General features: G+C 42.2%; 2 protein-coding genes across 12 annotated transcripts; one reads left to right on the top strand and one right to left on the bottom strand.

The window, feature by feature from the left end:
• The first annotated feature begins 42,408 nt into the window (after positions 1–42,408).
• On the top strand, positions 42,409–51,303 carry rflna (refilin A). Of its 2 annotated transcripts, none has more exons than XM_062383891.1 (4): positions 42,409–42,657; positions 42,788–43,140; positions 47,603–47,712; positions 47,837–51,303. In XM_062383891.1, the coding sequence occupies exons 2-4, from the start codon at positions 42,922–42,924 to the stop codon at positions 48,168–48,170; spliced, it is 663 nt and encodes a 220-aa protein (XP_062239875.1). In that variant the 5' UTR covers positions 42,409–42,657; positions 42,788–42,921; the 3' UTR covers positions 48,171–51,303. The 2 variants fall into 2 exon arrangements, with proteins under 2 accessions (XP_062239875.1, XP_062239865.1); XM_062383881.1 differs by having other exon boundaries at positions 42,410–42,657; positions 42,785–43,140.
• Positions 51,304–53,872: 2,569 nt separating this feature from the next.
• On the bottom strand, positions 53,873–140,028 carry ncor2 (nuclear receptor corepressor 2). 10 transcript variants are annotated; one of them, XM_062383793.1, is made up of 47 exons: positions 139,817–140,028; positions 119,443–119,641; positions 118,571–118,683; positions 110,605–110,782; positions 107,007–107,189; positions 102,777–102,890; positions 97,411–97,467; positions 96,655–96,707; positions 94,188–94,254; positions 92,582–92,754; positions 92,307–92,421; positions 90,477–90,655; positions 89,732–89,786; positions 89,531–89,629; positions 87,257–87,390; positions 85,366–85,526; positions 84,183–84,245; positions 79,098–79,240; positions 78,811–78,949; positions 77,201–77,630; positions 76,024–76,144; positions 75,171–75,453; positions 74,340–74,387; positions 73,850–74,014; positions 73,449–73,585; positions 73,158–73,257; positions 72,674–72,784; positions 71,780–71,883; positions 69,852–70,002; positions 69,525–69,674; positions 69,285–69,377; positions 68,694–68,899; positions 68,257–68,602; positions 67,924–68,124; positions 66,998–67,246; positions 65,899–66,051; positions 65,536–65,814; positions 65,235–65,412; positions 64,617–65,113; positions 62,409–62,539; positions 62,077–62,252; positions 61,814–61,948; positions 58,925–59,064; positions 58,768–58,821; positions 57,512–57,697; positions 56,982–57,161; positions 53,873–56,851 (listed from the first exon to the last, which is right to left on the bottom strand). In XM_062383793.1, exons 2-47 carry the CDS (start codon positions 119,548–119,550, stop codon positions 56,655–56,657), a joined length of 7,335 nt encoding a protein of 2,444 aa, XP_062239777.1. In that variant the 5' UTR covers positions 119,551–119,641; positions 139,817–140,028; the 3' UTR covers positions 53,873–56,654. The 10 variants fall into 10 exon arrangements, with proteins under 10 accessions (XP_062239777.1, XP_062239838.1, XP_062239819.1 ...); XM_062383854.1 differs by having other exon boundaries at positions 64,731–65,113; XM_062383835.1 differs by having other exon boundaries at positions 65,899–65,994.
• Between the last annotated feature and the right edge of the window lie 4,151 nt (positions 140,029–144,179).

The following is a 144,179-nucleotide window of genomic DNA, read 5'->3' as shown; positions in this document are numbered from 1 at the left end:
GGACAAGAAATATTCCTGAGTTTTCTTGCTGAGGTTTGGATGGAAAGATTAAAACCAGTCTCATATCTGTGCTTCACGTATGGAGCTAGAGCCAGATGGCTGAGAAATACAGAATGTGACTCTTAATGTACAGATTAAACAAACAAGACCCTAATGTGGTAATCAATGTATTTTAGAAGCGTTGCTGGTGCAATTCTGAGTTTCCACTTGTCCAGTCTTTATGGCTAAGCTAAAATCCTGCTGGTTGTAGACAGATGGGAGTGGTTTTAATTTGATCATTTAACCTTCAGATAGAAAACAAATAAAGGAACTTGTCTATCTAATCATACATCAAAAGCACATAGAAATCTTTGGCTTGTTAAATTGTCTATTCTGCTTCACACAAAACATCTATAATGTAGTTGGCTTTCATGTAACATTTTGTAATACTTGCCTGTGACTAAATTATGTGTGTGTGTGTGTGTGTGTGTGTGTGTGTGTGTGTGTGTGCGTACATTTGTGTCCATGTGGTCATAAGGCAAAATGTCATTTCTGAGATCCGGGTTAAGATTTTCTTATAATGTGAGTTGTGGTTATGTTAAGGTTATGAGGAATGAATATGTCATGATTAATGTTAGAAATTAAGCTAGAATGAATGGAAGTCAATGTAAAGACCTGAGGATAGCTGTGCATCTGAGTTCATGTTAGTGTGGCATGTGTGTGTGAGTATATTGAGCAACAATCCTGTTCCCCATTCAAATAGATACATCATTTTCTATCATTTTAGGTTAATGGCACATTGATTTAAATGATTTTCAATATGGGTACATGCTGAGAATCTATCAACACGAAATAAAATATTTTTTTACAATACTACGGTGGCCCTGAGAGCTCAACGAACAGCCACTTAAGAAAACACATGCAAGTTAAGAAAAGACATGTAAGTTGACAAAACACAAGCAAAGTGAAACGCGCTGCAAATAGAGAAACCCGAGCCGCGGATGGCAGACCCCTGTGTAGAACAAAATTTGTATGATGTATTGGATGTTTTTGTGTCTGCTTTGGCAGCAGTGTCCATCACTTTTAGCTGTCCTCTGGAAACACTTACGTTGTCGTTTCTTCTCTATTTGCAGCGCGTTTCACTATTTGCAGCGCGTGTGTCTATTTGCAGCTCTTTTGTCTATTTGCTGCGCGTTTCTGTAATGTGTTGTGTTGTTTTGTGAACTTGATGAAGATGTTTTCTTACTTTGCTTGTGTTTTGTCAACTTGCATGTGTTTTGTCAACTTGCATGTGTTTTCTTCAGTTGCTGTTCGTTGAGCTCTCAGGGCCACCGTACAATACAGTCCTTTTCTCCATGCAGGCATAGTACTGCATGTTATTTAAAAGACTCAGAGGAAGCAGGTCTCTTCAGACAGTTTCCCTCTTTCCCACAGTTAGTCTGTCTCCTGTGCACCAGGGGCGGAGAGGACACATCTGCTGCAGCCATGCAGACACACAGCTGATGATTACTGCAGGTAAACTTGTTTATTACTGCAGTGAAAATAAAGGGCTGAAGCTGCCAACAGGGATGACAGTATTCCACCAGTGTACACACGACACACTCATTTCAACATATGTGATAAACAAGGCATAAATGTGTCAACAGGACAGCGTGTTGAAGATCCTGTGAATTAGCCAGCAATGTGAAGTGTGCACAGCTGGCACTGTCTGTACATTTATATATGTGTATTTATGTGGCAAACGTCTCAATGCAGTGAACAGCTCTGCTCTGGACTGTTTCAGGTACGGCCAACATCCTGGAGTGGGATATTTACCTTTCACTCCAAAACTGGAGAGGGGGGAGCCAATCAACACAAACCTGTTGGTTCAGCAGCTGTTTAGTCAGGTGAACAAGGTCTAATTGAGGCTATTTCTGCTTATTCTGAGGATTCGAAGAAACTTCATAGAATCATGTGCCTTTAGAAAGCCGCGATTCAGCATAAATAAAGAAAGTCATGCAATTTTCTGTGGTCGCAGGAAATAGTTAAATGCTCTGGCTTTCTGTCTCTATTTTGACTCCTAATTATCTTCCAAAGTAGGTTAGAGATATTATGTCAATAGGTGGGCTCCACTGTCCCGGCCATAGTCTTGTTGATGCAATATAATTATTTGTATTTTTAAAATAAAAGCTCCTTATTCAATTTGCAGTTGTAAGCTCTTTTAAGGAAGCACTTTACAGAGGTTTCTCTCAATGAGAAGAGAGGTCGAGACTGGCCCATACATCCAAACTGGAAAATAAACGTGCAGAAATAAAGACATGTTTTATGGGAACAAGTAGATTCACAACAGGCAAGCTGTCAGGGACATTTTCCACTCTAAGCATGAGCCACGCAGGAAAGTGTAAATGAGCAACAAAACAGTTGTTAAAGTTTACAGGCCTGCAGCAATTTATTCATACATTAAAAGAGCCCAACTTTGAAGGGGCTGTTTACTTGAGGTCTTACATGACGGCCCATGCTGTGAGAATAAGACAGACATGGGGGAGAGACAGTGGGGCCGCCACCTTTTCATATTTGAGATCACAAACATTCCGACAATGTGAGTAAACTTGTAAAACACATTTACAGACTGAGATAAAGTTGTTAAATTCTCAACAAACTAGTGCCAATCAAGACACTGGCATAAAGTCTTACACTTAACTAGGAGCAAAGCTTCCTCCCATGCAGCTCTTTAAATACAGGATACAGGCAAAGAGTTGTTGCCCCTATCTCAAGGTATGTGCTTGTTTGCCAAGGAAAATAAGGTCCACGTTGCAATAAGGTGAACTTACAGCTCGTCTGTGCCTCACACAGGTTGTTTACATATGCTTTGCTGAAGCAGGACAATGTTGAGCGATGGTGCTCACTGACCCCAGATATGAATGTGGCCTCTCTCTTGTTTGAGCCTCTCCAGACTCACAGACTTGACAGTGAAACTTACCGGTCCTCATCATCTGTGATGGATTCCTCTTGCACGTTTGGAATTCATCAGTTGTACTCAAGAGTTCATCATCTATGTTTTCCGTGACAGGCATCTATCTTCCTCTCATCTCTTATTGATTGATTAGTCACTAAATAGACTTTTCCTTAGCATCAAAATCAACTTTAAACGGTTCTGTGAAAATTAGCAAATATCTTACCAACTTGTAACACTTTTGTTAAGAAGTAAAGGATAGTAAGAGAAGGTCAGGATAATCTTTTTAGAATTTAGCTCAAAACATCGGCTGTGATGAAATTACTCACAGCTATTTACTGATTATTGCCATATACAAAATGTTATCCCCAATGTAGTGCACTCATTTTATCCCACAATGCACAACCGGTGGTCACTGACAGAGGATTACATGCCATCATGCATTGCGCTTGCACTGAATGAAGGAAAAATGGATGACAGACGAAGGGAGAGAGCACTGTAAACAAAATGCTGCCATGTTTGAATAATCTGAATCTGAATATTAGATCTGACAAAAAAGAAGCAGCAAGTAATAGAAATTACTTATTTGAAAATAACGGAAAGTTGCAACAGACACTAAATATGTTTAATTTATTAATATGGGAAAAATGCTTAGTAAATTATGTACCAACCTATGCGATATGGCATATTGCTATTCTGGAAAAATAAAAACTGACTTTATAGCAGCTGAGGTCACTGCATAATCCTCTACATTTAACTCCCTATAAGTAATCAGAAGCAGTGAATGGCTGAGCGATTTTGGACACAACCACATTTGTGTACGAAACACAGCCTCATAGTGCCCCCACTCAACCATACTCTGTTAAGACTTAAAAATGTTGGCTTTCCTTCAGAGTTGGTAAGTCGTACATGCTTCTTCTTACGAATCTAGTATTCCACAGTCATAATTCGTTTTCCTCTGCACGCTCTCCGGCTGTAGAATAAAACAGAAGTGAATTAGCAGCATGTTAAGCATCACTTGTTAGCTGTAATAGACCCCCCCCCCCCCCCCGCTCTGACGACTGTTCTGCGTCCGCGAATGCCCCTGACATAAAATATTGCCCCCTGCGCCCTCCAGACGTGCCTGAACATACACTCACAAAGCCACTCAGCCTCTGGCATCATACGTTGCATTCATCGGTGTTCAGATCGCTGAGACACAGAGAGAGATATAAGCTTTGAACTATATAAAGCTGTAGCTGTCAAACATATTGCCCCTGCAGTCTTGGTTTTGTTGAAGGCGAGGGTCCTTCATCTGAGTTAGACGAACAGAGCACCAGGGATAACAGATAACTACAGGTTCGACTCCAACAAATTGCTAAATGTTCTATATGTGGCTTAGTCATAAAGTCGTCTGCCTTTAGTACACTGGAAAGTCTCCACTACAGTATCTAAACTTGTAGCATACGGCCTCTGTCTTTGTGTAATTTGCCTGGCTAAGCTGCCGACTGAAAACCCTGGTTGTGGATGAATATGTAAAGAGTGGCCCCACTATTCAAGTTTAAATTCAAGTTTGGAAGCTGACGACATTTGAGCCCCCCCTCTGCTCCCCCCCACCCCCTCTCTGCGTGTTTGTACAGGTGTGCGTGTGATGTATGCGTTACAGCCACTGTGTGACAGAGCACTGACCCACTTCCACCGTTTGGCACGCTGGCACCGCTGCCTCTGTCCTGAGCAGAGGGACCGTGAGGCCGAGCAACAAGCAGCCCTCTGTCACTGGGAAGAGGCCGTGGCTCCTGCCAATGGTCCTCGACTCGACTCGGGCTCTGTGGTTAACTATTCATGAGAGTTTTGAAGTCACAACACGACCACGTATAGGTTGAATATTTATATACGTAGTGGGTACCACTGGACATCTTTACTCTTTCACTCAGACTTTACTGTAAGTGTCTTAAGTCATTAATGTATGGCTTACACTTGATCCTGCAGCTATAATTCTTACCTTGGCTGTGCCACTGACCTACCGCCACCTTTAACCAACCGTTTAACGGCAAGAGGTTTGTCAAAACACGTCCAGAGTAATGGGTGGCAGAAACAACCGGCCTGGCAACCGTCAGGGGAGGGGGCCTGATGGGATGAGGAGAGTTTGCTACATATATATAAAGTCTGGCAGGAGCCTAATTAAAACTGAACTTTGGGGTTAGCTGACATTAACTTGTGTGCCAATTCAAGCATATTAAAACCTGAAGCTTCAACAAGCGAGCGGGTCCACATGTGGTCCCTGCGCTGACTCCCATTCTTCACTCTGCTCCCCCGCAACATCTCCTCGCTGCTCCAGGCTCAACTGACATCAAGGAAGCCAAAGACACTTACACATTCTGAGAATTTGAAACATAAACAATATGCAGTGTTGACATAAAAATCCCATTATGATGTTAACAGGGCATAAGTGTATATAAGGGGTGAAGTAGACGTCCTCTTTAAAAGATATACTGTATCAATGTTTATTTCAAATAGGCATCAGGAAGAGGAGAGATGACAGGAGAGGGGACTTCAAATCTTAGAGGTTAGACTTGTATGAATGAGTTGCCCATGCCTTAAATAATGAATGTTTGACTTTGTAATCAGTTAATTTCATGGTATAAAAATCCAAACAGGCCACCAGGTGTCTCCTGTCACTGCTGACAAACACAGGCAGCCTCTGGTGCTGCAAACAGAGCTGTATGGTGCTCTGGGTGTATCAGTGCTCACAGGGGGAAACAAGTTTGGTCGCCCATGAACAGTGACAAATAAGCAAAAGAGACACAAGTCACAGCAAAATATAAATGAATCACACTCTGCCAAAACAAACAGCACATATTGCAAAATGACAGCGGAACCAGCACAACCACAAGGTTATGAAACAATGTGGTTAATACAAAATATTCAGAAATATAACAACACAAAATAATATTGCGTCAAGGCTTAAAACATCAAACAAAACCTAACAGTGTTTAATATTAAAGACATTCACATCCATGAATAAAATAAAGAACCTTGGCCTCCTTGACTACTCACTCAACACAGAAGCTTTAGAAACTGAAGTGTGGTTTGAACGTATTAGTCATATGAAAACTGCCAAAGTGGGGAACATAAATGAATAAGGCCCTGTATAGAACGCTCCAAATATTTTTCTGGCTGTTCATCTCGATTTTCTGGGCCTGCTGTTTATTAATGTCCACATCTCAGTGTGAGCACGAGCTGTTTGCTGCAGGGCGACTATTTCAGGGCCCATGGGTGGACTTTATGAGACTCGGGGCACAAATCCAGTCACACGGAGTCACTTCTGGCAGCAAACACAGGCAGACACACTGACACGGCTTATATTGGCTGCCATGGCCGAAACACCAGTAAAAAAGGAAAAACAAAAATATGTGAAGCTATATATTCATTGCGAATAAAAACATTTAAAGCCTCTGATCTGATCCACTGAGGGAATCCAGGTCAGTCCATCAGGCCACCTCCCTGCCATCTCATCTCTCCCCAACTCAGCTGTTAAAGGCAGGGAGTGGTGTGTGAATCTGTCCCCTGGCCAGCTTCCTGACCTCTGTGCTGCATCTCAAAGCTCTAAATTACAGCCCTGCATTTGACGGCCGCCTGGCAGAGAGAAACCTCCCACACCTGAGAGCTGACAGGTCAGCGAGGCCGATTGCTGCTGGTCAAATTCAAAGCGACGCCCCTGGACAGGGAACAGTCACTTTATCCATAGATGAGGTCTCTGTTCTATTCATTGCCCACCCCCTTGCTCACTTTCTGGAAGTAGGCCATGCCTTTTGGGCGTGCAACTGTTTTCGTGGCGCTGAAAAGCAAAATTCAGACAAACTGACACGCCTGCCCGAAAACAAGTGACAGTTGAGCATTGGAGAAGGTTTGTCGCGGCTCTCTCTGGAGTTTGACCTCAAACTGCAGGCGGATGGGAAAACAAGCACAGTTCCACATCAGGAACCTTACGGACCACTCGGGCAAGTGGCTGCGACACTGGGCGGTGGCAGAGAGCGAGGCTGCAGTATATCAATTTTTAGCAGTAAAGTCTAAGCGCATGTCAACATTAAAAATAAAGTCTCCTTTAAATAAAGCTGCAGCTTGAGACAGCAAATCTTTTGCTTCTGACTTGCAGCAGACGTTACATTTTGGGGAACATGAGTCAGCAGACTGGGAGGTCAGTGTTGGACGGTAAAATTAGTAAATGACACCCAGCTACTGTTGAGGTGTGCTACTTACAGTATAGTGCATTTTTCTTACATTCAAAGTTTTTTACAGAAGCTGTCCAGCGGCGGGGATGGAGCACTGTCCTTGGCCCTCAGTTCATTGTGACAGCCTCGTCTCAGCTGATCTTTCCACAGATCCTGACAGTGCATCTTCCTGGAGCAGAAGAAAACTAAAACAAAATTCCTGATCTGCATGTGGTTTATCGGAGCAGCCAGCGAAACGACGGCTCTCACTCTGCATCAGATACAGGCCTGGCCTGTGCTCGCTGAAGCATGGGCGAGCCCGTCCAAGAGAGGCTCAAGCAAATTGGTGTCAGCTGTCTAGATACACACAGATTCGAGGTGCACCTCCTACAAAAAAAGTTATTTGAATCTGTCTTTGTTTCAGTGTCTGTTAACATGAAATAATTTGGTTTGAGACTGATACGAATTCATTTTCTGTTATTTCTACTTTCTGTTGTTGGAAGTCGTGAGCAGAGTAAAAGTGTTTGCTGGAGGCTCCTGCCTGGAACATGGATTTTGTGTCTGGGGCTAGGAGCAGGGTTCCTTCCTGTCTCTCACAGGATGTGGGGTATCCTGTCTGGCAGTGGCAGAAGAAAGACGCCCGGCTTCAAAGAGAGGAGGAAGTGGTCAGGGGATGGAGAGAGGTAGGGAGGACAGGGGGAGGAGGTGCATGAGGCCAGAGACTGAGCCCTGCAGCAGTTAATGGCCTCCTAAGCTCTGTTTCTTGGATTCAGTACATTTCAACAAGCGCTCATACAGCACACAGTATTAAAGCTGGTGCAAATAAAAGAGGAACTTTTCATTTTAGGGGCGGAATTTTTTACACCATTTGAACTGCACTGACATTTCGAGTCTTTACTGAAGTGGATATTCATGAAGTACAATCCTCTATTCAGTGTTGTTGATAGCTCCACAATGCTCGTAAGTCCAGTTTCCTTTGTACAGGCCCTTGTTCTATTTACAAGTGAGGGGACTCTCTGCACGACGCTTGCAAATCTTGACTTCAGAAATATGTGCAGTTGGCAATGAGAGACGCGCCCTGTTCCACTGGCATCTGAGTCATGCCACAGTCAGCAGCTAATGTGTGAAGAGGCATGTATGCTGCACGCACACACACTCACACACTCACACACACACACACACACACACACACACACACTAACCCTAACAAATTGGAACGAAACACCAAGTGTCAAAGAACAAATAGATGGAAAGAGAGAGGGAGAGATGAAGCGGGGAACGAGGGAGGGAGAGAGAATCCCTAATCACTCATGTAACACCAGAGTATGGGCCTTTTAAACTCATTACGCTCTCCTGTAATTTTATGCTTTTCTTGCCGACCGACTCGCAGGAGTTCAAAGCCCAACGCTGAGAGCGACAGAGAAGGAATCAAGTAATTATCACTTGAAAGATGAAACATCTCGACTTGCCGTCGCTGTAAACCCTTTTCCTCTCCACATGTGTTTGACATTAGCTGTCCTGTGGCCCACATTGGTAAAGACATCCTAAGAACTCCAAGAGGCCAACGGCACAAGGAAGTCTATTTATAGACCCGGGTCACAACAAGCCCCTGCCAATTAGTCAGGTACATCAGAGAGAGGAAAATGAAGTGAGATGTTAGGAAAGAGAAACGTGGAGTGTGGCAAACTGGGCCATTGGAAACATGGGTTTAAAGTGAACAGGCACAGAAGCAAGAGACATTTTGGTTTGTGAGATTGTGCAACTGAAAATCGGCTTCTAACTTGCTAAACTATAACAACTAAAACTGTGATTTACAATATTTAAATATTAAAATGACCTGCTCAACAATATTTGTAAATATGTAAGATAGATATACATATGTGGTGACTTGTGAGTAACTACAATAATGATTCTGAACATTCTGACAGGGTTGTTTATGTTGATTTTTTTTACAACTGATTCATACACAATGCCGTATTAGTTCATTCAATTAATCAAAAGTAATCTGTTAAAACAAGGCTGACAGGGTTTCCTAAACTTAAAAGCTCTGACACCCAAAATAATGGTACCAGAGCCTGAGGACCACCATCATCCCAACAGCTATTGAGCTAGTTAATGAATAATCCCCATCTATTAGTGTTTCCTGTAGTTCTCTGAAATGATAATGCAAAAACCAACCCTCTGGTTTTTCACCTGATGATTTAGGTCTAACATTCCCTTCTCTTTGAGCTGTACTGTTTGGTCTCCACCATCTCCTGAGAAAAAAAATCACTGTTCTGTTTACCTGCTGAATTTCCACACACAGCGCAGCAGCCAAAAACCACAGCAGTGTTGACAGTGAACTCAAACAGCAGAGCCGTGGCTGAGAAAATCAAAACAATAAGCTGAAAGACGGTGAAACGCTACAGCTGAGGGGATGATTTTTATCTGTGGGTTTATACCAACGACCCCTTTCATGGGTTTAAGTCATGTGATCCATTGATACTATATGATGAGGACTATGAATACCTATATAGTCGTATATGGAGTCTGTACATTGTTGTATTACCAGTGAGCATCATTTCAAGCGCAGACTGTAAAACATGAACATTCGGGTATTCAAAATATATAAAAAATACATTTAAACTGTTATGAATGTACCCTAAGTGTGAATGTGCTAGGTTTTGTGGGTGTTCAGGGAATCTTACCTTTCCCTCTGCACACAATGAACTCTACGTCTTAGACCTAGTAGTCTGCACGCTGCAGAGAGCTGTACCACAATCAAAACTTTAGGCATAAATATATATAAGTACATCGGGCAATAAACTCGACTGAGCCAGAAAAGTAATAATAGGCTATACATCCATTCACACAGAGTTCCAAACTCAACTAATGTTGCATGTGGTGCGACTGAAAGACTTGGCTGAGTTCTTATTTGGTCTGTGGGTCTGAGATGGGGGAGTTAGTGTTCACAAGAACCATTGGAATAACAAAATGCTCCCGATGCCAGAACCTCCTCATAGTTCCTGCCAGGGTGTCAACATGCCCCGCAGGAATGTGCTGAGTCAGTCGAATGTAAGTGTGTTCACGTGTGTCCAGTGTCCGTGTGCATGTGTGCGGGTGTGTTTCTGTCGGAGGGATTCACTATCTGTCTGTGCGTGTGTGTGAGAAGGGTTTAAGATGAGTGAGTAACATGTGTGAGCAGAGACGGGAGATGAAGAGCTCAGTGAAAGGACGCAGTGGACAGTCGCTGACCAACAGAAACCAATACAGTCTCTTTAATACAACATGGTAGCAACTGTCACTATATTACAGTGAGAGTAATGAGACCTGTTCCGTGACACCTCTGCTAACAGCCACACTACTAAAGTGTCCTTTAGAAAAATACTAAGCATCTCTCTGCTTGGTATCTGACCCCGGAGGGGCCAGATGAGAACTCTGAAGAATGTCATCTTTTCCAATATTTGCATTTTTACCCCTCCGCTGCACCCACATGGATTGTTGAAGCATGTATAATGGCTTAATTGTCGTTAAATAGTTTAAGTATTCTGCAAGTATGTGCACATATTTGAACGACAATTACCCTGCAGCAAGGTGCATAATTTCCTTCTTGTCTCTCAAAATGTAAATTATACTGTATCTCAGTCCTGTTTATGGATCTGGGAGTGGAATTTCTTCAGCTGTATTTTGTTCGGCAGCTGTTGCCCAGAGCAGCAGTGATCCCTGCCTGTGGTGTCTCTGCAGGCCAACTCGGCCCACACACTGTGGAGATGAGAGGTGGCACAGAGGACTCACTGGACTATCCCGTAATCCCCCCTGGTACCAGGGATCAGTCACAGTAGATGTTGAAAAGGGAGGGGATAACCTGTGCTCTGTGTGTGTCCGTGTCAATGCCTGTGCACACTCTTGCTCCACAAATCTGGGTGGGACTTTCTCCTAAACGTGTAGGTGGGTCCTCATGGGTATATGCCATCACTTATTGCAGCAAATCAGGGTGAAAGTGTTTTCACTCAGGTGACAAGGCAGACGAGCTCAGTCTTTGTAACAAGGGGAAATACTGTAACGGCTGCGAAGGATGCTGCTCTGCACAAAGAGTGATTCACAGGGCTGATGGGAACATGTGTGCAGCACATGGTGAAGCTTGAACAGACTGAGAGCCATGGGCTTGAGAGGCCCATAGAGACCTGGCTACAAACAACCACCACACATCACTCACACACACAGACACACACACACACACACAGACACACACACACACACACACACATGCATTAATACCCATGTTCTTGTTCATTCTCCACTTTTACAGGGGGTTGAACATCCACACTTTTACTTCAGTTTCCAGGTAGTACTCCATGTGTGTGCTGTAGTGCATGTGTACGTGTGTGATATAGTGATGAGGGATATCCGGGGGAGTGCCAGCGTGTGAAAGTGTCTTAGAACACCCAGAGAGCTCAGAGAACTGATTACAGCTAATTGCCCAGATGAAGCACAACAGCTGGAACTGCAAAGCTGCCATTCAAACACACACACACACATACACTCACACACACACCACACACACACACACAATGCCTCCTGCACACCAGTGACCCCCTGGTTTTTACTAGGACAGTAATGAGCTCCCTCTCTGCACCTCACCCCTCATTCCTCTGGCTCCTCGACTCTTGGCAGGACCAGATCTATAGCTCAGAGAGCTCTGCAAGATGACTGAGAGCTTGCTGGAGTTGATATGAGTTGGCTCGCGTTCAGACTGCTGAGGCTGCTTTTTTCAGCTGTGGGGTTTTCCCCCTTGCTGTGGTATTGATGGAATCCTAAAGATGCTTGCAGCCAGATGTCCCAAAAGACAGGTCGAGAGACAGATGGGGAGAAAGAAGCAGCTCGCAGCCACTGACAGAGGCTGCAGCACGCTTGAGCTCTCCTCAGGCTTGCAAAGCCTGAAAAGCCTGCATTCTGATCGCCAGTGGTCTGCATCCATCCACAAATAAACCCAGGCATGTATGCATAAACTGAAAACATTTAACAGAACGAAGCATAAAGAAGTGTCAGTCCTGGAATTTATTTGATTTGTGCTCTGAAAGACATAAATCAGGCTACAAATTAACCCTAAACCCTTTTCCCTTCTCTAACCTGGCTGATAAGTCATGCATCACATTCCTCTCTCCTGCAACTGTCTTACTCCCATTTTTTCCTTTTCTATCCCATTTTTCACTCAGACACACACACACACACGCACACGCACACACACACACACACACACACACACACACACACACACACACACACACACCCACACACATGTTCTTCTCTCTTTTCTTTTACTTGTCTACCCGCTCTTCCTTTCTCCCTGACCCTCTTTCCTGTCAGTTCTCTGGTCTGTCTCCCAGAAACCAGCTCCTGCAGACAGGAAGTGAGGCCTCCTCTGGGTTTGGGACCATCAGTGTGGTGTTTATTGTCCTAACCTGAGAGAATTAGCATCGAAGACTTAAGAGTACAAAGTCAAGGGCATCGGAGCCAGTGGAGGTTGCAGGGGAGGGAGAGGAAGCAAAACAGGACCAGACCGGGTTGTATATTTGTTTTGTGTGGGGCCGAGGGGGCTGCCAACAGTTGGTGGGAAGATCGGGAGGGTGGTTTGGGGTGGAATGATTGTTGTGGGGCTACACCCATTCCTCCAATTGTGCCCTTTGCACCTCGTCTTGTTCTCCCAGCTCTCACTCCCTCTCTTAATTTAGATATTATCTGATTAAGCAGGATTTTGTGCAGGCATTCCTCAGCTCCTCATGAAATTTCCTCAGTTTTTTTTTCTAAGTTTTTATAAATGCTGCTCAATCCCTCTTCACCATATGTGTCAAATAGTCATTGGACACGGGCAATGAAACAGCCTGCATATGGCACCTTTCTCTCCTCGCTGCTTCAGGGCAATAAAAGGGGAAGTTAACGACTGAAAGTGTGTGTTCCTGCTTTGTAAAATAGCACGCTGAGCAGTTCAGGTTCTTCCCCATCCACAGCAGCAGCAGGGAACAGGAGGCTTGCGGGAAAGTAGAAGAAAGAAATTCTCAGATGGGGAACAACTAAAAGCAGTGTGGACGTGCCTGTTCCCAGCAACAGGGAGGGTAGAGTGAATATAGAGTAGACATAGCCCAGCTCGAACAAGTTTAATTGGCATAATATTAACAAATTAATTATGAGTGCAGCACAAACCTCCAAGGCCAAGGCCCAACCATTTCATTAAATTCAATCAAGCTGCACCAAATTCCACACGCTCATAGATATCTGTATATTGGGAAAATAAGAATCTCACAATGTTTAAGAAAGTGATAAAAACACAAGTGATCTGCCCTCTGTTCCGGTTCTTCCTGACCAAAACCACATCCTTCCACCAAGATTCATAGATAGCGGTTCTGTTGTTTTTGAGTTACCTTGCTGACAGACAAACAAATCTAGAATACAAACAAACAGGGGTGAAAATATAACCTCTGAAGGTAATGATGTCGAATATTATCTGAACCAGTGGCACCAAACTTCTTAACACGATGTCTACAACAACAGAAAATAGCACCATAACAGCCATGTAGCCACATGCAGTAACCATATCCTCTGGATGGTGCAGTGCAGAGAGGTGGGATAATTAATATAAACCTGTAATTAGTGTTAAATACACTGCTTTCCCCTCAATTACTTCAATCAGAAACATGTGCAGGCTCCTTGTAAGCGCAGAGACCGTCGCTTCACACAGAGCTAACCCCTAACCCTAACCCAGGAAACAGAGAAATGTCTATAAAGCTTTGTAAACCAAGTCAAATATCAATGGCTTAAAAAGTTAAAGTTAATTCCCACGCTTTATAACGGTATTATAAAAATGCCAAAAAAGCATGAAGCCAAATGTGGCCAGTGAGAAAGAGTACCCTCATTCAGTATTAGCCAAGAACTGATCTGGGTCATTGGGAGAAGTGTTTCAGTTGGTGTAGTTTGGGACCGGGCACAGTTAAGACCAGCAGAGTTTAGCCGAGCGGGCCGATGTCTCCCAGAGATCTGCTTCTCTCTTCAGAAACGCAAGTCGTTTCTTCTTCTAGAAAAATAGGCTGAAGCAGAACACCAGCCGTAGCCATAGTAGTTACGTTGTGAGCCAAAAGCAATTTTACCTGCAACAATTATGTGGAAGGCAAATAAAATAAATTGAGTAAAGACTCGGCTGTTGCAGTAATAGATTTTTCACCAATAAAAACATAATAATGTAGGAAAGCAGAAGTCCATATGGATTTATGAGAGGGTTTTGGAGGTCAGTAACTCACAAGTATAAATTTGTTTTTTCTTCCATTTGTTTGACATTGAAGGGAACGTCTTTGCACATAAATCCTTCAGAAGTGATTGTCTACTGCCGTCCGCCTGGCACCCACACTGCTCCAAAGTTTTAGAGCCGCTATAAAGGAGAAGTTTGCGAACGCTGTTTTTACTCTTGAAGGGTAGAGACTGAGATGTTTGGAAACTATGACGTAGACACTTGCAACTGCTCGCTGATCGGGTCTTTTGGTTACCACGCAGCCTTCACTGATTCGTCAGGCTCCTATCACCTGAACCCACTTCAGAAGAACACAACTGGCATTAGCCTTGGCTACCAGTGTAGAACGCAACATAAATCAATTATTACAATTCCCATAATGCCTGTTTACACCGGCATGCGCATGCCCAGTGTACGTGAGTGGTCATGTGATATGCCTTTTCAGGCATGCTTGTATCGACGGAGATTAAAACTAATACAGAGCCAAAAAACGCTGGACTGGATAAAGATCACTTCAGTATGGATGTGACCTTCTTTGAGGAGGATTAGAGTTGCAGTTGTTTTTCTCCTGGTTACGACCAGAGCTGTGAACCATGCATGACAAATCCTACAGATGTAAATGATGGGAAAACCGTGAGGATTTAGGTGTACAGGGGCTGAAGTAAGGGGAAATCTCTTGAACTTGAGATGAAACCACAAAAAGTCAGGAGGGAGTTGACCCCAGGGGAAAAGCTGCAGGGGGGACAAGCTAAGATTCTGGGCCTGAGATGTTTTTGAAGAGCAGTCCGAGATTGGGGGACACTGATTATTTTAAAGCTAGACTCGCAGAGTCCGATGAATCAGTCCACCAAGTCTGCGCCTGGGAAAAGGACGATGTGTGGTGGCCCAGAGGATAACTCAGGACAGTATGTGGGTCTGCAGCTCTTCCCCCAGCTGTCCTGCCACTCTCCAGTCTCAGTGAGTTTTTGGCCATCGGGTTGAAGTGGCAGAGGAATGCTTTCATGTTGCTACTCAGGGACTGGAATGGAAGTATTAAAGCAATTCCAAAACGTGACCCTGATTTATTAAAAGTCATCTGTTTCCTAAAGGCCGGGCGAGTGCTAATTAATGGCCGTGGCCATGGGGAAATGAGAGAGTTCACAGATGAGAAGCAAAGGGAGAAAGAGGAACGTAGAGGAACAAAAAAAAAGTGCGGTTTAGGGAATTAGAGGACACAGAGATGGCATACATTACTTACTGTCAAATGTTTTAAATGGGATTACTGCTCAAGATAGACAAGAGGGCTGGGTTCAAAAATCATTTGCACTTTCATGATGTTTTGATTAAAACCAACCCGCTGTATTTGTTTGGTGGCTGGAAAAGCAGGGTAAACAAAAGAGAGGATGAGTTTCCTCCCTGTTTACTTTAACGTGGAAGGGAACAGCGCACGTCTGTGTACTTATGACAGCAATTCTCTCATTCCCTGTCAGATGCATGGGAATGATTAAGGAGGGAATGTGCACTGCGGTGGTCACAGTTTTTCTGGCAATCAGCAGGAGAAGAAAATGCTGGGGAGAACCTTTTCTTTTGTTTTTGTTTTTTGTCCTGCACCTGGAATCATCCTGATTAATACAGAAACATTGACAGATCATTTTCATGAATCTAAATGCCCCGCAGACTTCTCTCTCCTCTTCATATTTCAATAATCAAGCCCAACTGGTGTGAGTGGATATGTTTCTGTTGTGGAAACAGAGACAGTTTTGCTACCTGCAGTACCTTCAGATTTCCTACAACAACAACCATCAGGCAGTTTTCAGACCGTGGCAAGAGGAAGTCTTCTTTTCCCCACAAATCACAGTCGATTTTGAATCAGTATCTGTGCTCTGGAGAGACACCAGTGTGATGGCAGATTTTATATTTAGATAAGTTTAATGAAGGAATGACAAGTATAGATGGAGAATATTATTCCGAGATGTGTTCCTGTGTGGTTTAGACTTTGTAATCCTGAGATGTGACCTGAGATGTGATTTGTTGGAGATTCCTCTGTGCCTCTGCTGAGACAAAAGGTTTTCACACCTAGAGTCTTTTAGGGGTCAATCCAACAGAAGACAGGGGTCCTCATTTAGATTGAAGGTGACCAAATGTAAGCCTGATTTCAACAAAGCAGAGAGCTGATTGGATGAACATTCTGCATCTCTGTGAGGAGGGGTCTGGCTTGTATAAATGCGGTGTGATTTCATTGTTTGGTGCGCTTGCTCAAATCTTTCAGTGGTACAAGCAAGCTGCCTCAGCTGAGTAAGAATTAAACAACCAGAATTGCTAATTGTTCTGCTGTGAAATGTATTAAATATTCCATTACACCAGCTCCAGAGAGCGCTGAGCGTCTGGTAGCAGAGAGAAAGCCTCTTTCTCCTCCTCACATCTACCACCAATTCTTTGAACGCTCGCGCCTCATTTGCCGCAGACCTGTGTGTTTTAACAGCTGCTGCGTTGTTAATCTTTCTTCTTATTGTAAACCGTATCTTTGACTCCTGCAGCGAGAGCATTAACGTAACAGAAGCCCCCGGGAACTGCAGCTTCTGCATGGCGGTGGGAGACGAGTAACCAAGCCCCTGTTTGACCACTGCCTGCCCGGCCCTACCGGACATCCGCTCTCACAGTTGGTCCGGACATGCTGGTGTTGACAGAGGAACATGAGCACGTCTTCACTGAGAGCTCGCTCACTTTTTTCCCCCTAAATCTAATGAAGGGCTCAGATTCCCAGAAAGGCACTAAGTGTTGATTGACTACACGAGTGTCGGCAGCACTTGATTTCGGACCGCCCACCAGCTCAGGCCATCTGTCTTTCCATCAGGCTGACAAAAACTCTGCTGACACACTGTTGCCCAATTCTGAAACTATAAGCTTCGTGACACTTGCTCTTTTTAATCGGCTGCTAACAATTATATTTGAGTGTGCTTTTAAATAATATTATATCTAATAATATTATTATTACAAACTGAATTCTGAGAGGTTCATTGAATTTGTTATGCCCATGGATTTGACTGAAGCTTAAAGCCGCACCTTCAGTTCTCTTGGTGTTTCAATCTCTTCACCACAAGTTACAGCAAATGTGGACCATGGAATATCACCCAAGGATGAGTCCATACGATGAGGGATCTCTGAATTTTCCACCATTAGATGGATTGGCATTATGTTTCCAAGAGATATTTGGATTCCCCCAGAGTATGAGCTCTTATTATTTCAGTGATTACCTAAGTTTTTTTCTTCAGATTGGTAACATAACCCAAGTTTAATAGAGACACAATGCTCTCATTGTTTTTCAAACATAATTTTAGGGAAAAATTAAATAATTTATCTTAATTTCCTTAATTTCCTTTACATTCCTACTTATTTTCATGAAATTTGGCTGTAGAACTGTTTTTCACTGTTGTCTTCACTTTATTATTATTATTATTTTCTTCTTGCTGCCAGAAATGCCATTCCATGCCAAAGGGAGGTATGTGCATATATACTGCAGGTTACAGCAATCTTTTCAATGCAGTGGTTTGTATCAGGTGTGAGAAAATCCAGTTTTACGTCTGATACAATTTTCATCATTGCAGCATTCAAGCCAAAAGTTAAAGGCAGATTTAATGTCAAGAAAAAACACACTACAGATGAAAGGGAGAAGTTTAGGGGAGCAATAAAACTGCTTGACAATCTCTGGCCATTGTTTATGTGTGTGTTTGTGTGTGGGGGGGGGGGCAGTCCCACACAGGTTCAAGGTCAAGGTGAGTTAAAATGTCCCTCTTGGTTTAGACATTGTTGATAAGAACTATGGGATATGTAAACACTTCACTCCCACTCCCGCCTTTCTCACTCAGAAATACACTCACCTCAGTGGGAGAAGCAGAAATGTATAATCCCAGTGTTTTACTTATTTCAGGAAAGGTGGGAATGTTATCAAAGGTGATTTATCTTCTCTGCAAGCAAAAGATTTCCATGTTCTTACAGGGGAAAAGTCAGCTAGCTCTCCTGAGTTTGTTTTCATAGATATGAAGAATCCATGCACTGTGTCCACACTTGCACCCACCCAAACACTCAGCCATGGCAGCCTCCCGCTCCCAAAACAATGTATCTTTGGAAAGTGCCACTGTTCCTATAGATAGAAGGTGCAGTTCCAGGATATTTTGGGACGGATTCCCTTTTAGTATTGTGTTTATGTTGTATATTTAATGGGCATGTGTTCCTTCCTTTCTCCTGAAGTTCCCATGCCCCACCAGCAGTCCCTCTGCAGGGCTGCCACTTTGGTTTGGCTGCAGGCACAAACACACATGTGTTTGGGAAGAAGGCGGCAGCACTGACAGGGATGGGTGTGGTAAAACATGTCCAGAATTCATGCTAGGCCGGGAGTTAAGTTTAGCTCACTCGAGCTGGCAACTACTGGGGAGGCCCAGCAACGGACATATAGAGGGGGACGACAGGGGCAGCGTGCCAGAACCAGCCAGCGTGAGACAGAGACAGACACATAGCAATGTCATTTAATCTGTCAACCCAACGGTGCTGTATCACGCACCCATCATGTCTCTGTCTCTTTCTCTTTGCTGTTTATAAATGGTGCATGTGACTAATGCATCCCCTGCTGTCCTCTGTCTAGACACAGTGGAGCACATTGCAAATGCAATTCAAAGGGTGTGTTCAACAGAGCATGCAGCATATGAAAGATGGTTTAGATGACACACGCATGCATCAGCTCATAGAGTACATACTGTAGATTCTAATATACATGCACACCTACAGTAGCCATAGTGTTAGAGCTCTGCATCGTTAATAACCACACTGGTGGTGTAGCTTAAGGAGAGGCAGAGTGTCAGTCTGTCTGTTAAAACACCACTTTGGTTCAGACTGAAATATTATTACTATTGAATCTTGACTGATGCGATGCAATGACAGTTTTTAAAGACATTGTTCTGATGAATATGCTCAGTGCACTCTGAGGGTTTATGATTACATTCTATTACCCCTTGGTTTTTCTTAACGTTTGATTCTTTAGCTTTTCGGTTGAGTGGAGTCTCGCTGTCACTGAAACACAATCAAACCCATTTTTTGTACACATTTGAAGCAGAGTTTGAAATGGAACAGCCTGGTCATGTGAGCATGTTAGCGAACATTAAACTTTAGCTCATAGTAGCTGCTACTCCTGAAGCCTCTGTGGAAATGCAGCACAATGCTGTCCAGCATTTTCTTTCAGTGACTTCTGATTAGTTTTCACACTTGGAATTCAACTCAACCCAGGAATTAAACAGTACACACTGACCAGCTAAAATAAACATATAGTCAAACAAATACTCTGCAAGTTTTTTTCTTTTCTCAAACAAATCTCTCCTTCACCAGTTTCCCAGGATGACAGCAGAGAATGTGGGTGAGAAATTCATTCCTATCATTCCTGCTTGGCAGGTGGGAGTGGATTGTGTTTGAATCAACCTGTTGGGACTCAGTTTTATTCTCTGTTAGTCTTTATGATACAGAGCAGATCTTGCGGCACAAAGTAAACATTGAATCTAGATTGACAGAAACATATATCAGTTTTCATCGGTGTTCAACAAACACTGATCTTTTGTCATGAAAGTGTGGAATAACTTTATTCCAAATGAGTGGCAGAGTTTTATAGGTGCCAGTTGTACAACCTAGTTCAAATCATTAAGACTGAGTTCATGCAGCAGCCTGATTCAAGCTTATGTGGTGATAAGCTTATGTTTACTCAGAGCCAATATTTAATGACACGTTTTGTACCAATTTGAAATAAATAAAAATCTCAGAATTTAGTGCCAGAAACCATCATGGTCCAAAGAAACTGAAGCATTCCCACAGTGTTTGGGTTTGTGGGCTGACAGTAGTGGTAAGGACTCAAGCTCTCTGGTTAAACACATTCATACCCAGCATGCAGCAGCACGGGGGGGGGGGGGGGGGTAGGGTTTGTTTTTTCCTTTCCTCATCTCGCTCCGTCTCTCTCTGTTGCTCTCATTTACCTTTTCACTCCTTTTCGCACCTACAACTCACATGCAGCCCTGACAGCAGCGGTATATGGCCTCAGCTTCTCACTTTTGAGGTCGCGTTTGAAACCCAACACTGGCACCAGGAGTCACCTTCCAGGCATGGCTCACATGCCCACCACCATCCCCATACCCCAAAGTCACAAGACTCAGGTGGCAGAGGAGGTCGGGATCGAAGGCAGAGGTGTTGCGACCCGGAGATGACTCCAACTCTTGTGACTCTTATGTAACTCCAGAAGGTTTCTTGAGGTATTGCACAGGGCAGCACCTTAAGCCACATGATCAAAGCCCATCTCAATCTGTTTGATCGGTGTCGGAGCCAGAGTGACCCTCCATAAAACCTGCGTGACCTCCCCTTTAGCAGTCGTCTTGCTAGGCCACTCCCATTCGGAGGATTCGGTTTCAGTGAAGCATTGCAGTGGATTCCCGTTATACACACAGGGGCAAATTAAAGAGGTAGTGAGAGAGTGGAGAGGAATGGTTGCAATGGAGGAGTGAGTCTGGAAAAGAAAAGGTAAAAAGGCAGAAATAGGGGATGAGGTGTCAGTGACAACAGCAATTTGAGAGTATGGTGCTTTTCCTTACACGAAGAGATGGATGGTCAGTAGGAGGGTGTGTAAAGTTTGTGTGTGTGTGTGGGGGGGGGTTGCGCTGGTGTTTGCTGACATTGCATGAGGACATTAGCAGTCCAGAACCTGAGCTCTGCTCAGACCCCCCGTACAGCCTTCATAACGGTGCTTTCAGAAAGGTACAAAATATTTTAGAGAACTAGATATTTCCCTCCACAGTTGGTGGAGACCAAAACAGAGCTATAACATGAGTGAATACTGGACATACGTACAAAAAACTGAAACATGACTCCATGTGAAGGATTGTTTCTCCATGTCTATGAGATGTGTAAAATGCTGTTTGTTAACACATTTGACTTGTCAACTTTATGTCAGTAGAGTGTGTTTACAGCTTTCTGTGCTGTGCATTAGAGGACCCTGTTGACGGTACATAATTGGCATACTGCAAACATGCGCTCCTTTACTTTCACGCACAGTCAAATCATACTCAATAATCAAAATACATGTAGAGAGCTGACAGTAACTCAATCCTTACTTCAGTATTCTACAAAGGTGCCTCTATACATGCTCACCAATACTGTGTCATATAGTGGCAGCCAGTAGCCCCTGATGTAAGCTTGCACACATTAAATTCTTTTTGGAAACCAAATGCCATGGGCAGCCATTCAGGAGCCAGCCTCTGTGAACCCATGCAGAGTTATAAAAAGAGTGGAGTGCCAGTAGAGGGGCACTACCTCTCTGTGTCCTGACTCCTATCAGCTCTTATTCTCATCCACCTATTATCCAGGTCTGACAGAGATAACTGCCGATAATTTGTATGTGCTTTAATATATCACACATTGGTTTAACTACTTTAGTGAGCATCATTAGTTTGGTTAGTTGTTTTGGTACAAACATATAAAGAAATGTATTAAAATTATTTATGTGTGGTTGTCTGAGCTACCTCATCAATGTATCGTCTTATTATCTTGTATGGCATCATGGGAAAACCCCTTCAATGTGGTATCCATGTAAAATAGAACAAGAGCTATTTTTGATTGACAGCCATGGCATTTCCTTCAGGCCAAATATTCAGCACAAAGCTCAGAAATTAAAAAGTGAAAAGTAATGCTTTTTTTTTATCTGGAAAGAAAACCTAGTAGACCAGACTCTCTCCCTCATGAGCCTCTTTCATTTCATACTGTAACACCTTCCTTTACATTACTAGTTGTTTCTGCTCCCTCTTAATTTATGAACATAGTGCTACTTATGGTGTCATGGATTATCATGTTTAATCACTCAAGGAAATAGATCAGGTAAATTTGATTTATTCAGTTTTTAATCAACTTTGGGGCAGTTTCTCAAACATTAAACCAAACACAAGCATGGAATTCTCTCTCCTTAGCTCTGTTTTGGTCTCCACCAAGGAGGCTTTTGTTCCAAGTGCACGGTAAGCACTGCCCTGTAATCAGCAACTATTCTCAAACTTTCCTGTTTGGAGCTGGGTTTTTCAAGCTAAAAGCATCTGTCTATGAGAGAGAAAAAGAACAGCAAAGTTGAGGGCAGTAAAACCAAAAAAGAGAGCTTGAAGATGCCATAACGCACTGTGAAGATAACAGGAACTGTAGAGCAGAGTAGTAATCATCTAATTATAAATTGCCCTCCTTACATTTGATCCTTTGTTGATGTAAACGGTTGATAGAAGCTGTTTTAAATTTAAACATTGCTGCTTTCCTTGTTACCGAGATCTTGGTTTGTTTAGTTTCAATGAACTTATGTTTGCCGTATGAACAGGGTTTAGCATTAAGAGCATGTTAGCATGCTGACGTTACCGTCGTTGTTGAACTGTGACATATCCTTGAAGAACGTCACAGAAAAGGTAACACTGCTCTCTATACTGTATGTACTTCGACTGTAGTCGGAAGTTATATAATGCATAATCATCTCATTTCCTCTTGAAACAGGTTTTCTTTGAAAATACATAAAACACATACTGTGCTTCCATGCATTAATAGTTGTAGTGTCTAATTTGCTGACTTCTGTTACTGGGGATTCAGCAAATAGGATAAAATATTATCCAGCTGTACTTCAAATTTCTGCATGAAAGAATGTGTAGAAAAGGAAACAAGACGCACATTTCTCTGTCTAGACAGGAGAAACGAGGTAGAGAGAGATGAAATGACTGAGAGAGGGAGAGAGAAAACTCTGCAGCTCTGTCTGCTGTCCCATGTAGATAGAGTGTCGAGGTGTTGAAATGGCCCATTGAGCCAGAATGTCAGCTATACAAGATCAGATAGGACGGAGCACCGATCTGTCCACAGCTCACAGCCACTGCACCACCACCCATCCAGCAGCACCACAGGGACAGTGGAAGCCTTCCCGCAACGCCAACACAACACCAACACCACACTTCTGCAACGAGCAAAGTACAAACTTAAAAAAACATGGAGATAACATCAGTCTAATTTTGTTAGAATGTTTTTTCTCACCTTTTTGAAATAAATGTGTGCCCACTTTGCCCACAGTTTGAAACACAAATATCCATTGGCCATTGTGAGGCGTTCAAAAGAATCTGTTTCTCTGAAATGCCATGTCCTTAACAGAAAACGCATTGAAAGCCTTCACAAGGCCAACATTGTTCCCCAGGCCTGTTAAAAGCACTTTGTTGAATGGGAGAAAAAAACAAACACTGCAGGATTGTGGGTGAGAATTCAGGCTGCTGGCAAACAGCATCTTTACAAGTGTGTGAGTAAAAATCTCCCCTATTATTTGTGAGGCATGACATTGGAGGGAATTACACAGAGGGACACCGCTCTTTGAGAAAAACTAGCAGAGCAAATTAATTAAAGATAACACAGCAGTTGAAGGTGATTGAACAGGAAATCAAAAATACTTGAGGAGCACAAAGGGAGCACCTCAGATGCATCAACATGTTATTCAACTCCACACACAATTTGTGAAAGACGCAAAATAGCCCACAGTAAAGAATCCAAATATCAGAGGTCTGTTTAGGATTAACTCCATCTTATTTCCTGAGACTGACTGGCCCTATGCCACAGCAGCAGTCTGTCAATACAGGCCATGAAGGGCACATTGTATAACTGATAAAGATCTCCTGTAAGGGGCCTGCAATGCTACACCTTCCAAAGGATGATTAACAGAAGATTTTTTAGCCAATGGTAGCTCTTTACATTGGGTATGTTAGCTAACAGTCAAGTTAACTAAATGACAAAGATAGAAACTAGCAGAACGGAGCTACTATTGTAGAAAGTACATAATGGACGTTGTGTGTCAGTTAGAAATACAACTTTCACTAAACTAAAGTGACTTAAAGCTCACTAAAGGTAGATTTAACCACACTATCAAGTGTGTACTTAAGTGTAATATTTGAATTGGTTATCAATGGACTTTTTTCTCGTTGTTGTGCAGCTACATATTTTTCACCTCACTGTCCCCTAAGTGTACAAGTCACTGGAAATAGAGAGGGAGATGCAGGTGCCTGAGCTTGTGTTTTATCTGTCAGGGACATCACTCAGCCAGTAGTCAGTAGCTCATCTCAACTCAACAGGATTATTATGATCCCAGGTTCATTTGAGGCAACAGGGAGCGTCGACTGCAGAGTATGATATGTGCGACTAAGACCATGGCCGATAGCCAAGCTCCAATGTTTCAGAGGGGCGATAACAGTTCTTTCCATGCTGGTGGTGGTGTGTGCAGGCAGGCCCCCTGGGTGTGACGTGCCCCTCTGCAACCCCGGACATGTCAGCAGAGTTCACCTCCCATTCTGCGCACGGCAGAGCAAACACAGGAACCACATCAAAGCACCTGAGCCAGGCCACAGTGCCCCTGTGTACTGGTTTGTTATTCTCCTCCAAAGGTTAATTACAGTGGGGCTTCAAAGGGTCGGCCAGCCATCTGCAAGGAATTTGAAAGTTGAAGTTTTGAATTTGTGTCAGGCCAAACCAAAAACTAAACACACCAATTAATCAGTACGTTGAATTTCACATTCACCCCTATTGTGGTTTGTAGCGGGTAATGGCAAGTTAATGTCTCACTCAGTAAATAGCTTTTGGCCATCAGGGAGAGACTTGACACCTTCATAATCTACTTTGCAGCATGGCTCGCAAGACAAGGTTACGTGAGAGCCTTTGACTGTACGTGAGGCAGATATGATGGGAAATACAAATGTGCTGGTGGAAAACTGCTTTGTCTTGATGAAAATGTGTCCTTGTTTGCGGCACACATAAACCCAGCAAGGGCTTGTTTGGAGCAGAGGGGGGTTATAGGTGAAAGGGGGGAGAGAGGCCAAAGACATAAAAAAGAAATGGGCTGAATGAAAAGAGAAGATGGAAACAGAAAATACAAGGGAAAGGGGGGGAAGCTATATGAGAATGCCTGCACACCTCCAGGCCCTCGCCCAGCTGTGCGCTCTACCCTTAAACATGCCAGAGCTCAGTGAGTGGCGACAGTGCATCTCGAGGTCTGCTGGTGTCCCTGGCAGCTCTCATTAGTGCTATGAATAGTCAGCTATTTGTGTTTGTGCAACTAAATCCCAGGCTTTTTATGACTGTTTACCATGGAGGGAGACTCACCCAGAGCCATGCGCATGATTAGGTGTCACAAATAAATGATATCCTCTCCCAGAGATGGGTCAAACAGTAGTTTAAACAAGCATTTGTTTTCTCCCCCTCAGAGAGCCACGGTTTATTGTATCAGCACCTTTAAAATAGTCTGGTTAATTACAGACGAGCACAGCACGTTAACTTCTTAAATATACCTCACCAAACTTTCTCACACTGATTGCACTGCTCGGTGCGGCTAACTTATATAAACTGGCTCTGTGGTTCGCTCTGACAGACCACAAGTAATATACAGTGTGTCAATGCTGCTTGAAGTCCTAGGTCTGTTTGCCACTCGTCCTGCAAACCACTTCTGTTTATTCTAATAAGGCGCAGAGGGCTGAAAGAGAAGCATTAACTGGGAACAGTGCTGCAGCAACCCCCAGTCTGTATTTATTATTCCAATATGGTGAACAGGCATGTGTAATTGCTTGAACAGGTATATGTGTGTGTGCATGTGTGCATGTGTGCATGTGTGTGTTTGTGTCCCTGTCCTGGGCAGTGAGTACACAGGCTGAATGGAGAAGGGGGTCCCTCCCAGAGCGGCGAAGCCAGCCTCACATGGTTTTAATGCTTCCTGCTTGTTGTTTTATGTGTCTGCATTAAATGGAGCCACAGGCTATCAGTCCACTTCTGCACATGTGGAGGAAATATTTGGCCTTGAAAACGCCAGGCCCATTAGTTCCGACACATGACTGGGGGAAATCGATAAATGAATCAATGGAAATGTAGGCCCCAGTCATGCGATCACTAAAAGGTGTTTTCTTTGCCTCCAGGGGTTGACTGGCACGATTCATTCAGGGCATTAACGTCAGAAGCATTTCACAGTTTTGCGCAAGCAGGGTGTGCCTCAGTGACATGTGACAGCCTGGACGGTGCAGGTGTCACGTTCGTGGTGTGAGTCACGGTCTGCATCGCTTTCACACTCAGCCACCTGAACCAGCAGTTCACAGGCCTGTGTGTGAGACACCCAATGAAAAAACATTAGGATTGCTCAGTCACAGCCACCCTCCCTTGCATGCCTGTGCGAGCATGTTTAAGATAACACCTACACACACACACACGCATGCACCATCATCAAATTTGTGTGTAGCAGAGAACAGTTATCCAACCACTCAAAGACGTCTTGCATAGCATGCAAAGTTTTTGTCAAATCAAAAGAAAATACATATCGCTCCAAAAGTAACAGAAAGTTATGGGTGTATTCACCTGTGGTTGTTTTCTCTTTGAACAGAACACTTATTGTGAAAGTGCTTTGACTCTGTGCAGTGAACTCTACAAGTTGTCTCCTGTTAAACTAAACATTGCTGCATCTGGAACAGTGTCATGATGGATTCGATTTTTTGGAGGGAAACACACTTTCTTGACATTAAGAGGAGGAGGGCTTAGCTTAGCTTGTTTTAGCTGAGCAAAGCAAAGTGTTTGTCATGAGAACTGTTGACTTTCGCTTTAATTTTGTACGATCTTGACTTTAAACTAAAGTTTCAGGTGCCTTGAGATAATGTATATTATGATTTGGCGCTTTCTATAAAAATCAAATTGAACTGAATGGAATAAGCGTTAAGACTGGAAACAGGGTAACAGCTTGTCTGGCTTTGTCTAAATAATATAGGCCTAGATTTCACTAATGAGCTCACTTTATTTCTTTATATTTTAATCGCATTTCTTTAATCTGCAGAACAACTGAATTGTAAAATACAAATTCGATTCAATTCGATTCAATTGTATTTGGCCGTGTCCTCACCTGCTGCTTCAGTGAATAGCGCCGTGGTTTGGGATTTATTAATGAAAAAATCGTAACATACATTTATTGAGAAGAATGTAAATATAATGATAAGAAGAAGTCAATTTACAATGAAGTAGAATGTACCTTGTTTGGTAAAAGGATTAATAATATAAATAAATCCATAAATCTAACGGTAAAGTATATATTAACGTACAGAGGTCAGACAGGTTGTGCACAGTGTGATACAGAAAGAACAGAGCGATCCCTCTGCTGTAGCTCTTATCAATTATCACTTTGTCAGCTCTCTTCAGATGAACTGTACAACATGAAGCCATCACCTCACTCAACTGTGCCCTGAGGAAAATGACTGGCAGTGAAAGAGGGCTATCTCTAAATATATCCTTCAGCAGCATCAGCAGTAAATCTTCATCATGTTTATGACCTCCCGGTGCTGAGAGAGCAGAGGGGCAAGAACGTGTCCATCAAAAATCCCTTGACTCACCGTTTTTTCTTCTGAACCTTTTCCCAGAGTTTCCTAAAATGCAAATTCTTACTGAGTCAAGCCTGTTAATGCAAAAGGAACTAGTAACTACTGAAAGGTGCTTTCCCACTGTTAGATGAGCCGTCCATATACCCTATCAGTGTACTGTCTGCTTATTCTATATGAAGCTAGGGTCAGGACATGGTTTAGCTTAGCATAAAGACTAGACGCTTTGTTCCATCCAAAAAAGATTTCAGAAAATCACTGCTCCCTGCCAAGACACAGTCCAGCACATCTCACAGTTTTTATTTGGTTTTTAACAAAACGAAATACGACATGTTGATTAGCGATCGTTAGACGTTCTGGTAGACAGATTTTGTTATTGTTGGATAACTGACTCCTACTGTTTCCAGCCCGGGATCCAGCTTCATCAGTGGACATATGCTGTATGTGAGTGAAATTGAATTGAATTGAATTTTATTTGTGTAGAGCCAAATTCCAACATACATTATCTCACGGCACATTCATGGTATCATTCTCCCCGCTCTGGCTCTCAGCAAGAGAGTGAGTGGTTGTGCTGCCAAAAATGTCAAATTATTCCTTTAACAAACTGTAACTGGATATTTAATTTAAAGCCATTGCAAGAAAAAGACTGAGTATTTTATGCTCTGTTAAAGTGGCTTGTTGCAATGAATATGAATTAACTGGCATGGCATTCAGTAGAGTTTATACCTCTGCCAAGGCCCAACAGTCCCCTCACAAAAAAACGCATTCAAATTCATTAGATCCCAATTTTTATTTATTTATAAATAACACTCCCCTTAACATGTCCAATTTTTTGTTGCAGATCCATGATTATTCTCAGAGAAATCAATGCAAATATTAACAAGCAATGTTAAAGAAAGTGGGAAACTACTTCCTGATTTAAATCCACAATAGAATGTATGGGGTTCTTCATTGACAGATACCACCAAGCAAAAAATTGGAAGAAAAAAAAATCAAACAAATTCCGATGAAAACATAACCTCCCTGGCGAAGGTATGCGTCAGATTGTAATAAATATGCATTAAGTGTATCACCATTACAAATCCATACAACACGTGAGGTTCTGGGGTTGAGGTGAGACCACCTCTGGAGATAAGTGGCCCCACTTCCCTTACTCCTGTCCACAGAAGTGTTGCTAAGGACTTACAATTACACAAAGGATGCGAATAAAGTGCTTATGTACAATCACCAGCCGGTTTAATCACTGCCTCAAAAGAAAACTGCTGATTTAGGAAGATTGCAAGAGTTGAAGATTCATAGCTCAGGTCACATCTCACTCTTTTCTGTCTTCATGGAACTCCCAGTATCGTACGGTCTTTTGAAAGAAATCACCTTTTAACAAAAAGAACATTACCATAGAAGGAAACTGTTGACACATAAGACTGAAGCAGGGAAACGTGCTGACTCCATAAAACTCAACCCTCAAGTGCCGGGATAACAGTCTGTGGGTCAGACGGCAGCTGAAACAGCGGGGCTCACAAATCTTTAAGTCACGGCTGCGACGTTTCCCCATCAGCACCATGCATTTGACCATACTGTAAAATACACTTTGTGATGACGCAAATGAGGGCAGCTCAAATCATAAGACGGCCACATGACAAAACAGGCCAGACGCCCACTGCAGCTATAAATCATTTCAACTTTTTAATCAAAGATGAAAAATGAACGCGCCGTGCCAAAAGCTGCACATTAAATTCATTAACCGACCTCTTACAGTAGAGCAGTGCATATGGAGTGCCATTTAAAAACTCATTTCTAATTCCACCGAACATAAAACTTGAGCTGTCGTTTGAACTCCGCCCCGTCCCATTTTCTTTGCGGTATTTGGGCTTTGTGAGGGATAAAAGTGGCCTGTGAAAGTGGATCGGGGGGGGGGGGGGGGGGGGGAATGGACCGGTTGGCTCGGAGCTCGCAGCAGCACACAGAGACGTGCCGTTCCAAATCCCTCCTCTCCAACTCAAATAGGGCCCCCGGTTTAACGGCAAAGTTGCACTTGCCACAACATTCAAGGCTCTTTATAGCTTACATATGCACAGATCTTATTATGACTTCTCCCTCTTTGGATGCTCAGGGGCTGATGGTTCCAGTCAATGTGAAAATATTACCATTGTGCAGTGAAATGACCCATGAACGTCCAACCAGGACACAGCTTTCTCACTTTTGTGACCCGGAGACAGAGGCAGCTGTAAGTTCTGCTTCTGACCACAGATCAGTCGAGCGTGGACCTGTGGGACAGCGGTTGCAGGACCTAACCTCAGTCACGACCCACATCGATGAAGTTTTGCTGCCAAAACCAGGCTGAAGCTGATGTTTAAAACCCTCACATCCTGTGGTACAATGAGCATCTCCCACTCCTCAAATCACTCCAGGATGAATTGTAGGAGACCAAATTGCGGCGGTTTGTCTAGACAGGACACCAGAGGATCGAGTTACCACCAGGTTAAATTATGTTTCCAGAATGTCTCAGGCTCAAAAGTTGGAACGAAAACCAAATCACATGAAAATACTTGACAGCCAATAAGGCGGACCTGTCACTGACTCACAATTTGTTTTTGAGTGTTTGACGCAGCTGTCTGGTATCACCAACTGTTATCGAAGATAACATACAGGTGGTTTCCCCCAGTGAGTCACACTGCATATTGTACTCAGGGGTGGAGGAAGAACTCAAACAATTTACTGAAGGAAAAGCACAAAATAAATATACTCAAGTAAAGACAAAAAAACAAATTTCTTTTCTACTTGGCTAAAGGTGAGTAAGTACCTGCTCTTAAATATACTTAAAGTCTTAAGTGCGAGAACACAACTTTTCCAGTTCGTCGCTCTCTAACTTCTCTCATCTCTGCTTTTGTATGTCTCTCAGGCTTGTGAAGACCCTGGTCAGGGTGCACGCATGTATTAAACAATTTAAAATGCATTAAAAACAATATTAACATGTAACTCAAAACAGTGGGAAATGTAATGCACAGATATTTGCTGTGTAGTGGAGTAAAAGTGAAAATTACCCAACTAAATCTACTTGAGTACTGTACTGAAGTAAATGTACTTTGTTACATCCCACCACTGGTCGTACTCAACTAAAATTCCGAGTTGTCCCACAGGCTGATCTGCTTTTAGAGAGTAACTGTAGCGGCCACTCTGACCAACTGCTCATGTGTTTCACCAGATCACAGCAGTTTCAACCAGTGAGATATTCTTTACGTAGAGTCACCACAGAAAACGGCCGGGTCATGTCCTCAGTCATTTCTCTGAGACTTTCTGAGTTGGTGGAGTTTACATTCTGCAATTAAAACCTTACACATAGTGGGTGTTTTATAGTCTGGTTCCCCTTCTTTCAGACACAATACATATAAATTTAAATGCTCAGCAACAAAATTCTTGGATTCATGAGCTTTGTGAAATCCCTGCTGTGACCTCACAGCGGTTACTCTGCTGTGGGGGTTCAAGTGTTGAGAGGTGGTTCATCTAATCAGTCCGTCACTGTATTGTCGAAATATTCTATTAAATAATATGTTGTAGTGTGTGCGGTTGTGTAGCAATAGACATATTGCGTTAATTTTGCTTTCAATACAACAAATTGTATTAGTAGAAAAGTAGATCTCCACCTTTACCTCTGTGTTTGTTATACTCTCTGATTTGTATGTAAAACACTTTGAGCTGCGTTTCTTGTACGAAAGTTGCTAAACAAATAAATGTATGATTATTATTTCAGCCTTCGTCAGGTTCACGATGACTTAAAAAACAACAACTAAAACAACAGTTATGTTGCCACTGTCACAAAACCGACAAATGCTTTCCATAGGTGAACCGTCAGTTTACATGCAGGGCTGACGGCTGTGCTGGCAGTGTGTGAAAGAAGAAGCACAGCATTATATTTTCTTTATTTCTATTATAATGATGTGGTTGATATTACATTATATATGTATTATTACTATGATAGGCTAAACCTAGCCCTAACCCTAACCCTTGTACTATTTAACCATTGCTTGCTGCTCCGTCTACTATGGACACAATTTGACACATTGATATCAGTTGACTGTGAGTCATAATGCAACATCAATAGCCGAGTCCACACAATAATCTCTCAGTAACTCATTATTGATTGTTTCTTTGCCAGATGATGTTTGACAGATTTGTTTTATGCAAGGCAGCAATTACTTAGCATGCTTATACACCACTGTACATCTTTGAGCCCAGTGACTGAAAGGTGCATGCATGTTACTATGTTGTATATGTGTGCAAGAGAGCAATTTCATTCAGGCCAACAAGTCGTGGCAGGAGTGTTTGGCGTGGCACTGCAAATACGCCCACTGCATGCATCCTGGTTTGTTGCCTTTCGGTCTGTGTCTGTATGTGTGTGTGTTTGTGTGTGTGTGTGTGTGTGTGTGTGTGTGTGTGTGTGTGTGTGTTGGGGTGTACAGGTTGAGACACAGGCATCTAAACACAGCCTATTTACCCACAGCTGTGTTGAGCAACAGCCCAGAGAAGTGTGTGCGTGTGCATAAATGAGTGTGATGCAGAGAGTATCCTCCCTAAGTCCCGAGGCCAGACGGCGCGGCTGAAAGCACGAAGCCCCTGTCAGAGTGTGTCACCGTTGACAAGACTGATTCACAAGAATGCCTTCAACATGAACCTCAGGGCCCTTTGAGGCCTGATCAATTTTCTGATCATTTCACAGCCTGTCTGTGTCTTTCCAAAAGATTCCTGTGAAATAACTGATGTGATTCTGGGTGGGATTGTAAAATGACCAGCACAGGGAATTCTTCCAAGGGTTCAAGTGCTTTTACATTTGGATCTTTGAGCTGGAAATGTCACGGGGAGAAATGTGAGGAATTTGCTCTCCTTTCATGTCGTTTCTTGGCAGCACTTCTCCAGACACCTCCTGTCCAACATGCAACTGGGATGCAGGGCCTGAAAACTGTCTCTCTCTCCTTCTACAGTCTCCCACCAACAGGTATGTATGACATGTGCTGCAAACTCAGAGGCATCTCCTAATATGTTCACAAGCCTCACATGACAGAAGGAGGAGGAAGGAAGCGTCACTTTCCACCACTGGAAAGAGGTCCACATAAGGAAAGGAGTTCAAAGGTCAGCACTTCATTGAAGAGGTTTCCGTCGGACTGCAGATGGAAAAAGGGTGGAGTCATTGCAGCAGACAGAGAGAAAGTGAATGAGTAGGTGACCGTTTGAGTTGCTGTGATGACGAAGGAATCTGAGTTGGCACCTTGACACCTGACACTCAACTTGAAGATAAACTTGAATTTGAACTCTGCTTACTTTTTGTCAAAGAAAGCCAAAAGGCCAGACTATACAGGTCTAAAGATTTGAGGAGATCCCTCCATCTAAGCAAACTGTCTTTTCATTTTATCCCTTCTCATGAGAGACTGAAAAGTGGAAAGACAACAACAACCAGATTCCAGGATGAAGCTTATCCCAAAGCTGCACCTCCTTAACGCTCTAAATCCTGCACTACTGGCCACTTTTGAACAAAGGGCTTTAAAGCAAGTCTTTTTATTACTATGCGCTTGTGTAATTTATCTAGTGCTGATTATTGTCCTGCAGGTGCCAGTGTCTTATCCATAAATTGTTTAGATTGAGGTTGAATGTATTTTGAATGTGTGCTTTATTTATTTGAACATTGGTTTATGATGTAGGATTTAAGTTTTGCTCTGTTTTTCATACTCTATGATGTGCTTTGAGTATTGTGTATTTTCACTGATATGGTAATGAGTATAAAGTATAAAGCTAAAAAGTTAGGCTGCATAAATCATAATGACATTGTAGCTATTGTTCATATTTTGTTTTTAAATAAACCAATGGTATTGTAGTATCTACCATAAACCCAGCTGCTTCCTGTTGTTCTCTCAGTAACTATCAGCTTCCTTTTCCAGCTCCATGTTCCTGCAGACAGGCTGATTTGGTCTGTAGGAGACTCCAGTCGTCTTGTCTCTGAATTCATTTGGTCTTAATTTATTCACACTAACGTGCTGCACACAGCACCATCAACAAAACTCTCATAAATTTTGTTGATGAATGAATCATAAAACTCAGTGGTTATATTTAAATTTGACCTAAAAGTGATTTAGTTTTAAATGCAGAGAGCACAGGGAATAATTTACTATCGTCGTCTTATGTATGATATATTGTCTTTGTTGTCTCTTTGGCAGGACGGAAAGAGAACCTCCCTCCCAACACGAATGGCTTCATGAACGTCTCACCCAGGATGCTCAACAAGTTGGAAACACATGTAAGGAGGCGCGCAGCAGAAAGACACACATGGAGAGAAGTTTGTGTCCCTGGAGAGCAGCCAAGTCAGGATGTGGTTTGTCACCAAACTGTCCTGCACAGCAGATCCTCTGACCTCTGGAGAGGAGGCGGCTCATGAAAAACTCTTCTCCTGAATTCACTACAGCCTCCTGTTCACATGAGACCTACTTGGACTCCTGTGTACAGTTCAGTCTTCATATAAGAGGACAGAGAGAAGCACTGAGAGTGATCACACATCCACAACGTGAAGAATTTGGTCAGAATCACTATAAATACATAAATCATACAGCTCAAGTTTTTGGGGGGGAACAATGAGTGACTAAAAATGTAAGGTTGGTAGGTAGAAAAATTATATTATATTTTATAACATTATATTTTAGACAAAGATACAATGAAAAATAAGACGCATTATATGTTTAATATTCATAATAGCTATGCATACCATATATTTAAGCAGAGATTTGAAAGGCACATAAGATCTGATCCCAATAGGTGAACTATTTGGGTCTCTAACAGCAAAACATGGTCACTCTTTAAGGTCTGGGAATGACCAATCATCTCTAACATTTTTATTCATTAGATGTAAATTCATGAAACATATATATTTTTACCAGCATCATACTGAGACCAAAATGTACCTGAACTCAAGGTTAGAGTACTCATGTCAGTGCTTTTTCGTTTGTTCCTCTCACTGGTTTGAAGGCTCAGTTAAGAAAGTCTCCCCAATCACCAACAATTTACTTTCAACCTTTAAATGAAAATCTGATGTTAGCTGCTGGGTGTGGTCCTTTAAATCCTCTTAAACTTTCAATCTTTCTCCTGAAATCATAAATGTTTAATTTTAGAGAAACCCTCAAGGTTAAAAGCATGTGAATGTGTTAATTAACATAGAAAAAAATTCCTTAAAACCAATTAAAATAGCTTGAAGCCAGTGTATGAATACTATAAAACAGGTTATTGATGAAATTGCACCACTATTCTATTCACATTAACTTTTGAATAAGTGTTTGTTTTGTGCAATTAAAGAGAAAAGTATTAATTATTAGTTATTATAGCGTAATCACATTAAGTCTTTTTAAATAAAAATCCATTATATTGGCTTAAGCACAAGCATGCAAACATAAAGTTAAGCTTATGGCTTTAGACACACATACACACATACACACATGCGCACTCACTGAAGCTTGGGGGAATTCCTTCAATAACACTCAGGCCATAGCAGACATGGGTGGTCCTTGCTTGTCATTATATCCCTGCAGGCTAGAAGGCAAACACAGAGTACCATGGGAAACACAACCTGCCTTGATGGCAGAGCACTAGTGGTGCTGTCAATCTGGCAGAGAGTCGTACGGGCTGAGCACAAATCCCTCGGACCTGCAGGTTTGGTGCATCAACCAGCCAGAGATTAAACTATTTCTCGGTCAGAGGCAACTCAACAGCAAGGAGGCTCTCTGGTGAAAACATATTGTGGAGAATAAATACCTCCGTCACTGCAGAGGAAGTCACCGCTTGTTTGTACTTCCCACAACCTGGACTCAATCGCTTTGGTCTGATCGCAGGTTGATAAATATTGTGTTACTGCGGTGAGCTGCTGCGGCGTCCTCATCAGTCTCAGATTGCTGCATTTGATTGGGTGTCTTGCACTACCTATGCACGGTTCACTGTCAGATCCAAACCACAGGCCTGAGCAAACACACTGAGCAAACAGGCAGGGCTGTTTTCAGGACCAGAGAGTGGAGCTTGTTTATGCTCCTTAAGCACAGAGGACGGGGCAGAGGGCAGGGCCTTTTCTCTCTTAGTGTGGAGACCAACGTGTCTGAATGGAGATGAATGGGACAAGAAACATAAACAGCTCTTATCTGTCCGTCCTCTGCCCCTGCACTGACGTGTTCTCGCCTTCCTCCGTCCGCTCACATGTCAGTGTTTGCTCCCCTGCAGAGCCTGGCTCTCCCTGTGACCACTGTGGACCTTGTTCCGTCAATATATAACACAAAGAATCGATGCTCGGACACAAAGCACAGATTGTATGTGTGTCCACGTTTCATTTGGCTCTAGGGGAACACTGTTGACAGTCCTGCTTCCTGGTATTTACCTGACACATCTGTGATACATTTGCAGCTGAACAAAATATCGAAACCAGCAGCTTATTGACTGTCCACGCACACAGTCGATTCTTTCAATAAAAATGTCACGTGTTCAAATTATCTCCACATATTTACCCTTGCTGGATATTGATCCTGTATGTATAGATAAAGACCCATGTGCTAATTCTGCATCAGCAAGCACGGCAGGAAATACAGTCAGTCACATATCTGACTGTTACACATTGAACAGAAAGCCATTCAGGTGTTTACCTATTGACTGTTAACACAAAGCTGTGAGGAAGGGAAAATGTCAGAGGAAGCGGCGTGCAGGTGAATCACTGATTACAGCTGAGGCTGGATGAGCTGCTAGCATGCGAGGCCAACAGCTGTGGAGCCGGAGGGAAGTCTCAGTGAGGAGGTCACAGAGTGTACCGAGTCGAGTGCAGCGAGCAACACCACTGATCAGCTCAGGACAGTGATTTGTGTCTGTTGAAATTGTAGAGGAACACGTGAACAACAGCCCCCCCCCCCTCCTCCCAGATGCTGGTGCTTATTTACATGCAGCAGAACAGCCAATAAAAATTCCTGATAGAAGATGTAAACTGGTACAGGCTAAACTAAACACAGTGACAACTGTTTACAAAGGGTACGCAAGTTTTCAAATAGCAGAGCTGAAGATTTAAGGAGAAGTAGGTTTGACTGGTTTCTTTTATTGCTTACCAGCTATACTGGTTTTATTCCAACCGGTGTGAATAGGATGTTTAGCTCATGTCCATTTAAAAAAAACAAAAACAAATCGCCTTATTTCCCAGAAATAAATATCTAGAGAACAACAAACATCAAATTATTTTTTCTAATTACTTTATCATAGTGCCTTTCATAGTGTTTTGAGTTATTGTTACTATCAAACAGACAGATGTTAAAATATGACCCCTATTCGGTTTTCTATGAACGTTTAAGCTTTAATTATTGCAAGATCCATGATTCTTCATTCACTGTCAAACCTAAGACAGTATATAAAGATGTCCGACAAGGCTCCACCTCCTCCTCCCACTATCCAGAGCTGGAATATCCTTGATGCAAACGCTGCCATCTTACATATATGGAGAATTACAATCTGCTCATCAGTCATCGGGGGGATGTAGCCACAGTAGCGAGGTCTCGTTGAAACACATGCTCAACCAGTCTTTAGTCAGTCTCAGCACTTAATCATGACATTTCACCTTGTTTTTATAGAATCAAATAACAAACTAAAGCCAAACTTGCTTGAATAATGAACACTTAACACCAGTTTGAGTTGTACTACTTTAAATGACAGAAAGCATCTTTAAGAGATATTTATTTGATGCGTACTTTGACCTTTTAGTTTGGTTTATGTCCACATCAATTAACATGGAGGGGACAGGTTAATGACCTTTACATCAGCCAGCCTCCTGTTGGTGACTCAGATGCTTTGGCTTCACATATAGTGTCTGAAGGTTGAGAAGTGGACAGTTCATCTTTCTTTTTTTGTTCCTCCGCAGGTCACGTCTGAAAACATCTTTAGTTAGGTGTTAAAATGTTACATTACATCTTATAATTAGTTATAAAAACAAAGCCAAGGTTGATGGGAGTGTAATTTATGTTGCGAATATGTAGGTCAAATAAAGACAATTCTCCTGGTTAGTTAGCTGGTGTTGCCAAGTACTTTCCGCTCATGTGGTTCTTTGTAACTTGAACTTCTTCCTTCTAGTTTTCCCATATGTGTGCCAGAGAATACTTCCTGGTTTCCTGATTGCTCACCAGGTGGACATTTTTGAAACGGAATGCTCCAGATCACTTCTCCAAATTTTTACACGCCACTTAAAGCAACTTTGGGCTCGATCCCAAGTGAGGAGGTAAAAATTTAAAATAGATACGTTATCCCGGTGAGCCTGTTCAGAGGCAGCCATTAAGAACTGCTTTTCAGAGTCTGCTGATGTGACTGGTGGCAGCGTTGGGCCATCTATGTCTATAGAGAGAGAGAGATTAGAGAGGAATGGGGGAGAAGAGGCTGGGTGGTGATAGAGAGGGAGCAGCAGGGTGAGAACTGTCTTCTTTATCCTGGCAGGGCTCTGTACACATTAAAACCAGATGCACCCAGGCTCCAGAGCAATGAGGTGCGTTACGGATTGAACTTTGAATTCTGGATGGCATATTTAGAATCTGCCAGGCTCATCCATCATCCAGTCTAAGCATATTCATGACTCCTTTTCCAGCAGGCCAGAGGGAAACAGAGCAGGGGTGTGTGGGTCATGTGAGTCCACCGAACAAGTGGCCAGTGTTTATATGAAGAGCAAACTGGAGAATGGTCACCTATCTGCGAGAGGGAGAAGATTCATGGCTGCGAGTCTGAGGAAGAGCGTTGTGTGTGTGAAACCACAGTGACGTGCCCATCAGCTTAAAACAATCTCCTTGCCTGCACCGGCCTCTCTGTGGTTTGTTTACACTGAGAGCTCCTCCAGACTGCGCGTGCACATAGCTACGTGCACATCCCACTGCACAACCCGGGAATATGTGTGTACCCCAAACTGCAGAGGCAAACTTGAAAACTCGGCCATGGTGGCAAGTTAGTCTATTTCTGTTTGTCTGTCTGTCTATTCGTCTGTCTGTCCCTCAGTCTGTCTGCCTGTTTGTCTGTCTGTCTGTCTCTCAGTCTGTCTGCCTGTTTGTCTGTCTTTCTGTATCTCAGTTTGCCTGTCTGTTTGTCCGTCTGTCTGTCTCTCAGTCTGTTTGTCCGACTGTCTCTCAGTCTGTCCGTCTGTTTATCTGTCTGTCTGCCTGTTTGTCCGTCTGTCTGTCTCTCAGTCTGTCTGCCTGCCGCTCTTTGGGCAAACACACACACACACCTGTATTAGCCCCCATATTTTCCAGACCCAGTTCACACAGCTGGCTTGGCAACATTATGCGAATGTGGTGAGACTGAGCCAGAGAGTTCTGCAGATCAAGAATGTGTGTAAGCGTGTGTATGTGTGTGTGTGTGTGTGTGTTTGTATGTGTGTGTGTGTGTGTGTGTGTGTGTGTGTGTTTGTGTCTCACTGTCTGCATGTGTGAGTGGATTTTTGAATCTGTGCATACAAACATGTTTATATCCTCATGTTTTTCACCGCGTGTGTGTGTGTGTGTGTGTGTGTTGATGTTGCAGGATGTGAGTGATTGCCCTGTGAGGGGGACGGATGATGGAGCACTAAAAGATGAATCATCAGCAGACGGCTTGGCTGTCCTCTCGCTCTGGGTCTCTCTCAAAGCCTCCTGGGATCTCTGAGCTCTCAGGAGTCCTGATTGCAGAACTCCTCAATCAACTCCCACATAACGGGGCGGCCGCTTGGCCAAACGGTGAAGGTGTCTGTTCCATATGTCCGAGATGCAACCATTCATAATGGAACGGTTAGGGTTGGTATACAGAGTCAACAGAACTTCACTGAATGGACGAGAAGCATAAAACAGGTATGCAGCTGGTCGTCGCGAAAAGTTAATGATCCTAGTATTTCAAAAGAATAATTCATCTCCCTGAAGTTGATGGATGGAGCAAATGGAGAAAACATTAATGTAAAGCTGGTTTGACATAGGATTTTTCTTTTTTCAATTGTTTGTGTTTTTCTCAGAATCGCTTTATTACTAAGACTGCAATGACATTTATACACATTTAATGCCATTTTCCAATTATCCTTTTTTGAGCGGGCAATGTGATTTGGTGCCACTTATGGAGGAACTATTGTTCAGCTAACCTCCTGTGCAGTTACTCAGATATTTTATAGGTTAAATGAAGAGTTAACAACCTGTAACTAAATGCATTGAACACTGTCTCTATTCCCCAAATAACAGCTTTTTCCAGTAAACCTCAAATGAATTGGGAGAGTGCTGACCTGAAGAAAAAGTGTGGCGATTTAAAGTCATTTTTCTTAAAACTGTTGGTCCGTATAGTAAACAATGAGTGGTTCATGATAAGATAGCAGCAGACATGATCAAAATAAAAAAAGCTGCGTTTGTGATTGGATGTGTCCATCAAAAGTTGAGCAACTCCTTCAATGGGCGCTCACATCCACTAACACACTCATCATCTGCGTCCCAGTATCTTGTGGCTAATCTGTACCAGATCTCCACTCTAATCCCTTGAATGCCTGAGGATCAACATGATGGGCTCTTTAAGATGAACATGATGACACAAACACACACCTGATGCGGAGAACGCCAGTAAAACTTCCAGCGCCGCGCCACAGATTCCTGCTGCGGCTTACAAACAATAACACAGAGGAGGGAAAGCAATTCTCCACAAACAAGATTACAGCTGCACAAGCTTAACAGGCATTCCATTAAGTACATCCTCCAGACAACAAAGGCAAACACAGAGTTATCTTTGTTTTTATGAGAACTAAAAAAAACTGAAAGACATCTTGTATGATTTCCTGGCAATCTGTGGCAATCACCATGGAGAGCTGGTGGACCATCAAAGATACAATCAACCACTAGAGACACACAGTCAGCTCTGTGCCGCTCCGCACTGGCTCTTATTTATGCTCTGATTTGTTTTTTTTGGCAGAGTTGATGTTGGTGAGACTAACTGTATGAACAGAGAGCACCGACATTGTGTGGAGAGAACCATCTCACAACGATTCAATTCTTTCTCCTCAGCCTGCTGTCTGCTCAGCTCGGCTTTATCTGCTCCCTCCCTCTTTCTGTGTGTGTGTGTGTGTGTGTGCTTGTGTGTGTCTGTGCAGCATGTACTCATTTAGTAACTGGTGGATGCACAGCGTTCCCACCCGTCTCCACTGTCTCCACCCTGTCCTGAAATACACTGGGCAGGATGGCCAGACACACATACATACACACATACACTCAGGCCTTATGAAAAATAACTGAACGGATCCTTTATTAATCCTTTCAGGAGCTAAATATTTTCTCAACTAAAACAAACATTTCCGTGGCGGCAGCTGACTGATGACTTCCTGAATCAAACAAGGCCTGAAATCTGGGGGCGTTCCCTCTCAACAGGATTAATGGTAAACTGTTGGATTGGATTGGACAGTTATTGGTTTATGTGGTTATCCTGCTCATTTGAATGGATTTAGTGTCATGAAATGTTAACATAAATAATTCAGATGTTAATGAACATAGAACTCTCATTCAGCGCTATATGCAGATGATCTTGTTTTATATAACTGCAAAGCTTTTCAGTCAGACACACGTCATAAACAGTCTGTCTGCAGCGTTTCGCCGTCTCAACTCACTCAACTCCAGCCTGTGTTGAATGCAGTCAAAACTAAACTGGTCCTGTTTTTAGATGGCAGGAGGGAGTCCACGTTGCAGACTCAGGGGAAGACAAGTTGATATTTAATATGATGACAGTGTCTTTTTTTAGGTGACAGGTTGAAAACCTTTTTGGAAGACTGAGTTAAGTTAAGTTTATTTGAGGCTTTTCTTTCTTAGAACCCAGAATAAGATGGTTCCAGTCACCTCGATTAATGTTACATAAATGCATCAGGACAATGTCTCTGCCTATATTCTGCAGAATTGAACTACTTGTTTAGTTCACCTTGGGCTTCATTTGGATTTGAACTGTGTTTACTATTGTTATAAGTTTTCGTATTGTCGCGGGCCTTACCTGGCAAAATGACATATTTACAGTTTCCACATTTTAAGTTCTAACTTCTTATTATATGTGGTATTATCAATTGTAAATGATAATTGTCAACTTAATAATATTGAGTTAATATATCATAGACAAGATTTTGAACTGTGATGATCAAACCATTATTACGTATTCATAAATTCAGTGATTACCAACTGTTATTTATCAAGAAATGTGTAATCAATAACAGATTGCTCTCTTACTTAACAGACATAATTATGAAACGTTTGTATTGAATGATTACCAACTGAATCATTAGTGGCTAAGTGATATATTTTCACTATGGACGGTTATATAAAAGTAATCAATGAGTTATTATGATCATAGCCATTACTATATGTGGAGCTTAACTATAAGCAGAAGTGGATAAGTTGCTGAAGGACATTTGAACGGAGCTTCTGACCATAAACACCCTCAATAAAACTTTGCTGTGCAGCAGGAGGAGAGGACGACGTGTTCTCCCCTGTCGGTTGTACATGGAAGTGATCCAGATCATGGGGGCTGGACTGGATCCAGGTGCAGAAAAAAAAACCCTGGCAGGAGCAGTAAGAGGGAGCACTGAGAGCACACACACACACACACACACACACACACACACACACACACACTAACACACAAACACACACATGTACAGTGCGCACACACTCTCACTCAGTCAGAGCAGAGCAGAGGAGCTCTCATCCAGATCCGTGCCAGGCGCATGGTCGACTTTTGGTTTCTGCGCGGATTCAATCACATTTTGTTTCATTTTTACTTCAGGAGTAGTTGAAACTTAAATTCGTGACAACTTTTAGGTGTTTTCAAAGTGGATTGGTCTCGCCTGTTGGATATATCCTTTGGAATTACAGTTGGATACTCCGCGAAGCACAGGTACAGTAAAGTTTGAGGAATCGTTAAGGCTGAGTTGATGTCACCCTGTGGGCTCTAGTCTACAGTCGGTGTCTGGATGATGGTTAAAAAACATTTCCTGATGTTTCCCTCTCTTCTCTGCTTTCAGAAGTCATCAGCAGCTCGACCCGGATTGTTACTTTCCGAAGCAGGAGCGCGCAGGGGCAGCCCGGAGCTCTCCAAGGGAAACACTCTATCCGTGCGTCTCTGCCTGGGCTCTGGCTTTTTAAGCGAGCCGTCCCAGATATGGTGGGGCACCTCCACCTACAAGCGATGGATGATAGCCTGAAAGGAAAAAACCGAGAGGGGCTGCTCGACAGCCCGGATTCGGGACTGCCCCCGAGCCCCAGTCCGCCCTTCTGCTCGCTGTCCCCGGGTCTGATCGAGTCGCGCTCCAGCAGCTGCACGACGCCCGAGGAGAGGCACCATGGATGTTATAGGAAGGAGAGCAGAGAGGGGAAACTGGTGAGAAACTCTTCACTTGTTTGCTTCATGGTTTGAAAGTGTGGTGAGGTCTGTTGTGTATCCAGAATGATTTTACTGACAGTGGCTTCAGTGACAAAGTCAATCAAAGGATGAAAAAAGGTTCAGTGACGCTGCTGTTTGAGACACTGACAATGTGAGACTGTTATAGTGTTTGGACAGAAACTGATTTCAACCAACATCTGGAAGCTCTCTCTCTCTCTCTCTCTCTCTCTCTCTCTCTCTCTGTCTCTCTCTGTCTCTCTCTCAAAGTCTGAAGATGCCACTGGTCCCTCAATAGTCCAATAAAACGTCTTCTTCTTTCCTGTTTTTTCAATCTGGTGCATCAGCTGGAGCCTCTAAATACAGTGTGTCATGGGGGTCAGTGGGTTGATCAGGCCCAGCTGCAGGTCTCCAAACATGGGGTCAAGGGACTCCCAGGACTGAATTCCAGGGGTTCAAAATGACAAAGGAAAGTAATATAGCACTTTTTATTTCAGTCAGTAGCAGGAATGTGAGTGGAGGTGTGTAAGACTGGGATCGGGTTTCTTTCTCCTCACCTACAGGGTGGAAACACATGTTTAGCATGTTATCAGATGGCGCTCCCCAGGCAGTTTTATTACTCTGTCAATGGAGGACTCAGATTAAGAAGTTTGGATTATGCTTCTTCTTCTTGGTTATAATCAGTGGGGAACTTCTAGATGATAAGTCTGACTCTTAGCTCAACAAACCTTGGAATAAGCCAGCATGAGCAGGTCTGAGTGATCTGTGAAACCTTATTTTTGCTTGTGACCCTCGAAAAAAATAGAATCACTATAAAAACCATACTTTTAAGAAAACTCAGATTTGTGAGTAACAACATGTTTCATTTCCTCGTCAATCCTCTTCTGACCCCACTCATTGATCGGCAAACCCCCGGGGTTATATATGGGACCTGCAGCATTTGTATTTCATAATTAGATAGAATGCAGCACAGCTATGAGCCAAAAAAAAAAAAAAAATAGCTTAAAGCTAAAAATACATCAACATCTGGGGGCCAGTATCTTGCTTGATTTATTAAAGTTCAGTTCTCCATGTGTGTGGAGAGAAAACGGATCCTATTCACTTGATTCTGTTTATGTAGTCTCAGTATTTGTCAGTGATGATGACACGTCCCTCGTGTTAATGATAATTCTCTTACAGTATCTGTCAGCCCAAACCAGTTACTGCTCAGATCTCACTGGAAACCAGCACAACCAGTCAACATTTTTACTTCTTGTTTTGTTTCTGATAAAGTTTAAATGGTTCTCTGCTTCACACATAATTCACTTTTCTGGGGAGAAAAGTTCAAATAGTCAGTGCACCCGAGTCAATATTAGTATCAGTATTGCTTGTTAACTTAAAGATTAAACCATAATACAATTCTTTGGAACAACATATTTATGCTTATTGATGCATTTTCTATGGACAAATGCAATGTGACTTGTGTGTCACATATGTCAAAAGGGTTTCTATTGAAAATCATTTCCAGGTCACTCCCAGTTTCAAACAGTCATGAGAACATGTCTGCGCAGGTCGGGGTGGCTTTCAAAGTGTCTGAAGCAAGCCTAAGAAATGCGGCGCTCCATCAGGGGAGTCGCACGACATCGGTTTGCAGGAGCCTGAAACTCGTGAAAAGAGGCAGCGAGGTCCTCTAATCCTCTGGAGGCTCAGATTAGAAGGACTCCACTGCTTTGCGGTTTCCCTTTTTAAAGATCAGTCCGGAGACAAGCTGCTCCTGCTTGCGTTTCTAGTCCTGTCTGTCCTGGCTTGTGGGCTTGAAAAGAAAAATCAAACCTTTGCATCAGGAAAGAAATGTTTTTTTTTTTCAAGATATCAGGAACAGGTCTGGCAGCAGGAGCAGGGGAAGCATGTGTGCTCAGGTTGTTCTCTTTCCAAATCTATTTTAGTGTTGTTTTTGTGTCCCACCTAAGAACAATCCCCAAGTCCTATTTTGAGTTGCAGGGGCTTGTTAGGGCGGCTGGCTGCTGTTGCATAAGTGTTTGTTGACCTGTCAAACTAAACGTGGATAAACACTGAGATGGACGGTTCGGAAACTTGGTTCAAAGTTTAAAAGATGCACGATAATCAATCTTGTACACACGTTTCACTGCGTTAATAGATTTACAATCGGGGCTATAGATGCATGAAAACTGTGAGTGTGTAATCTTGAACATTTCAGAGCTGGATAAGTCCACATCCAGTCCAATGAGGTGGCTCAAATGTCAGTGGATTATCCAGGAGGACAAACAGGAGACGGATCTCATGACTTTCTTCTAAATCTGCCTCCCTGTGTGATACTGATGCTCTCACATTAATACCCCCGCAGACGCACAATGTAAAGTCGGGGGCCTGACGGCTCCAGCAGCCAGCGGTCGCAGTGTTTGAGTTGGCGTTTCTCTCAGCAACTCTGTATTGTGCATTGTATGTTGTGTGGGTTGCTCAGCTGCAGGCTATTTTCCCTGGGCAGAAACGTGCCTCCAGGGGGGTTTGTGCTGTGTGAGCGTACTGGGGTATCCAGCGCCTGAAGGTGACCCCCGCTCCATTTGCGAGTGTTTGCTTTGCAGAAGTGGCCAGAACTCACTGTGGAGAAATAGCTGGGATGCTCTCAATGCTGGAGCAGCAGAGGACAATCACATTCTCCTGCAGTATATTCAGGTCATGAGGAACCAGCGGCAGGAAATGACCCTTTTTTTTTTTTTTCAACCTCGCGTGGCAAAACCAGTAGCGGTGCGAGGCGCAGTCAGAGCGCGTGGGGATGACTGTCGGCTGTAGGTAAGACGAGCTTCACACAGCGCTCGGCTGTGCCCTTGGCCTGCTGTAGCTCGTCCCCTGTAGTGCAATGTGCTCTTAACAGCGGCCAGCTCACAGCATGTGACAGTCTCTCGTGTGTAATGTGAGAGTTGTGGTCGAGGTGTCACTTGCTTCAGACGGACAGTGCTTGAGAAAGAGAACGTCCAGTCACATCCTGGCCTCCCAGTGAAACACAGGATCTGTGTCTCTGATTGGTGCAGCTCCTTATAGCTGTGGAGGGGACGGTCTGAGAGGTCAAGGGTCAACACACTGTTCATACAGTTAGTTTGAATACAGTGAACATACTTGGTGTCATCACTAGCTTATATGGCATGATGAGGTTAACTTTATCCATCCTCCGCTGCTTAGAACAGACATCATGAATTATCAATATGAATATTAAAGTGTAAATTTCATATGATTCCCATGATAAATTAAATAAAAGTTTGCAACAGTTCAATTTTGATGAATTTTTTTTACATTTAGATCATACTTTAGTAATTCATGTGTTTGTTTACGATATATTGTAAGGTGTCTAGAAAGGCTGCTAAAAAAAATGTCTCCTCGTTATTATAGTGGTGAGTCTCTGTGCCTGTCATCTATCTATGTATCTATCTATGTATGTATCTATCTATCTATCTATCTATCTATCTATCTATCCATCTATCTATCTATCTATCTTAATTTTTTATTGTTATATTGAGAAAATAATCTGCAGATTAACTGAAAAAAGTTATTATTTGTAGCACTAGTAATGAAATTTGAAAAGTAAGTTGTGTTTCCAAAAGTATTTTATGGATACAAAAATCCTCAAACTGTGTGTGTGTGTGTGTGTGTGTGTCTATGTGTAGGTGTGTGTGGATAAGGTTAAGGTTTTGGTTAGGCTGTCCACAGTTAATGGAAGTCATTGCAGTTGAAAGGCTCTGCTGGCTTTAAGAGAGGGGATAATGAGAACGGACACGATCTGATGAGCTACAGAGCCATCACACATGAAACTTCATAAAAATCTTAATTCCCAAGAACCAGGAAGAAATATGACTGAGGCATCATATGTGATTAGAGGCGGTTCTTCTTTGGTAAACGTCCCCATAAGACCCCAATATGACTTAGTTATGATTTTCAAACAGCATTGTTTCCACGAAGCCTGACTGCCAGCTGCTCTGTTCTTAGTGAATTTCCCATTTCATTAACTTCTGTAGGCTCCCACATATGTGAGCCTATTTTCAGTCCACACATGCACGCACATACACACACACACACACACACACACACACACACTCAGCATTGTGTTTGTGGGTCACACGTCTGTAGTCAGCCTGAACTGCAGTGACAGCTTGTGAGAAAGTGACTTACCACCTAAACTTCATTTGGCTAGAGCCACACTGTGTAATTCCATTTCAAATGGAGTGCTGCCCTGACTGCTGTGGTTCTCGTCTAAGTGTTGTTGTAGTTGTGCGATGGACAAGTTGAGTTCTCCTGCGGGTTGGAGCATCGAGGAGTGTTTTTAATTTGGGCCGCTGGCTCTGCTCAAACCCCCAACCCTGCTGCGATTTCCTTTACTGGAATTCCTTGAATGGACACGTTGGCAGGCTGGTTGCTCACAGTCCCTGGATGTTTTAGTGAGGTTTTGACTCTTGTGTGTCTTTTTACACAGCTGCCCTACCTGCTGCTGAACTCCACAGGAACAGACCCCAAGACTCGCATGTACCCCGTGTTCTTCGGGGAAAGCATCGAGGTCAACCCCAAACCAGAGCAGGAAATCAAGTAAGCGGACACATACAGACACAACAGTGGCTACAATCTGGTGTTTAACATTGTCTTTTCAACACCGCCACCTAGTGATCAGTTTTTAGATGTGTGCTTAAACTGTTGATCATCTCTCCTCCAGGTGCATCTCTGAGGTCAAGTATGACTCCGACAAGCATTACCGGGACCAGGTGTACTGCACCCCCGTTCCCACGGCCACCTCCTTCAGCGAGACAGTGGTCGCGGTGCAGAACTGCACATGGAGGAGCTACAAGTCCCAGGTGTACCTGGAGCCGCGGCAGAGGCCCATCAGCTACCAGAGTACCACCATCATCTACCCCAAACACGCCAAGAACACTTATCGCACCACGCTCAACTACAACGCCACGGGTTCCCGCCGCTGGTTTGTCTCCACGGTGCAGCTGGAGTCGAGCGAGGATACTAGTCCCTGTATCATCTACACCGAGGACCTGTAGAGCTCAGCCCGCACAGGGGGATGGCTACCTGGCAACCATCTTGTTTTTTCTCAGAGGATGAGGATCGAGGGAGGTCCCATTTGGAAAAAGGAAATACTTCAAGTGTTGTCTGGAGGCCCTACAAACCCTGGTCTGTTCATCTTCACGTGCCATGGAGGAAACTCTGGGAACCTTCAGTGACATTTCACCTGAGTGTCTTTAGACTTTCTACTAAGGCCGTCTTTAGAAAGGGACTCCTGGCAGTTTAAAGCTGCACTTGAATGGTTAATGTCTTATTTAATACAAGAGCTGACAAATTGGTGGCTTTCCGGTTTTAAATGATCAGATTGCAGACGTCTGTATATGTAGAGAAAAGTCGAGATGACACGAGTTGTGGGAGTTCGCGCAAACTCCGGTCACACCAATGCAGAGCTTGCTAATATGGCTTTATTGCACTTGTTTTCTATATATCACAGTCCTCTCAGTGGACGTGGAATCGCAGGGGGAGGATTTCAGGTCTGCGTTTGAAAAATTGGACCAAAGACTGTTTATCTCTGCAATGAGTCCCCACTATGAGACAGCTACACAGTTTTAACCACACATTTAAGCAACAGCTTGTTTGGTTTGGTCAAGCAAGAAATATCTGCACACTGCAGGTGTTATTCAGGATTATTCACACGAACCAGAGGGATGTGTATAGAGTGGAGACTGGAGTCTAATCCTACAGAACGATCACAGCACAGTGTACCTGAGGCCTGGAGAGATTTATAAGAGATGTTTGAAGCCTCGAAAACCTGGTTTCACGTCTGAGAATTTGATAAATATTGAACCGTGTTGGAGCACTGGACTTTTGGTCTTAACTTAATTTGAATACTTTGGTTAAAGCAATATCACAGTTAAGTTGTTTTTTTCAGTAAACTGGTTCTTGTGTGGTCTCAAGGGGGTGCTGGAGAGCTGGAGAGTTGGAGTGCCACAATCAAGGTTAACATTTATGGGAAATATATCCTCATGATAACAGTTTTATTTATTAAGAGTTTAATTACAAAAACTCAACTGATCTGCTTCGTGATTGCAGGACCACATCATCTGTATTTTCAGAATTATTGATAATACTGAACAAATATGGCCTCTGATAATGGTGGCAAATGGGAATTAGTTCATGACTTTGTCTTTTCAATCCATGTAACAGTTTGTTTGATATGATAACTTGTTCTGGTTTCACTCAGACAATGATGAGGAAAAACATGCGAGAATCAGAGGGAAGTGACACTTCTCTGTCCAGCTCTGGTTACAGAACTAAAATGGCGCTGATTACTTCTCCATTACAACTTCTCCGGAAGTTTCATGCTACAAACAATCGACAAGTCACTGTTTCACTTCTCAATGAAAGGCCGACATTGTTCTGGATTGCACCAGCTCTTCATAAATGTGTCACGTAGTTTGTGGATAAAGTAGCTGCTCATTAACTCAGCTACTTCCATCGCTGTCGCATCCCAACTCGCCGAAGTGTCAAACGCTAAGCGTCAGAGGAGCAAACAATGAATTGATTCATAACTACTTTGTGAATGTAGTTGATATGAGTTATTAACTTGACAATAATGGACAATGCTAACATTTATTAGCCTGACACTTTTAGCATGTGTCATATGGGACATTTCAACCATTTTTATTTTTTGTTATACTACGAATGTGCCAAACAGTAGCTCTGTGAGTCGGTGCAGTCACTTACACGTGGCCCTTTAAATAATAACCAGTCTTTACTCTATTTGTTTGTTTAATGTGACCCCCTCTAAATACAGGCTGTGTCTGAAATTACAACTACGTAGTGGAGGATATAGTGAGCTCACCATTTTGTTGTGCTGTCCAAATGTTTAGTGACGGTTTTAATATAGTGCACATTGCACAGTTAGTGACCATCAATTGACCAAAGATTGTGTACAATTGATGATCACTAACTGAGCAGCATCTACCAACAGCCCGACCTGTCGTACAGATGTAAATAAGAGCGGCGCAGCTCATCACAAACTGAGACAAACAAGTTTATCTCTACTCTTAAAGATTGTCATTCATTTTTTTACCTTAAAGTTTAAACACTAACTGTAAAATAAACACTGTGGGATTGCGACAATGATTTGTCCTTTTTCTTCTTCTGATGAGCTCTCTAGAGTTTATTGTTCTCTAGAAGACCACATATAGCGAAATGAGTGGGAGATTCCAGGCCCAAGCCATGTGATATTTCAAGCTCCACTAAGTGAACTTGTAAATTTATGAATTGCTGGTGCAGCCGAGTGTTTCACTTTGTTTTTCAGATACCACCAAATTTTTATTGTGGGACGTTTGTGTTTTATATTGTTTCAAAAGCATGAATTTCCTCTGGTATCACCAACATGTAAAAAGTCGAGCAGTGATTAGTTTTCCCTGTTGAAGATGTAAAATAGATTTTTTTTATTAATGGAGCGTTTTCATGACTTCTTTATGTGTGTCTTATATATATATAAAAAAAAAATATATATATATATATTTAGATTATTGAACATGGCAAATATTGAGACTTGGGATTTTACCTCAAATTTTCTAAGAAGGTATCAGTTTTATGCAAATATGTATTCCCAATATTTCAACGGAGGTCATGAGCTTGAGATCTTGTTTCATTTCGTAGTTTGAAAAGCCCTCCAGGTGTGTGTAAAGTGGAAAGGACGTGAAGGCTGTGAATCTGAGGTGGTTCATCACATACTGGGTTCAAATGAGGGAACAGTAAGTATAGCAGAACAAAGAGCGAGACACCAGGAGATGAGATGAGGCCCTTGTTCTGGAAACGGCTCTTTGTGCAGAGCAGTAAAGCTGCTGCTGCTGAGATGATGGGGCGCTGCGCTACGTGTTGATGGTCTGTGAAATGTCAGAGAAAAACCTGAGACAGAGTTGGAGGGTGTCAAATCAAACACGATGGTGGTTTTGTGTGAGATACTTTTTGTGTTTCCTAACACTTGATTTTGTTACTGTAAAATATTCTCCTGTTGTATATGTGGCATTGAGGCACTTCATAATTCTCTTTATATTTTTGTACGTCGATAATTGTTCCTGGTTTGATCGAGGAAAATAATTTAAAAAGATGCATTATCCTAAATGAATAAAAAAGAAATTCCCAAAACACTAATTATGTTGTCCTGTATCTTAATCTTAATTTGAATCCAATGACAATGTATTTCCCTTCTTACCACAGGTTTAATTTGTGTCCCTCTAAAAACATATTTAATACGGTGCAGTTGTAAATAGTGTGAAGGTTTATTCATTAAGAATTTAAGAGCAAATACAGCATATATATTTTAAGAATGTTATGGTTTTGAAAGTTTTCAGGCCATCAAATTCGGGACAGTAATGACTTTAATTTGTCTTTAGACTCTTTGCTTCAGTCCATGTTATTTTAAACATTTTACTGTGTCTAAGATTTAATATCACTTTATTTGTCCCAAGGGAAATTTGTCTCGGACATTAAGGCTGTCACATAAAATTACAAACATTACATAGACGTAAAGTTTCCCCATGATCCGGTGCCTCTTTATTTTCCTCCAGTGCTTAATAAGACTGAGGTGAAACACTGACGTGGCCTGACATCAGTTTTACAGTTACCGAGTTCTCGTCTCAGGTGTTTTGGTTCCTGATGAAATCCTGGCCAAAATTGATATTTATCAAACAGCAGACTGGATGTTTGCTCATGATCCATCATTCTGAAAAAAATAAAAGCTTCAACGTGATATATTCTTTGAAAACTTCTCAGTGTGGAAAATGTAATTGCACGAGTGAATATTAACTCAGCGCTTTTCTCAGCAGTAAATCAGGGATATAAACCTGTTCTCAGTGAAGGAAGCAGGAAGAATCGATGAAAACTATTTCCCTCCAGTACAGAAAAACGTCCCTGTTACATAAATTACGTTTTATCTGATGCCCTCATTGAAAGGTTGCTTGCCCGAATTTGCTCTTCGTCCATCAGTGGAACCCACAGCAAGCACAGCTTCACCATTCAAATGCCTGATGTTAATCTTAAAGGTGCCCTGGGGATTTATTTGGCCACTAGTAGTGCTATAGAGCCATGTTGTATAATAGTAGATCCCAGTTTTGTTTATTCTCATACATTCACACGATTTTGATTGGAAGCAACACTGTGATTCCACACATTTCAGCTGAAGAGGAATTGTTACTCTCTCTCTTTTTTTGTTGTTGCAGTTAAGCATGTGTACAAATAGCGTGTTGAATAATTTCACATATCAATTAATAAAGAGTTTCATAACACAAAATTGGAGACACATACTCAAAATAAATAATAATAGTAAAATACAGTGCGAGCAAGACCATCAAAATAAAGATATGCAGTATAAACAACTAGCTTCAACGTTGTTCACCACATATATATATAAAAGTATGTAAAAGCAGTATGCCGTAATCCTGCAGCTAGTACAGTTTAGGCCAGGTCGGACTTTAATCAGGAGGTGTCCCAATATGTGAAAATGGTTCAAATATCAAATTAAATAAGAACTTATCCTTGATCCCCCTCAAAGTGAATTCTACCTTTCCCAATTTAAGATGAAACATAGCCTTCCTGATCGACCTAGTATGGGATGGAGGTTTTGGGTTCCTCCAATTAAAAAGTATTACATGTCGGGCCAATAGGGGGAACAAGGCAGCAAAGGTCACCACATTGTACACGTTTGGTGGCCAGTTAAACCAAATATAGCTAATAGAGAATGCAGGTCCATAGATGTTCTAAAAGTTTGGATTTGAAGATGCCAAGCAGAATGGATGTAGAGCAAGGGGTAAGTAAGGTAAGTACTAGTAAAAGTACTACAATAAATTTTCTACTTGAGTTTACATAAGTAATATCTTTTAAAAGTACTGGAAGTATACAAAGTTAATGTATTTGTAAAGTGTTACCATCTCCCCAATGCAGTCTGGGCGGTCAAATCTATTTCAGTTGTTTTGTTTTTCTTCACTAGTGATGCCGCTGCAGGAGGCGAGTCTAATGCTACCTGCCCGCTTTGATTGGATAAATGGACAAATTCCTCTCTCATTCCTGATTACTTTCAAAACTATACAAATTAACAAGGTGAACATGTCGCACAATGCAGTATAAAAATGTAGCGGTTTAGAAAATACAGATATTTGATATATATGTAGTGTATAAAAGTGAAAAGAAAATGAACTTTATTATAACAAAGCAGGTCAAAGATGTTCTCATTTTAAAAAGCTTATGTACTATTAGAACACTTTATGTGTTATAAGATTATATTTTCTATATGCACAGCAAAGAAATAAACAGTTGAACTTGAAAGCATTTTCACAAGACTATGTAGTAATTTATTTAAGGAGGAAGATTAATTAAAGTCAAATTCAAGTCTTAACACATCTAAGAACTTAATTTTCGAACATGGTAACCTTGAGGGCTCATGGGAGTTATGTAAGATGCTCGTGAAAGAGAACCAGTGTGAATTTCTTCAGTGCAGCAGATCACTGAGCATTAACATGGATCACTACTGTAGGTTTAATGGTTTACTTTGTTTGATCCATGCAGAATTATGACAAACAGTATCTCCTCCAGAATTATCTGTGCCAAACTTCTTCAAATATATGTACAATATGCTTATACTGCCCCCTTGTGGTACGTTAGAAAGGGTGAGAACGAACATCAGACAAAAACACAAAGCAACAAGTAACAGCACTCTGAGACCATGAATGGCAATAAGCTTTTTATTTAAACATTAAGGCAGTGTCTTTTTTGTTTTTCATTTTTACACTGCTATCCACAAAGCTTGCTGGTGGGCATGTAGAATTTAACCATGTGAATTTTTTTTTTCTTTTTTGTAATACCAACCTTGAAGCAAGCCACATAAATATTTACATCTCTTCAGTTTTATATACAATCCTTGCTATTATACAGTGGGTTATAATAAAAAAAAATCATTATGCACAAAAATTGTTGAACCATGTACTGTTAATGTTAATCCCCCCACCCACCCATGGACAGTCCAGGGATCTCATCAAATGTCAACTTTTTTTTTTTTTTAACGTTTGATTATTTTTTTGATTCGTAATGACACAACTAAATGGATGTATATCATCTCAGTATATATATTTTTAAAAACTCCTATGGGTCTGCCATCAGTTCAGGGGACAGCTGGATATGGCTTAGTCTGTTTATAGTCACAATCTTTGATTTCATCAGTCGATAATTATAAACACACACACAGAGAGCAATGTAAATGAAGCCTGGCTGTATTTTTGCCTTGCCTGATGGGATGACAAACCCTCCATCAGTCTGGGTAGAAAAAAAATAATAGGAGCTAAAACAAGGCTGAGATGTGCTTTGTGCAGGGACGTAGGATGAAGGAAGGAGAGGAGGTATTCCTATAACAGTCATCATGTTCGTGTTGTGAAAAAGAAACATTTTTGTCTAATATACCAAATAAACTGACTGCCGTCGGTACAGTGTGCAGTCAGTGTCCCCTGACTGCACAAAATCACAAATCCAGCAACAATCATTTACAGAAAGTGGTGACTGTTTAAAAAAAAAAAAAAAAGAGTAAAAAGCGAAAACATGTCAACTGGGATACAAAAAAAACAACCAGATTGCTTTTGAAAGCCTCTCCCCTCAACTTCCTGGAACCCGTACAAACACAGGAGGAGCAATGAAGTACACTTGAAGTATGTCAAAGGTGTCATAGCTGAGGAAACATTTGATGTAGGCCCATGTCGGCTGTCCTGTGATGCAGCATTGTTATGTTCAGATGATAAATCTAATGAAACAGTTAAAAGCTAAGGCTTAATGGATTTGAAAGAAGCAACACACAGAAAATACATGTTTAAAAAAAAGGACGTTTCTTTTGCTTTTTGTTTTCAGATTTCCCTGCATGGACCGTATAAACCCTGGCATGGGGGGCTAAAAGAAAAATTGTGCGTCACTTGGTAACTTCAGTACTGTATATGTAAAATAAATGGCACTTAACACTAGGAATATCTCACAACTGTACAAAATCTGCCTGGATGAGGAGCTGAGTCTCAGGTCCAACACCAGGCAGTAGGTCAGAGGTCAGACTGTCACAACAGCTCAGAGACGGGATTCCAGCGGGTCGGCTGAAGCTGACGGCCCCATGGACTAAGGGGTCATACAAAGATGGCTTTTTTTGTTACCTCTTTTAATGCGAAATAAAACTCTGTGTGATGCTGCAGGATTTGACTTTAAGCAGCTTTAATGTCGGTCTGCACCTGCTCGAAGCGGCTGATTCCTCGTTCACTGAAATGTGATTGTCGCTTTGAGTGTGTGAGTGCTAAATAATGTTGGTGCTGAGACCAAAAATAAACAGGTAGGTGGGATTTCTATGCTGTTGAGCCCATTTTCCACCTGCCCCAGGAAACACAGATTCTTAAAAATGCCATTGTGAACAGACTGACAGGTAAGTGCTTAATATCCAAAAAACAGTTTCAACAAACACAGACATGGTTAATATAAAAACAATGAGAAAGTGTCACTGGTCTTAGTGCCATCCCTCTGGCAAATCATCTCTCCCCAAGTGCCTGAAGTCAGCAGGCCTTCGCTATTCTCCAGGACCCTCCCAAATATATGACGACATCAGGGATGAACAGCCCGTTTACCTTGTAAACCAATGATATGACCCTCTCACAAAGCAATCACAGTCCCCCGCCCCCCTAAAAGATACACCATTGCAGATAAGAGACAATGAATGACTCCATTAAAATGTACTTAAGTTCTCAGCTCACATTCCAAAACAGGACTGGACTGAATTTAAAAAGGGGGGAAAAGAAAGAGCCAAAATAAGAAAAAGTAGATGTTGATTTTCCTCTCGTCTTCTCACACTTTTTCTCTTAGTGGTAGCAGTGCACAGGCCGCCTGCACCTGGAGTTCTCCATTAAGAAACTCGCTGTGCGGGCTGCTGCTCTCAGGTCAGATCTGAGGTGCAAATCTGTCTCTAGAACAGCAGTCATCGTGCTCCTGACCAGACCAACAGCACGACCTCAGAGTCCCTTCCACACTGTGTGTCAGCACATTCGATCGGCTCAACCACAAGGTGCAGGTTAGTGTGTCTGTATTGATAAGGCCAGTGAGGAAAAGTAGTTCAGTTGTTTTTTAAAGAAAGAAAAATGAAAAATAAGTGATTTGTCCTTTAGAGTCATCCTGGAGTGATGCAGGACGCCTAAAGGCACAAACACACACAAACACACACAGACACACACAGACACACACAGACACACACAGAGAGAGCAGCATTGATCCAGCTGATCACTGCTTTGTCTCAGGTGTGTGAGGAGATGACTCCATCTATTCTTGAGGCCTGACGGAGGAAATGCAGAGTGGAATGGTGTGGGTAGATTAGCAGGCGCCTCAGCGTGTGTGTGTGTGTGTGTGTGTGTGTGTGTGTGGGTTAGGGTTAGGGGGGCTGCAGCAGCACAGAGGCGGTTGACTGTTGGCGGGGGCCTGTTGTACGGAGGCATTATGGGTCACTCGCTGTCAGACAGGGTCTCGTACTGAGACATGAGCAGAGGCTTAGGCTCCTCCTCCCAGGAGCGGCCCTGTCCAGGTCCTGACCCTGGGCCCTGGCCCCCCGGCTGGCCGGAGGAGGGGGAGGGAGCGGATACCGTCCCGCTTGGGAAACGCATTATCAGCGGGTTGCAGGGGAATGGAGTTGGAGCTGAACCTGCAGACAACACAGAGGGACAGAATCTATGTCATGTATTTGAGACTTTTTGTCCATTTACAGACTATTCCAACAGCAGATAAGCAGCTCGAACAGGAAATCAATCGGAGTTGAAAAAGAAGTTGTGTACCTGTGGATGAAGGCCGGTCCTCCCACACGCGGTTGGTGAGGGGAGTTCGTCTGTTGCAGTCGCCCTCAGAGTGGACTGAGGAGACAGAAGACGGTCTCTCCCCCCCTGACAGACCTGGTCCTGGGGATTTGGCTTTGCGGCTGTTGGAGCGTCCGCTGCCCTTTGACGACTTTCCTCCACCTGCAACCAGAGGAGGCAGGAGGCAGGTTTAAACCAACAGACTAACATGCTCCAGTGAAAAGCATTCCCAGATCTATTTGGAGCTCTGAGAATAATAGGGGACCTACTTTACCAATGACGTGACAAGAATTTACTTTGAGAGGAGAATTAAGACAATACGCTTATTCACCTTCTTGCAGGGAGGAAGATGGAAAAAAAATCAATACCACTCTCATGTCTGGCCATAAGAAGCTAATACCAGAAGACGCTTAGTTAATTTTAGCATTAAGACTGACAGCAGGGAGGAAATATGCTGGCAACAGAAATCAGGTCAACAAGATAAAATGCAGACGTGTGTAAGGATTTCACACCTTGTGAGAAACAGTCCTCGGCACGTCCGTCAGTAGAAATGTTGGAGCCCATCATGTTAGCAGCGTTGGTCCGTTCCTCAGACTGATCATCATAATTGCCCATCAAGGCCTTTCTGATTATAGCCTCCAGGCCTATCGAGTTACCAGGGGCCTCTGGAGTTGAGTGGCTGCGAACACTCACAGTACCTGTGAAAGGAGCGAGGGTTAGACAAGTTCAATTTAAAGAGAGACAGGAAGTACAGAGAGCAACAATGAGCAGGCACAGAGGGCATGAAGCAGAAGATACAGCAACATGAGAATGAGATGGTAATGAGCCACAACAGTGGCATAAACATAATTTATAATATAGTAATATTTGACAATGCACCTAGTTGATCGTAAGCACCTGTGAGTTGTTTTCAAATAGCCTTAACCCTTTAGTCTCAGGTATGTCCGTCGTCACTTCTGGCGATTCCGGTGATTTCTTTACAAAAACACCCCAACACGAAAAGAAAGAGGATAAAGGAGCTTGGTCCGGACCGACCTGATTTAAAGATTCAGCAGCAAGTGATGAGGACGAGCAAACACCCGGGACTTCTCCTGCTCTTGCTATGAGGAACATAGGGGACTAACTGGTGTAGGTAATGGCCAGAGTCTTTTACTAGGGAGCTGACACAAGAAACTCTGGAGAATGTCTGCAGAGACTAGGATATCTATGTTCTCACATACAGCCCCTCCAGAAAATGTCAGGGATTATCCAGAGTTCAGCGCATGTTTGAAAGTAGCTCATGTCTTTGGACTGTGGAAGGAAGTTTGAGCACCTCAAGAAAACCCACAGTAACTGGGAGAACATGCAAACCCAGAATCCTATTACTCGAGTCAACAGCAGCGCTAACCACTGCACCACCCTGGGTATCACATACTGTGGGTTAATGGTGTTTCAAGGCTGTGCAGAGGGTGGGGTTAAGAAGGGGAGGATTTTCTCTTCGGGCATTTACACTGTGTGTGTCATGAGGCAACACAGGTCAAGTTCATTTCCTGTGTAAACGCCACCTTGGGACCTAGTAAGATTTGCTCTGAAAACACACAGCAGAGGAGGCTGATGCATGTGCTCGAAATCAGGCCCATGTCTCCTTTAGTTTTGGACATCAATACGCTCAAATATAAATCAAGCTGCTCCATCTTTCAAGGGGATTGTTATCTAAACAGACTTCAGAGTGCATTATGCATACTGTTGCCATACATGTCTGCACACTGGAGGCAATGAGATAGATTACCTGCAGTCGTAGACGCCGGCATATTGAAGATCTCTGTTCCAGGCTGACCAGCATCTGAGAGGGTGAACGAGGTTGCTTGTTAAAACACATTTTTCTAATCAAAATTCACATGTTTTCTTCTGAACACAACTCTTGCTTGTGATGAGGTCACACTTACTGAAATCATCGTTTCCCACCACGTTCATCTTCTTGATCATCTCCTGTTTCTTTGCATTGACGATGGCGGAGGTGCTCTCCGTCAGCTTGCTGAAGAAGGCTGGAGGCTGGGACGTATTGGGAGGTGAACGGGAGCCCATTCTGTAGGAGGGACACACACAAATTAACACTCCTGTGATATCCACGTGTAAATAGCTAATTCCTGCCGTCACTTTAAATATGAATCTGTTCATCTGCCCTAAAACCCAACTGCCACACGCACACAAATCTGACTTGTGAATACAAGGTCACTTGGAAACAATTCATTCCTTATTGATGAACTGATAGCTTCTAATAATTTGGCCTTTTTTTTTCTAACTGAGACATGGTTGACTCCCCATGGGAGAGGCGGTGGTTTAGTCGTTTTTTAAATATTTAACTCTTTAAGTGCTCACTCATTTCCTTTGGTAATTTTATTTCATTTGAAGTCTTGTGCTTTTTGATTTCAGGCTTTGCTTCTTTACTGTGTATTATAGATTAAAGACCCCCCAAGTTGTAATAATTTTATTACATTCACGTTTCAAACCTATGTATTTCTGAACTTTTATCTATTGTTTTAACCAAGTTTGACAAAGTGCTTAGTCTGGGTGATTTTAAGATTTATGTCTGCTTCCCGTCACACCCCATGCCAGGATCTAGCTGAATCCTTTGATATACAATCAGTTAAAGATCATATGTATGCGAAAGGTCATATAATCGACTTGGTACTTTCCTCCGGTCTCTGCCCAGAGAATGTTGAGCTAGTAGATGTATTTGTATCAGACCACAAAACACTTATTTCTAGTCCTCGCCTGGACTATGGCAATGCACTTAGTGCTGGTATCAGTCAGAGCTCCATTCCCCGAATCCAACGGGTGCAAAATGCTGCTGCCTGTATTTTAACTGGCACAAAAAATATGAACACACTGTGTTAGCCCACATACACTGGCTGCCAATTTGAGTCTGGATTGATTTTAAAATTTGATTGACCATTTTGAATTAACCTTGCTACAAATTACTTGACTACTACTACTTTGGCTAAAGGTGACCGGGCCTTTGCTGTTCGAGCCCCCAGACTGTGGAACTATTGAAATCAGACAGCAAATCATTACCATATTTTCTTACAACTTTCCATTATTGCAAATCATATATGAATACTCATGTTGCTGGATTTTATCTTCCCACTCTTGACAGTTTAAAATGTTTACTTTATTTCACCTCCCATTGTTTTATGTTGTTGATCCTTATGTTGTTTGTATTGTGTTTTTTATTGTTGGTTTTAGTTTCTCTTCTCTGTTAAGCTACAAAGTATAAAGCACTTTGTAAACTTGTTAAGAAAAGTGCTATACAATAAACTGTATTATTAGGTTTTTAATTTAGGAGTTGGCTTGTCTGATTGGATTCAAATTAGGTCCAATTAAAATTATTTGCAGAACAACAAGCATTCAAACAAAAATTAGAATTAATTCTTAATCCTGGTCTATGAATTTGCATCCATGAAAAAAGTAGAGTAGATTATCTGTCACAGATAAACTCCCGCTTGTTACATCTGTCAGAATAATGATCTTAGATTTTTCTAATGCCATTCTAGTACAACAAAGAAACTCATCTTATTCTTTCAGTGTACAAGGGTAAGGAGCTTACTGTGGATTTTAGAAGAGAGAACAGAGGTTATGCAGGCTCGAGTACAAATACCTGGGTGCCACAACAAGCTCAAATGAAATTAGAATATTGATATCATACTTGAGAGGGCTAGATTGTTTTGGCTGCTGGTAGTGACAGTTTTACAGCTGTGAATAACAACAGGATCAATCAGTTGATGAAGAGGCAGGATCTGTTATTGGCCTGATTCCAGTTTCTCTGGAGAGCATCACAGAAGAGAGAACCAGAGGGAAGATCATCTGACATGAGACGACCATCCCTTGTACAACACCCTCATACAGAGCAGCAGGAGCGAGCGGCTTCTGTTGCCAAAATGCTCCACTGAAAGACCCAGGATGCCTTTTGTTCCCACAGCAATTAGACTCTTTAATGAGCAACGTTGATACAATTGTCTTTCCATTCAGTGTATGCTGAAAGTTACTCACGCTTCTTGTCTGCAAGCTGTTTACACTGGCACATTTGCACCATTGGTCTTTATGATTTGCTTTCACTGATCCTATTACTGCTGTTGCAACAAACTGTTCTTCTTTTAATGACACTGCCTCTAGTCAATGATTTTGGGTACTGGTCTTTGTCAACATATTGTATGAGTCTGTCTATGGTTGTAAACCAATTTCCCCTCTGGGGTTTACTAAAGTTTTTCTCATCCGGATTTTAGGATGAGAGGATTTAATTTAATTTGCCAAAGCTTTAAGATGGAAAAATATAATAAAGATTTCCGTGGTCAATAAAGGAAAGTAAATTAGGAGAAATTTAAATGTTATGGAAAATTAAAGACTTGATTAAAGAACATATTGATATAGTGCTTCAATGTGCAGTTTTTTGGATCTTGACAGTTGAATTTGTTGAACTGAGCAACCAAACTGAAAGGATATTCTACTGTGTAACACAGTAGTACAATTATTATAGTTGATTCACTTAAGAGTATTTTCCTTTACTTTAAAAGGAAATTATAATCCTAAAATTACTTACCAGTAATATTCAAAGCAACACAACAAATACTTTGCAGTTGCAGTGGTTCTGCATGTTGTACGACAACCTAATTACAGTCATGCTTATCCAAATGCTGTGTTCCTGATAAACTGAACGTAAATTCCCCCAAAAAGATAAAATTTGTCTTGAACTGACTTTTTGTGAGTGCAATCTCTTCCTTATAAAAACATATTTGTTTCTGTGTAGATATACAAATCTACGCAGTGTGGGCTTTTACCCTTGCTCTCCCTGCTCATTTGGGTAGGAGGCCCCCCCCTGGATGTCAGGCTCGGAGCTGGCTCCAGCAGGAGACACTGGTTCAATGCCATCATTGGAAACACTGATGGGTGACGTCTTGGGTTGAGGAGGAGACCTGGGGAGAATACAAACAGAATACAATTCAATGAATCCTCATTTAAATTACTGGTTAAAAGCACAGACAGGAGACAATGTTGACTCAATGCAATAAACAGATGGTTCAGAAACTGAACTCATTCTTACCGGTCTCTGTTGCGTTCGCCACCAAGGCCTTCTGAGTAGCGTTGACCTTGGACTGACTCCTGAGAGGTGGGTGGGAGCTGGGAGGCACTGGGTGGACGGGTCAAGTCCAGGACAGGAGAGCCATGGTAGCTTTGATGTTGCTGGCTCTGCCTGGTGTAGTCTTTAGTTATCACCTCCTGATAACATCAAGACATAGTCATTTCATGAGATATGGGATAACACTGCCTGGAATATTCTATTCAGCAGTGTACTTAGAAAACATGACACATAATGAGACATTATGGTATTGTGTTGTTTATGACAGTTGAAATACAGTGGTTGAGCAGTCTTACACTTATGTGCTGTGCCAGGGTGACCACCCTCTGGCTGCCTTTAACACAGGGGGACTGGGGCTGCTGGCCTGGAGACAGTCTCTCCTCAGACGGAGGACGGTACAGACTGTGTGGCTCCATCTTTTGTTGAGCTGAGAGTCCAATCCAAAAAACACATGCACGCACAAGCAAAGATCACATTCACACATAGATAAAAGTTAGTCTTGTTTTCTTATTGCATCATGACAAAGTTCAAGATAAAACATGTTAATGAGAACATGCACAGTTCAGAAATGCCTGCACTAATATTGGATGTGCAATAAAATGGTGTCATGTAGCAGCTACACATGAAAGCTGAAAGGGCAAGCTTCTCAACAAAAACACTATCTGACAGCGCGTGTGACGAGCTACCATAAGACTCCTAATTATTTATAGCGCACTCGTTGCATTCAGACCCAGCAGAGCTTGGCTCTGACCATCGGTGGTGCTCAAACTGACTGGTTTTCATCAGTGACTCATAAATGAAGCGGTCATAAAGTTGCCTTTTAAATTAAGACCATCTTTACATCACAGACAGACAGTACTGCATAAGAGCCAAAGAAAATACTTATGTCTATACTGTAAGCTATGAATACAAGAAGGTTACGAATACTAATAGTATAAAAGTTAAGCCATGACAGACCCATTCATTGTGAAATTACTGTTGAATCATTGTGGGACCAAAATTCTCACTGCATACTCTAGAGAGCACTACTAGCCTGTTTCAAGGCTGTTTTTTCCTCTGTGCGTCATCACTCACTATGTGTTTTCTTACACAACTCTTGCTCTAATCACAGTATTTATCTCTGGAGAGGATGATGTAAGTCATGGAAGGAGGTAGGGGGCAGGATTGACTGTACCGACTCCCAGAGAGGACAAGTCCCCCAGAGGGACAGGACACTGTGGTGTGTGTTACAACAACGCAACGTAACAACAACAGAAGTGACTGGATTCGTTTCAACAGCAGCTCATAACAGCCTGCGTTTGTCTCTGTGGGCCTGTCGTCAAGGTGATGATGTCCTATTAGTGAGTCTGTCTACGAGTCTCATATGCTCTGAGAAGTATGGTTCCTGTTGAGCGCTGTATATACAGGACTTTATTGACACACAACTGAACGCAGCATGCAGGTGTCGCTTGCCCTGCAGTCTTATATAAATACAGATGTGACACATTGTTCTACTAACAGTAAAAAAACAACACAGTCACATTCCAAATGACGGACAAACTCCCAGAGGTTTGATTGAGAGAGATGTGTTGAGTGTAGGGTGTGTTTGGGAAAAAATTAAATAAAAATTAAAAACAGCATAAATTACAGTGGGCCATAAATTGGAACATGCAGAGATTTGGAGATCAGACCCTGTAGTACCCCCCTCCCCTCCCACTGGATTGCTGAGAGTCTCCCCAGTCCTGTCCACGTGCCCCCCTTTCAGCAGCCTCTTTCTTTGAAGCACTGGTTCAGGGGTTCAGGGACCTCAAGGGGATCAGTTTGGTGGTTGGTAAAGTTTTCAATAACATTTAATAAAAGGGTGTCTCACACTTATTATCTGTTACCCTTTTGTCATCTGTGTTATATGTGGCCATTGTCCAAACGGTTCAAAAGCTGTGTGGGTAGCTACATGGGGGAGTGCATCATCAGTTGTAAAGTAGAGTTACTGCATGTGTAAAGTCAAAGAGCTTGAATTACAGCGATCTTTTTTAACATGGGTTATAAAAGCCTTTTCAAGTGTTGAAAATTTACTTGTGGTGAAATACTCAAACTTACCAACCAAAAAGAGGGAAGAGGGTTGCCACATTATCTATGAAAATAAAATTAAAATAAGCAGCAAAGGATGTTCTGCCTAAATATCCGATCAGCTTTAGCTACCTTAAATGACACCTTAAAGGACACCTAGGATCTTCTTCATGGAAATATCAAATGTATAATTATTTCATCAATGTAATATCAATCACATAAACTGCCTCTTTTTATTTAGGTTAGAGGTTGTTTTTTTTTCCAGAGGGCACCCTTGGTGGTCTTCAAGTCTGTGAAGAGTAACTAATAAGACACAAAAATTATAGCATTGAAAGAAAATAATGTAAATGAATTGGGCTGATTTGATAAATGCCAACCACCACAGCGTGCAATAGGCCACAGACTGACGGGGGAGGGTCTAGGTGATGAGGGGGACCCTGGGATCCAGAGCGTCTTACCATCAGTGGCGCTGCTGGCAACAGGCGAGCCCGTCTCTGGCATCCCCGTTTCACAAGAAATTTGACGCATTATAACCGCGTTTATGAAGTTGGCCGCAGTCATGGTGGTCTTACCGAGTGCTCGGAGCTCTTGTTCCTGAATGGACATCGGTTTGTTTTGAGTCTTTTCCCTACTAGGTGTACCGCTTTCTCCACGGCCAGGAGGGTTATCCGACTGGGGGGGCAGCAGGTGCTGGGGCCGGCTTGAAGCCGAAGAATAGGAACCTGGGTATATTCCCCCTGGGCTGAGGCTGGACAGCTTGGGGTCCGATTTGATGGAGGGTCCGTGCTGGTCCTGCATGTGCTTGGGTAGACCTCCCCTGATTTTGCTTCCATCACGGCTCTGCTCTTTGGCTACACTTGAGTCCATGACAGCTGGGTAGGTCTCTGGGGGCATACCTGTCCTTTGGAGGTGGCCAGGATAACCTTGGTAGCGTGCTGGTCCCGAGGACATGGACCTGATGAGCCAAACAAAACAAACTGAGTAATCACGGATATAAAAATGTTAATCTTCATGATGAAAGTTATGAAAAGTTAGGATTAAAAAGGTCCTTGTAAAGAAAGTAAAATGCAGTGTACCGTAACACAGATGAGTGTTCGCTGACAGACAGACTTTTGCCTCCAGTGTTGTGCAGGACACTTGGCCTCTGCTGCACATTCTCCTGGGTACGAGGTGACACTGGGGAGTGCTGGTGGCTGTATGGCTGAGAAGCAGGTCTCACACTGCTGCTACTGCTCGCCAAGCTGTGCTCTGTACCTGAGAACATCAATACAGCCCAATAAATTTCACAAATGCAAGCAAAGTATCAGGAGCCTACATTGAAACTGCTAGTGTGTGATGTTAGGAGACAATAATAATAAAACTGCAATCACGCCGCACCTGGTCGCCAGATGGGGGCGTGCTCTACATTTCCAAGAGACCCGCCCTTGTCTCTGTCACGCTCTCTGTCCCGGTCTCGTTCCCTTTCCCGGTCTCGTTCCCTTTCCCGGTCTCTCTCACGATCTCTCTCCCGATCTCTCTCCCGGTCCCGTTCACGCTCCCTCTCTCTTTCCCGCTCTCGGTCTCTCTCCCGGTCCCTTTCTCTGTCACGTTCACGGTCTCTTTCACGCTCTGAAGATGAGGATGGGCCCTGCATCTTGTTTGCATGTGAGGAGCCAACTGTAAAGAAAAAAACACAATTATGAAAACGGTAAGTGCAACTTTCAAATTTTTGGTGAGTTGCTTGTGAGAACTAAAATGAACCTGGAGAGATGGGGGATGTGGCGTAAGGCCTGCCAGGGTAGGTAGTGCTTCCTCCAGGGATGTAGGTGATGCGATCCATCGGAGAGCCTGCTGTCCCTGCAGAGGGAGGGACCAGGACAGGTAAGTGTGGCACCTGAGAAAGATCGATGATTCCTTGGGGACAGAAAGAAGAGATGGGTAAAGGAAATTCGAATGGCTGTAATGGTCCAGATGTGTTTAAGTCTGGAGGACAACAGATAAATAATACATACTGCTGTCTCATACTGGTCCATACTGCAGAATCATTCAGTCATCAAGTTTGAGGTTTGGACAGGTTGAATAAAAGTATGAGGGAAAACGTCCCAATAACATTGATGACATTGATGTAACATCAAAATATAATATCAATGATAAAATAAATATAAAACTCTAACAACATAATCTCTTATTGACTCCAAGCGACCGCAAGGTTCGAGCAACAGATTCCTTTTTACTCTTATTTAATACATAAATAGAAGATAAAAGCTGTGGCAAGTAACATGTATTTGATTCTCTTAAAAAAAAATACCACAGACAGTGATGGCAAGTCATATAATTCCTGTGTCCTTCGTCCGGAGCTAGTTATCACCTTTAAATGCTGCTGGATGCAGAACACACGTCACACGCTGATTGTCCACAGCTTATGTGCATTCGAAAAGTGAAACTTTGCAGTTTCAGATACAAATTTGATCCAAGAAATTACAGAAATAGCAACAGAATTAATGTATTCAAGGCTTTATCCTTTACTATATGTGATATTTAGCATTATTTTAAATGCATCACACATATAAGATTCAGATTCGTTTATTTATACCAAACACATTCACAGACATGCACAACACACTCATGCAATGGCAGGTAAATTTATCCTCTGCATTTAACCCATCTGAATTGCAGAGTGAGGTGTAAGGTTAAGTAGGCCACAAGCAGCACTGCAGTTCTTAATGTTTCACCTGACAGGTGATACTGTTGCTGAATGAAATGCAGGCAACATGAGCCCTGTGGCTCTTAGAAAGCTATGTTTGTATGTGTGGTGAACTAACTATGTCTAAAACTGTGGGCTGAAGTCGTTTAGCCTTACCACGAGGGGCAGAGTAGGTCATAGAAAGGGCCTGTTCTCGTGGATTCAGGCCCCTCAGCAGGTCTGAGCGCTGGGCGGCCATGGCGGCGGCTGGTGGCCACTGGTGCATCTGCTGCGAGGTGATGTAGTCGTTGAGCAGCGTCTGGCGGTTCTCCAGAGCAGCTGTGTCAGGAAAGCCCCGGATGAGGTAGGGGTAAGGATGAGGGTACGCTGGGTTGGGGGTGAGGTGGCGAGGCAAGTAATAGGCCCCTGTGGATGAAAAGAAGGAAATGTCTGTTCAGATTGGATAAAATAACTTTAAACGATTTAAGGCAATAGAGCTGTTTTTACTTATTTGATTTGATGTGTTTCTCAGGCCTGTGTGGGTGTGTTATAATTAATCAATTGATGTATTCCTCCATTTGCTGTTATATTTTACCTGTCCGACTGATTTTAGATCAACTTAACATTGCACAGGACTACGATGGTGTTCCCGCAGTGCTATAGCTACTGGCGAGTGGATGAACTACAAACCATAAAGTCCAATTCCAGATAACCAGACACAGAGTCATTAAAATTGTAGTTTCAAGTAATTATTGGGAACTGCAGAGCTTTGCCGGACGCCACTTTGTTTTTGTTAAGTTTAGCTAAGTTTGCATTCTCATTGCAATAAAAAGATCGGGTTTGATGCGAGGCTGTTGATAGACACTGCAGAACAGCGTCTGCCTTTATGATTATTATAGAACATGGATTTTGTTGACCTTGCATAACTCTCAGCCATGTTTTACCAAACTTTTACTGAGCAATGCTTCAATGAGGTCAGAATAACTGAAAATACCTGTAAAGATATGCAAGACCTTCAAGACCTTTACATTTCAGAGCGCATTAAATAGATAAGGGACTATCTATCTTTAATATGCATTTATTAGGTCTGCCTGGAACTGTACCTGGGTCAATTGGGATGCCTCTAGGCAGCTGTGCAGGATCAAAGGCTATGGGAATTTGGCGGTACATATCTGCTCCGAGACCCTGCAGCAGACGCTCATAAGCCTGCTGATCAGGAACACCAGGGAGCGGTGATTTAGTGGCACTCATCTCTCTGGGAGTTGGTGTGGATTTACGCTCCTGAGATGGATTCTTACTGGAGGCTGGAACAAGAGGAAGAGAAAACACGAAACTCTTCAGTTTTTGGGACTAAGTAGGTTATTATAGGATATTTCAGGGACAAACTTGTTTCAGAAACAAACAAAACAACTATTGATTGGGTAAGAAATAGTCACCATCATGCTGCCTTTGGCTTGCCTCCCTGGAGAGAGGGGAGCCACGATGGGAGGGTCCAGGGTACGCTGCCCTTAAGTTGCCTTTGTCGTCGTAGCCTACTGGGCTATGATGAGCCTTGCCTCCCTGCTCTGGCCCCAGTGTAAGAGGAGAAGAACGGGCTATAGGACTAGCCGTACTGACCACCGCGCTGGGGCGTCCTTTCGGTGCCTCTTCATAGCGGCCCCTCTCAGCACGCATATCCATGTGGGAGGGTGTGTTGTGGTAGGAACGTGGTGAACTGGCTATGATTGAGCGGACATCATGACGTTTCCCTGAACCACCAGATTCCTGTTTCATGGGTGTTCCCTGAAGAGACAGGAATTAATCAGTTGAATGCAGATAGAACCAAACACTAAGGGTGGGATAGGGCCTGCCTGTGTTGTAAGTGTGTCTATACCTGTACTATCATGCCTTCTTTGGAAGGGTCCCTGGGAATGAGGTGGATGGAGCGCCCAGCCTCCTTCACAGTGGGCACCATTGCTTCTCTTCCCTTCATTGGGTCAGAAAGAGAACCAGGTCCACGGGGTGGGGAGCCTTCTCTCTTCATCTGCTTTGGCTCCCTCCTGAGGTACCCATCCTGTGGGTCCAGATGACGAGGAATACCTGATATATGGAAATTTAGTTTTCACAATTTAGAAAAGTAGCGAGCTGTGAAATGGTGTAACAGATGGGACAGAAAGGCAGCATTACTGTCTCTGGGCAAGATGAGACAAGATGGTTATCAAACTGTTCTACTATCAGACAGATAAATAAGAATACTGACATGAAAGTACTAATGCCAGTGGGTAAGATCTGGTAAACAGGCACAATCTGTTACTTAAAAGACAAAAAACTGTGCTCACTCAGCAAAGCTGCACAGAAAGATTATGTGTGCTGGCTGACGATATTATCATTCTCTTGCAAGCAGATGTATTTACACTTGCCCAAATATTCAACCTGCTGCAATATCTTCATTCCTGTTGTCTTGTTCTATGTTATGTTATCCTACCTTGGGAGATGGAACCACGGATGTGATGAGCATCCTTGTAAGGTGTGTGGTGCGGACTGTCCCTATCATGAGGCATGGCTCGACCAATCAGACCTGAGGGAGAGCGGAGGGAGTAGTGAGATTCGAGACTACGCTAAATGATTTCTTCAATGATTAGACATGAATGTGAATAAACAAGAGTCAGACCACATTACATGCAGCAACCTTTAGTGAGATTGACAGAGGGCTGAATGGAGTTACCTTCACAGTTGGCGGCAGACAGAGAATCCCTCATAGGCAGTCCTCTGGAGATTCCACCCTCCATAGCGTCATAAGGACGCTTCAGGCCTAGAATATCCCCAGGCTGGCCAGGACCTCTGCCATCATCTTTAGGAGTTTGAGAGGCGGAACCTACAGAGAACCATATAATATTATTACATAAAAAGCATACCTTAGTTTAGGGCTAACACTCAACGACATAGTTTCAATATTCACTCAATTGACAACATTCCATTTGTTGAATTTTTTATTACAAAATAAAAATAACAGTTGGCCATGTGTTTATTGTAGCCTAGCGGAAGTACTCACGGTCATAAGTGAGGATGTGCCCGCTGATGCCCTCATACACCACATGTCCTTTAGACAGCGCCTCATCCTGCTCCCGCTCAGCTCGACTGGCACTGTCCTCAGTGATCAGACGGTTAATGGTTCCCTTATACAGCACGTCAGCCGGTGTCCCCTGTGGTGAGGAGAGGAGACGTGAGAGCCTGCATAGATCTGATCATGACTTTTATAAGACAGATTGTGGCAATGACCTACATGAGGTGGCCTTGACTACCAGGCAGGTACTGTTTACAAGCCTGGATTTCATAAAATCGAACAGTTCTCACATCCACGTTCACACGCCAAAGTAGAAAAAAAGAAATAAAAATCAAGGCTCATGCTCAGAAAACCATCTTGAACTCATCGCCGAAGGCAGCACCAGGATATGTAATGCTCCCAACAGGCTGCTGCTTTCTAACTAACTGCAAAGACAGCTGCAGAGGTAACACCAACAGAAATACCCATGTTCAAGTCAGGATCTGGTTACAGACACTGATGAGTGTACACTGTGAAATTGCCTGCAATGTCAATGTGTTTACATGAATAATCAGTTCTGTTATGAAGCCATTTTTTGATAAAATCCCTGTTCTGAAACTCAAAAGTGGATTTGAGACTTTCCAAAAAACCCAAATGATTCTGTGAGAATAGACTGCGCTTTAATAAAATAATTACCTTACCTCTGTTAAGGCTCTAAATAAATGACTGACAGAAAACAGGAGTGTCAGTAAATATACAAATTTGAAAAAGAAAACAGACCTTTAAAAACAAAATAGTACAACCATTTGACATCAGCAGATAATCGGCAGCTTTGTTAAAACTGAGTCACATGACTCATACCCTGGGCGCGAGTTATATTTCTTCATCGCTCTGTGAAGATATGAGTGCAGGGTGGATGGTTGAGAAGGAGACAGCGTAGAGCCCCAGATCAAATATCTAGTCTGTCCCTTACAGCTTTTCCAAGAAGACACTGCTGAATGTTGGCGGCCAAACATTTCCTGTGATGGAGGGGGTTTCCATTTACAGGATCAGATGACACTAACCAAAGCAGTCCTCATCTACTCCTTAAGAAAGTGCACTATAAGGTGCATATATGTGGGTGCTACAAAGTATCCATCATCCATCTAGCAAGCTGAACAACTGAGCCATCTGTCTGTGAGATGACTGATTATATCTTATAGCTTTGACCTTTTCCTTACAAACATGTCATGGTGGCTAACAGCTTCCTCAACACTAGTGTCACCTGTATGCCAGAGGGATGTGATACTACGGTGGGCATATCAATGACTGGGTTGAGCCAGCGCCTAGAATAAATAGATAAATAAGAGAGGGAACAGGCGCAGTACAATGTGTACCTGTTGCTAGGGTGACAGGGCCACTCAGAGCTGTGGTTATGTCACATTAGCAGGGAAATCCAGCAGCCACAGTACTTGGCCATGCCTCATGACCTCTCAACAGCTTTTCTGCTCTCCGTTTCATCATAAGTACACAAATCAAAGCCCAGTAACACGACGGCTGCGATGATTGACGACAGCAGCTTTAAAAGAGTATGGGCAGGCGTCTAACCACAGCAGAGATATGCGAAAAACTACTATTAACCACCAGGAAAGGAGAGAGTAACTCAAAATAATGAGGGTGGCTCTTATTTGTACAAGCATTACACTGTAGGCTGCAATGAATCTTAACATCTCAGATCACGGTGGCCACGCCCAACGCAGTGATAACAAACTCTGCATAGGGGAGATTCTGTTACAGCGAGAGTGAAAACAAAGCAGTAGGGGATTATCTGTAGATAACGCCAGTTTTCCATTATCAACATTGTTATGACGAGCAAAGAGAGAGAGGGAAAAACTGTATGTCAGCGTTAAGAAGAACCAAGAGCCTGGATTCACAGTATTTTGCTGGTGTGAGCTCACCTGAGTAATGGAGCCCCCTCGGCAGGAGATCGCGGAATCTGGATGCATTCTGGTCCCTGGGATGCCCTTTGTGATACTGCCCCCCTGAACAGCTTGAATAGAGCCTGTATTTATAGTGAGAAAGACATTTATGTCACTATGAGACAAAGTGTAAAGTAGTATGTTATGGCAAACTATGTGTAAACAATCATTTGGAGTTAAGGTTTGTTAAAAAGGTCTGATAAAGCCTCTGAGTAAAGCTGCAACAAAAGCTAAAGTGACAGGTTGTTGTTTAATCACTGTTTTGTTATATCTATGATTCAAATATTCTGTGTCAGCCTTTGCAATGTTTTACACATTCAATTTAAAAAGGACAACAGAAATGTTGAGGCACGACTGGCAGTAATTAGAGCTTTGAATCTTCGTGAGTATACAGTATGTGTACGAGCTTTGCACGCATGGATTTAAGCACTTCCTCTCATTCTTCACATCCTCTCAAGCTCTGTCAGATTAGATGAGCTTCAATAAACTCCACTCCCCACGGACTCCCAATGAGACTTAAGTATCGGCCACTAATTTACATTCAGAGACTTGTGCTTAAGTCACTCCATGTGGTCCTCACTGTGTCCCTAAGGTCACTGTCCTGCTGAGGTGGTAAATCTTTTGAGTGTGACAGTGCTCAATAAAACATGTGGAATGGCTCGACTTTTCCAAGGTGTGGGGCATCTTCATTAATGACAAAAATGCAGTTGGTTTTAAAACAACCAAACTCACAAAAAGTGAGTCTGAATATTGAAACTTGTGTAAATCTTTACCTATTAACATAGCACAGAGAAAAACGTAGATTTAAAGCACTAACCCTATTGTAACGTATAGGGGAATTAAATAAAGGAAAAGACAGGGGAAGACATGCACCTCTTCCTGAAGCACTATCGTGAGGTGTACCCTGGGTCGACATGTTGTCAGCTTGGGAGGATGAGCTGCGAGGGGACAACTGTTCCTGCTTTACCATGGGGTAAGAACCTGCTGCATAGTGAATGACACATAGACAAAAATGAGACAGGTGTGTTAATATATTGTTGCAAAAGATTATCAGGCCTCATTTAATTTCTTAGGCCTCATTTAAACTACTGCCGACAATTTCTGTATTTAAAAAAAACTATCCACAAGAATTTCGTTTAAAAGACATATTTGTTTCAGTGTATCTGCGTGTGAACATGCAAATTTGAGCATTTGGGAAACAGAATTTTTGAAAATCTGAACTTTGGAAGGTGTAGGCTTAAATCTCCTCTTAAGTGACTTAAAAGGCAGTTAGCGTGTGGAGAGGCTCAAACTCACATGAAAAAGGTTGTTTTGCCTGTGTGCGCATTAGTGAAGTGCACGAGACAGTTTCACTCACCCACTTTCCTTTGATCCATCCAAGACAACCCCATCTGTGTGGGGGGCATCTTTCCGTGGTCCAACCCATGAGCTGGGCTGTGCAACTGCACTGGGGTGCCCTGAACAAACAAGGCGGTATTTTTTTTCAGAGAATTTGTTCGATTCATTCACAGTATATTTCATGTAGCAAATATTCAAAGGTTCTAATCAGAGTATATTGAAGAAGATAATAACATTTTAAATTTCTATGATGTTTTTGGGGCCAACAGACTAGGTCAAAGCTCCACTTTTCATTTGTGTGCTGATATACCTGTGTGATGGAGCCTCCGGGCTTGGTGGAGGAAATGAGAGGTGGTGGTTCTGGCATAGTGAGGGGTCTCACTGCTGCCAGCCTTCCACCATCCTGTGGCAGACCAGGGAGGGAACTGTGGCCCGCTTGCTGTAACGCTGGAAAGCAGGAGGCATTATGGGCTTGAGATCTGAATGTCAGATTTTTGGCTTGAGTTTTTTCTTGAGGCATTTCAGCATCAAAATGCAGAGGTTTTGTTAAAAGTTCCCATAACATGATAAATATATTTAAATGTACGCTTGTTAAGTGCACCAAGGCAATTTCCTGTATGTGCAAATATACATGGCAATAAAAACAATTCTGATTCTGATTCTGATTCTAATAACATAAAAAAACAGGACAGAACAGAGTGGAGGACTCACAGTTGAAGTGGAGCAAATGCTGGTCATGGCTGATCTTGGCCATGTCTCGTGGGGACATGGGGTAGGGGGAGAGAACTGGGCGACCCAAGCTAGAGGTTCTTAGATCATCTGGGCCCAGTGCCTGCTTCTTGGCTTCGCTGTGTGGAGACAAGGCCCGGGACTTTTCTGAAACAAAGACGACACAAACAGTCAGGACCGAAACACAGCACTCAACCAGACCTCAACTAATCCAAGAAACTGTCCTTTTTGCCACTGCTACTTCACTGTTGTCAACATCATTGACACTGTCATGGTCATGAGCACACAAAAACCCTTCACGCCACCTCCTAGCCAGGGTGACTCACCACTGAATTAATTTGTTAACATACACAACAACCCACTGAAAATATTTAGTACACACAGTAAAATCCAGCAGAGGAGGTGATTGCACTGTAGTGTGCTTAAGGTGCAATTAGGAAGGAATAGGGGAGAAGGCAAGGGGTGAACCTACTTAATCCCTGCAGGAGGGTCAGTAACCACCTCTCGTTGCCTTCCAGGTCTGAAGGGACACAAACACACCACAGATCATCGCATCCGCACAGAATTTATCTCTCTTCCCCAAAAACATGCTCTAACCTCATCAACCCTTTTACTGGTATTACCCCAGGATGTGAATTTAGTATTCACAAGCAGGGAAGTCCTAGCAAATAGTAGCTTGAAAATATGTCTACACCTGCATCTGCGGCATGTGTAAAGAGCTTTTTAAGTCTTATTTCAAATAAGTCATTAAAAGCGTGGCTGTCTGATCAAAGTCTTCACAGCTGGCGTGCCCACTTGGTTATAAAAGACCCGTCGTTCATCTTGACTGTAGCTAAAAGTCTTAAACTTGCGCTCTCAGACACTCACATTCCACAAGCTCGCAGTAAGGGCAGTGAACTGGACTATATTCCCTTCTGGGTCAGTTGCAATACCACATCATTTATCAGTTCCCTCTCCCTGTCCCAGAAACACTTGCATACCCTAAACACTAGAGAACACAGACTCAAGGTTAGAGCATGTAGCAAGGACCAAGTAAGTAAAACTAGACCAATTGCAGAATTGTCTTTCCTATCATATCCTTACTCCTCATTTATAGTGTTAATCTGACTTCCATGAATCCATTTATGCCACAGTTTAAAATGGACAATTTCAGAAATGTGCCATGGTACGTGGGATGGAAGATCATCTCGCCAAGGTGTGAAGTGAATGCTGGAAATCGTGTGAGGGGTTTCTACACGTGTAACTTAAGCAGCTGAGTTCATTGACAGTAAAAGCAGTTTTCTGTCATGATGGAGGTTCGTACCATCCTTGTCGCTGGAGGGGCTGCGTGGACGAACACGAGGGCTGCTGCTGTGAAGAGCCTCCCTGTCTCTCTCTGCCTGCGAGCTGTACAGTTGCGGTTTGCATGGCTGGCCTAAAAGCTGCTGCTGCTGCTGCTGCTGCTGTTGTTGTTGCTGTTTGACCTCCTGGGAGGACTCCCCATGAGCCATGGTGATCTGCTGTTGGTATAGTGCCAGGGCGTGGGGGGGAAGCAATGTCTTGCCACTCCCACTCCGCTGAATGCCCTGCATGGAGGCTTCTGGCATCTATACACAGGATGAGAGGTGAAGAAAAAATGAAGGTTAGATATAAACCCTCCAGCACAAGACCACTCCTATCTGGCATTTGACACATGGTTCGCCACAAGCAGCATCTGACAACCACGACCGCTAAAAAAAATTATCCTATTTCTTGGTAAGCTAAAGTTTCTAATGTCCGGCATCTAATTTCTTCTCCACAAAGCGATCTATCCCATCATCCTCCATCTGGCGGTTATCTTTTACAAATATGAATGGACAATTTCATGTGCAATACTGTTATTTCTGTGATCAGAGCGACACTGATAGTTCTGACACCACATAAATTATAGTGTTCTCTGCGCGTGTGTGTGTGTGTGTGTGTGTGTGTGTGTGTGTGTGTCTGTGTCTGTGTGCATGTGTGAGTGTGTGAGTGTGTGAGTGTGTGTGCGCGTGTGCATGTAACCTGAACAAATCAATTTTTGGTTACAAAACACTATCTGGGTCAAAGACCCATTTCAGGACTCGAAGTGGAGGTGTTCTTCTCCAAACCGTCACGTGATGAGTGACAAAAATAAAAATACACACAATTAGACTCACAATAGGTGGTATAGCAGCAGCCCTCTGTTTGAGCTGTTTCAGGTCCATGGGCTTCTGTAGCGGGGAGGATATGACCCCATCGTGAGTATAGTTCAGTAGGCTCGGCCGTGGAGAAGTCATTCTGCACACAGAGGCACAAAAACATTAGTGGATGTGACGAGGATGCTGAGGGTAAAGGGTGCATACTTATATATTAAGTGTGTCTGCCAATGTAAGTATTACCCTGTAACTATAACATGGCCGCAAGCTTTCATATGTCATATATCATATGATTTGTCCAATTTAATCCTATTTAAACAATCCATGTTGAAAAAGAACTATTAAATACCATAAAAAGAGCAGAGGTTCTGAATGTGTTTCCATCCCACATGTCAGCCTACCCATTCCCCACAGGAGACGCAGGCACATTCACAAATCCTAAGGGTGATGCAGAAATATATGGTGTGTGTGTGTGTGTGTGATGGATGTAGGATGTGCGTTGACTAAGCCTGACACTGTGGAAGAGTTTTTGTAAAAAAATCCATAACCATGTCTCGCACATCTGTCGAAAGCAAACAGCATTCTCTGAATCACAGACGGCCACGCGCTTTGAGCGCAACAGCACAAAAGTGTGTAGCCCTGCATACGCACACGCACACATACACACTTACTCTCTTTGTTTGCTTTGGCAGAGAGGGAAGCGTTTCCCTCAGCTCTGCCAGTACATGCAGTCTGCTGTCATGGAAAAAATTGAACAAATACCGTGCAAACAAAACTAATCACTCCTCCCACGTACTCTGACACCCATTTCTTGTGGCCTCATTCACACACATATACTTATAGATTCTCAATATAGATTCTCATTCATACAAAATGAAAATAAAATCTCTGGTTGATAGAAAAGAGCATCCTGTGGCGTACACAAAAGTAGCTTGCCAAATATGGCTTCACTGCTGTACAGAGTAGCTAGGCAACTAATAACACTTCAAAACCCTCGCTACTGTGGTAGACCAGAGAAGTAGGACACCTAGAAATCCACTGCTCAAAAACCAGAGGCCCTCTGGCATTAATAATCTCAACCAGGCCCGATGATGTCATAGATAAAACAAAACAGGAAAGAGATTTTGTGATATGTTTATCTAAATGGATATAAAATACATATCAAATTTTCACATTGCCCCTTGCTGAGAGTTTTTACCTGTTCTTTTCTGTGTTGTCTGTCTCCTCCATTTCATCAGCGCTGCAAGTAGCACTAGAGTCACTGTCGCCATGGGAGCCAGTTTTGGTCCCATGATCCTTCTTGGAGCTCCTGGTGGAGCTTTTTACTTCCTCTGTCTCTGCAGCAGGAGGTTTTTTATCTGTAGCATCACTGGGTGCTGCAGGCTGCAGCTGTTCCTTGTTGGACTCCCCTGTCTCAGTCTTTATCTCCTGCTTTATGGCCGAGTCTGAATCTTCTCTGACTGGATTTTTGTCGTCCCCTGCCTGGCCCATGTCTGATCCGGAGGCCTCCTTATCTCCGGAGTTGGAGCTGGCCTTCGACCTGCTTGAGCCCTCCTCTTTGACCTTGCTGTCGTCTGACGAGTGTGGCGAGGGCAAGCTCTCGGTGTCAGAGCTGTTATTGGCTCCACCTAGCAGGGACAGAGAACAAAGGGAAAGACAGATAAGACATGGAGACAGGGTTTATAATCTAAATCATGTTATATCTCTATGTCAGTTTTCCCGCTAGTGGCAGATTCTTCACAGTGCCAGTCTTCTGCCTAATCAAGTTTCAGTGTACAATAAGGAGGAACACAAAGCCACAGGGATGCTGAAATGAATCCCCAAAGGCTTCAACATTCTATTGTGGAAGTATAATCTACACAGTATACTTCAATCAGCAGGCTACAGCAGGATTCTCAAGATTATTTTATGGATGTCACTTCTGATTATTATTCTTCAAGCTAACAGGAACAAGTCAAAGAGTTCTACTCTGACATGCCATTATATGCACTCAGTGACCACTTATCCCTGTACAATGTAATGCAATCCAATAGTTGCACACTTGCACTGGCCAATAGTAGCTTCTCAAAAGCTTAGAATTCATCACAGAGATGTCATAAAATGTATAAGTGTACCTAATAAAGCATTCAGTATGTCTAGCTATTCATTTAAAAAGATTAACTTTTGCTTTACTCAGTACAGGGTTTCTGCAGGTTTCAAAAAGTTAAATTAAACACCTTTAGAGACCCCTTTAGACTATAATGAATGAACTTAAAGAGCAATATCTGTCAATATCAATAACTGTGATAAATTCAGGCCAGTTCTGATCAGTTATCAGTTCCTTGTTGGTCTTATTTGCAGTTGTATTACAGCGTATATTTGACAGAGAACTATTTCATACTGAGAAATTACAAACTATGCATGCTGCTAAAAGAGAAAGTTAATTTTAAAGCATGACGGACATAGCACTAAATGAGTTTGGATATAATTCAAACATACCTAAACATATTTACAAATGGTATGTTATATGATGACATATTTAAGACTTTTTAATGTTTGAATTTCAAATTATTGGGACCCTGCAGAAACCCTGCAAGTATATTTGACTGAAAAATATATCCACAGAAACAATCAGGATATTGAGCATAATACATTATTAAAAACAAAAATATACTGTTAAATGTAACCTCATAAAACAGCTTCCTATTTTAAACTGTAAATGACTCATAATACCTAAAGTCATCAATCAATAGATGCAGGTATAATAGAACCTTTGATTTATAGTGTTTTGTTTTGGTGTGGCATGTGTTGCTCTTGTGAGTGTTGTACCCTCTCCATCTTCATGGGCCTCGTCTTCATTGCCACTGGCTCCTGAACCCTCCATCTCCTCCTCCTCTGCAGTGTACGGGGCACTAGCCTCCTCATTCTGCAGGGCTTTGCCCCTTCGTCTGGCCTTTCGCTCCTTCTCCTGGGTCAAAACAAACGCACACTAAATAAAAAAGCCCACTGATCTTCAGAGGAAAACCAGAAAAATAACTCTTAGCTTGATTGTGCGCAAACAACTTCACATGTTCAGCATCACGCATTTCAAATATGGCTCAGAAACTGTCGCTTACCGATTTCATTTTATGCTGCTGCAGAATCTCATCCAGTTTCTGCCTCTTCTTGTAATTGAAATAGAAGTTCTTGCACTGTGACACGGTTTTAGATCCCACCATCTTGGCGATGGCGGACCAATTCCTACCATACTGGAGAAGGCCTGGAAGTAACAGATGGACGGGCAGAAGGATTAAGATGGTACAGGAACAAAGACACTCAGACAAAGATTACATGTATCTGTTGTATTCTTACATCTCCTCTCTGTTTCAAAATAATATTTTCTATAAAGTTGTAAAACAGCAAAGTAAGCTTTGTGAAGCACAAGACTGTTATTTAGGTTTCTGCTCTACAGAGAATATCTCCAACCACAATCTGTTTGAGTGCACAGTCTAGAAGATTATCTATGGTAAACCAACAGCCACACACATCTGACTCTATTCAGCTGTCAAAAAATGGCACATAAGAAGAGATCGAGAGTGAACGCGGGGAGTCGGGTGTCGTGGCTGACCCGTCATACCAATGACATCATTAACTCTTCCCACTGGGGTCACTCTGTGTCATACCGTAGCTGACTTTTATGTGACCCAGTTCTAAGAAACCCTGGTCCTTTACTCAGTCAACCACATGAGTTTGCCTTACACAAGAGTCTACAGGCACCCGCTTGGCCAGAGCTGTGATAGATCAACCTGTCACGCACAAACGCATAAACACACGCACAAACACTAACAGTTTAATGTAGGTGTACTAGAGGAAGACATGTAGAGAGCATTGACCGTGTAAGTGAGTTAAAAAGACAGGTAGCGTAGAATTTACCTCCCTCCTAGAGTCTGCTGTTAGCTAAAGGCAGCTCATTAACAGTGTGTGCTGTAAGAGGCTTAAGCTTACACCACCCACTTGTTTCCTGTGCCAGCCTGACAGGTCCTGGCAACAGGACAGCCGCTCGAAGGGGATGGGGGGGGGGGTTGGGAGGGTGTTATTAACAGGCACAGAGCCAACACCTCCTGGGATAACCTTGGACATAGGTCTCTGCATCTCATCGCTTAATGGTGGCAGTAGGACAACTACAACTCCAGGCCAGAGGAGAGGGAAAGGAGAGCTGTTTACAGCCCCGCCAATTCAAGGGTCATATTAATCGGAAAGATTAACTACGATACTGACACTTGATTGAATAATGGAAGTAATAAGCTATAGCTGCAATTAAATCTGATCTATTAATTGTTTACAAGTCTATTTTCAAGGATATCCTTCACGGGACTTTAGTTCTTTCTCTGTACATGGATCCTCAGGGGGTAAACGAGATATGAAGATATAAACATGTCACCCCAAATGTGATTGAAAAGGGAAAAAAAAGATAAATATCCTAGTATAATATAACTTCAGTTCATTATTTATTTTACTAAATTAAGTAAAATACAACCCACTGCCATTAATAACTATTGATGTAATGATACTTTTGCATTTATAAAAGCCGTGCATCATATAGCAAATGGTTGAAGTATTATATTCACAGTCACTCTGAGAAGGCATTAACAACAAGCAAAGGTGATCTTCAAGTCTGAGCTGCTAGCGTCTAAAAGCTGCTGGACACCTACAACCTGTCAAGTGTTAAAGTGGAAGAGAGTTTGAAGCTGAAATATTTATCACTTGCAGTAAAGGCATAGCTAGGAGAGCTTCTCCAAGAAAGACAAGAGGAACAGTTGGCCTGACTCATTCCAAGAGTGAGTGAGACACGTGATCGACACCTATCAGGCGCAGTTAGACGCCCTCCAACCGGCCAGAGTACACACCAACACACATGTGCTCGGATGAACAAAGACACAAACAGTGTCGTCGTGTCACACATATTCAAACCACTCAGGCCAGCACTGCACCCAGTGAAGTTAAAGCAATAACAGGGCAATTCATTTACAGAAAGTCAAAGGTTACATTGTTATGACCTCTGGCTATATCCAGTTTATTCCACAGTAAGCACCTACTTAGAGCACAATCCGAAGAAGCAGCTCTGGTTGACTCGGGGCCTTAGTCGCTGGAGCAACACACATGGAACAACCATCCAATCGGCGGCAGCAGTATTGAAGCAGGTGGTAGCCTCACACCCAATCAAGTTGCTACATATCCATTAGCTCCTCCCAGAGAAAGTACAACAGCACCTGGTGCAGCCAGAAAGTGGTTCTTCCTGTCTGTCACATGCCTGTCACTCCGGTCGTCGTCTCATGGCCCTGCAGTGGAAAACCCTATCAGACGGTCTGATCTGTGGAGGGCCAGCCGGGAAGCTCTTCGGGGCTGGGCCTTCCGATCCAGAGTAGAGGAGATGAAAACAGCTCAGTCTCGGCGCTCTTCCTGCCAGCTGGCTTGATACTTGAGCCGGTGTCGGGTTGACGTGTTCCAAAACAGCACATGCTCCTGGCCTCTCCCCTCCTTTTTCCTCTCACTTTGTCCTGCCTGCGCTTCGGTGAATATTGGTGTGTTCTTCTCTGCCGTGTCTCTCCCCAATGGCGGTCGTCTGGGAAGACTTCCACAGGAAAGTGGGACTGTGGGGCGGTGCTATGTACTCAGCCTTTCTCTCCCCTCATCTGATCTCTCCTCTATCTCTCTTTTTTTTCTCTCCTCCCTCCCTCTCTCATTCGGTCTGTCCCTCCCCCTACCTCCCTCTGCCAGCAGGCACAGCGGCACGAACGCACACACGCACACACACAAACGCATGAGTGAGTACACACTCACTTGAACCCTCCCTCTCTCTCTCTCTCTCTCTCTCTCTCTGTCTCTCTTGTTAATACTAAAGCACACAGGCACAAACACACACTAATGCAGTCCAAGAGTAAACAGAGAGCAGAAAAAGAGAGACAGGAGAGAGAGAGAGAGAGAGAGAGAGAGAGAGAGAGAGAGAGAGCGAGAGAGAGAGAGAGAGAATAGCATAGCAGAGCCACTGAGCTAAGAGACAATAGAGAAAGAGAGAGGATACAGAAGTGGAGACTGCAAAGAGAGAAGAGAGGGGGAAGAGAGGAGGGGAGGAAGGGAGTTGATGTTGATACCATGAGAAAGCATAAAGGCTTTCACATTTTTCCTGACTGACCTGCTTTTCATCTTGAATGTGACCTCTCACCAGTCTATAACAGCACAGAGTGATGGGAGAGAGAAAGTGCGAGAGGGAAAAGAGCCGCTTGCCAAACCTTCCACAGCTCTTGCCAATCTGGGCTGCTGCCATCTCCCATCCAAGAGAGACGGAGACAGAGCGGAAGGCAGAGATAGAGCAACAGTGGAGAAAAAAGAGAGGAAAAGATAATATGGTATACTCTCCTTGCTGCTCCTTTAAATGGGCTCTTCCAGCAAGCAGAGCAGGGGCTGTTATCCAGCTGCCTGCAAAGCCTGCCAGATTAGTGCACTTACATAAACGTCAGCCAAGAACAGTGCACATGCAAACACACACAGCTCGGACCAAGGGCACACAGACACAACCTTTGCCATACACATGGGCAGACAGAGCTGGTGGGTTAATGAGAGACTTTACAAAAAAATTGGCTGTCCCTTATTTGAGGTATCACTCTTTTAAGAGCAGAGAAGACAAGAGTGATCTATGCGAACTCCAAGGGAGCGCTGACTGGTGCTGCCTTGCTGGAGTGCCGCTGTCCAGCCGATCACTATTGATGCCATTATTCAGATCTGTTTATTTCAAGGGGATAAACACACTAGCATCAAGACACCTAAGCTTCTTTAAATCATATGGATATCAAGCACCTGTAAGTGAGACCACACTGACAGCTGATCCAGTTCGGTAAGGAAAAGCATGGCTGTGGTTAGGATCTTGGAGGAGTTCAGTTGTTGGAAGGGGAATCCCTTTGAGCAGGTGTTGGGGTGGTTGTTAGCGCCGATGAGAAAGAGCACCTCCTCCTCTTCGGCGGAGGAGGTGCTGTAGCTGGGTTGTGTGGTTGTGGTTACATAAGTGCTTCATAGAAGCCCTGCTTCCACCAAGCTGTCAGGCTTATCCTCTGGGATGGAGCCCCCCTCAACTAATCCCACTGAAGGAGAATGGAACTGTAGACATTAACCAGGATTACTTCACAAGACAATGTTCGGGCCAGGCCAGCGCCAGTTATCACAAAATAAGCTATCAACTGCCGATAGAGGCACTTCATCTGCTGTTGATTCAGGGAAGGACAGGTTAAATTTGTCAGAAGCAGAAGTGAGAGTCACACAAAGCATGATGACACATCATGTAGAAATGGCCACAAAGTAGCCGCATCGAAGTGAAATTGTTGTCAAGTCATGTGCAGAGCAAGACCTCACATTAGAAGAAGCAGCACTCAGCCACCTAAGCCCTAGATTAAAACATCAAAAGATACATTAAATACATGAATCGGGCTGAGTTTTGTTAAGGTGAGGAGTCAAAAGTAAGGTTATCAAATATTAATCTAACTGACCTCAGCAGCTATCACATTTTCTTGATACACACACCACTTTCAAAATCTGTCTTCTTTTTTTTTAATACCCCAACAGATGAGAAGCAGACTGTATGTCTGGTGTAACACATCAGCGGGGAATCCCTATCAACAGAGAAGTACAAATAAGAAACCACAGAGGGTGAAGGAGCTCATTCAGTTTGCCACTGAGATTCACGCACTCCACGCAACAAACACTGTCAGATGCATTCACGCGGACAACTGGTGCAAGGAAAACGGGCAGCAGCCTCTGAGAATAGGCTTCTGGGTAATCTTTGGTCAGAGATAATAAACAAGCTAGGCTAATGACTGCTGCCTTCGCTGGCTGATAAGAGACAGACTTTACAGCCTCTCTGATAAAAAAAGACAGGCTGCCTTGACCCAGAGAGACAGGGAAATGGCTCCAAAGAGCAAAAGACCTAGTCCAGGCAGACTGGCGCACGCACGCACACACACACGCATGAACAAACACATGCATAGACACAACCGAGCAGCACGTGGCAGCCGCTGCCTCACAAACAGGAAGTCACAGCCGCATCACTTGTCTATGCTATCGAAAGAACGGCCCTTGATCTGCTGCTGATAGTCTTTTCTTTGATGGATTGTTATGCGAGTAACTGTGACGAAGTTACATTTCACAGGCAGGGGAAATGTTTATCTTATTACCTTTTTTGGCAGTTTCCATCTCTTCTTCAGTCCAGCGAGAGCTCTCATTCATCTCCAGATTGGCTGTAATAAAAAAAAAAAAAAATAGAGAAGTCAGAGAAGGCGGGCAGAGGTGGGGGTGGGTGGGCAGTTGTCACAAAGTCAGTTAGGGAGTGACTGACAAGAGGAAGGGAAATAGAGAAATAAGAGAAGAAAAGAATAAGTAAGAGGGGGCAGGGTGGCTTGTGCTGCTTGCTAAGGAGACACTGCAGCGTGGGTCGCTAGGGACTGTTTGTTTTAGGTGGAGGAAGCAGGAAATCCAAGGAGAAAAGTCAGTTAATGATTATAGACATAACAACTGGGTTCATTCCCTGCATAAACCACAAGCAGGGCCGACCCTGGCCATGCGCAGCAGACAGCAGAGCAGGGGCCTCTGCTAATGCGTCCAAACAGTGGCGGAAGGGGGGTTCTTCTGCTTATGAGATTCTCTACAGCCAAAGTCACCTGGGGATTCCCAGTAACTAAAACCTTTGCTGCAAGGGCGACTACAGCATATAACAACTACAAAACTGCTGAATAATCAAAAATCATTTATAGCCTGCAGCAAGAGTGTTGGTGTGTACATGGCTGACTTGCCACCAGTGAGGAAACAAAGAGCTAGGTGAGGGGTCACTGCTTACACAGAGAGGATTTGTACTCAAATAACACAAACAGGATTTGAACTCATGTAGTCGCACTTTTTCACCGCTTTGATTTCTTAGTATGTTTACAAGTGTCACTTTAGTATAAAGTGATAAGCGTATGACTGAATGTGAATAAGCGAAAGAAGACAAAAGGAACAATAGTGCACTCTTGTGGTGTGGGACAGGAGTCCATAGCTGAATCGAAGTTGATCAAAAAGGTGGTAGTGAAATAATTACACTGTAAATTCTTTATCATTTTTTTTGCTCCTGACAGTTACACATTATTTCATCCTACATTATTGGTGTTAACAATTTTTCATATCTTTTATTTTCTTTCTATAAAGTTTGAACCCAGATTGCAGATTCCTTGCGATGAATAAAAAAATGAAAAGTTAAACGTAATTTACCGAAAGTAATGTTGATGCAAATCACTCACAAATAAAAAAAACTGTTTGAAATGTACAGCACGCAAATTTTGTTTTTTACATTAAATAAGACGAAACAAAGCTGCAGAGACTGACCAAGCTCATTGTTGAGTGGGGGTGTAGTGGTCTCCTCTACTTCACTGGTCATAGAGCGGGTGATGCGGCCCTTGCGACGCCCCTGACTGTTGGCTGTGCGTCGACCCTTGAAAGCCACAGTCGGCTCTTTGTCCTCTGCATCCTCTCCAGAGGTGTCGTCCCTGCATTTGAGAAATGTCAACAGAGTCAGCTACAGATACACATGGGGGGTTTGAAGGGTGTTTGATGTATATGATGCATCAATGATATAGAAGCCAAAAATAGAGGGCACAGTTCTCAAAATTGTGGAAAGCATTGACATGAAAAATGGTTTAGACTGACAACAACACAGTTGTATTAATCCAACTGTCCATGTGTGTCACTGCTCAGCATCAAATGCCAAAATCCTGAGACAGAATCTGCCATGTACATTGTGTTATCATTCAAAATTATAAATATATATATATTATTGTATTGAGAAATTGTAAAAAAAGTGTAGGGAGATGTTAATAATACCAATATAGTATTGTTGTCTGTCACCATCATGTCCCTGATGCCTGAGCCACTACACTGCCTGAGCTTTAGTGAGTCAAACTTGGCCAAGTGTATGCCCACTGTTCTTCTTTTTCCCGCTAGATATCAATTGTCAGCACTAAGCCATGCCAGGAGAGAGCCATTGAGTTTGAACCCACTGCTCCTCTATTCATCCTCCCTCAGCTACATTAATCTTGCTGAGAGGAGCTAGTGGCACACTAAATATAGCTGCGCCAGCTGTGTCAGGGGTAACGGGCAGGTAGCAGGGGGCGTTGGGAGTCATGGAGTCCCCCTGGCCTCGCCTCAGAGCAGGGATGCAGAAGGCGATGCTTCATCATCATCATCTCCTCCTTTCAGTTTGGCACAGCTGCTTATCTATTTATATTAACTGCCATCAATTGAAACTGCTGCAGTGCAAAGCCACAGCTGAGATCACTGAAAAGTGCATGACCACAGACATAATTCTGCATTTATCAGTTGAAGGTCCAGTTTGTGAGAATCAGGTGAAAGAGATCTATTGGCAGAAATTGAATATTAAAGAATTCTATGGATGTAAATACTTATATTTACATCGGGAGCAGGTTCTTTCTGCAGAGGCTGACATGTGTTTTACAGTAGCCTAAACTGGAGAAACACTCTTAATCTCTCTTTCATGTTTGGAAGAAGATGGTGAGGTGAGGGGTTTTCAGCTTCAACATGCAACTTCACAACCAGAGGCAACTAAATTCTACACACTGAACGTTAATCTCCAGTCAACAGAAAGCAGTGACATTCAGGATGTTGTTTTGCATTCTTTGCGGGCTATGTACCTATAAACACCCCCTCCACCTTTGCTGCACCCACCTGCTTGCCCACAGCTAAACGAATCATACTGCAAATTGTTCTGACCAAAAAATCCAACAAACACTAACAACTTAAGCACAGAATATTTAAAAAGGACACTTGGCACCCTTTTTGGAAGGGGAGAAGCACAAACAGAAAAGCAGCTGTTTGAATAGGAGCAACGAATGGACTTTGACTTTGTGGTAGGTGGAAAGTCTTGCTGGAGGTGAGAGAGTGAGAGCTCAAGGGTTGCAGAATGATTGGATTTCCAGATCTGCTCCCCGCAGCCAAAACTTACTCCTACACCATTTGCTGCATCCTGACCTGAACCTGGAACAATTCTAAAAAGGAAATGCACGTTGAAGAAATGAAGAGAGCTGGAAGATAGCTGCAGCTGTACAGTTTCAGGCCCATCCAATGTGTCGGATCTGTTAGTTGTTTTTTCTACGCAGTATTTAGACGTAAAATTGAAGACCAAAAATACAATTTTACGTCTTTGATACAAAACATTAGTCCAGCGTTGAAAGATTTAGTCAGTATTTATATAGAGACTCACTTCATTCCATCCTCTTTGTCTTCAGCTTCATTTTTGTCTTCCTCCCTCTCTCCCTCCTTCTCTTTCTCCTCCTTCTCCTTTTCCTCCTGACTGCTGCGGTTCACCTGTTGCTGCTGTTGCTGCTGCTGGCCATGCTGTGATGAGAGAGTAAAAACAAGGCATTCTATTACAAAGATAATCCAAGGTAAATGGATACACAAACACCACAACCTCTCATGTAACCAGTATTTGATATACACATGTTAATACATAAACACTGAAAACTATTGTGGTTAACACAGAGCTGTACCTGTAAGGGAACTCATCTTATTTAGTGTTCTTTTAACTACAGTCATAATCAACCCTTTTGTGAAACTTCAGTAGATTACGCCAATATTTTTCTATCATTAGAGATTTCTCATTTCACCTTGTGCATTATCTGCATGTTTGTGAGTAGGCAGAACTGATCTATGATATTATATGAATACACTTCTGGTTCAGCACTGTCGACAACATAGTGTTTGCCTGGCTCTCTGATGAGATAACAACAACTGCACTATGGTGTTTTCAAAAATAAATAAATGTGTAGCATTAACAATAACTCTCTTTGTCCCTTTCCAAAACTTGATTTGTCTTATTTAATAACAATACACTTGCTAACCTAAAGTCAAAAAAACATGTTCATTTTCAGCAAAGGCAAAACCAAACAGGATGTGAAACTTCCAGAATTACGGCAGGGCTTTTCTGCTGCACAACCTTTGTGCTTTAAACACCCTGAACCACTTCCTCACCAGCTTCCTGCCTGTCTGGGCTTTATGGGTTAGAGTTCAGATGAGTACAGAGACACAGAACTGACCAAAAAACCTTTAACACTGCTGAACACTGACAAAGAAGATATACTAACAGCGAAAACATCTGCTGCTCCGTTTGGTGTGTTTGGAGTTGCTGCCTTCGAGCTTATGCCTCTAGGCGAGCTCTTCCACTTTTCCTTTCCCTTTCTCCAGATGTATCACTCTAATAATCTCTATCCACCGTGAATATGTAGAAGTGTTAGCGCTGCTTCTAAACTTTCTCAAGGATGATCCAGGGCCATACCTACAGTAAATTAAGTTAAAAGAGCTATTTCACGGCCAACCCACTCAGTAAGGCTGAAAATACATTAAGATTTGCATTAGCCTATCACTTATTCTCACCTTCACTATCCAAACGTAATCTCCATTATTATTTGTAGTCATTCTGACATATAGCACTGCACTTTCTGTTCCTCCTCTGCCGTTACCTCCCTCTGTGCCTGTGAGCCATTAGTGCTAGTTGCTGCTGCTAGGTAATAAGCAGAGGTTTCTTCAGGTAAAATGAGGCGATACCATCCTCCTACCAACAGGAAAAGGTCGGCAGTAAATTAATCTGCCATTCTGTTAGCACCTGCCACTGTAAAGTTAAACATATAGCCCCTGATCTGAGGCTAAGTAATAAATGGGAGCTCATTGGCAATAGATATTACCTGTGTGCAAGAAAAAGTGTGAGTATGGAAATCGTGCTGACATGAGGTGCTGAGCAATCTGTGGCACTTGATCAGCACTACTGAGCCACCTTTGGCATTTTATAGCTTAAACAAGCTTGATACTGAGATTATGTTCATACACGACACAGCAAGATACTCCGCCTTTTGTTTTAGAGAAGATTAAATCATTTTGCACAACCAAAACTTTCCCACTTCAGTTTACTTTCATCAAAAAGCTAACTTGCAGTTTACATTCATGCCTGTCTAGCCTCATATAGTGTCTAAGGTATGTTTTATCATAAAAAGCATAAAGATAATTGTGTCCAAAAATATGTTTTGTGAGGTCAAAGTGATATTTATGGTTTTGAGATTCAATTTGTACAACCTTTGTGACAGATGTAATGACAAGTCCTACAGGTGTGCGATTTATTGTGTTAAAAAAGTATGAGACGAACATGGGGTCAATAAAAATCTGTTCATCTTTGAAACCAAGTGAATGTTTGAGCCAAATTTGATTGGTGGTTGTCCTTACCTAACCTGTTTAAATGCAGAGAATTGAGTCAGGCCTAGAATGTAAAGACTGAAACAGAAAACGTTTTTTTCTTCACTGAGTTAATGGTTCTAGTTACTGATAAATGAATGACTGACAGCAGCCGACGTCTAGTGGACAATTGATAGCCCGAGAAGACATCTGGTGTTTGTGTGTCTGCAGCTCGTCTGACAGCAGGGAGTGGTGCACCTCACACGGGGCTTGATGAAAAGGTTTAAACTGTTAGCTTCTAAGACGAGAATACCTGGCTTCTTCCACGGCGTCGGTAGTTCCGCCGCACTATGTTCTTGTAGTTTTCATTCTTCTTGGTCAGGTAGTAAAACAGCACACACTCAGCCACCGTCTGAAACATAAATGAAATATAATGTTTTTAACAACCATGTCTGGAGAAGACGGGACAATGCAGCGCAAAAAAAAAATTTGAGAACATTTGGGAAACCAATACCTTCCTTTCCAGAAAAGATGCAATCAGCACAAAGTTTTTTGGGTGCTGGATGAACCTGTAAAAGCAGAACAAACACACTATTGAGACCGGCTTCGGAGAATAACTAAATATATTGACAATTGCTGAAGGACAAACGATGATCACAGAATAACAAAGCGATAGACTGAGGGGGTTATGCTGCGAAGACATTTTAAATTACAAGGAATCATATTAAAAAAAAAATTGGAACTAATGGCTGTACTAAAACCATTGCATTGAAAATGAAAATGAATCAATCAGGTCTGTAATGAAGAGTTAATCATCCGATATTTTGTCAGTCCACAGAACGATTATAACAATTCCATGAAGACCTCGTTTTCTGAGCCATGTTTATAACAAATTTGTTCTCATTTATTCTTTGCAGTGGGGGTGGGATAACCTTAATATTCTCATGGTACTGGTACATGGAATAGTCACATGACACATGACTCCAGGGTGACCCTGCTTTAAAGTAAATGAGTTTGAAACGTCTCCTGTTGCTTCTCTCAAAAGAGGAAGATTCACTTCCCTACAAACAACTTATTTCCCTTCATTGGTCACAAAAACTTCAAAAGACATCCCTGAGTTTATTGCTTAAAAAGAAGCTCTCTGAATGCGAAATTCCGAAATGTTACCGACAGATATTTCAGCTTTATTCTCTCCAATAAGTCAACATATGTAAAAATAAAGAAGTTGAAACTATATTTTCAAAAATTGTTTAACTTACTTCTCTCTGAAAGTGTCCTTCTCCTGCTCGCCCCACATGTTCATAACCTGTCGGTCCTTGTACACCTTCATTGGGTCATCCATCAGTCCATTCATGTTGATGAACTTGATGCGTTGCTGCTCCGCATCAAACAGCATAGGAGGGATGACTGCCAGCTGTCGCATTTGCTTCTCTGTGTTCTGAAGTAGACAAGGCGAAATACAGAAATCACTATACTGGAGTGAGAGGGCTGATTTGATTAGGGAAACCATCTTAATGGTAGGAACATGTCTGAGCTCAGGAAAGGGGACAGGACTTATAGAAAGACACTGGTGCTCTGACACACAGTTTAATGGGACCACGCTGGCATGTTAGTAAGAGGTATATTGTATGACAAGTGGTTATCTCAGCAATGTCCACTCATAGCATGGTCCTTCATTGCTAAGAAGAGCAGTGCCTCATTTAGTTGGAGTCTGACACCACAGGCTTAGCAAATCATCTGCCCAGGCTGACATTTCTACTAGATGAACCAATCATATTTCTAACTATGGCAACCATGTCGGCACAAATATACAATTTTTTAAAAGAATGCTGTTAAGATGAGAACCTTATTGACATGTTTGATAATAAAACCTTTCCAAGAGTAGCTAACATTGAAAGCTGTAATTTAGAAGCCGATGCTAACATGCACCACTGCAATGATGTTTTCCTTCGTCAGGGACGAGTATAAGGACAATAGCTTGTGATGAACCTGCAGCTGACACTAGGTGTTGACTGAGACGTTATAAATGGAGGAAAGAGAGACAAGGGAAGGCTGTATAAAAAGTGACAGTCAGGTAAAACTGTCAGACAGTATCAACGTTTTGGGAACATTTCTGTCGTAAAGCAACTGTGTTTGCCGCATGGCTGTGGTGGCCTTTAAGGGCTGGTAGCTAGCCTAGGCCAGCCCTGCTAACTTGGTTACCACAAATATCCCAATGGTGTAGCAGTTAAGAATAATCCCTCATTGGAACCATGTAAGGCTGACCCAGAAGGACTGTTGCAGTGTGTGACATTATGTACTGGCATATGCCAATAAAACATCAAGGTGTTATAGTGATTACAGAAAGCTTGGGCTATATTTTATGTTGGAGAAGCGGTTGTGATCTGTTGGTAGTTGCTGGACGTCTTGGATCATATGCTTAACACCAATTATCTAGTTTTTTAGGGGTGTTTAATAACTGATTTGAGGGTCTGTGGAAAAGAGGGATGTATGTTGTGTAGTTGAAGCCTCTTGAGAGGAAATGTGTGACTTGTGACAGTGGGAAACATCAATTAATCTTGAGCCAATCTGACTTTTGACTTGCAATTATTTCAGGCTATGCTTTCAATGATATTATGATATAGTTATGATATTTATAATCACTACTGTTTAAAGAAAGTGAAACTCAATAATAAATAATAAATATATTTTATCAAAATACAATGTTCTGAATATGGAAGTCATTAATGGCTTATTTTACACAGGCCTGAAGTTCCTCTTTTCTTTCATTTACTCCTGTTCTTATAAACAACTGAAGACAATTGACAAAATAATCAAGTTAGAAAATTAAAGCATAAGCTGTATTTATGGTATATTGCTTACACATATTTAACAGGAGCCCAGCATTAGTATTTTATGTGAAGTTCAGTCACAACCACACACACCCAGAGTTTAATTATTGCAGCTTTGGAAGCCTTGACAAGCTCTCTACTCCATTCATCTAGATGTCATATCTCCATAGTCATTTAAAAGCTCATGATCATGATAAACAAGAGCAGGTGGCAGGGCAAACCACTTTAACATCACTAAACAGTAACACTAGAGATTACCTCATGCTCTGATATTCCATCAATGATTTCGGAGACCTCGTGTTCACTGCGAGCTGCAGACGAGCTCAGCCCACCTCCTCGCTGCCCAACGCGGCTACAAGTGGGAAAATAGAGACTGCAACTGAGTTACTCACGTAACACAGTGACATTAATCCACATTCATTATTTAAGGTATAACAGTATTAACACAACAAAGCAAAATTATTAAATCAGTTCCAGAAATTATCCATCTTTTTTAACTTTCACACACATAAACAAAAAAACTGTGATCTCACCTCTGCATGCGCTCCTGCATCTCTCTTTGCTTGCGGATCTCTGGGAACTGTTTCTCGTAATACTCCCGCACCTTGCTTTCCTTGGCTCTGCGCCGCGGATTGCTTTCGATGCGCTCTACCTTTTTCTCCCAGGCTTCCATCAGCTGATCATATCTCTGGCAAAATTTCTGTTCCTGAAGCAAAACAGAAAAGGCAAAGAGCTTAATCCAATGTGGATCCAATAATGGTTCACAATATCGCTTACATTTAATGTCAAGACACAAACTGAATGGACCACAAAGTCTAAAAGAAATATAATTCCACAACTTTTAAAATTGCAGAGTGAAGTGTTTACTGGTTTAAATTTCCAGACATGTCTTTTATTTTTTTATTGTGTAATTTCAAAAGATTAAATTCATTGTCATCGCATTTCGTTTGTCTTTTCTTGACCATTATGAAAAAATTGTGGTGAAACATAATGGTCTATGTGGAAGAGGAAAGGCTCCCAATGAAGATATAAAGAGTGCATTCTATGCTAACAAAAACACAATTCAAATTAACTATATTCCATGTCTGCGGCTAGATCCTAAATCTCTCCTAAATCCTACACTGCGCATTTAACAGGTATTTTTCAAATAAAACATCTGCCAAAAGAAAGGCTGTCCAACAGTTCAATAATCACAGTCAGTAAACTTCCTTAGTCTCAGTCTCTCTGATGTCTCTGAACATGTACCTTTACATGTCCAGAGGGGGCAAGGTGATATTTTGGTATTCTATGGGGAGTCTGGCCTTGAGCCATTGCTCTGACAGACGACGGCCCACTGTTTTCCCAGCTTCCTCACAAGCAGGCTGTAAAGCAGACCATTAACCCTGGCGCAGACACGACCCTCAGTAGGCTCATAAACAACAAGGTGATGTCTCCCCTCGCTCAGCCCAGGAGGAGCTACCTCCCCCACTTAGACACAGCATGAGAAGACTGGACACTCATCCATGACTCACATGCGTTTTGAGAAAGGTGCTGAATTTGAAAACTCCTCTCACTGACCTCACATAAACTTTCAATACATAATGAATGCAGAGCTGTAAGGACAATTGTTTCTGGCAAGACATCTACTCTTGGAAACCTTCTTTGAAAAAGCTATATTTTGCCATATTCACAACTTGTGGAATCTACTGGATAAAACTGTGGACTTGGTTTGCAATAATGATTTTCTGTCAGGCCAGTTGATTTTAAGATGTTCGTCTGGCTCCAGCATCAGAGCTCGCCCCATTGATCTCTGCTTTATTTATAGTCATGCTCTTTGGCTCAGTCTCGCTCAGTCACTGCCAGGCAAGAGCGGCTACTAACCCCGCACAATGCTCATTATGGTGCTTGGCTGAATTCAGCAGATGTATAACAAAATCTCTGGAATCTGCTTTCATGGTGACAGTAAGAGATTAGTTTTGTATGTTTTTTTAAATCGTTTCTCCTGATGGCAATAAATTACTGACAACTAACCAAGCCTTGAGCTCTATTCTTCTTTGGTCTGCCAAAAAAGACTATTAACTTCATGAAGAAGCTAGGTCAAGTCATCAGGCATGATCAGATTCCCAGTAAAGTGTCACACATGTCCAGTTCTCTACTTACCCACTGCTTACGAGCATGATTTCTCCTCTTGAAGTATAAGATGAGCTTCTTTCTCATTGCCTGGTTTCTGAGAGGGATGACGAAAGAGAGGCAGAGAGAAAACAGAGTGGCAGAGGGATAGAGAGAAAAGGAGACGGTGAGGGCATTCAAGGAAAACCAAAATTCAAACAATGCTTTGGCTTTCATCACAGTTCCCTCATACATTACATGTTTCACAAACATGTTCCTCTTTCTTGACTTTTTCTGCCTAACATCTTTATCCAATATACAAACAAACAGACGCGTACACACACATACAATGGCTGTCCTTGTATGCCACCGCTCGATACTCAAACTTGCTTCTGGCTGGGAAGGACAGTGAGGGGAGCCAAACTTATAAAACTTGTCTGGGCTGGGAAGAGCTAGCCACAGTGCTTCAAATAAAGGTCAAGGCCAGTAATCTCCTTAGGCAGCCACTCAGTTTGACTCTTTCTTTGCTGCAAGACAGAGTTTTATTTCTGACACTTAATCTGTCAGTTGTAAGGTCACGTTCCCCGCTGATTAATGTAATCGTATTCTACATTAGTCACCTCAGCTGAGCCACGGGGTCCCTCGGGTCACAAGCAAGGACAGACGATGAGGAAGTGGGCAATTCATGGTGCGCAAGTTTAGGGAAAATGAGAAGCTAGCATTAAAACATTTTGGATCTAGAGTGATAAAACTCACAGGATGACCCATGCTTCATTCCCCAAACATGTTATCTGCAATTACAAACACATTCCATCTTTACAGCCTTAACCCCCAACCAACATAAACACTTCCACATATCCAAACATGCAAACAAACACATATTGAGCAAAGTATGGGTGAGAACGCTTTAAAAACAGATATGGCATTGTCCCCTGGACAGCAGATGGCAAAGGGGAAGATCAGCAGCCTTAAAGCCTAACGAGAGGTTCCCTTAGTCCTGCCCTAGGCCTGTGCCATTTCTGAGATATCAGCGAACACTGTAATTTGGCACAGTACCTACAAGACATGATGGTTGAAAGATTCATTATACACAAACTTATGACAGATGTTGTCCAATGGTACAACCAAACGAGCTGTTCAGACCTCAAAGTTAGATTTTGTCTTAATAGTATGCTGCATTTATCATCAGTTGACTGGTTTGAGCCCTGAGTGTGCAGGAGACGAACTGGGAGGAAATCCTGAGCAGTTATTAGTACTCCTCTATCCCAGCAGGGATAAGTGCGAAGGTTATCAAACCGGTTAGCAAAACAAAGAAGTCGATTGTGCTGGCTCAAAGCAACATAGTGGTATTTTATAACACACACACGCGCACACGCACAGAGAGAGAAAGAGGGGAGAGTTTTCAGTTAATTGCTTTGAGGCAATCATACTGATCAAACGATGAAGGGATCAAAAGGAGTGAAGACAGAGCCTTGTGTGGCTACAAGGTCAGACACATCTTGTGGTATGCTACTGTGCCCAAACCACTGTGCCAACGGTTGAGATGCACCATTATAACCCTTCTACAGCTCTTTGATGTTCCTTAGTGAATAATGGTACTTAGAAGATTATGATGAGCCGCATTGATAAAGATGGCCTCAATGCAGATATCTTCCACCATGTTAAATTGTCATGATTTATTCATCATTAACCTAATGCAACCTTGGATGCTGCGAAAATAACTCTGCTGTTATTATTTTATGTCACAATACCAGGGTCAAAAAAGTAAATCAATGGTAATTGTAATCACCTCTGTCTCTAAGTTCTAATGGTAGAAGTAAGTTTATAGAGGAAAACAAAAAAGACAAGGATCATTGGAATATAGAGCTGTAGCATGTGTCACTCTTCTGTTTCCTGAGTGATGCATGGTCGCACAACCATGAGTAACAGACTTAAGCCTACTCCTGTAAGGTATAACAAAGTAAAAAGGCATTATGTCAAATTTGGACAAAAACGCTCCAGTATTTCAGAGAATATAAACTTTAATCATTAATCTCTCCCTAACAGCGGGATTTGCAGCAATTGTTAATTAAGTTAAATTCATAAAATAATTGTTGTATGGTGGGTCCAGGTGATCTATACTGGGTGCAAGACTGAGGACAGTGACTGTACAGCCGTGACATCAGAAATTATTGGTTTGTTTGAGGCCAAGTTTCTGAGAATGTGCTCTGTGAATTTCTTTTTGTATTAAGCATCTGGATATATCTATATTATATACATAAAAGCGGTTTTCTAAAGAGAGTCACTCCTTTATTAAATGTATAAACCAACAAATATCTCCTATAACTACAATCAATAACCGGCCTTGAAGTCCTACACTTTCTTCTGACCGCAGCAATCAAAGTATAGTAGTGTCTCTGCTTGTCGTAATGTTTTAGAGGTCTGTGTGAGCGCTTATTGTAACGGTCCAACTCTTCAGCAGCTTGTTTAATAGAGTGTTTATAAAACATTTTGTAGAAGCATTTGGTGACAGACTCACATTTTGATGTTCTCATGGTACTGCTTGGTGTCAGAAGGCTGATTGTACAGAGGCTGGAACAGAACAAGAAACCAAAAGAATTAGTTGTGTAAATGATTGCAACGATGAATATACATGAAGGACAGATGACAGATTTTACTCAAATATCCCCCCAATGTCTCAATGATAAACTCCACCTAATGTAAGAGTTAAATGTTTGCAGAAATGTTAATTAAATAACAAGTGAGTCGCAGCTCTGAATGACAGAGGTCAAATAACTTGATCTAGCACAAAATGAATCACTGCAGGAACAGAATCTGTTAAGTGTAGCATCTTAACGTAATTTGTTGAACAGTACGAACTGATCAAATTCACTCAGTCAGTGTTTTTGTGTGTCTGAGCAAATTACAGACAGATACAGTATGCATAAGTAGATACAAATTAAAAAACACAAACATAAAATATATAACTGCAGCCAAAGGAATGCTTTTAATGTAAGGCTGAGCAAAAGTAGTGAAGTATATATGTTTAATATGTGACATATGTTTGATATTGCTTAACTGTGTACATGAGTACATATATCAAATATTTAACTTCATTCATTTACAGTGGTGATGGGTAAATCAGTTGATCGATTCAGACCCTTTCCTAGTCTCTCCCTAACAACCTTTATTCCTCTAACCTGACCCTCAACAAAATCATCACACATGACAAAGCAAAGATGTGAGAGTGAGAAAAAGATACAGAATAAAACACAAAGATTAAGTCTCCACTCACCAGTTCTACCCTGGGTCCCAATCCCTCCAGTATCCTGTGAGCTTCTTCTGCCTTTTTCTGGTCAGGGAACACAACAGAAGTAGCGCATTAGCCAGCTGCCTGCACCTCTGCCATCACCACGGCAACGAAGTGAGCATGCTCACTGGATCACAGAGGCTACGCTGCTTCACGCTGGACAGACTGACGGACATACTGGTGGATGTATGGATGGATGGATGGATGGATAGATGGATAGACAGACAGATAAATAGACAAAGAGAGGGATGCACTGACTATTATTAGAGCTTTTAACTCTAGATGGGCCACAGCTCCCTGGCTCCCCTCCCAGAAAAAAAAAGATTACTCACCTCCCCTGTGCAGGGAGGTAGAGAGAGAGAGGGAAAGCAAGTGGGAGTGGAATAGAAAATGAGTGGGAGAGAAAGTGCAAAGAAACTGGGGGAGGAAGAGGGGGGGGCTAAAGGGCTTCGATGCTTATTTCATAAGAGATGTCTGATGAAAGACAGAGACAGATCTAACCTCCAGCTCACTACCTACACACCTACAACAACCAGCCTCTTAAAACAAAACTTTCTGGCAATGACCATAAACCAAGAATGGAGAGGTGCTGGGGCATGAAGATGGGCAGCGAAAAACTCCTGTCGATGTGTCTAGATGATCCCTATGCATCGCTGCTCCTCAATACATTTATATTTATTGCACCACTATTCTCCTCATTTCACTCTGTACACTATCGCCCTTCATCGATCAAAGACACCCCACTTATGGTGACAAACCACATGCTCTGTCGATATCCATCTACTTCATTCCCTTCAGTGACCACGCAGTGAGCCTGTCAGGACTGACACATACGCAGCAAGAATGGGATTATAGGGAGAGAGAGAGGGGTGGATGGAGGGGGAAGATGTGGGAGAAACTTCGGAGGTGATAACAGAGAGCCTGCCGGTTTGTATGTGCGTGTCAACCTTTACTTTTCACCACCCACCATGCTGCTTCGCTTGTCCCTTTCACTCTGCCTTCACTGTAGAGGCATCGCAGGAGGTGTTTTGGATCTACTCCTATGTTTACTCAGCGCTCACGCTAACAGTCATGGATGGAAGACTCCAGAGGAGCTCAAGCAAACAGATCAACCTGACTCAACTAAGGCTTTGAACTGAGTCACCTGTGAGGGAAGCCAATGACATGAGTAAAATTGCCCTGTGCATTTCTTTTAAGTCTTAAGGCAAAATGAAGAGCTGAGGATTTAGCCTTGCACATACTCTCCATCATTGGTGTGCCATCAGGGCAAATAATACTTATTAAATGAACGGAAGGGGAAGTGATATCTCTCCTTGCATCTGATCTCAAAACAGCATGCATCATAATAAAGGATCTTGGATAGTGCCTGTTTAAATTCATCTTTTACTGCACTTCTGGCTCTGGAAGCTAGGTTCACTTTCAGCCATGTCAGGCATAATTTAGACTTCCGTGTATTGATGATAAAACCTGCATGGGTGACTGGCTCTAGCTAGCTATGGATGACTGTGCTTAGCAAGCCTGGCTTGACTCAGCTTCCACTGTACTGCATCAGTTGCAATATTGCAAACGTTGCTAAACACATTTGCAGATGTGTCGTGCATAAGAAAATTAGTTTGACGTTCTTCTCTTCCTAAGTGTTAAGTGTAGCTGGAGTAAGTGAACACGCTGATTATATAGTGATTTAGATCTGCAGTATCTTTAAGAATTTTTAGACAGCCTATTAACATTACATTATTACGTTTTTTTCCTGTTTGTCCGGAGAGAACTGCAAAGAGAAAACCTGGGACAAATCCATACCTATGAGTGTGTGCAATTTGGTGCAGCTTGATTTAATTTAAGGGGACGGTTAGTTTCGGCATTGCTTACTTATGTGATAAAGTCACATCATACCACTGCTCTATCTACGATTAATATACAGTTATGCAATGCAATTATGTTAACACAATAAACTCATTCCTGTTGCTTCCTTACCCATGAGTAGGTGTAACAGGCTGAAGAGTGTTGCCTTAGATAGCAGTTAATGAGCAGCAATTATTAAAAAGCAGCCCATTATCCTTGGGGAGGTTCAAGGATTTGTCTTTATTTCCCGGCCATGATTATTTTTGCAAAAATACAGCAATATACTTGACCTCAAAACTTTTGGGAAATGGCTTAACAATAGATACAAGAAATGACAAATATAGCAAATGGGAGAGATAAATTGGATGATATTCAATATTAACTGCTCTTTAAAATTGTGTTTAAATACACAAAGAGAACTGCTCTCTCTTGGCTAACACACACACAAAGTCATCACAAGACCGAGTACAGAGACTCGCTCTATTACTTCAATCATGCCCCCTCCCTGTGGTCACACGAAGGACTGCTACTGTGGCAGTGGCATTATAAGCTTAGCAGCTGTACTGTTGTACATGCAGCCTGCTGTCAACAAGGCATTTCCACCAGTGGATCACATGATCCCTTAAAATAAGATGGAGACATAAGAAAACCTGTGATTAATCTGTAAGAATAACTATCCACACTGGGGATACTTATGTGACTAAAATCACAGCACTAAAAAAATGTTGTACCTCCCGTGGAGAGAGCACATGAGAGAAAAAAAGGAAAACAGACTGAAGCAAACAACATGAGAGGGAGGGAGACTGAGGGAGAGCACTACAAGGCCATTTTAGGATTAGTCATGAGGATTTAGCATAGTTCAACAGAATTATAATAATGCAGTCTCAGCGGGCCTGTCTTTTCTTGTGTTCATGTCCATGACTGCTTGGTCCCAAATATGAAAAGTGTGAACTTGGTTAAGCCATCCCCAGGGTTTGACAATGGGCTGTCAGTAGAAATGCGACTATAAACCCGTCTGAGAGAGCGGGTGACACTGAGCCCAGAGGGGACAGACGACACCACTGTGACATCCGCTCAAAAAGGCAAAGTGAAGCTGGAGTCATCATGGCCAGGTGCATATGGTGTAGAATGAACATACATTATTGCTGTTTTCAAAGTCTAAATGTGTACCTGTTAGAAAGAAAATATAGACTGGGTCCGGGTCTTGGTGTGATCCAAGCAAATCAGATCACCCGGGAAGTTTGACGCACTTGTAAGATACTGTATCTATCACGTCATTTTTATATTTTCGGATGTCATGTACAAAGTCAGCTTATTTGATTTAAAAACACAAATGGGAACAAACTTTGTTTTTGATGGTCCTTCAGTACAGCTCAGGACTGTGCATTCACTGATAAACACAGTGTATTCATGAAAGGCTTTTCCAGTCTTATCGACCATTTAAAGCACTTGACTTCACATTCAACCATTCACACTCACTTCATATTGCGCAATTTGGGGCTCAGTATCTTACCAAAAGCCACTTCAGAATGCAGACTAGAGGAGCTGGGGATCAAATCACAAACCCTCTGATTAGTGGACTACCCTCTCTATCACCTGAGATAGAACTGTCCACATATAAAACCCAGACAACACTTTAGAATGTGACCTTAGAGATCTAAATATATCCTCTATGCATCTTTAATGTGTTCACACTAGGGCTGCACGATATCGAAAATGTATCTTCATCTGTATCTTCAAATGGTGTTCCCTGCACCAAGAATTCACGCTCTGCATGTCAGTATATTTGACCATTCAGAAGAAGCCCTGTTGCCCGAGATAATAAATGAAAGATATTCAGATCAATGACAGGTTTTTCTATCAGTGAATCATTGTCGGAAGAAGAAAATAAGAAGAGAATACAGAGACAAAGAAGGACGAGCCTCCTCCGTCAAATCTCACTCCACCTCCGCCAGACTAAACTCTACTGTGGAAACTTCTAGTGATCACATTTGTCAAGGGTCAAACCATCATTATGAGCAGTTGATTATAAAAAGAATTGCGTAGCTTATGTATAACAGTCAGACACACACGCGTGCACAAGCACACACACCACAAACACCTGCTGTATCTCTCTCTTAGTGGAGCTGTGCATGGCTGCCTGGGTGTCTGCCCTGGACTTGTTGGCCCTGTGGCCGGGCTGTGCACCTTCTCCCCTGTGCATTGGAGCTGTACGTGGTCTCTGCGTCCGTAGCCACAGACTGCTTATGTAAATTAATCCCAAGTCATATCGTCAATCGTAAATCCTTCACACTGAACCTTTATATTGGGAGCCAGTAGGCCGGAATACATCCTGCCAGTCAGAGGGAGGCGGAAAGTGTAACAGAGGTCAGGCTACATTGTGGATTAAGTCATGAGTCATTCTTAAAATTCAAGCCATTCACAGTTGAGTCTTGTGCAATCTGCTCAGTCCTGCTGCTGTACAGAAGTGCTCTGGTTTAGCTGTGTTTGATGACAGTGAGGTAGAAAGTCCTGAAGAACACAGCCTATGCTGTGGTGTTTTCTACAAAAGGGCTTTGAGGTTTTTTCAAGGTTATCTGAGGCTTTCTATGCAGGGTAGAGCAGTGTGTCACAACACCATTCCACGAACTCTGAAGGCTTATCTCTTGCTCAATGTCACTTAAGCAGGCTTGCATGGGTTTTAAACTAGGTTTTCTATTTGCGTTGTATTTTCTCTACACTGCTTTGCCGATCTATGAAAACCATTTCCCTTCAACGTGCTAGGAAGGAGTGCCTTTCATATGAACTGTGAAGTTTTACTTTTACTGCTGGTTTCCCGTAGGGAGTTTGTTCAAAAAGGTTCAATCTGGGCTGTGATTCAGTGTGAGAGGAGTTCGCTACTTTAAATGCCAATTCCAATAAAAGAGGAGATGGCATTCCTCCACTAGGGGGACTGAGAGCACTGAGAATCCCTTCATTGAAAAGCTTATCCTCTGCAGAGAACTGCTGCATGCAATGATAACTGTGACTTAAATCCAACTTCACATTTCCCATCATATGACCTCTCAACTGTCCTACTTTTTCTTCTTGCAAGAATGCTGCTATAACACATACGTGATAAAAGAGAAATCCACACTTTGACTATGTTGTTTATGAAACATTATGAAAGAAGAAGACAACTTGGGGCTGTACTCATGCTAGACCTCAGGACTTTGTGGTTTTTTCAAAAGCTGCACCTGTTAGGTAATCTAGATTGCTTTATAGATGCACAGTCATTTCCAACACTTGCTAGTCACCATTTTCTGAGAACTGAATAACCATAACCACAGGCAACACAATATTCTAGACAAGAGTATTTGTTTAATTTATTATCTTTCTTCTTTTTAGTGAAACAGCACTGAACCAAAGGGGCAAAGTATCCTGCCCTCTCACTCCTCCATTCACTCTTCCACATTCAAGGTCGTTATGAGGCGAGTCATCACCAGGGTATGTGTCTGTATGTGTGTATATGCATGTGTGTGAGGTATACTGACCCTGTTCTCATCGTAGATGATCTGCACCAGGCTGCGGTGCTTGGCCTCACTGGGTGGCGGTGAAATGGGCCGCTCTGGCTCAAGAGGCTTTGCAGCCTCTTCCTCCAGCTGTTGCTGTAATACACAAACACACAAATGACGGTTAACACTTAAAGGGCTCAGATCTACCAGGAAGACCTGTGGCTCACCAGTTCCTGTTATGAGGTTTAAGAGTGTGCATTAGACCAACCTTCCCTCCCCCAACTCTCCAGCAGCGACAAGACTAACTGTCCTATTAGCGGTAATAGCTATTAACTCCCCAGGGCCTAGTTAATCAGAGAGTTACCACAGCAGTCTGTAAACAAAGTCAATGCCTGCTGTGTAGCTGGAACATCCAATGAGAGAGAGACAATTCAGAGAGAGAGAGACAAAGAGGGAGACACATTTAGAGAGGGACATGCAGGAACATAAAAACCAGACAAATACGGGAAAACAGCAGTGTTCCTCTAAATCATGCGTCATTCTGGCTTGTAATCAAACATGACGTGAAGACTTAAGAATGCCGCAGAGTTTCCCCAATAACTGTACAGACCTGTTGGGCAGCCAATGCCAAAAGAACAGTTTAAAGAACTCCAAAATATTCATTCAGAAATCATATTCATATTCAATTGTGAATGATGACGCACCTATATTTAAACATCTAAATTATTTATACATGGAATTTTCTAACGTGACTCAGAGAGTGGCATCTTCAACACATACAGTCGTAAAGAAGTCATAGATCATAGAGTGTGTGGGTGTGTTGATGACGCTTCTAACACACGACAAATGCTAAAAATTAAACGAAAATCTCCAGAAGAAAAAGTGCAGCCACACACATAGATGAAACTGACAAAGATGTCAATAGAGTTTGTGGTGATAACAGCCATTGTGGATGTGATGTAAATAAAAACATATGATATCTGCAGCAGAATTACTACATTACGTCCTGCCTCCGCCTGCTGCACCACCCTTTTCCTGAATGCTGCGAAGGATTTGTTTCTGTTGTGAACACGCCTGAGACGAGAACGCTCCCGCTGAGTTGAGCATTTTTATCATTTTGGTTAACACATGATTTTTTATGAATAGCGAAATTAAAAAGGCATAATTATAACCAAAGGCTCAACAAACATGTACATTTAAAAATCCATCTACATTTTCAAGTTCATATCTATATCACAAATAATTAATTTTATACTGGTCAAGAACACGATCTTTGTCTATGTATTTTTGTTGTTTGTTACAATAATGTATAATATGCTGTGTGAGCAGTGCTACTGCTTAAGGGCAGAGTAGATGCTACGATTAACCAGAGAGAGACTGTGACATGACAGGCCAGCTGCACTGCATATTAGTCGCCAAATTCATTTAATGAAGTTTAACAATGGTACAAAACTATATAAAAATAAACTTACTAACTCAAGCCATCATAGTAGAAATTTTAAGTAATCTTTGACACTCTGTTGTGCAAGCTGTACATTAGACACAGAAGTATCCATCTGGAACTAGCTGTCTAGAGGCCCGGGCCTAGTGTCGCTGGTGTGTGTTTTGCTACTCCCCCCCACCCTCTCCTACTTCTCATCTCCAGTCAGGGGCTTCAGAGGGGGAAAAGAAAGCCTCTAGAGGCTTCACATGAGAGCAGAGCAAGATGGATCATCATGTGCCATGATAGGCCTGGATAAGCATCTGGTGAGGGAAACACAGACATTCCCATAGAGACCCCCTTCCCTTTTCAAACCCACCACAGAGTTAAATAAAATAAACCAGCCATCCTGAGCTTGGCTGACATGATACAGGCTGGCGGTAACCTAAGTCCTAACCCCCCGCCTGTCCACCAACTCTGCCACAACTCTTTAAATAAGTTTTACCATGCCACTTAATTACTCCAGATGTTTTAATGCTTGAAAAGGGGGGACAGTAAAATAATATGTATAAACAACACTTGATTTATGCTTGGAAGTAGCACAGAATCTTCTTAATTATCAGCAGTTTCAACCCAAAGGATGGCATCTGATCTTATTTTGGTTCTTTTGGCAGTTAGGCAAAAACACCTACATTAATACAAAGCAATGTAAAAGACATTCAGGTAGGAGGCTACTGACTTGTATTCAATCAACACCCATCTATTTCAGCAGATGTAATGATGCTATCTGCATATTTTATTACGTGTAGCTTCTTCAGGTTATCTTGGAAAAGGAATTAATCGAACACGAGGCAAACTAATCAAGCTTTTGCCTTATCATTATTTTTAGCGCACATCTCCTGATGTTAAAGCTTATTATAATCAGGACTTTGAGCTCATCAAATCAATGAGAAGTAAAACTCTGAGCTGTCAGTCTGTGAAACCAGTGCTACCCCAAGCTGCTGTGGTGTAAATAGAATAGTTTTTGGTTGGACTAATAAAATAGTCCAACCAATCAGATAAAAGGCATCAATGAGACCAGAAATAAATAAAAAAAACTTTTATCAATACATTACCCTAATGCTACATGTGTTTTTTCTTCATAATTAAGTCTAATGAACAGTGTAATGGCATCTATGGTGCAGGAAGGGCCTGAATGAGTGAGCTCAACCATACAGTTCTCCAAAAAACATGGCCGGCTGCCACCAAGGAGCCTGTGTTGCAGGAATACGAGTGGTTTAGCAGTCAAAAAAAAAATTCCATCATAATCCTCCTCCCCCCTGGGGAAGCAGTTATTTATAGCCTTATATATCTTTAACCTACTTTTCTCTTAAATAAAAAGCTGCAGAGAAGAGGAGAAAAGAGGGAATCCAGCTGCCTGGAAGAGTGCGTGTATAGAACTGTGGTACAGTGAGCAACAAACACCTTCAAGCTTGAATGCAGCGATTATAATGTCAAATTCTGTTTCAAGACCTTACTGAACCAATAACAACTGAACCCTGGCAGGGAGCACTGCAACACTGCACATGAACATATCAAACAATTGAAACGCTGAGACTAGAATCAAAAATTGACAAGGATGCCAGCTCGTCCATAGGCATGAAAAATCACTACTTATTCAGCTGGTAGTGGTTTAAGTCATGTCTGCAAGCCTGCTAAAAATATGTGCAGAATACACATGAATTACATCAAACTTTCAGCTATCATATTGTTTTATGGGTTGTGCACAAATAACCTCTAAGTTCCTGAAACTCCCCTGCGAAACACTTCAAAAAGGGTTAGTCACTCTCAACTGCATGACAAGTTGTATGCACCTTTTACATTTTTCTGATAAGGTGAAGGAAGAATAAAAAGATAATCTCTGGTTTTATGGCTCATTATTTGTTCTCTTTTCAGGATTTAGACAAATTGGTTTTACATAATCTAGTTTCCAAAAATATCTCTGGTCCAAATGTTCCCTCTAAAACATTGATTAAGTCTTGCAGTTGTACTACAACAATATTACTTTATCAACCGTAATGGGCCTATAAACTGACATATCAACAATTGAATTTATTCAAACCTCAATTTGAAACATTGTAATATACGGGTACAACATTGAGTTGATGCATGTCGACTGTCGACTGTCCTCCTCCACTCTGCTCTCACGTTGACAAATAAATACTCATCACTAGTTATCAGGACCTGATCATTACATAAAGTCACTTAGTGTTTGTTTAATTCGCTCCAGAGTTTATGAGGTTGGATTAACATCATGAAAAAAGACACATTTTGTGCTCAGTACAACACGTGACGTGACGGTCACAGTCATAACTAAACAATTTATCGTAAGTTTGTCAGATAAAACCTCCCAATAACAAATGCAACAAATAATCATGAACTAGTTCCGTATTGGAATCGTGAACTTAGTTGAACATTTAAAAATAAACTATGAACGTGAACTAGTTTATTTTCATCTGCATGAACTGAACTTTGAACTAGTTCATTTTAAGTGTGAACTAACACAACTCTGAGTAAAACTTTATAAGCTGCGTTATCCAATATGTTTTGCGGCTCCAGACGAATTCTATTTGGTGGAAGAGGAGGCAAAATGGCTCTTTTGGCTGCCGACCCCTGGTCTAGGACAGCCCAAAACTCTATACCCACCAAGTGGCAGAAATATAAATCTTTTTTAACGCAAAAGTAGTTCATGGCAGAGCTGGATGAGCCCAGGATGAGATGCTAGACAGAAAAAGCAAATTTCAGACTGCTCTCTCTAAACCCAAACCAAGCCAATATAATCTAAAATTTAATTTAAATGGTGTGCTGACCTGTTTCTTGCGCAGTTTGCAGATCTGCTGCTCCACCATCGTAATCTCCCTGTCCACTCGATCCATGTTCTGGATGAGCTCCTCCTTAGAGAAGCGAGCCGGCAGAAGATCCAAGTCAGGGTCCATGTGGACTGGGCTCACGGGGGAGATGGGTTCTAGCTTTCCCATGGCACTTCCACGCTCCTACGGATGAGTAACAGAGAAAATGTTACATATTTTGATGTTAAAAGGTTATATTATATTATCATCGGCCACAGTATTTTTCAATCTTATATTCTAGAAAAAGTCAAACACAATAAATTTAGCTCATTTAAATCAAAGGGAGAGGACAGAATAATATTTCTAAAAAAAATGGTAAAATGGTAGGACAAGACTACATAAGGTTTGGACTGACGTAATTGCAGATAACAAGTCAATTTAAGGTGCTTTTCGTCCTACAGAGCATAAAGACCCTCTTGATATAACTTGACTGTGTCAGAAGAATGAACTTTCACACTTCCATTTCTTGTCTTCCTCTAAATACGTGCTGAAAATTACTCTGTATGAAATCATCCAAACAAAGTGTGTGTATCCATTTGGGAAGGTAACCCACACACAAGTAATTAAGTGCTCTGGGTAATGAAAGCCCATGTCTCAGTGTCACTAGACCACATTAATGAATATGAGGTCACAGCCTCCATTGGCTAAGAGTCTGCACCAGAACACTGGCAGGTGGCTCTGCTTTGGAAACTTTTTTTGAAATGTGAAATACTCTCAGGGTGTAGGGGCATAATATTAAGGGTGGTGTCAAGTGTGTGTTGATCACATTTAGCAGGTGCTTGGTAGCCATGCCTTCTGGTAGGAAATTGAAATTGGTGTGTGTCTGTCAGTCAAGCAGTGTGGCTTATCAAATGAGCAGCTGTACTCATAAAAGAGAAGTAATTCATTCAACAACTGATCTTTCAAGTACAGTACTCCTAAGTCGCTCTCTGTGCACTGTCATTTAGCAGGATTTTTCCAGGCAGGTGCTGATAAACAACTACAGAGGATCAACGCCAGTCAAACCTCAAACAAAAAAACTGTGGATAAAGGGATGCAATGTAGAGTAAATTTCATAGAACTTGAGGAACAGTACTTGCTACTCCCTACTCGTCCACATAGATCGGATGTTTTAGAGTACTTCATTAGATCAGAAAGTAAAGTAGCCTTTTCGGTCAGATTCTGTGGACTGTATAAGTTACGAAACAGACTTTTGCACCCTTAGGCAGTATTTATAGAGTGAATGGATGGCTGTTTTATCCCGAATATTACATTACATTTCATTTGGCGGACTCTTTTATCCAAAGCAACCTACAATTTGTGTAATCAACATCTCTGAAGGGCCATTAAGGGGTTCAGCATGCAGATAGAGAAGACTGGGGAATGAACCGCCGACCTTCTGGTTGGAGGATGACCACTCTACCCCCTCCATAAATGACTAAATGTGTGAGCGTGCTTAGGGTTTGTTTTGTGTTATTTTTAAACATCTGAAATGAGGGTTATGTAAACGGTCTAATCTGGACTAGGCAGGCTGCGTTACTTCCCTGTAGACCTGCAGTGATTGGAAAAGGTCAATGCCAGAGGATGTTTGAGGGCTGTTGTAGACGAAGAACCACAACACTGCCAAAGCCATTTAGTCACAGTAAAAATCAACACACATACAAAAAAGGGGAAAAAAGAGACCGGGTTATTGAATGGCATGATCTTGTCAAACGCACCACTGTTCTTATCCTGTGTTACACCTCAGTATGCCAAACATGTCTCTCCGGAAATTAATTCAATGTTATTTTATTACACAACAGGTTTGGTACAAAACTATCAAGTGAAAATCAGACTACGCTGTCTGAGACTTCAGTTTTCCACCTGGTCTTGTGCCCTATATAATTTTTTTCATTGTGATAACAGTGCAGCAGCAAATTAACATCAACTGCACCAGTGACATCGTGCGAAAAGGTCACAGGCCAACAGTTAAGCCCTTGGCCCGGCACAGCTTACAGCTTATATGACTTCGAAAAGCCTGGCACATTTAGAAACATTCCTCTGCTTGATGTCTCCGGCTGTGCATGCGTCATGTCAATTTTTTATTACCTCTTAGGGTTATGATGTAGGTCTGTTCGGTTTACTCAGCAACAGCCTGTAGGATCACTCACGTAGTCTTAAAATGTTTGCGTTCTCGACAACATGGAAATATAAAGATCCTGTTTTCGACATCCTATAAAGTATAGACATGAGCTTCCTGATTGGGTCTGATCAATCATGACTCAGGTGACAGCGCTGCAAAACAAAGTCACCTAACTTGTAACTTACATACACACTGATACCAAAATATCTTTGACAACATTATATTGACAGCAGCTGCATATCAGACCACCTGATCACCAATTTAGTCTTTCAGAAAGGCCATATGTGCACATTTGACAATTGTTACTGTTTTGCTGTAGTTTGTCACTTGTAGCTTTTTCTCACTAGCATAAATATCCAAGAACACCGACACTGCTCACTCTTTAAACCATTTATTGCAAATATGGTATACATGGAAATGTTGTGAATACACTTGTAAAGTCTCTTATTCTCATTCATTTTTTTAAACCATGACTGTGGCTTACTAGGGCATACAGTAGCAAAGTGTTGCTTTTGTCCTCCTATGACTCACTGTCCATGTGAGTCATGATGCAAGCCTCAGCTTTGTCTTATACTACTAGCCTACTCACTCTACTTTGTTTCTTTGTCCCTCCCTGTCTTTTCCCCCCTTCATCTGTGCCTCTCTACAATTGCCCTTTGCCTCTTTTTCAGTTGCATCTCCCCCTCTGTCCCACTATCATTGGGTGCACTTGTTCCATGCAGTGATTGCATCTGACATGACTTATATAACGGGTTTAGTACAGTCCTTGCTGCTCTGAGGGGAATTACTGGCATTCCTGAAAATTTGCCTGCTAGCTTAGAAGTGAGTGTTTTTTTCCCTGTACCCTCTGTTATTGCTGTATCTATTTACCACTCTTTGGATGCCTGCCTCCCCTGGCAGTCTAAAGCACTCTGTGCAATGTCAGGAACACTTCCCCACCAGCAGATCTACGCTGCCAGCAAGTCGTTTTGCTGTGCAGTTCACACACTTTCTTCCTCGGTCTTTTGAAATCTAGGTCAGCTCCATTATTTATAAATTGCTGTTTCACAACTCCCTTAGTCTTCCCACTGCTGTGAACAGAGCACAAGCTCCTATGATACAGAATCTCCTTCATGACTTCTGGTGCAGCATCTTTAATAACATCCTCTGTGACTCCGAGGGAGCCCGTGAGATTCATCCATAGAAAATACAGTCACAGCTTTTTTGAGAAGAATCCACTTCATGAATCTTCATTTTTCAAAATCTTCCTGTGCATGTGTATCCGCTTGAGGCACGTATAAAACACTAGTGTATGGCTAGTATTTAAAAAAATGTTTTTTATTATTATGATAATAGACAACATTGTTAATTAATATATTTGAACAAATCAATTATCTGACTCTATAGTTAGGATTTTGTTGTTTTCTTGTTGACCATCTTGAACGAAAATATCTCAAACTGTTCGAATGTTCTACTGACCTTTGCCATGTCCTCTGCCCCTCCCATAGGCATTGGTTGCCGGTGGGACGAGCTTCTCATCATAGACTCGGGTCCCATCTCTAGACGAGGCCTTTTGACTTCCACATACTCCAACTCTGAGTGGGTGCCGGGATCTTGCAGGTATATGTGTTCATAGCGGATATGCTGCTCTTGTCCTCTGCAACAGAAAAAACACAAATGTCTCAGATTAGAGAAAAGTAGAGAAAGCTACTGCGATTATGTATATGGTTTTGTGATAAGACCTTTTTTTGCTTCTGATGTAACTACTGATGATAATCATCAGTTGGTCAATACAAAAAAAGGGCAGAATGGAACCTTTAAAAGACAAATCTGTATCTGCACTGTTTCCTGTGTGCCGATGTAAAAAACTTGTATTTCTACAGAATAAACATTGCAGAAAAGTGCATTTTAGTTTACATTTTAGATACGTTTTTATTTTCATTATTTAAGATGAATTTATTTGGTTGTATTTGTGTTTTATTTGAATTTGTTTAATTAAAACCAGGTCTATAGTTTACCTATAAAATATCAAGACCATCGCAACTTTAAATTGACATTTTTGGATTCCTTGCCAATTTTTTACTCTCTAATATCAGTATAGCCCCCGACTCCCACAATTCTTCCAATAGTCATACATGTTAACTAACAGAAGGTGTGTAAGCGCACAAATGTTAGCTGGGCTATATGTTAGCTAGGCTATATTGTATATAACATACATTCAATACTGTAAGTAAAACTATGGTATAACCGCTGCTAAGGTAAATAAATTCCAGTGAAAACTAATGAAAATTGAGCCAAATCTGGTACTGTTGGATGAGAAAACCTTAATGACAGATAAGGACCATGTGTGAAGTTTGGAAACTGGACTGCTGTTGTTGGACAACACCTCAGTAGCAGGACAAACATTCAAGTGAAATGTGGATCAAACTGCATGAGAAAATCAATCAAATAAATGGGCAAACGCCATAAAAAGAATCAATAAGTTGTTGTGTCAAAACAAACTGATACCCCAGTTAAATAATATGAGGTGTGAAGACATCAGTAACATTTAGACAATACTGGTCTTCTGAGCAAGAGATGAGTCTTGGTGCTTGCTTTGTGTGAACACTGTGTTCAATTTAAATGAACTACACAGACACATTTGCACAAAAGCACAAAATGACTGCTAGAGCCGGAGATCATCCTGACCTAAATCTTTACTGATGTGTTAAAGGCTACAGTCCAACACCAGCTCGCTTGCTTTGGTTCAAAATGTCAACATCATCATCATAAAGTAATCATTCAATACTATTTCTCTGTGAATTTGGCACATGTAATGGGTTATTGAATCGCGCAGAGTGAAAAAAATGGGAAGCAAGAATACTGGAAAAAATGACTCACTGTAACACTGCCATCTAATAGTTTTAAATATCACAGCATATGGAGGAGCTGCTCTTGTGTGGGGCTTTGTAGGCAATGCTTGGTGGTCAAAGGTCACACATACAAAGCTAAAACTAGAACTGATGTAGAAAAAGTCTATGAGGAGCAGTGGCGATGTAAATAAACACTCGACGACGACTGCCACACACAAAGAAGGTGTCTCTAAGGCCGTCTTCAACAAAAAACGTTACTCAACCTAGTGTTCTGGCAGTGAATTGCTTTGTTACACGTGCAACGCTTGCAGAAGCATGAATGACAACGAATCCTTCGACACAGCTGCGTGAAAAGTCGCAGACGCAGTTGCAGAAGCATGCGCCGGCCTTAAGTGTCTGTCATTCACTGCTCATTAAGGAGTTTAATACCACAACCTTCACTCGGGAGCAGATTTTTTTTAGCAACTTTAAAGAAATAAGAATGTAAGATTTACTTTTATCATCATTGATCCCCACTGACATGAAGACTTTTATCTGTATTGCTGTATTCCTTTCTCTTAGCGTGTAGTCAAATGATAGCTTCCGAATTTTAACTGCACCCGCTACTTAGATGTGGGAAATTTTATTAGCCCACTTGTAAATGGCTCTCTGTTCTTTCTAAGAGAGGAGTTTTCTCCTGTTTGCCCTGGAGGCACATGCCAGAATGTGAGCAACTTCGCTGCCAGTGTCAAAATGGAAGTGGCTTCTTAAGAGAAGAGGGAAAACACAACCATAATTGCTGGTCCAGGCCCACAATGGCCTAGTGTGTGGTTTTCCGTGTGCCAGAGAACATGGAGCCTGTCTCTGTCTTGCAGGGTGCTGGTGGGGTGGCGTAACAATGGGGACCATCCTATGACTACACAAGAGGTTTTCAAAAGGGAGAGATAAGTCAGTTCAGTTATGTAATAAGCGAGACAGACTCTGCATGTTGAACAGTGTCTTGGGGTGCCAAGGACAAAAACTGATTGTGGATGTTTATCTGTGCTATTGCCTATACAGTACCTCAAAAAAGAGAGGGCCAATATTGATATCAAGCTGGTGTGTAACGGCCCCCTCCCGGAACACATTTTTCTGACTCATTCAGTCAAACACATTTCCATAGAGGCCTGGCACTTACATAATCACATCATCAAGCTCCAGCCCGGCCCCCCTCCCCACCCCCACCCTTTTCTCCCTCTTTCTTTCTCCTCTCCCTCTTGTGAGCGTGCAGAATAAGCTGATCCCCAGGGACGATTTGTCTGGAGGATGAGAGAAAGAGATGTGTGTAGAGGGAGAGGGGGGTGGAGCGTGTGGGGAGGAGAGGGTAGGGGGCAACAAAACACACAACACAACTGTCCACAACAGCTCCATCGCTATCTTACTGGCTTGGGCCCCATAACGACAAGAACGGGGAACTTGTGTGCTGATAGACGCCTGCTACAGTGAAAGTGGATCGGCTGCCAATCTCTCTTTCGCTCCCCAGAGGAGCAGCTCAGCACAGCTGTGAGCGGGGCAGGGACAGCTAACAGAGAGAGTGAAGCAAGACTAAAGCCTGAAACATGCTTCTGCGACTGCGTCTGCGTCTTTTCACGCCGCTGTGGCGCAAGACTCGTTTTCATTCATGCTTCCCCAACCGTTGCGCGTCTTAAAAGCAATTCCGCGCCAGAACACTAGGCGGAGTAATGCTTTTTGTCGAGACGACCTTAGAGACGCCTTCTTTCTTCTTCGTCGATTGTTTATTTACATAGCCACTGCGGCTCCTCGTAGCCTTTTTCTGGCGGACAAATCCGCCAGTCAATGACAGGTTATACAAGCTATCATACTATCGGATATATTCTGCCAAGTGCTCTTCTATTTGGTCCATATTCGTTCTTCTAAATCTTCCGTGATTTCTGCCGGTATTATGGGGCATGAAACCGGAAATGCAGCTCCAGAAGGGATGTAGAGCAGACCAATCACAGCCTTGCGGGCTGAGTGAGCTTGCGGAGCTTTGCCGTAAATTTTAGAAAAGGGGGTCGACACCCGTCAGCACGTAAGGAGGGATACATAAGCACGTAAGGGACCCGGAAGGGCTCTTGCGCTTACGGGCCCGTGAAAACGCAGAAGCATGTTTCAGGCTTAACTGCACCACAGTTTGGACAACTGAAACTGATAGAGAGTAGAGGAGGAAAGGGACAGTAGATGGAATCCACCACCTGTGTTCACATGGTCAACACAAATCTTACATTCAAATCAAGGATACAGTTACTGAGAGCAGTTTTCTGAAAATCTATTTGTCTGAAAAATTATAAAGTAGGGCTGGGCAATAGAACAATTATAAAAATTATTAAAAGTTGTTGCGTAAGGAAGAGTGAGAAACCACAACCTTGTATGTGGCTAGGTCTGTTGTTATTTAGAAATAATTTTTAAAAAAATGACACCCAAAAAGGCATGTGTGGAAATAATGTACAAAAACTAATAACGACAAGTATACAAAGAAATGGAACCTTCTAAAACAGCAATAAATACATTTTTAAAACCTTACCAATATGCATAGGTCGTAATAAAATGGCATAAGAATTAGGTATAACAGTTCGAATCATTTTTGCACCTGTATAATTATCAAAGCCTATAATCAAAACACACAGTGCTACGTTTATTCCCTTTTAGTACAATAATTCACAACTAATATATGACAATAATAATATTTAGTGAACACTTATTTGGTATTATTGTTTCTTCTTGGTTATGAGCAAAAGTGGTTTCTCTGTCTCGTTATTCTTGCAATAAAATGTAATCACTCATGTTGTCAAGTAGCCTGGTATGGAAGTAAATCTGTGTCATCGGGATTTGAAACAAAAAAGACATTGAATTTCTAGCACTGAATATTTATGCATGGAAATTATGTATTTTAATGTTTTTCAACGTTTAAAATTCAACCGCAAAAAATTCAACCTCAAAAAATTCAACATCCGGGGATCCAAGGAGGAGCAATCGATTCCAGATTCAAGATCGGGAGCGTGCGTGAGGTGCTTCGGTGAGTGTTTAAACTCTTCTATATGCCATCGGTGTAGTTTGTTTCTGTAAGATGTAGTAATAGACAGCTGACATGTGTACATTCACGGACTTTATTGGACATAAACTTAGTGGAACTTAAACGAGATGACGTTCGGATTTTTTTTTTCTGAACGGGCCAGTGACTGGCATGGGTAACGCCAGGATTTCAATTTTGGATGGGCCACTATTTAATAGGAAAAATAATACTTAATATATGATCCCTGCCTGACTTGTTTGTGTTTATCTGCTGTAGACAAGCTTTAACAGCGCGGTGCGCCGCTCTCTCTCCCGTTAAAAGTGAATGTCGCTCACCCAGCTCTCTCTCTCTCGCTCTACTGTCAGCTGTAACCTTCAGCTGTTTTAAGACACGTCACACCAAGACGCTTTGACAGCTCTGACAACGCTGAAGCTACAGCCGAAACAGTAAGGACAGGGCCGGTCTTTCCTACCGGCGACATAGGCGGTTGCCTATGGAGCCACTCAGAGGGGGTTGCCAAAAACTGCGCCCGGCTGACAGGGCCGGGAAACCTTTCAAAATAAAGTTCCCCAGCCCAGCCGTGCCCGTCCTCTGCCCTCACGCCGCCGGTGGAGAACGGTGTCCCAGGTATGTGGGAGACACATTACACCAAGACGCTTTGACAGCTCTGACAACGCTGAAGCTAACTCACCTTCGACATGCAACATCAGAGCAATATTGTGTCCCGACGTCGACACCGAGCGACCGTCTTTTCCAAAGAGAGGAAGGGATGTTCGGATTTGATTGTGTGGTAGGCAGCATTAATGAAAATAAATCTGTATGCGAGTTAAAAAGAAGTGGTCTACGTATTTCTGATTTGATTTGGCTTTTCGTGCATTTGGTTTAACACATGTAGTAACAGGAGAGAGAGACAGTGGAGCGAGAGAGAGAGAGAAAGAGAGCTGGGTGAGCGACATTCACTTTTAACGGGAGAGAGAGCGGCGCACCGCGCTGTTAAAGCTTGTCTACAGCAGATAAACACAAACAAGTCAGGCAGGGATCATATAATAAGTATTATTTTTCCTATTAAATAGTGGCCCATCCAAAATTGAAATCCTGGCGTTACCCATGCCAGTCACTGGGCCGTTCAGAAAAAAAAAATCTGAACGTCATCTTGTTTAAGTTCCACTTAGTTTATATCCAATAAAGTCCGTGAATGTACACATGTCAGCTGTCTATTACTACATCTTACAGAAACAAACTACACTGATGGCATATAGAAGAGTTTAAACACTCACCGAAGCACCTCACGCACGCTCCCGATCTTGAATCTGGAATCGATTGCTCCTCCTTGGATCCCCGGATGTTGCAGTTGAATTCTTTGAGGTTGAATTTTTGAGGTTGAATTTTTTGCGGTTGAAGTTTTTGAGCTTGAATTTTTTTAGGTTGAATTTTTTGCGGTTGAATTTTAAACGTTGAAAAACATTCAAATACATAATTTCCATGCATAAATATTCAGTGCTAGAAATTCAATAACTTTTTTGTTTCAAATCCCGATGACACAGATTTACTTCCATAGCCTGGCTGATCTCAGACAGATGGGCAGAGGCGGAGAGTCTGAGATATCGCCTGGAGTAAAGAGGAGGATGAAACAAACAACCAGCACAGTGGCTCACCGATGATTATACTGTTGTGGTTTTCTGACCTGTAATTAGGCTACACTTGGAGCAATAACTAAATGGCACATTTTCCTCTTGCCTTAAGTCAAATGAAGTTACAGAGTGGAAGAAGGATGCATAGATCTGTCTCACTGAAGAGGAGATAAAGCCATTCTTTAAGGAAAGCACAAGGCTATATTATTCTCACATTTACTGTCAGAATGTGAACAACCCCGAGCATTCTATAAATGTGGACGTGGTGTGCAGAATTACAGAGACTTATGAAAAGACAAGCACGCATTTGAGAGGAGAATAGATTTAAGGATTGCCAAGGCCAGAATTACACTATTCAGACTTGCAGAATAAGGGCTTTAGATTGGATTCTAAGCTCTCTATAGGAATGCTAAAGGCCTGAAATATTCAACTGAAAGCCTCCCCACCCACAAATGCCTAGCAGCAAAAGTAGCGGTTTATTCCAGTCTCCAGAATGAAATGTGGGCTAACTGCTACTCACTTCTTTTTTGATTTAATGTTTTTTTGTTTTGTTTTTTTTATCTTGTGAAAAACAACTCCACTGTTCTGCTGGCGATGTCGCACATGGCATCCGTCTTGGAAAAACAGATATTATGGAGAGTGACTGAGTGAAAGCTGCTGTGATTTAATGAAAGGTGTCAGGAAATCAGGAGCTAGTGGATTGCAGCTGAACAGCGTGGTGTTTATGACCCAGTGTTCCCAGAATGTGTGGTAGGCTAAGCTAACCATTAAACATTGCCTGGATCACAGCTCTGTGCATAATCCCATTTGATTGATACTTAGAGACAGGGACACAACACGCATCAGCGACACACACCACAACAGACTCCTTCTACCATCGGCTGTCTGCTGCTGCTACTCCATTGCGTTCCAGACATACAAATTATTTGACACATCTTGAAAGACAGCCCCCACTCCAGAGACAGCGTACTGTTCATGTAACAAGTATCTGCTAGTAAAAATCGACCTCTTGAAATCAAAAATTGTTTCTCCTTTCCTGTTTTTACTTATGCAGGAAGATGTCCTGAGATTAAACTGGAGAGAAAAAAATATTCTTATGACTTATCTTCTGCAAAATTCATGGCTAGCACATATATTATTAATAAGTACTCCTCAAGACTCATCCTCAAAAAAAGCATGAGTATATAAATAATAAACCACTTTTGGTGGGTACAAAACCTGAGTCTCCAGGGAGAGAGTACTATTCATACAATGCTTTGCCTGACTTACTCTTGGTCTTTTGAAGATGGCAAAACTCTGCAAGCTCCATTGCCCTGCAGAGCCGTTTAGCACAACATTACAGAGAAACGGTTTGCGGAAGCCAATTACATAAGGATTACACTGGGGGAGGGTTAACAGGCAGAGGCTTTAGTAGAACAATACTGCATAAAAATACAGCCTGTATGAAGCTTCCAATGAGCACTTTGTCCCGCAGCCATCAAGACTCAAGGACAAACATATTAAAAGGGGCCAATAGTAACATTTTCATGTGAGTGCTTTCAGTAGAATAGTGAATACCACATCATGCATCTCGTATCTGAATAATGTATGATATTAAAAATAACATCAGCAGCAGTGAAGGATGTTGAATAGGATATATAATAAGTAATGGTGCAATTTTTCAGTAAAAGTTACAGTAATCGTATCAGTCTGGTGTATATCCATTAATGAAACTTTAAAAGTCTTGGTATGAAAAAGACAGAGGGAGCAGACCACCAAACTTTGTAAATCATGCTGCCGACTTGTCCCCAAAACAATCTGAATCACTGCTAACCTCTTTTATCACCTATACAAGAATCATGTCAAAGAAAACGGAGAGAGTCTAAGGAGAGTAGCAATTGTACTCAACTCCTCAAAACAAGCTATAATATATTTGAGCATAGTGACCCTACCTCTCATTCCCAGGTTGAAATTCTGAAAGCAAGGATGGCCGACGGCGATGGGGCTGGGACAGGTGGGAACCGTAGTCCCTGGCATGAGAGTGGTAGTCGACCATTCCCACTTCCTGGAACACAAACAACAAATAAAGTATCAGCAATGGTTCCTCTCTTTAAGAATGATGTAACGCCCCCTGAATTAGAAAAGAACGAAGAAAAATCCTACATTGCCCAGGTTGTTTACTCTGTAATATCCAGTCATTTCTTTTCTTCTCTCATTTCTCTGGGCTAACACATACAGTTACTGTAAACTTGCACCTCTGTCGAACCGGGGGTTTGTGGGACACAGCCCGTCAACCCTCATCTCCTTCTCAATGTGATAAAAAGAAGGAAGGATTAACTACATGTGCAGCTGTGGGGATCCTGTGGGGGGTAAGTCTTACATTTTCCCGCCATACAAGAACAAAAAAAAAAAAAAACACTAAAAGGTCAGAGAATGAACTACTGCATCACCTTGAGGCCTCATCTTTGAAGCACAGACAGCTTTGTCCGCAATATATAGATGAACATAATCTTGATAATTAGGCGATGTGGGTGGAAAGAATGGAAAGCCTCAAGGTGACTCCATGATGACAACATGAACTTTCAACTCAAGCATCTAATGAGGGTTCTGTGTGCACTACATTGTAACCTGGGAATGTTTCTGTTGGAAAAAACACAAGTAGGGGCCCCTGGGGTCAGACTCTCTCCAACAGTTCAGGGTAATACCATGTTTACTAAATATCTATCAGGCAGGGAAAGACCAAGCAGCAACTACAGCAACATCTATAAAATGTTGAGGCGCCACAGGTGGTGCCAATAAACGCATCATGTGCCAGGCCCCTTACCGTGTGTGCCCGTTGCAGCTGCAGTGGTAGAGAGGCAGGGTTGGGGAGGTGCCGTGTGTCCAGTCCAGCCCTCCGGCCTGGCGGCACAGACTGGGAATGAGAGGACATCTTGGCACAACCGCTTCCTCTACAAGCAGGAAGTGGGTGTGGCTAGTGAGCAAATGTCGTGCATTATCGGCTGCTTCTTTCAGCCTAAAACCTGTGGAGAAAAAAACAACACAAGCCATTAGCAACATCATTTTGATATGCAGAACACATTCCATAAATGGCTGTAACTTTTGCTCAGAAACAACTCAATGTTTTACAGCCATAACTTCCAGAGTAGTGTGAGATGAAAGTTGGTGTATGTCTCCGGATATCAGAATGTCATCACCTCCTGACCACAGCTGCTCCCCACCTCCCCAGCTCCTAGTAAAGGAGTAAAGAGCGCCTGCACCTGCTCGACCGAGCCCCTCCTTCTCTACTTACTGAATGGCCCACTGTCCTCACACTGAGGACTCACAGACAGAGACCAGCCAAATCAAGCAGCTAGCTGGTAAACCAAAAATTCTCAAGAGTTTAATGGGGCTTTAGAGGCAACATAAATAACTCAATGACAGATAGAGATGTAGGCCTTGAGTCAGGCACTCACTTTGATTCCAGATGAGATGATGCTCGTAGAGTGTCCTCGTCTACAAGGAGTCATATATTGATCACGAATAACATGGTAAGTAAAAAGAGACACGCACTTAGCTGCAGCATTCCCTTATAAACCCTCAGCAGATTTGTATTATTTAATATCCCATTACTTCAGATAACAGCACACGTACAATACATGAATATGAGGTAAGGCTTTGCGAATTGATATGTGAGGATAAAAAAATCATCTTCTGTCTTCATTATTATCAATATTTTATGATGCTTTTTCATTAATCTCTGGTCAAAAAACACTATAGCAATATTTGTTTTCATTTGGGCAATTTTAACTGACATCCACTAACCAATCAAGTTAAAAAACACAATCAAAGCTTGTTAACCTTACACAGCCTTCCAAGACATCCCTGCTTCCATAAAATTGACAACTACAGACTATTAAACAAATGCAGATGTCACCCAGAGTGTTTCTAATGAGCAATCAAACAGCACTGGCTCACACAAAGCGAGTCATTTACAATAAATATAACAACGTAACAATATCGGTTCTTTATTTGGTTCAACCCTCATCTAATACAATCACTGTATTAGGCTATGAAAATATGTTTTCATAATTGACACTTATAAAGCCCAAACATATTTTGAAACCATTTCAAAATAATATTTGATGAAACAAACAACTTGTATTTCATTTGAAATGACACCAGCCAGTGCAATTGGCAGTCTCAAACTGACAGCACTTTAGACTAAACTTGTGTAGAAGTCGCTACTGTCTGCCTTTTCAGTCACTACTGTCTCACAACTGCCAGTACCAATACCGACAGTGAATAAGTAAATGTGGATGGTCTAGTTATTGGTTAAAGTAAAGTATTGAACAATAACGAACCTCTATGAGACCTAGGTAAAATTCAAACTTTGAGTAAATATGACCCTTGAACTTTATTTTGATATTGATCAATATAAAAAATATTCTTATACTTTAAACCAAATATTTCCCAGCCTCAAACCGCAATGGGAATACATATATGACTCTCAAAGTCCAGACAAAAAGAGATCAGCTCTGTATTTCTACTGTACTACTGTCAGGCAGTCCAAAAAGCCTGTGATAGTAGTAGTGGCTGGACTAATACTCATGATATGTGTCCCTGTGACTCCTGCCAACAGAGAAATTAGGACTCCTGCCATTTCGATGAGCCACTGACTAATGATGCCTCTCTCCCACAGCTCATGTTTCAGCAATGTGTGAGGCACACAAGAGGCCCGGTGGCAGAAATACGGGCTCTGCCATGGCAATGAACAAAATCTTGACAGGACAGCAAAGTGCTCTGAGTGTAGTGAATTTTGGTAATTGAATGGACTAGCTACCACCACTGAACTTATGCACACATTTTATATCTACATGACTATGAATGAGATTTGACACAAAATAGTTTAATCTGTTTTCCAAATAAGGGACATTTAGATGAACACATGAATAACTGCTAGTGATTATGAGTAAAAACTGCATATTTCATATTATTAATTAGGTAAAATGATTATTAACAGGATATGTTTTATTTTGTTACACAATTTAATAATAATAATAATTTAAACCTACAAAATATTTCCTGGGTCCAACTCTAGGACAATGGGGATCTTTAAGCTTACAAGCTGGGTCAACTATCTCCACTGATGGCCACAGTTTAGTCTTAGTTACCTTTAGAAAGTTTCCCAGCTTAGACTTTGATCCGAGTTAAAACCTCTTCAACCACTAATAAACAAGCACTTTTTATAGCATGTGCCTAAATCGTTGGCACAGGATAACTTATGGTGCCAGTCTCCATCTTCTCACTCTAGTTTTGACTATTTTTCTGAACAAAAACAGGCACTATCTTCCTGCTCCTTGCTGCTCGACTGTCACAAACACAAAGTGTCACTTGATTTCAGTTACGCAAAGGGCTCTGTTATGAAAGGCTGAACATGGCTCTGCCTTAAAGGAACAGAGGAGCTCTGTAAACATGGGCTCAGAGAGGCCACTGGGCAGGAAAACACTGCTCAAAGTCTCACAGCAACTAGACTCTGTGCCTTTGTGTCAAGAAGTCTTAACTGTGGCTTTCAACATTTTCAAAAACCGGAGCAGTAGTGCTCATTTTTGGGTCTGACAAACCTGGATAAACACAGCACACAAAGGGGAATGCTGAAGTCCTTGAGTAGGTCTAAAAAGCTGGTGAAATACTAGATGAGGAAAAAGTCAAGATATTGACACAGAATACAAATATGCTCAACAAAGGGCAGGAAAAAAAAGAGTCCAGCGAGACAAAGAGAGGGTGAGATAAGCCATCCTATACGGACACATGTCTTTGATGACAGTCCAGTCCGCAGAGATTCCCCTGAGAAGGAGGAAAACAAATCTGAACTCAGTCACAAGATTTGCAGAGGACAAAAAAACCTGAATCAAGATGAGAGGGCCAACACAATGAGCTAGCTTTGACATAAACTCTGAGGCGAATGGGGCCTTCCAGACGAGAGGCTCAACACATGCACTGGCACGGCTACAGACACCCACAGGCAAGTCAATGGCTCGATGCCAACACTGCGAATGAACTCAGTCACCTCACGCTAGCGTGCTTTCCTTTCTCCCCTCTCTTTTGCTTTCCTCTTCTCCATAGAGTAGAGTGGGCCTCAGCCTTCAGAGGTGCAAGCCAACATTTCATCCTCTTATCCCCCTCCTCCCTCCCTCTCCATTTTAGGAATGGCTATGGAAATACTAGCATGGAAAACACAGACGGCGTCCAGCCTGCCAAGGAGAGCAGGAGGCTGACTTCAAACAACAGTTTAATTCCACGGACATAAACAGTTAATCAGATCCCGGTCTGTTCTGACTTGGTAAGGAGAATGAGAGAATCAACAGCTTGTTACACATTTTCTGATAAGAGCCTTAATAGTATGTCTTTGACCTTGATAGAACGCATGTGATCAATCACTGTAGCAGCAATAACGCACTTTAAACTGTATGTCAATGGCATATTTTGCCAGTATTTTTACAGTGGGGAAAAAACACATTTCAGAATTGAACTGTCGAGGATGAGACTCCTGCAATTACTATGATGGTCAAAAGAGATGGTGGCTACATTCAAAGGCATGGAGCTGTTGTGAAAAGGCAGATGAGTGCACTGTAATGGGCGTAAAGCTTGGTCTGGGAACAACATCAGAAGTCTATAAAGCAGTGCCCTGGAGACTTTCTGCTCAGGGGAGGGGTGCTGCTGGGACTCTCAGCCTGGGAATGTGGCACCCTGTCAGGTCTCATAAGGATTTATCTGCCTGGAGCCTCATTACCGAAGGGCCCCGTACAAGCAGGCTCTCGCTAGCTTACTCTTTTACTCACTCACCCTCAACACCAAAGTGCACCCTAACACTATTCCTGTATGCAAGCACTCGCTTTCAAACTGATTTTCAAATATTTACTTACAGCGTGGGTGGTCCAGTTCAAATTTTAAGATAGACACACAAAGTCACTTGCTATTTGTACCCCAAGATCTTGTAAAATTAATGTAACACCTTCCCAATTTAAGACAGGAACCAGAGGACTTTTGCGATCAATGTATATTTAGTCTTTAAGCAGTCTTCCTATGAATTTTTGGGGAGCTTCTGCGTTGGTTTCAACCCTAATCTGCAGTAACGGATTGCTCTACTCTCACACTTCCTATCTCCCTTCCTATCCACCCCAACTTCTTAACAAGGAAACAAAGTTCTTGCACTTAATCCACTGACGCTTCAGTATTGGGGCCCCAAGAGCTTTTCAAGGGTCAGGGTGCAGAAACAAGTTCAATCCGCCTCAAGGCAGACACCATGGAAACACTTAAGCCTTTTCCAAGTGACCTCACTCATTTTTTTTTATCAAAACTATCAGTGGGGCTTCCCATAACACAGCTATTACCTAGGGTACCATGCAAAGCCAGTTAGTGAAGCCATTGTATTGTATTGTTTCTGGGTTGTATTGTCCTTTAGACGATGAATAATATTTTTCTTGTTTGCTTTCAGAAACTCTGTCTTAAGACTAATAATACATTCCTCTTGGTCGGTGTTAATAGCAGCACTGTAAGAAATAAACTAACCAAAACAAAGCTAAATAACAAGAAGAAAATCACAGTACAACAGCCAGTAAAAAAATTGGATGATGACTGAAAGCTCTAAAACCCTAGTAGTGTCCCAAACTCTATTGCAAAGTCCCTTCAGCTGCTAACCAGCAATGCAAGATATTTTACTCTGGGTATATGCTGGTATAAACACAGCAGACTCATGATCACAAGCTAATATATTGACAATTATGCAACAAGAATGCAACAACACCATGTAATGTAACAAACCTCATCTTGCCAGTCATTCCAAACTGGTAAATTTCTCCAACCATTACAGAACAAATAAGAAAGACAGAGAATGGGGAGTAAAGGCTGATGCATGCGTCTGCGTTTTCATGGGCCCGTTCTTACGTGCGGATTTTTCAATTTTTCTAACTAGAGCCAAAGCTCCGCAAGGCTGTGATTGGTCTGCTAACTACATCGTTTTCAGAGTCGCATTTCCGGTTTCATGCCCTATAATACCAGCAGAAACAATGGAAAATGAAAAAAGAATGAATATGGACCAAATAGAAGAGCGGTTGACAGAAGGGATCTGAAAGTATGACCGCTTTCTATAACCCGTCACTGACTGGAGGATTTGTCCGCCAGAAAAGGGTTATGAGGAGCCGCAGTGGTGATGTAAATAAACAGTCGACGAAGAAGAAAGAAGTCGTCTTCGACAAAACACGTTAATCCGCCTAGTGTTATGGCGGTGAACACGCTCAATGGTTGGGGAAGCATGAATGACAACAAGTCCTGCACCATCGCGGCGTGAAAAGCCACAGACTCAGTTGCAGAAGCATGCATCGGCCTTCAGACAGGGAAGTCAATTCAAATGGTAGGTGACAAGAGATCAGCCTTAAAAGCAGCAGGTGATAGAATTATTATTGCCTTTATGCAGCTCCTGAGAGGCAGGCGGCTTAAGCATTGCTGTTAGTGCAAAATGGGGGAAAATATCCCAGCGCCCCCACCTGATCTCATCATACCGCTCAACTTTCATACAGGAACTCTGCGGCCACAATAAAAAACTAAATCAGCAACGGAAAATGCTGTGAGAAAAGTGTGAACACGCATTCAACTTTGACACAGCTGTAATTTTGTCTGACGGGAAGAGGTACAATCATGTCCCTTAACCACAGTATGTCTAAGCTTTCATTGTGAAACTGACGGAACAACCCTTTCCATCACTGACGACAGTAAAAACTATAGTGGTGATTGTAAAAAACTGAAAAAGGAGGCAGCATTAAGAAGTGAACAATGGTAAAATTACCTTTGGCTGTAGCAGTATCAGACATGCCTCACCATTTACAATCTTCAAAATCAAAACATATAGGCCCCCTTATGTTATAATAAAATACTATGATCAATTAAAACTATGTCTAGCAGAAAAGAGCCCCTGGGGGGTGCCTTTAGATATTTTGCTTCATATACCAGTTAGCCGATGAAATACAATCCAAGATGTCTATATCAAGGGATGAATTTAAGAGACTGAATTAAACGCCAAAACACTACAGTGATTTGTAATTTTGGATTTTTATAGTTCTAAAAAAGCATCTCAACAGCAACTATTTCATCTTCCACTGCAGCAATTTTAAGGTAAACAGCTGAAATTCACAGTTCACAGTACAAAGTGATCCCCCTGGGATGTGCACTTGCATGTAATGATGCACTGGAGCAAAAGAAGATTCCTTTTTTTCGCAGCATGATTCACCATTTTGTTAGCATAACCTAAATGCTTGGTATTTTATTAATTGGATTTAAAACTGATTTAATAACATTTCTTGTTATTTGCGGAAATGTGTATTTCTACATCCCAGATGGTCGACAAAGGCATGGCAACATGAGACTGGACACGTAAGCTGTTAACAGAGTTTAATGTGGGTCAGCTACAAAGGACTGTGGTATAACTGGGTAGAGGCCAAGAATATAATTATCAAACCAGGATTCACTTAAAACAATATTGGCAATGATAGAACAAACTGCATTCTTTTGATATTAGGAATATACAACAAAACTACATTAAAAAGTAAAGGACACATGCATTTGGCATCATTACATTGTTGTTATCATCACACCATTAAAACCAACCGAAAAAAATATTGGCTACAGAATATAGAATCATATCTTTCATTTTTAGTCAGATGGTATCCGCCATCACTAAATCCCCCACGCACAGACTGTGAAAGTGCATGTTTGACATGAAGGAGACAAACAGTGGAGAAGGAGACAGATAAACAGGGCCATACCCTCCAGATGTGGCCTTCCAGCTGCATCCATGCTGGACAACAGAGCAACTATTGGGTTTCCTGCCTGTTCCCCTGCTGCCGTCCGCCTCAGCGACACTGTGTGAAATTACTTAAGGCTCTACCCTCCCCCTCCCTGGCCGGCATGGAACCTGGACTACACACACTGCCTCAGCCAACTTCAACTCCCTGTAACCATGGAGGCACAGGCACTCCACCAGTACACACTGTGGGATACAGAACCTACTCTCTCTGTTCACACAAACATGTCAACACTCATTACTCTGATCGATTAATTATAACCATCGGTAGGTGCTTTTGTAACTTCAATTATACTTCACAAATATTGAGGTAATGATGTATCCCAACTTCAGGACCAGGGGCCTCATTTATAATTGCTGAGTACACATCTATCAGACCTCATTTGTGAGTACGCCACTTCTCACGCAAATATCGACCAGAGAATGTGCAAACTTCTACACAAACTCTAACCCTTGCTTACGTACATTTTGGAGACGGGAAAGTGTTGATGCAAACATGAGAAGGTGAATTTAATCTTATATTAATGACATCACTGCTGTGATCACCACACAATCTGTCTTTCTTCACCGCCACGTCCCTAACAAACACCTCGATGGGAGCGATATAAAGAGAAAGATGTGCTTCTTCTTTTCAACGCTTAATGCCATGATTCACCATAAACAATGATTGGTCAGTAAGAAAGTTTAACAATAATTATGTGCTTTAAAAGGGAGGGCGGACTTTGTGGAGGGTGACTTATAAAGGGAACATTGCCTACAAGAGTCTGTGTGCACCATTATATAAATTTGAATAATTCTTTGCGAAAGCCATTTTCGGCCTTTGAGCACACGTACACTTTAAGTATAAATCCTACACAATGTTGAGGCCCCCATGTCTCTACCTATGAATGATTCCTCTGGGAGACACCCACATCAAATGTATCAAACCACACAGTGAAAGCACAGAACAGTGTTTTTTTCATAGGACCCCATTAAAACCACACAGACATAGGCCAAGGCAAAAGTTCAAATGCATTGGGTTCCACAAAGTACTGTTAGAATTTGCAAATGAAAACACCATAATCGTCAACTTTCAGCCGTCAATTCATGTACGATTTTCAACCAAACCAGAATTACCGCACAACTGTTGTATTCCTCCATCAACCAGAACAGCCTCTACGTAAACATTTCTAAATACCTTTTTTCATATATAAGTCACTGCAACCATTACCTTTGACAACTGACACATAGTAACATGAGGTCATTCTGACCTTGACCTTTGACTGCCAGTAACCGAAATCAAATCATTTGGCAACAACCTCATACAACGTAGTTCCCTCAAGACTGTTTGTAATCGGGTCCTCAACTGTGTCCACATACATCAGATTTAGTCCTCTTCTGTGCTGAGAATCGTGTCATGTTATTCTGAAATCCGCTATTTTGCACAGTTATTTTTGTAACTTTAGGTAAATGGTGTTACCCAGCCCTAATCAGGGCTAGGCAGGGCTGGGTAACACTAGGGATGGGCACAATTAATCGACGATCGATTAATTGATCATTAAGAATTTCATCGAAATAATTTTTTCATCGATAAATTCTGTAATTACACATTTGACCACTGGGGGCAGTGTTTGGAAAAAAAACGCCACAGGCCTACTCAGTTACTTGCGAGGAACCGTTTATTTCCATTTCCAAAGTAAACATGAATAGGTCTGGGCGAAGTGTAGCGTGGGACCATTTTGAGTTAAAAAATGACTTGGTTTACTGCAAACACTGCAAAGCTATCCCAGAGGCTGGGGGAGACGTGGAGCCTGCGTTGTCTGACACAGACGAGGGGAGCGCAAACACCGGAGCCGCGGCCTCCCAGTCCCAGGTCTCTGCTATGACACAACTCCTTGGGGAGCACTATACCACTCAACGTGATTCTGGCAACGAAGCAGAACTTCATAACTTTCTGAGGGAAGCTCCCCCAGCCCTGGATTGAACCCCTACAGACTGGTGGAAAGTGAATGGAATAAGGTTAGCTGGCTAGCCCAGGCTAGCCATGTTAGCACGGAGCTACCTGCGTATCACGGCGACGTCAGTCCCGTCAGAGCGTTTTTTTCCGGCAGCTGGACTGACGTCACCAGGCTGCATTCGCGTCTGACCTCGGGGAATGTTAACATGCTCATCTTTCTCAACACAAATCCGTAGGCTGGTGCTGAAGTTGTATGTGAGTTACTGGTAATTATAGCTATTAAGTATTATATATTTGTGGTTAAGATATTGTTTAACATGATTGTTTTTATATTATTATTATTATTATTTTATTTTCTAGAAAAAAGAAAAAAAACGAGGGTCAGTTGTGTTTAGTAGCACGGGCTTCTAGCTGCGGGCTACGCTGCTTAAGATTACGACAGCGCATATTTTGTTCATTGTAATAAAGATCTCAATGAGGAAACATGCTTTTTAATATAGCCTATAAATAGTGTTTTTTTGAATATAAAGATATTAATGATTAATCGAAAATTTGTCATTAATTCTCCCGACGATCGATGAAGACTATTTAATCGAATGCCCATCCCTAGGTATCACCACTGATTTCCCAAATCAATTCGATTATGATTCACAAGTTTTGATTTGATTCAATATCCATTCAGAAGATACAGAAGTACGGCGCCCGGGGAGCAGCTGTTGGGGGAATAAGGTGCCTTGCTCAGGGGCACTTAGACAGTGGGGTGGGGTAGGCACTTAGACAGTGGGGAACAGATCCAGGTGTTTTCCATCCAGGTATGTTTTTTTGTTGTCACTCCATGGAGTCGAACCAGGGACCACCGTCGGATTTTCTGCCCATAGTCCAACTTTCTCCGACTAGTCCACCACCTCTATCTAAGGGATATGTCAGTCTACAATAACAATTTTGCTGGGATATGAAAGACAAATAAAAAACTAAAGCTGTAAACTGTGTAAGGAAACTGTCTAACTTGGTGCATTATTGAAAATATTATGGTAAGCCAGTCAGGAAACCCTTTCAAAGAGCAATGAACTAGATTCTTAAAAATAGTCAGTGTGACATTTGAATTATATTAAAATTATTAGAATATACTCAATATATCCCACTGACACAACCAAAACAATAAAAAGAATCGACTTTCTGGCTCTGTGAACAAGTATTGCTTTTGAATAAATATTTGGCACAGGGTATATGTAACTAGCTCTGTAAACAGGTCGGGACCGTTTTGATTTAGATCACAAACTTACGATTGTGTATTTAGTAATTAATCAATGGTGTCGGATCCCGAATGAGTCCTGCCTGTTCGCGTCACGACTCATGTTGTACTGGGCACACCCAAAATGTTGATGACTCATTTTTCAGGAAGTTTAAATGCAGCTTTATAAACTCTGGAGCTAATCAAACACGTCTACTAATCATATCCTAATAATTTGTGATGCGTGTTTGGTGTTTATTAGTGCCGGTCATCAGGAGTGTTGAGGGAAGACACAGGCAACTCCAGCATGGTACAAACCAACTGCTGCTTCTGCTCTGATTATGAAGCAGTAGCATGAGTGGGTGGGGGCGGGGCCCTGTGCCTGTATGGGTGTTTGTATAGACTCCACCTCGCTTCAGATCTAAGAGTCTGCTATTACAGGTTATATAGCCTATACATTGATAATGTGTAACAAAAACGGGGGGCATATTTGCAAGTTGCACTGGTGCACATAGTTATACAAAATTCTCAAAATGACCCTAAATGGTGACATTCTAGAGCCCAGCTTATGCATTTTAGAAATGGCATGCTGTCCTATGCAGCTACAAAATCTCCCATCAGTAGCAGCTGCTTCAAATACAGTCTGTACTGACACGGTAATGTCTTAAATTATCACTCTGAGCAGAGATAGGGCATACACTGAAATCCTGCTTGCCAATTCATCTGCACTGTTTGTGGTGGCATCAGACCAGCCTGATACCCGCACCCCTCCGTAGATGTAGAATCCACATTGTTCAGTTGACTTCTGTAGCCAGTCAGACCTTGGAGTGAGGGATATCGTCTCAGCAAACACAAACAGAGCTCAGATCTTAATTCGGTCCATCTCGTACTATTGGCTATGGGATAGCCAGCGTCAGATATTCTTTTTGTGCACATTGTAGGAACTTTGCATTTTCTCTGACTAATCTACTAACAAGAAGTACACAAAGTCACCACAGACAGTTTAGACTGACCATGGAATTTAAAGAATCAATATTTTAACTTTTAGATGATTAATCAGAAAATATTTTGTATCCAACTCTAATTAGGGCTGCTCAATTAATCGAAATTTAATCGTGATTACGATTATGGGATCAAACGATCTCCAAACTGCTATAATCGAGTTGAAACAATTATTTGAATTTCTTTTTCGAAAGAGACTTGCATGCGCAATTCACTCCTTCCCCCAAAGCATTCAGCGGCCCAGCTGAATGGCTCTCTCAAGCAGCAGTAAAGTTAAGGAGGCGAGTTGTGTGTGTGTGGCGATCGGCGGTGAAAAAAACAGTGCCAAGGGAAAAGCAGGGAGGGCAGCAGCACACCATGTAGCGGCCGTGCTGCCCACCACTATTGTCAAGCGCGCTTCCACCTGACAGTTCAGACCGGTCAGACCGGTCAGACCGGACCCGTCTTTCTCCGCACCGGTCAGTCGGTATAGAGTGTTAGGGTTGCCATCACTAAGGGTTTGAATAACTGGGCACCAATATCCTGGTTTCACGGAGGAATAAGACACGCATCCGTCATCGGTGTTTACCGGAACCGGATGTGATTAAAAAAAGAAAGCACAGACTTCAGAATAAGGGCACTTATTAATAATCGTTTGAATAATCGTGATTTTGATATCGTCCAAAATAATCGTGATTATGATTTTTACATAATCGAGCAGCCCTAACTCTAATATTTAGATGCCACACTCTAATGAATAAGAGATGCTAAGCCCCTTTTTTGTAGGAAACATTCAATTTAAACCTGGAAGGAAGCACAAATCAAATTGAGTCAGAAAATATTGAATATTTATTCAGGCATCTAACAACACATTAGCTCTGCCTGGTTGGTTATTGTTTTAATTTAATTGAATTCATGTCACTGATAATAGTTGCCCCCAAAGATGTCAGAAAATATACATGATTAAGGAATAATACAACACTGATCAAGTAATGAAAGCTAAAATAATATGTTAATTATTAATGCACAAATTTATTATCTGTGGATCCACATAGATGGCACTTCACAAAACATCCCTCTGTTCAGGACAGTGGGACAACATCTCTGTGATGTAAGAGCCTTACGAATCCTTCTTTATTCTCAGCTGGCTCTGCTCTTTAAGTCCACCTGACATTCAGCTCTCCATCCTGAGAGGAAGGACATAAAACTGAGAAGTACTGCCGAGCTGACCTACTTCCTCCTCATTGCTACTAAATAATTCACAAGCTTTGAAATGTGCTTCTGTATGGCAGCATGCAACCCGAGAGCCTCTGTTTGCCCCTCATGACAGCAGCCCCACAGAGCTTCCATTAATGCATGAGGGTTCAAGCGTGTGTGTGTGTGTGTGCTTGCGTGTGTGTGTGTGCGTGTGTGTGTGTGTGTGTTTGTGTGTGTGCGTGCGCTTGCGTGCATATTTGCACTGCCAAATACTAATGGCCATACATGCCTGTGTTATTTACAGACATGACAAACGAAACATCCCACATAGATTTGATACACAAGGTTTTGTGGACAAAAGAAAACGTTCAGTGGAGGAAACATCTGAAAACACTGAACATACATCACAGCAGCATCTCCGTGTTTTGATGTATTCAAAGGACTAATTTGTTCAAAACTGCGCTGTCATGGATGCAGAGCACATGTCAAGGCAGGAGTTTAATCCTCCCACATACGCACACCAAAACCTGTAATTACTTTCTAAGGAGGCCTTCATACGTTTCACTGGCACATATCACTACATTCGTATTTAAACAGTTAGATCATCGAGCCCGAAGTGTGTGCCCTTGGGGGCCCAACATGCTTTTCAGAATCTAACAAAAACTAACTGTGCTAAACGAACATTCCTCACACAAAACAGGGCTAATATGAGAAAATTAAATTCCACCAGTGGTCAACTGATATGACCTCTTCAATAGCCTGGGCTCAGTTGATATCCAGAGCAGGGGAGCGGATTGCTCATATAAAGACAGTTTTATGTTGATTTTTTTACAAACGAAAATCAATTTGAAATTTATATATTATTCCTTTGAACACAGAGAAAACTGAAATACAAAAAAGTAAATGTCTGCATATGTGTTTGCAGTGCTGGCCTCGTGAGCGCAGACATCGGCCAATGTCGACGGTCTCAAACTGCCAGATTTCCCTAAATGCTGCCCACAGCTCTAGCCTACACACAAACAAGAGCAATGTCCTGTAACATGCTGTCATCTGTGTTGCGTAATGGAGTCAAGTGAATCACTTACCACAGAGCCATTTTTTAATCTCTGCTTATCTGCTGTTTGCCTATCGTTTAGTATTTTTTAATATGGGTGACTCTTTAATAGCAACTTAATTTCATGACAAGAGAAAATCTAAATAGAAAAAGCCTTAGAATAATTATTGTCCTTAAACATCTATTTTAGTCAATTCGAATAGTATTTATAAAACCTGAAATATGAGGGACAAAATACAATGGTAGTTTGATAAATAAACATAAAAAAGTAAATTTGGTAGCTTAAATGCCTCATTAGTCCACTGATTTAAAGATACCAACATTTTTATACAGAATATAATGCAGAAAATGTATTGGGGGTTATTCTAGAACCATTTCATCACAACGTTTGACTCCATTGTTTACAGAACTCTCCACACTGTTTGTAGCACATGTAGTACAGAACATGTCACAACCAAATCTAACAGGAAATCCAGTGTTCCCCAAAAAGACACACACACACACATACGCATGTGGTTATTTGCATATACAGCAAGAAAGTGAGCTCAGATCCAAAGCTGTCACTCAAATCACATGTGTGATGCATTCTCATGCCAGATGTGAACCAACAACCTAAGACGCATGTTAAAGCCATGTGTAAAACAGACAGAGCCTAAGTGTCTCCAAAGATTCGCTAAAGTTCTAACACAGATTCAACACAATACAAATGTTAACACAATGAAGGCACTGAAAAATTCCTGTTTACATTATGGTTTGGTCAGGTCAGGTAAACAAGATATTCAAGTCGTTTGGGAGGGAAGGACTCATGACACAGTAAAGGCAAAAAACAAAAAGCACAGTATGGGCATTTTAAACCCATTGGAGCTAGTTAGAGATGAACAGGACGTAAGGTCAAATCAAAACTAAATGAGAAACATATTTGTGGGATTGTCACAATATAGCTGACAACTTCACTGACACAATCAGGTATCAGTGCAACCAATCACAGACAAGTGGTTCACTACATAGAGTAGTCTTGCGCTGAATGTTGCCTTACAAATAAGGTTATGACATTACCTATCATTTATCTGACGCAGTTAACCAAAGCGACTTACAATTAGTGCATTCAACCATAGCGGTACAAACCCATTGCTTCAAACGGTCAAATTACACGTGCTACATGTAAGTGCAACATTTTTAATTGATTTGTTTGCTTTTAAATATAAACACCAGAGTAGACGATGGTTAATAGACATCATCTTCTTAACCACGGTGTAGTCAGTAGAGATCTGTCTTGAGTCCGCGGTGGAAGATGTGTACACTTTCTGCTGTCCTGATGTCAATGAGTTGACTGTCGGGTTACCACAGAGTTGTCGATGGTGATAGTATCAATATATTAGGTTATTATAATTAGTCTAATAGAATAGTCTAAATATTGCTAGAAACCCCAAGGCCACAAGACAAATAAGTCACAGAGGATACAAATTTAAGAAGAGATATTATACCTTTAACATGTTAGAGTTGAAGGTATACTTGGGATAATTCAATTTTAGCATGAAACAATAAGTGACACAAATGTTCAAATATTTTTCCTGAAATTAGAGCTTAAAGCATGCTCAACATTCATTGTTTAAGCTTTCAACGTGCAAGCATTGCTCAAACATTTAACTTTCCAATAATAAATAAAAAACAGGCATCATTCAACAGCAATTAACCTGAGCAACAGGTATTATATTGGTTTATTTAGATTTGAATTTGTAAAGCTAGTTACAGTGGGAGTTATATATGAAAGCCCTCATTCCCCCTGTTAACATCTACCACCTTACAACTACATCCTAAATATGAACGTAGAAGGCTAACAAAGATGTGTAAGTGTGTGTGGGGGGGGGGGGGGGGCTACAGGCTAATGGCTACTTTTGAATGAGCCAACATGCCACAATTATGTTTTTTCCAATTGGACATTACTGAAAATAGAACTGCTCAACTTCATTCCCACACAGCCACTTGAACTGAGGTGGCACTGTGTCCAGTCCACTGGCACTTTTGATTCTGAGTAGTTTGAGGCAGCGCACTAGACCAGCTGTGCTTGATCATAATATTCTACCACACTGAGTCAAGCATAACATTCTCCACAAACAAAACCTACCAGGTGCAGTCCACTAGTGAGCAAGAAATGCTAGCCAGCTGGGGTTACTCATTCAGTGAGAGGGAAACCGGATGGGAAGAGAGAATGCGCCTCTGAGGCAGTTTCACGGTGACTGCCTCATATTTCCCTCTTTGGTTTCTGCATGTTAACTTAAGGGTTCATAAAGTGCACCGCAACATACCACAGTTGTGTCATATCCCTATAATCACTGTTTCATGTAAATATAAAATTTCGGCTCAATATGCAGCGTTAAATGCTCATCGGCAGTTAAATCACTGTTTCATGTAAATACAAAAATTTCGGCTCAATATGCAGCGTTAAATGCTCATTGGCAGTTAAATCAGAATAGAGAAAAGACTGGATTTGCCTAAATTAAAAGGTCACTGATTAAAATTAAAATAATTTTGTGATGGTCTATAGGTGTAGGTGGTGGCTGTAGTCAGCGCTTATCATCCATCATTCAGCATCTTGAATCAGAATGGCAGTGCATCAACATGTGTTAACAGATCTACAAAGATCCGATCATGCCAGAACACATCCTGAGGTGTCCTGGGCCATATGTGTCCACATTGTTTTAATAAGAGTGAACACAAACACTCGCAGCAGCTTCACTATGAATCAAAGGCATTTTTTCTCTTCTCTTAATTTGTTTGTGACAACCTCCACAATATTAACACTGATCACCCCATAATGATCACTACTACAAAATCCTTTCTTCAAAGCGCAGCTTCACAAGATTCATTCAGACTCCCCTGACTCGCCTGTCTATCGGACAGACTTGTGCACTCAGACTTTCGTAAAAACAACGTAACTTGGTCTTCATGACCAGAAATGATGGACGCATTTGTTTGTATAGGCGGAAAGGTAAAATCAGATCTGAGACCCGCTCTTGAGATGTATGCCATTTCAATGCCATGGGTGAAACGCACACTCCGAGCTGTCCACTAGTGATCAGATCACAAAATCCATGTGTTTAATACCAGGTGTGTAGGGGAATGTGTGTGAATTTTTGCTTATAACGCTCAAACACAGATCAAGCAAGCAGATCAGTTAAGTGCGGCTATGTATTGCCACTGATCTCCTAAAATTATTTAATTCAGATTTTCAAGGGCCAAATACTTTCCAATTTCTGATTTGATATTGATTACACTAGGAATATTGTTGTTATAATACCAATTTCTCATTATTATAAAAGAGAAGGGTCCAATAGTGTAAATTGTACAAGGAGCCCTCTAAACGGGTGCCTAAGCAGCAGTAACATAGGCATAATATTGATTCAACAATTATAAAAGGTCCTGTTTTTCTTTCAGTAGGGAAAACGTAAATAAATCCAATATATTATCCATGGATAAATATTTTCAGTGTATTATTAACAAAAAACTTTAGATTTTTAAATCAAATCACCATGTCCAAATATGATGTAACCTACTAAATGTAGATAAATTATACTCAGATAAACATACACGTTTCTGTGGTGTTGGACAACATTAAAAAAAAACTATATGTGTATCAGAAGAGGGCGTACATTACATGAAGAGGTTTACTAAGCTCCAGTGCTAATTATCATGAACAAATATCCCTGTTCGTCTTGTCACAGATAGTTTGCGAGATAAGAACAGTCACATTGTAACAACTGATAACCTCAATGAATGGAGTTTTTCTTCAGCTCTACAAGATCAAAAGATCGTTTCACTTCATGTCATTGTCGAGGATGGCATCCAAAACAAACCCTCATTCATATAGCAGTCTTATATTCCAATGAAACAAAAACAGCAGAGCAGCTAGAGCAACATTCCTGTAGACTGTTTACAACATGTCTATACAATGTTTAATACTTTTTCATAATTGTTATTACACAATAACAACAATAGTCATACACTTTGGAAAACATAAACACAGGGTTTGTCCAGTTAACAGGGATGGGTGGTTAATGGACTTTTCTGGTATAGCACCAAATTTTCAGATAAGACAATACTGCTTTTATCAATACATTTTGATTTTGCATTACATACCTAGAGGCTTCCACAAAGCGCCATGCCAGGGCCATCTCCCTCTCATATATTTTCCATGCAACCCCACCCCCACTCTCCCTCTGCATCCAAACCCAACTTAACTTCCTAATAAGTTTTCCAACTGGTTCAGGGGGTCTCAACACCCCAGTCTACATTGACTAGGAAGAAAACCCCATCTTTGGATTTTATTTTGATCAATTCTGTTTTAATAAAAGTGCTTGTGACATCTCACGAGTGGCTTTGACTTACAGCAGAACTTTAAGCCCACTCCATAGAAAAGAGTGAAATATACAGTGTGTCACCATTCAGAATAAAATATAAAATGACTTTGGGTGCACATCGTATATATAAGTTTAAACTTATATTTATTATACATTATTATTATGGTTGCTCAATTCACAATATGAATGATAATTAACCACGTATCTGCTAGGGGTAGTGTGCTTAAATTTAGGTGCTTACATTTAGATGTCAATCTTTGACAGCTTTGATTTTGAAGGTCAAACTTAAATTCTACGGAAATCTGTGTCTTCTGTGGTTCATGATGATGCAACATGCGTTTCCTCATGCAACAATTCACTGTGAGAAATTATATTTTACAGACAATAAAATCAGCAAGAACTCTCCACTTTACAATTTCATAACTATGCTGTGTTTCGTAATACAAGCATAAATTGAGCTAGCTGTGAATTGGTCTCCCTAAGGCACCTCACAGAGCACAGGATTATCTTTGTCCCCATTACCCTTTTGGATAGGGGGGGAGATATCTCATCCAAACGGCAAAGCTTAAAATGTACGAAGAGCACATAGCCAGCAATGTCAGTCTTTGTGCTCTCTATAAGGCCTTGTCACACACACCAAGTGTTTTGAAGTATCAAGCAAAGTCATACTGTCTGAATGACTCAAAAAAATACCCATCACAACATATCATATATGAAAATGAACATCAGTACCACAAGCTTAGAGCCAAATATTTGTTCAGATTTAAAGTAGGTCTTCCTTATTCTTCAGTTTTATATTTCCTTATGTTTGACTTACCAGTAATTGTACAGAATTATGGTGTCGTTATGGTCAGAGGTGTCAGGGAAGTTGCCACCACACTACAATTATATCCTTTTGGGGGACTGTACAAAAATATTTCAGAGACAGGCATCTCAAAGGAAGGAAAATCCCAAACTATCTGTAGGCCCGGATGCCAGCAGCAGAAGGTGATATCATGTGTTTTCAAATGTTAAAGAGAACAAATCTTTCAACAAACAAGCAGTTCCAGTCACGTGCATGAGTATGTTGAACATTGTTTGACTGCTGAAAAAGCTCAACAGGCACTCTGTCAAATGAGAAGTAAAAGAGCATGAAGGTCACGTCAATGTTCCAGTCTATAAATTGGGACGAGCCAGAAAAATCTCCAAAAAATAAACAAAAAAAGGATTCTAATCAAAAGTAATGTCCACCTGAGCAATACATTTTATGTAAACGGACAGAGGGTCAGAGCTTATTAGTGTTGTTTCTCCATCGCATACGACGAATATAATTAAAAATGTCTAGAGTTCTGTGTTTATATATTCATTCAAACTGTGGATCTTAGATTAAAAACATAATACAACTGTGTATACACTGACGACACCGTCCTTTACATGCACAAGTGACTTTAAATTCAGTCTCCCTTAAATGTTCTCACACTGATAAGTCAAACTCAGAAAGAATAATAAACAAGGATGTTTATTATGGAAGTGGCTATAGAGACAGGGAAGCTGACAAAACCCGCCTTAAACACTGCACCACAACAACACATGTTTACTTTGAATGTCACTGGTCGTCTCATTGTGGTCTGTTTTGTCTGCTGGCTTTAACAAGATGTCAACAACCTGTCTGTGAATTTGAGCCTCCTCTGAAAGTTGACAACATTCGGCTCAGTTGGTAAAGGAAACATCGGGATTTAGCAGCAAACTGTGCTACATTACACAAATGTAAACCCATTACAACACCTCGCCAATAAACCACGTTACAATATTAGAAAAACTGAGCTTGAGAACTGCATTCCAACTCAAACCCGTGTAATGCTCGCACAACAGCAACAACCCGTCACAACCGGCCATTTAACGCTAACTCACCCAACGCTCCCACTTCCTTGGGTCAGTGCCTTGACATCAAGCTGGTTATACAACAGCAATACGCAAATCACAGCTTATCATCCAGCTGACAACAAAGCACAGCGCCACCGACCAACGACAACCTAGCTCTCGATAGAGCCCATCAAGTCTACTTGATGTCAAAGCATTGTTAACGAACCGGGCGTTTTTGTGCATAGCTTAGTTAGCAGGCTAGCGAAGTTAGCCAGACGACACGGCCATTATTTACACTAAGTGGGAAGTTGGCACTATTTATTGGTAGTGTTCAGGTTGATGTGGTGTGTTTACACAGATAACTCGGATAAATGGTTAATTGGGTACAGCCGAATTTCACGTTAGCTACTCCACAGTTCTGACAGCTAGCTTGGGCAGCTAGCACCTTTGGCTAGCTTAGCCTAGCCATGTAGCACGTGTTCCTAATTTATAAAATAATGGACTAGCTGCTGATATCCAGTCAACCAGGGGGGTTGTAAGGAGGTGGGAAAAACCGCTAGTTCAACCGAGCCCTATCACTGCTTTCCCCGGGGGGGTCGACGACCCGTGTGGCAACGTATAGCGTAGAAAATGTAAATACTGCTGTGTGTGTTTCTCCTCCAAAGAATAGCCAGAGCCCGTCGACCAACAACAGAACAGACAGACGCCCCCATCCCCCTCCCCTCCCGCAAACCAACGGACAGCCATGGAAGCTAACTAACCTTAGCGGTGGGGCCAGAGAAACCATTCGGCGGTGTTATCCTACAGTAGCTAATGTCCCCGCTCCTCGTCAGTCGCTCCGGAATCGCTCACAGAGCCGCTCGCCTCGATCGAGTGTCTCACTGCTGAATTAATCCACACGAAAGAGCAGTGTTCGCTTTCATTTGTTCCGCTGGCGGTTTTCAGCTATGTCGTGCGCGTTCCCTGCACAACACAGTAGTCTGGTACTACTCCCCGAGCCGCTGCTGCTGCTGACACCATAGCGGGGCTGAACCGCCTCTCTCTCTCAATAGGTCCGCATGCTCTCTCGCCCCTCCCCTTTACTAAAGCACTGCTCATCTCCCGTGTCTGTGCCCACAACTAATCCACTCACACTGATGCAGTGCTGATGGAGCCGCCGATCTATCTATCTATCTATCTATCTATCTATCTATCTATCTATCTATCTATCTATCTATCTATCTATCTATCTATCTATCTATCTATCTATCTATCTATCTATCTATCTATCTACCTACCTACCTACCTACCTATCTATCTATCTATCTATCTATCTATCTATCTATCTATCTATCTATCTATCTATCTATCTATCTATCTATCTATCTATCTATCTATCTATCCATCTGTCCGTCCGTCTTTCCATCTATCTTTCCATCCATTCATCTATCTACATACACAGTATATCTACTATCTATCACTACTAAACGTATTGTTTAGTGTTACAATCAGCAGAATCTCTGTATCCCTGCTGTATCTCCATATTGTTTTCACACATTGTCATACTGTATCATGAACAAAATATATTGTCCCTCACACTGCAGCTGTGAGGACCAACCCCTCTGTATTTTCTCTTTCTCCTTCCCTCCCTCGCTCCAGTCTGAACTCAGAGGTTCCAGAAGGGGTCATCTGAAGCACTGACCCTCTGGGAAGACTACATCTGTGCTGCTTGATGCCCATGGAGAAGTACAAGCTGTGAATACAGTGACTTAACACTGAAGGATAGTTTTTGGCAAATCACAACATCCCATGCTGTGTGCATAGTTGATGACTGTGCTGAAGCCACCAACCTCTAGATGGTCTTAAACTTCTCATCGTGCTTTAAATGGCCCCACCGCCTTCCAAGACCACCGCCCATACTGCAGCTCTTTCACACACAGAATATTTAAGTAAGTGTCGCTCATTAAGCTGCTGTTACCTCATCCTGCTTTTGACAGACTAAGGTAAATACTATCGGTTCATTTTAATGTTGTGTAATGAGGGTTATATATTGAGCCATTCCCTTGGACAAGGTGCTGGTAACCTGACTTGTGCCACATAACTCTCTGGCACACTTAAGACTAAGGCTAAATCCTGACTTCATTTTTAGCAGCAGCCTTTCCTATGATGTCAGACAGGATTGTTTTTCTTCCCTCATGTTTTCTTTTCCTGCTGTGGTTTGGAAGACCCCCTCTAATCGTCACTGTAACCACCATGTATTCATCGAGCAGGAAAGGAGACTGTTTATTTCAGCTGCTTTCTGGACCCAGGCATCTGTCGGCATAATCTATCCCCCTATCTCGGCAATGCCCAATTTGTCAGCTCACTGATAAAGCACAAATGTTTCTCACTTGCCAGTTAGGATGTCAACAGCTGTGTTTCATCTGCAGCCAGAACCCCCTGTGGGGTTAAACAGAGCTTCACAGACAAAGGCACAAATGGATAAATCAACTTTGGGAGAGATCCCAAAATCTCCCCACCAGTGAATATTCAATATCTGAAGAAGGGGCACTTTAAGCAATTGCAAGAATATATTTGCAGACGGGGGGGGGGGGGGGATTGGGCACAGAAGGTTTCTCTTCCGAAACTAAAAAGAACTGGAGAGGATTGTTTCAATAGACACGGAGCCCACATGAAACGCACCACTGAGAGCGAGTGCATCGGCTTCACAGACGTCACATATTTCATAGGCTGTCAGTTTGACAGATGCACTGCAGAGAGTCATTACAGAGCTGAAATAAAAGATGAACAACAGACGACTCTTCACAACAGAGAGGAGGCTGGAGGGAAAATCCTCATCACAACAGCACTCTTAAAATATGAGCTGCCATCCGGAGACGTCGAGATTAACGCAGCCTCCCCCTTTGTGGATGATCAGCTTTGATTACAAACTCAAATACTCTGTAGCTGGGGCCATCTTCCAAAACTGTGGCTGATTAGAGACACAATTGCGCTCTGCCATTCTTAGTTTGCCATTGTCTTCAGGGGCAGATCTGAAGACGTGTTCACTTAGACTTCAATTAATTGGATTCAAGTATGATTTAATTAGAATCATACAGTCTTTGCATATTCTAATAAACATGAGATATCTCTAATTGAGATCATGTGTTCCACGTATAATGTGATTTTCAGATGAAGATGATGGATACTATGTGGAACGTGTTGCTATTTATAGCCCTGGTATAATTACATGCCAGGTTCTTCCCTTGGCTATGATGAACATTTTTAGCAGAGACATAATTCATTCTGTCATCGTGAGCATTTATTATTGTCACGCCTGGGCTCGAGTCAAACAGAATGGGAAAATGACATTTCTCTGTAGATATCAGAGACAGAGGGGAGATAGAAGGTGGGGAGAGGGGCCGTTTTTTCTACCTGCTTAATCATGACGCTATTTTCCTCGCATCATTAGCAAATCAATCTCTGTTTACTGTGCACAAGTCAGCGGCTGAAACTCATTCACAGCCACAGGATTTCATCTAGCTGCCTCTTCGCCTCCACAACAAAGACAGCACTGAAAGCAGAAATGGCACCATCGCAGAGAAGAGTCTAACGACTGCCTGCATTGTTGGAATTCCTGCTTAACTTCCTGAGTCTGTCCACACTGGCCGACCGCCAGCACACACTTTTCTCTCATATTTTCCTTTCCTTCCTTTCATCAAGATCATATGTGGACACATTTTTACTATTGTGACGGTAAGATCTTTCCAAGCTCGCCCACATGTGAAAATATGATTATGTGCTCTGTTGCATCATATATTCATGTGTTGTATGGTATTTTATAACTGATGTTGGTTGGAATTCAGCTTAAATGTGAGCACGGCAGAAATCAGTTTGGTCTTTGTTTTAACCCACACACCATTTACATCATTTTAAGTTAGTTAGACCAACTTATTGCTAATTGCACAAAACCAATCATTCAACATGTCTCATACTTTTGCACGTGTGTCATCAACAACATTGAGCGTCATGCCGGGATGTCAGGTGCTCTCTTTTTCTGTGTGGTCAGATTCCCTGTAAATGGCGGCCACGGGTGCGAAAGACTTATTCACACTTGTCCCGCGTCCAAGTGAACCCCTGTAAGGAAACTGGCAGTACCACAGCATTGCAGGGGCTTAGCTCAGTCAACCATCTGTTTGGTTGCATGGATTCATGCGGAGTAAACTAGAGTGGACCTTGTATGGACATGCTCCAGCATGACTGTCATGACATCAATGTTCACCATGAAACGAACAACCCCCTTCCATTCCCGTATCTTTCTAATGGAAAAAGCATGTGAGGAGAGTATGAATCACTGCCTTTCATGTCTAATCCAGGGTTCGGTACTTTCATTAATTAGATACAGAGACCTGATACAGCATAGTATATTATGCATTTGTGTCAACATTCACACACAGATACAATTTTGGCAGTATAGTGAGGCTTTTCAGAAATATCAAAACACTACTCAGCCTTGATATTTGCCCTCTGATCTTGTGCCACGACTTCTACAGTCAGCACCAGCAGTGATTACATTTATGCCTTTTACAGATGAAATCAGGATATGAAGTCCTTTAGGACTTTTCTCATTGTCCCTCACACTGCAGCTGTGAGGACCAACCCCTCTGTATTTTCTCTTTCTCCTTCCCTCCCTCGCTCCAGTCTGAACTCAGAGGTTCCAGAAGGGGTCATCTGAAGCACTTTCCCTCTAGGAAGCCTACATCTGTGCTGTTCACACATCTCATGTGTGCGATAAGGCTCGGCAGGTGAGAAGGAAGCAGCAATGAAAGAGCAGAAGGGAATCAAACTGGTAATCGACTAGCGTGGATGTGGAGGTAAGATGATAGCTTGTTGACCCTTTTTCAATTAAAACGCAGCAAGCCTGTTGGACACCACCTCTGACAGAATAAATTGACATTTGATCGTGCAGTGAAGATAAGAGTTATCTTCACTGCACGATCAAATTTCAATTTCAATTTTGGAATTCCTTATGTGTCCGGACACATAAGGAAATCCTTATTCCTTCCTCTTCCTTCAAGGACAAAGTCGGTTTTGGCTGTAGTTTTCTCGCTAAGTGGTTGAGCCATAAGCACAGAGGTGAATAGCTCTTGTCAGCCAACTCAAATA

This window comes from Platichthys flesus, chromosome 3 (assembly GCF_949316205.1).
Source record: "Platichthys flesus chromosome 3, fPlaFle2.1, whole genome shotgun sequence".
NCBI lineage: Eukaryota > Metazoa > Chordata > Actinopteri > Pleuronectiformes > Pleuronectidae > Platichthys > Platichthys flesus.
This window is presented reverse-complemented; position numbering and strand designations above follow the sequence as displayed.

Excerpts from the sequence above, each read along its gene's own strand:
- rflna (XM_062383891.1), top strand. The coding sequence starts at position 42,922 with ATGGTGGGGCACCTCCACCTACAAGCGATGGATGATAGCCTGAAAGGA. Across the intron at positions 43,141-47,602 it reads AGAGCAGAGAGGGGAAACTG|CTGCCCTACCTGCTGCTGAA; the intron begins GTGAGAAACTCT and ends CTTTTTACACAG. Across the intron at positions 47,713-47,836 it reads AAACCAGAGCAGGAAATCAA|GTGCATCTCTGAGGTCAAGT; the intron begins GTAAGCGGACAC and ends TCTCTCCTCCAG.
- ncor2 (XM_062383793.1), bottom strand. The coding sequence starts at position 119,550 with ATGTCCTCTCATTCCCAGTCTGTGCCGCCAGGCCGGAGGGCTGGACTG. Across the intron at positions 73,258-73,448 it reads CCGGAGGCTCCATCACACAG|GGCACCCCAGTGCAGTTGCA; the intron begins GTATATCAGCAC and ends TTGTTTGTTCAG. Across the intron at positions 56,852-56,981 it reads GGACCGGCCTTCATCCACAG|GTTCAGCTCCAACTCCATTC; the intron begins GTACACAACTTC and ends TGTTGTCTGCAG.